General features: G+C 35.6%; 1 non-coding gene across 1 annotated transcript; it reads right to left on the minus strand.

Moving 5' to 3' along the window:
• Window positions 1-104,622: 104,622 nt before the first annotated feature.
• On the minus strand, window positions 104,623-104,754 carry LOC115032470 (small nucleolar RNA SNORA17). The gene has a single exon (XR_003838144.1). It is a non-coding gene; the product is annotated as a small nucleolar RNA SNORA17 (small nucleolar RNA).
• Between the last annotated feature and the right edge of the window lie 39,425 nt (window positions 104,755-144,179).

Genomic DNA, 144,179 nt, shown 5'->3' on the forward strand with positions numbered 1-144,179 from the left:
AAAGTCCCATTAAAATACTAAGCTAAATAGCTAAAACATAAACTAACAGGACCGGTGGTGCGATGTATGAAGGCCCTGTGCTTCCTGCTTCAATATCTATGAGCTCATACATGCCTTAGAGTTGAAAGGGTTTTTCTCCTGGTCTCTTCTATATCCTCTGGCTCTCATAATCTTTCTGTATCCTGTTTTGCAAGTTTCCCTCAGTTCTGAAGGGAGGGATTTGGTAGAGACCTCCAAACTAGACAGGTGTGCATGCATGCATACACACACACACACACACACACACATACTCTCTCTGCACACTTTCTGGTTGTGTATCTCTGCATCTGTGCCCATCTGCCCGCAGAGGAAGTCTCTCTGATGATGACTAAATAAGGCACTGATCGATGAGTATAACAGAATATAATTAAAAATCATTATAGAGTCTCTGTGCATGTGTGTGTGTGTGTGTTGGGTGGTGCATGTGTGCGTGTGCATGTGTGTGTGTGTGCATGTGTGTCGTTTTGACCTATCATGTTTAGTTTTACCCTAAGTCTTTGTGGTATCTACTTTCTAGTTCTTGTTTAAACAACTAGTGTAGAGTGTGAGATCCTTCTGGCACAGCAGGTCTTAAGTCAAAAATGTCCTCTGCAGGCTACTTACAGAAACATGGGCCCCAACCTGGGCAGAACCTTTGACCTACAAACTATTCTCTGTTTTATGTAGAAAATAATTTACAGAACAGCTCTGAATTTTCTACTTACTCAGTTTTTGAAGCTGTTAATACACTTATAATAACTGAAAATTTGCAATCATTTTGAAGACAATTCGAGGAACTTGTGGTTTCCTAAGAAAAGTGTACCATTGTGAAAATTGTAGGTTATATTTGAAATCTAGAAAGAGATGAACATGGAACATTTTCTTACTGGTTCAAGAAAGCAGCCATTTAGCTTCATAATAACTTTTCTCTTATGCAGCAAGTCTTTCAAGTATAGAGGGTGTTGCTTGGAATAACTTAAAAACATTATAAGTAACATGTGTTAAAATATTAAAGACCTTTTTGTTGAAGTAATTATAATCTTTATAATTTTCTGGTAATAAAGTTAGCATAGCCATTGTAGAACAAAATGCAAAGAATGTATAAAAGCCAGTACCTTTCATTGCTGTGTCTCCTCCCAATGTCCTTGTCGAGTATAAAAAAAAAATAATTTAACATAACATTAGGTTTTATGGTGTTATAAAAATTATATGAGAGGCTTGTTCCAGTTTTGTAAAAATTAGCTCATGTTGTGAATTTCTACAAGGGGCACTGATTATGTTCACCTTAGACTCAAAAGACAAAACGCAGGTCCCTTTAACCTACCTGCTAAATTCAGCATTTAAACCTGGCTGGATTTCTAATTAGAAAAATAAATAAAACATGAAACATAAATAAGAAGGGTTAATGAAAACCACATACTGTGACTAATCTAAAAGTCTATTTTAGAAATAAGATTCCCAGGTTAACCACCAAAATAAGAGGACAAAAGTGAATATAACTATACTTTGAGAATGAATAAAATATTTCCATGTAAGTCACAAACTAAATCATGCCACAAAATTATATAATGTTATACATTATGCTCCACTTCATGTAAAGCATCATTTTACAATATTGAATAAAAATAGAACAAATCTTTCCTGGTTTTCCCCATTAGCTCTAATAATAATTTTGAGTATATACTTGTGCACCATACATTTCTTTCTTATAAGTAAAATATGAAACAAAATTTTCTGCTAGTTATATTACTCTCATTGTTGTGACCAAATGACCTAAACATAGTAAAAGCAATATGCAGCAAACCAGTAGCCAATATCAAATTAAATGGAGAGAAACTTGAAGCAATTCCACTAAAATCAAGGACCAAAAAAGCTGCCCACTCTCTTCCTACCTATTCAATATAGTACTTGACCTCCTAGCAGAGCAATTAGACAACAAAAGGAGGTCAAAGGGATACAAATTAAAAGGAAGAAGTCAAAATATCACTATTTGCAGATGTTATGGCATAATACTTAAGTGACCCTAAGAATTCCACCAGAGAACTCCTAAACCTGATAAACAACTTCAGGAAAGTGGCTGTGGTTATATATCCCTTTTCATTTCAGATTTTGTTATCTTGGTTTCTGTCTCTGTGCCCTCTGGTTGGTCTGGATAGGGTTAATCTACCTTGTTGATGTTCTCAAAGAACCAACTCCTGGTTTTGTTAATTCTTTGTATAGTTCTTTTTGTTTCTACCTGCCTGATTTCAGCCCTGATTTTGATTATTTCTGGCTATCTAGTCCTCTTGGGTGGATTTGCTTCTTTTGTTCTACAAATTTCAGGTGTGTTGTCAAGCTGCTAGTGTATGCTCTAACCAGGTTCTGTATGGAGGCACTCAGAGCTATGACTTTTCCTCTTGACACAGTTTTCATTGTGTCCCATAAGTTTTTGAATACTATGCCTTCATTTTCATTAAATTCTTAAAAGTATTTAATTTCTTTATTTATTTCTTCCTTGACCAAGTAACCATTGAGTAGACCATTATTCAACTTCCATGTTTATGTTGCCTTTCTATTGTTTTTCTTGTTATTGAAGAACAGCCTTTGTCTGTGGTGATCTTCTGAGGGGATCATCATTTCTGACCTCAAGTTCTATTACAGAGAAATAATGGTAAAAACTGTAAGGTATTGGTACAGAGAAAGGCAGGTAGATCAAAGGAATAGAATTGAAGACACAGAAATGAACCCACACACCTATGGTCTCCTGATCTTTGACAACGAAGCTAAAAGAACCCAGTGGGGAAAAAAAGACAGCATTTTCAACAAATGGTGCTAGATTGACTTGCAGTTAGCATGTAGAAGAAGTCAAATTGATCCATTCTTAGCTCCTTGTATAATTCTCAAGTCCAAGTGTTCAAGGACCTCCACATAAAAACAAATGCACTGAAACTAATGGAAGAGAAACTGTGGAAGATCCTCAAACAGATGAGCACAGAGTAAAAATTTCTGACCAAAATACCGATGGCTTATACTCTAAGATCAACAATAGACAAATGGGACCTAATAAAATTACAAAGATTCTGTAAAGCAACGGACATGGTCAGTAGGACAAAATGGAAAACAACAGATTGAGAAAAGATCTTTACCAATCCTAAATCTGAGACAGGGCTATTATCCAATACATACAAAGAACTCATGAAGTTAGACTCCAGAAAAGCAAATAACCCTATTAAAAAATGAGGTACAGAGCTAAACAAATAATTCTTTTTTTTTTTAAACTTTTATTTATTTATTTATTTTTTTAATATTTTTATTACATATTTTCCTCAATTACGTTTCCAATGCTATCCCAAAAGTCCCCCATAGCGCCCCCCACTTCCCTACCCACCCATTCCCATTCTTTTGGCCCTGGCTTTCCCCTATATTGGGGCATATAAAGTTTGCGAGTCCAATGGGCCTCTCTTTCCATTGATGGCTGACTAGGCCATCTTTCGATACATATGCAGCTAGAGACAAGAGCTCCGGGGTACTGGTTAGTTCATCATGTTGTTCCAACTATAGGGTTGCAGATCCCTTTAGCTCCTTGGGTACTTTCTCTAGCTTCTCCATTGGGAGCCCTGTGATACATCCAATAGCTGACTGTGAACATCCACTCCTGTGTTTGCTAGGCCCCAGCATCGTCTCACAAGAGACAGTTATATTTGGGTCCTTTCAGCAAAATCTTGCTAGTGTATGCAATGGTGTCAGCGTTTAGAAGTTGATTATGGGATGGATCCCTGGATACGGCAGTCTCTAAATGGTCCATCCTTTCATCACTGCTACGAACTTTGTCTCTGTAACTCCTTCCCTGGGTGTTTTGTTCCCAATTCTAAGAAGGTGCACAGTGTCCACACTTTGGTCTTCATTTTTCTTGAGTTTCATGCGTTTAGCAAATTGTATCTTAAATCTTTAGGATACCCAAGATTTAAGATACAATGAGCTAAACAAATAATTCTTAACTGAGGAATATCAAAAGACCTAGAAAACCTAAAGAAATGTTCAACATCTTAAGTCATCAGGGAAATGAAAATCAAGACAACCCTGCTATTCCACCTCACACCAGTCAGAATAGCTAAGATCAAAGACTGTGGTGACAGTAAATTCTGGTCAGGATGTAGAGAAAGAGAACACTCCTCCATTGCTGATAAAATAATTTTTGGAAAACAGTCTGGCAGTTCCTCAGAAAAATTGACACAGTACTACATACCTGAGGACCCAGCTATATCATTCTTGGCATATACCCAAAATATTCTCCAATATTAACAAGGAAACATGCTTCACTATGTCCATAGCTGCCTTATTTATAATAGTATGAAGTTGTAAAGAACCCAGATGTCCTTCAACAGAGGAATGGATACAGAAAATGTGGTATTGTTATATAATGGAGTACCACTAAGCTATTAAAATAATTAATTTATGAAATTCCCAGGCAAATGGATGGAAGTAGAAAATATCATCCTGAGTGAAGTAACACATTCACAAAAGAACACATATGGTAATAACTCACTAATAAGTGAGTGTTAGCCCAAGAGCTAGGAATAATCAAGGTACAATTCCTAGACCACATGAATCTCAAGAAAAAGGAAGACTAAAGTCTGGGTGCTTTGGTCCTTCTTAGAATGGCGAACAAAATACTCAGGGAGAAAATATGGAGATAAAGTGTGGAACAGAGACTGAAGGAAAGTCTGTCCAAAGACTGTCCCATCAGGGGACCCATTGCATATAATGGCACCTAGCACAGACACTCCTGTGGATGTCAAGGAATGCAAGCTGGCAGGAGCCTGATATAGCTGTCTCCTGAGGAGCTCTTCCAGATCCAGACAAATACAGAGGAGGATTCTGGAAACCAAACATTGGATTGAACATGAAGTCCCCAATGGTGGATTTAGAGCAAGGACTGTAGGAGCTGAAGGGTTTGCAACCACATAGGAAGCACAGTATCAGCCAAACAGTTCCCCTAGAGCTCTCAGGGACTAAATCACCAAAGAAAAAGTACAAGTGGAGAGATACATGACTCCACCCCCATATGTAGCAGAGGGTGGCCTTGTTGGGCATCAATGGGGGAAAAGGTCCTTTTTTCCTGTGCAGGCTTGATACCCCCGTGTAGGAGAGTTCCAGGGCAGGGAGGTGGGAGTGGGTGGATGGGTCAATACCCCCATAGAAATAGGGGGATGGAACAGGGAGTTTCCAGAGGTCGGGGAGGTAAACCAGGAAAGGGGATAACACTTGAAATGTAAAGAAAGAAAGTATCTTAAAAAGAAAAAAGAAAAAAACCCAACTTAATGAAAAATAGTTTATTTTGCATTAGTGTTCAGGAAGATATTATAGTCATGTAGATAAAGAAATTGGGATGAGAATTATGGGCAGATGGTCACACTATGTATACACCCAGGAAACATGTAAACTCTTAACAATGGGGACAGGGGATATCTCTGACTCTGTTGCCTGTCTTTGCGACTCTCTCCTAAGTGGGCTGCTGAGTCTATCCTCAATAGGAGAAGATAAACCCAGTCTAACTGCAACTTGATAAGACATTGCTGGAGATACACATGAAAGGGTTTCTCTTTTTTGAAGAGAAATAAAGAAGCAGTGAATTTTGGGAAAGGGGGAAGGGGAGAGTGAAAATTGTGAGAAGAGAGAAAGGGGAAATATGGTCAGGGTGGAGATATAATGTAAAAATATTAATTAAAGAAAACAAAGTAGTTTTCAGATATGTGATTAATTAAGATAATCATAGTAATATTTTTACAAAGCTATACATTGTTTCTGGGATATACTTTTGAAATCATTTTCAACAAATGAAAGTCTGGTGTTTTATGAAATTAATTTGTGTATGTATGTGTGTGTTGTAAACTTCTACAGTTATAAGTTTCCACAAAATTTTATTGAAAGTTCATTAGTGATAGTTTCTTGTATACTTTGCCCTCATAACCATAGCATCTATGAATTAACAAATTGTCTTTCTAGTCATTGACATATTTTTAAACCTTTTCTTAAGGACTTATCATTACACCCATAGATTGATGTAACCTTTCCCCAGGAAATACCTTTGCATATCAAAGGGTGATTATATAGAAACTTGTGATGAGTGGCCAAGGTTCAAAGAATTATAGACTACAATATTTTAGTCTATGTTGTATATTTATATCATACCATTTTCCCAAAGCTCAGGGTGTATTTCAAAAAAGGAATATTTTAATATATTTTTAAATATTTTATTAGGTATTTTCTTCATTTACATTTCCAAAGCTATCCCAAAAGTTCCCCATACCCACCCCCCCTCCCCTACCCACCCACTCCTCCTTTTTGGCCCTGGCGTTCCCCTGTACTAGGGCATATAAAGTTTGCAAGTCCAATGGGCCTCTCTTTCCAGTGATGGCCGACTAGGACATCTTTTGATACATATGCAGCTAGAGACAAGAGCTCCAGGGTACTGGTTAGTTCATATTGTTGTTCCACCTATAGGGTTGCAGTTCCCTTTAGCTCCTTGGGTACTTTCTCTAGCTCCTCCATTGGGGGCCCTGTGATCCATCCAATAGCTGACGGTGAGCATCCACTTCTGTGTTTGTTAGGCCCCGGCATAGTCTCACTAGAGACAGCTATATCTGGGTCCTTTCAGCAAAATCTTTCTAGTGTATGCAATAGTGTCAGCATTTGGAAGCTGATTATGGGATGGATCCCTGGATATGGCAATCACTAGATGGTCCATCCTCCAAATTTTGTTTCTGTAACTCCTTCCATGGGTGTTTTGTTCCCATTTCTAAGAAGGGGCAAAGTGTCCACACTTTGGTCTTCTTTTTTCTTGATTTTCATGCATTTAGCAAATTGTATCTTATATCTTGGGTATCCTAAGTTTCTGGGCTAATATCCACTTATCAGTGAGTAAATACATACATGCAATGGGCATAGGTCATGGAAGCCTAAAAGGTAAGAATATTTTCCAAACAAATGACTGTTTTACATATCAGTGTACAGTAGTGTAGATCATTTACAAGACCCATGCAATCACAAACCATTAATAAAAATAATAACATGGAGAGGGAAGGCACACACAAAGTTTCACCTCAAATCCAGGTGTACTGATTAGTGGTTGGTGTTCAAAAAGGAGATAAGTTTCTTTAACAGTGTGGCACCTGGTATATTGACTATGCTCCAGTGGTAAGCCACAGACTTATGACTATATGGGAAACACAGTTTGAAGTTTATGGTAACATAAAGAAAAGACAGAGAACATAAAGTTAGGTATGTAGAGAAGAGGAGAAAGATCTAGGTATATTGGACTGAGGCAAGTTATGATCAAGGTACATACAATATTTAAAATATTATAGATTGTTTTCTATTTCTATGACAAGTCTATATGAAAATCAGAGATTAGCCATGATTATATATATATATGTGTGTGTGTGTGTGTGTGTGTGTGTGTGTGGTGTCTATTAATTTTATGTTCAAATTAAACAAATACACATCAATCTATCACTTTGAATCATATATACATTTTAATTATTCACATGAACATTATTGATTAAGATTTTTAATGTAAACATGATGTTTTAATTCCCTTAGTCTCTGCATTGCTTTAGAGATGAACTCACAACCTACTTATATTAAACATTTAGCAGTTAGACTTAATTCAAATAGATTATAATTAGTAAATTTTGAATGACCTTACATAGGTATACTGTTTTAACATACTACTGTTATCAAAATTTAAGCCATTTTTTTCAGTTATATTCCTGTATGATACTATATTATAGACATGACATGTTTGTGGTTTTTATTTCTTTACAATGTAATATCTATGAATCTAGAACACTTCAGGCAATTTCGTGAGTATTTAATTTTCAATATTATAAAATTGTGCATCCACAGTTATAAATCTACATATGCATTAAAAAAGAAAGTATGATGAACATACTTGCTGTTAGATGTATAATATTATTGCTTGCAATTGGTAATATTCTATTATCCACTGAAATATCAAGCTTATAAAAATTTAGATCTCATGATTTATTAGCTTAAGATTAGTTATCAAGTTTTAAAATCATCATATACCTAAATATTTAACATTGTCTAATTGTATATTGTTCAATTATATTTTTGACTTATTAAAATTCCTATTCATTATATAAAGTTGAAATTAAAGAGTATTTAGTCCAACTGAAACCTGAGTATGAGAATTTTTCACTATAATATAGTTCATTTCATGACCTGTTTATTATGCTTGTGTTATTATGTTACTTATATAGACTGTAAAAATGGTCATTAAATTGACTTGTCACAAATCCAAACTATTCCTGGATAAATTTGTTTGTAGAAAATGTAATCTAATATTGCATGTAAATGAACAAAACTTGTGTTCTATATTGTACCTTTAAAATGGACAGTTCTGCTTTTCTGTGATTTATGGACTCTTTTGGGTTTAGAATGAAATCTCATCTCCCTCTCTTATCAAGAATATCATGGGAAAGAATGGGAAAACTACTAAAATAACATGGCTTTAATAACATAGCTGTAAATCTTCAATTCTATTATTATAAAAATGTTCCTTTCTCAAGATTCGTTTACCTTCTTGTGTTTGTAACTTGGTAAGTATAGACTAAATGAATAAATGTAAATATATAAATGTTTTAATAAACTCTAGCTTGGAACTATGATTAAGGAGTAGAGATGGTGATATCACTCCTGACTACACAAAACAAGTGATACTGTTTTTCTAGATCTTAGGTATTTTACTTTCCTGTGGCTTCTGTTATAAATGTCTACATATGTAGTTATTATAACAGAGATTTATCATTTTATACTTCTGCATGTTAGAATTATACCACAAGTAACACTACCCAAATCTAGGTCTCCATGAAACATCTATCTTTAAGACACTTTTATGGCACAATCTTTTATTGTTACTTCTACAGGATCTAAAGGTTTCCATGCCTGTTGGTTCATTATCCTCCATTCATACCTTCCTATTACCATTGGTTTCTAACTCTCTTTGTTCTTAAAATCAATTGTGATACAATTGGCTCAATGGCTAGTCTAAGAAGGTACTTTCATCTGAGTGATATCTCTGAGACACACTGCCAAGATTCTATATAGCACTTTAAGGAACATAAAGAAAATAGGAACTAACACACAAGAATATATCACTTCATTATTACTTCTACTGTTTTCTTTTAAAATAGAAACCTGAGGAGAGATGAAGCAATCAAACTGATCTACATATCAGCAGATGTAAGGAAACAATACTATACTGTTTAAACTTTTGTCATGATAACTTTCATTGAAAATGTTCAATCTAGACATTCCATAGCAGAGATTACTTAGAGTGTTGAGAAAAGATGAAAGTATTAATATTTAAACAAATCTTAAAAGAAATGATGAAAACTCAGTAAAGTAGGAGTTATAGCAGTGGTGGGAAATGTAAAAAGGTGTTGGAGGGCTGCCAGCTTCTTATTGTACTCGCACATGGAACAAGAATGAAGTAGTTTTATGTCTTTTATAAAGACACTGATGTCATTCATTGACTTTTGAATTTGGGCTGGTATATAGTTGTTCTTTCCCTTTCACCAAGCTACTCAATACAAATCAGAATTGACCACTTATAGACTCTGAAATATTTCCTTCAGCAATACAGTTATCTTAATTTCATTAATAAACTAGAATTGAGAAGTAAATTCAACTTGGAGACAGTTTGTCTATGTTATAACCGTACATAAAATTTCTGAGAAACAAATGTTACTTCCAACAGGAATGTTAGTATAGTATGTAGAAATTCATTATATTGTGTGGAATGCATATAGAATATCAATTACTCCACATTACCCAAGCTGAAGACTGAGACTGTGTTACCTAAACAACCTTCGTTTTTCACTGTAAGATGAGCAGGCATTATTAATGCCAATTGGTAGAAGAAATGATCACTAAATTTTTCTCCCTGAATAATACTAGTGTGACTTCTTTATCAGCTCTGTTTGTTAGGCACATTTTCTTGATTGTTGAAGTTAAAGGTAAATGTCTTGACTCTATGATTCCACACATACAATTTACCAAATCTGCAGATCTTGAAAAAATCACTTACTATCTCTAAGCTTTTTGATTCTTTTATTAAGCATAAGTAATAATCCAGATGCTAAATGATTATGACAAAGATTAAAACAATGCATATAAAGACTATTTATCATACTTCTGACCACATGATAATGCAGTTATTAAATGCTGCTCTTATATCTCTTGTTCATTATTTGATGCTCCCAGCAGCATGTTGTTCTTATTTTTTCTAAAGACAAATCTGGATGTAATGACATAGCTTTTGAAATAAAAATTACCATGTTTTTCTCTTTTGGGGGGAAGATTTGACTAATATCTAAAGACCACTTCATACACACACACACACACACACACACACACACACACACACACACAGAGTTACTCCAGGAAATCCGGAACACTATAAAAATACTAAACCTAATAATTAATGATAGGCATAGAGGAAGGAGAACAACCCAACCCAAAGTCTGAGAAGATGCTTTCAACAGAATTATAGAAGAAAATTTTCCTAACCTTAAGAAGGAGAGGTATGACGATTAAAAGAAAATGGAGAAAACAATATAGATTGGACTAGAAAAGAAAGTCATCTCACCATGTAATACTAAAAGCACTAAATATGAAGAAGAAAGAAAAAATACTAAAGCTGGAGGGGAAAAATACCAAGTAACCCAGAAAAGCAGATGTATTAGAAGTACACCTTATTTCTCAATAGAAACTCTAGACGTGAGAATGGACTAGACAGATGTGCTACAGAATCTAAGGAACCACAGAAGCCACCCAAATCTATTCCCAGGAAAACATTTAATCTTCATAGACAGAGAAAAGAAAATATACCATTATAAAGTTAAAAATCTAAAAAAAAAAAAAATCTTTCTACAAACCCAGCTCTACAAAATGTGCTGGGGTAAAACTTCAACCTAAGAAGATTATTTATACCCATGAAAACATAGGAAATAAATAATCTCATAGCAACAAAATCAAAAGAATTGATGCTCATAAACATACATGAAAAGACTGCTACCAAAAACACCAATACCAGAACCACCACCACCACCAGCAACAACAAAAATAATAAGAATCAATAATTTTTGGATGTTGGTATACCTCAATATCAATGATATCAATTCTTCAATAAAAAGACACAGACCAGGAGAGTAGATATGAACAAAAAGATGCACATTTCTGCTGCATTCCAAAAAAATACACTCCAACATCAAGTGAAATGAAATGAAAAAAGCAGCAAAATGACATATCAGTTCAAAACATCTATGCCCCAAAACAGGAGAGCACACAAGTATGGAAAGGAAATGCTACTACAGTTTAAATCACATATGCCTATCACACACTGATAGTTGAAGCTTTTAAACCCCATTTGCAAAAACGTGCAGAAACAAACTGAGACAAAAACTAAACAAGCAAACTGGAGGTAACAGACATAGCCAAAATGGACCTAATATTTATTTAAAGATCATTTCACCCAAACACAAAATAATATACCTTCTACCCTTTACATCATGGAACTTTCTCCAAAATTGACCACATACTCAGACAGAAAGCACATATCAACAGATACAAGAAAATTGAAACAATTTCCTGGAGCATATCAAACCACTACAGATCAACAGTGGATATCAACAGAAACAGAGACAAATTACAAACTCTCAAAATTGTTCCACAAAATAGAAACAGAAAGAATAACGACACATCAATTCATTTAAGAAGGTACAGTTACTCCAATACCCAGAGAATATAAAAAGTTGATAAAGAAAACAATATACCAATTTCTATCATGGCCAGAGGTGCAAAAACAATAAAATGCTTAAAAACAGAGCTGAAGAACACATCTAAAAGGTTATCTACCATGATCATTGCAGAGATTCAGGGACAACTCAATATATGAAACTTTGTCCATGTATCCCACCATATAGAAAATCTGAAAAAACAAATCCATGAACATCTCTTAAAGTAGAGAAATACCCTTTGACAAATTCTATCACCACTTTAATGAAAAGATTGGGGGATATAAGTGTCATACCTAAACATAATAAAGGCCACTTACAACAAGTCTGTATCCAACGTAAGAGTAAACGAAGAGAAACCCAAAGCAATCACAATAAAATCAAGAACAGTAAAGGTTGTGCATTCTCTTCACATTCTATTAAAGAGTTTGAAGTTTTGGCTAAAGTAATCAAATAACTGATGAAAATATAGGGATACAAACTGAAAAGGAAAAAGTACAAGTATTATTATTTGCATATGATAGGATGTGGGACGCCTGACTCGCCAGCAAGTAAGACACCAGAATAGGATCCTTCTGTACACATTTATTGTACTGAGCATTGACTGTGTAGGCGAAAGACTCCGAGCCCTGGGCCTCTCACTCTTATATACTATCAGTTCTCATCCATGCACAGCAGGCCACATCACCTCACCAGGCACGCAGCTTCAGCTAATCAGGGCAGCAGGGGCATATCTCCACCAAAATAGCTTCGCCAGTAACCTGGTACACCTGCGCAGCTCTCACAATGTTTGTGGTTTATATGAGGAAGTCAGGTGCAAGTCCTTGGCGCCTTTTTGGGACTGCTGCCACATCTGCTCCCCACATCAGGATAATATGTAAGTGACTATAAAATTTCTACCAGTGAACTCCTACAGCTGGTAGCACCTTCAGCAAAGTGGCTGCATATACCAACTCCCCCATCCAAAAACAAAACAAAACAAAACAAAAAAAGCCAAAAAGAAAACAAACAAACAAACAATAGCAAAAGCAACAACAAAAGAGCCATTGTATGCACAAATTGCACATCCCTGGACTGACAGAGAAATCAGGGAAAGACAATAGCCTCAAATAATGTAAAATATTTAGGAGAAACTCTAACCTAGTAGGTAAAAGACTTGTATGATGAATCCCTTAAGATTTTAATGACAGAAAGAATGAGATGCAGATATTTGCACCTAACCAGTAGGAAAAAGCTGCTGACCCCTTTGTTTGAATTAGGGAAATGCTGAAAGAAGCTGAGGAGGAGGGTGAACCTGTAGGAGGACCAGCAGTCTCAATTAATCTGGACCCCTGAGACCTCTCAAAAACTGGATCACCAACCAGGCAGCATACACCAGCTGGTATGAGACCCCACATATACAGCAGAGGATTGCCAAGTCTGTGTTCAGAGATGATGCTTGTATCCCTCAAGAGACTAGAGGCCCCAGGGAGTTTAGTGGTCAGGTGGGGTAGGTGTTGCGAGGTGGGGACATCTTCGTGGAGACAAGTATGGGAAGTAGGTATGGGATGTAGAACAGACAGAGGGTGGACAGGGGAGAATAAGAATAAAATCTGGAGTGAAATAAATATAAATAAATAGAGAGAGAGAGAGAGAGAGAATAACATCTGAAAGTTTGAAGTAAAATGGATAGAACTGGAACATATCATCTTTATTGAAGTCACCCAGATACAGAAAGACAAATAAGGTATGTATTCACTTATAAGGGAATTTAGCCAAACTATCATGTGTAAACCTACAGAGGTTAGGTAAAGATACCAAGCAGGCATCTCGATGGAATGGTGAAATACAATAGATTTGATTAGTATAATACAGGCCAGGGATCAAAGCCAGGTAATTAGGTAGGACCAAAGATAGGATGGAGGGAGAGAGTAGGGGAAGAGACAGTTGAAATTAGGGAAGATTTGGGGGTAGTATTGAAACTTTCTTGAGCCTACCAATGTGATTTTAATGAAGACTCGTAGTAATAGGTTGAATGGAGTCTCAACTGGCTGTATCTTGTATATTTACAACCACAGAACCTTTGATTTAGAATCTGTTCTCTTATAAAAATATGATAGTTAAATGGTGGTCCAGAACTCGATTCATAGGAGTATCTATCCAATGTCTGATTTGACATAAGGTCCATGCCACAAGAAAAAAACTTATACCCAAAACTACTTGAGATAACCAAGAACAAGTAATTAGATAGCAAAGAAATCAGGGGTAAAACCAATACAACTTAGTAAAAAAAAATCAATAAATGACACTAAGTGCATTCTATCTTACTCATATCAGTGTTGTGTCCAGTCACCATCGGACAGGCTCCATTTGGTAGCTGATGGTAACAGATAGAGAGACCCACAGTCAGATGTTATATGGAGAGAATGTCTAAACTGGAGGTTTCCATCATATCCGTTCCCAAGAGCTCCAGGAATCCCATGGAAGAGGAGACAGAAACATTGTAAAGCGAGAGGATATAGAAGACACCAAGAGAACAAGGACCCTTGAATCAACTAAGCAAGATGCATATGAGCTTACAGAGACTAAAGCGGCAAGCACAGGTTCTGCATGGTTCTGTTCCAGGTCCCCTAAATATAAACATAAATACATATACATACACATACGTGTACACATACATGTTCATACATATACATATATACATACACATACATATACATATATGTTTCTAATATTTTATGGTACTTCTGACTGTGGGAGTGAGTGTGTGAGAATGATCCATAGGGGAGAGCATGTAAGGAAGAATTAGGAATAGTAGAGAGAGGAAAATAATCAGGATATATGGTATAAGAAAATAATCTACTTTTAATAAAAGACATAAGATCATGTTAATGTGTGTATCACCTTACCATCAATTGGATTATACACTGATTTCTATTGCTGCTTGAAAAGCTCCTATGCAAGGAGATAACTATGTAATTTTTAATATGGAAATTTTGATAAATTTATTTTGAGTTCACAGTTATTTATTCCTTTGTTGTTAAACATAGAAATGATTTTGAGCTTGTAAGCATTGTTAATTAAATTGAATTAGCAATGAAAAAAATCATGCTCAATGTGCAGTAAGATAACAATGTATGCTAACTAACGATTCTAGATACAAACTCCTATGTACAGAATTGGAAAATTACAAATTATTTCGAAGTGGAAATAGTTTGCATATAAAATAAGAAAAAGATAATGATAGTAGCATTAACAATGTGGACATTTCCCCTGTGACTTCAGTAAGTTTTCTGCAACATAGTTTAAATTGTGTGCTGAGATGGTACTTGCTGTTGTGTTTGGACACGTAAGTTTTACTGCTTTTATTACTAAATGTTTCCTATATATCAAAAGAAATATTTTGATGCATAACACAAATTTTTTAGATAACTTTTTCTGTAATTTTTAATAATGTTGGGAAGTTTTGTTCCATGTATTTTATTTAAATATCTTCTAAAACTCCACTTGAAGAAATCTATCTTTTGTCATTATGAAGATTTCTGTATAAGGCACGGTTTTATAATTAATAGTCTTGAATAATTCATAGGATTTTATCAAAACTTAAAATAAGGCAAATAAAGCATATGAGGTGGATTTGATTTTGAGGATCAACACCAGGGACTGATTCCCTTTGATTAGTCCTGAAGAACATCATCTGGTGCATAAACCTGCATCTCTAAATGCACTAAATTAAGCAGAAATACACCTCTCATACATTACAAAAGGACAATCCATTTGTCCAACAACAATAAATCTCTCTCCCACTTTGCCTCTTATTTTATGGAGTTCTTCTTAGCTCTGAAAGGTGTAGGGAAAAAAAACTGTGAAATAATAGTTTGTGTAATGTACTTTAAAATCAAAGGATCAGGTAAGTATTTGTGTATTTCACAATTCTTGCTATTAGAAAACAAAAAGAAAGAAAGAAAGATGTTCAAGCTGAGGGTCAGTACATGCTTTCCCTTGTGATGAACAGCTGCCTTCTCTTCCTTAGATACAGATAACAATCTTTGTCTACATCTTATAGTCTGTGAACTTTAGCAGGAAGGGCTGTGCTTTACTGCTTGAATCTGTTGGAAGCAATGCCCCATGACATCCCTTCATGTTTTGTGACAGTCTCCCCCTCCCCCACTCATCACTTGATATATTGTTTTTGAAAATATCTACAGAGCAATGATCCTTGGGGGAAAAATATGTATGTACTGTCCACCTCTTGAGCAGAATATATTTAGTACCCATGACTAGGCTCTAAAGATAGTTCTATTCTGTAGGATTTGTTTTACAGCATGCTCTTTGTAAAGAAAAATATTATAAGACAAACCTAGCATTCATCACATGCATCATAGATGTAGTTTTTTGATGAAATTTCTTGAACACTTAATATCATGTCACAGATGATTTTGTGCTGTTAAGGAAAAGCACATTGTCGAGAAACAATTTAATATTTAACTGCATATTAGCAGTATATTATCACTGATGATATTACAGTATATTTGGCTAAGACAGATGTAGGGTAAAAAGTTGGAGGGGGTTACAAATTCAAATTTGAACAGACAACATTCAAATGTAGGACGAGATCTGTAGTGAATGTTTTAGGAGTTTAAAGTTACATGCTCCACTGAGCAGTCACATAATATGACCCATGGCCAATGCTCCTGAATGATTACAAAGAGAACTTCCCTGCATACCAGGTATGTATGCTTGTACATAAGAAAGGAAGAACGTCACTAAAACAAGAGGACTGAACCATCCTTTTACTCAGAATTCCTTGGCAAAACATCAGCGTTTAGAATCCCTTGGAAATAGAAATATAAAGGCATATATTAATCAAGCTGTCTACTTACCGTGTTTATCATCTGGTTTAGAACCAGTTTGGATTGGGAGTATTGTAATCTGTAGGAGTTGTTCTCATACTGTATTATAGTACCTGTTATTCCTGTCCTTTTATAGCTTTATGAATTTATAACTAGGAAGTAGACTTTACAATTCGAATTTCTTATATGTCTAAACTGTAAAATAATCACTGCAATCAAGGTAATTGACAATTTGTCACCTCACATCATTATCATTCCTCTTTATTGCTCTTTTTATGGTGCTGTGTATGTACCTTCCAATATCAAATGTAATATAGTATTGTTAAGTACAGTCATATTGCTATACACTGAAGTTCTGATTTTATTTGTCTTTAATAGTGAAGGCCAGGTATCACTTAACCAAAATTTCTAGTTTCTGTTGCTACTAGTTATACTACTGTTCACTTCTGAGACTGGCTGCTATGCAGTCCACATAAAAGACAGGCCAATCAGAATTTGTTGAGTGTTATTTAACTCATTCACCATCATATTCTCCATGTGCTCCTTGTTGTGCCACCCCAGAGAGTTTCCTCCTTTTATGAGCCTGAGTGGGATTCTGTTATCTGACCTACCACCTATGCTATCTACAATTCAGTGATATTTAGACACATTCTACTGTAAATAATGCTGTACTGAACTGGAAAGACAGACATCTTTCTGAGATGCTGACTTCATTTTCTTTAGATTATATCCAGAAGTGCAAGTGAAGGATGTCATGAGACTTTAATCACAACTGGGGGAACACAGTCCATATTGCCTTCTATATTGCCTACATCAATTGATTTTCTCACTTGGAGTATGGAGGTTTCTTTTTCAATTTCATCCTCAAGAAAACATAAAACCCTTTGTCATTTTTATTTATGTGATTTTAAAGGTACAAGTCTATATTCTATTAAGGTTTTAATTTGCATTTTTTGAAAATTAATGTTTAGTTGTTGTATCAAAATGTGTGTTGAGTATATTTCTTTGAGCTTTCTTTTTCCATCTTAAATTGTGGTTTATCAACTCCAGAGTGTGTGAACTCTTCATATACCTTCCTATCATTAAACTTTATCACATATAGCTTGCAGAGGTACTCTCTGAAACCCTGCTACTTAGTCGGCCATTTGATTCCTTTGTTGGTTATGTGTTTTGCAGAAGAAGCTGAGGATTTAAAGAGATACAATGTATTCATTTTATCCTTAGCTACCTTTGGTTTTAAAGTCATCCAAAATATTTTCCACAGATTTTTGCCAAATGCTCAGTCATCACATTTTCTTTGGTTATATAGTTTAACACTGTAAGTCATAGATTCAAGTAGTTAACATGTGTTTAATTTATTCTTTACTCATTTTAAAATAAATTTCAAAGGCTAATGCTCCATGGAAATATTCAATTTATCCAATTTCTTTCATCAAAAACATTACATTCCCCACATATTTTCTCCTGACTACACTGAAACTGCCCAAACCATCAGATGCATAGGCTTTGCTTTCAACTTTCTATTCTATTCATTAGGTTTACATTTCTGATTTTTTCCCATTCCATAATGTTTTGATCATAGTAAGTGTGTAGCATATATATATATATATATATATATATATATATATATATATATGCTACGTGTGTGTGTATGCCTATATATGTATATGTATATATACATATATGCATATGCATATATACATATGTATATACACATATATGCATATATATACATATAAATAATGTTGCTTATTATAAATAAATTATATTTTAAAATAAGATCCCTTCAAATTTTTAGATTATTTTGGATAGTCTTCATGATTAATTATTGTACTTATTCCAAAATACATTATTATGGCATTATTTGCATCTTTCTCTGTGCTGTTACTTTCAGTAATATACATGATTCAATGAAGTAGTCATTTGCTGTTAGGTAATTGTTGTACCTTCAGATTTCATCATTGTGGCTACTATGACTTGGAATTGTCTTTTTAAAATTGTTTTACAGGCTCTTTACTGTCTACAGTAAAAAGACAATCAATTAATAAGGTTTGTAACCTTAAACTTGGCTCATTTCTTTTAATAGCTCCAAGACTACAGTTTGCCTTGTTCATTTTATGATGTGTAACAGATTACAGGAAAACATATATAGGTATATGATAAGTATACAGATATAATTATACAGATATAAGTATAAGATATAAGCATGGTTCTTATTTTCAGTTTTTAGATTGTTCTGGCTATACTTTCAGAAATACAGTCAAAAATTAATGTAAAAAAATTGACACCCATGTTTGTTTTGTGAAGAACATTTAATATTAGGGCAATAGGTTTGTACACATGTGTTTATGACTATATATATATAATATATATATATTATATATTATATATAATATACTGATTCATTGTGAATATTTTCACTCAAAACTCAATGATTGAAAAAACAACTGAATATTTTCTGTTATCATTAAGTTACATATTTTTTTTCAATTTAGTTGGAAAGAATGAATCAAAACTTTAACCTAACTTTTGCATTCAAATCCCATGAATGGAACTATTTTCAAGTTTTTTCAATAATTTACATGATTTATATATTAAAATTTATTGGTTTCTAATATCTGTATTATTTACATAACATAGTATGTTCAAGATAGTATAGACAGTTCAGAGATTCAAAGCACTTGCTTTTAGTATAGAGGACTTGGGTATGGATTCCAATATGTACAGAGTAGCTCAAAACAACTTAGATCTATTTTCAAGAGATATAGTACCTTCTTCTGACCTACCAAACATGCATTTGGTGGACATAACATAGATAAAACACAAGAATTTAAAATGATGTGTTAACTCATATTTTAATGCAAATGACTAAACTTCTTTGGTCATATACATTCCTTCATTACTTATTTTTATTGTATATCCATTTTTCCATCCTTGTACTGTGTCCTTCCTTTTCTAATATATCCCTGTGTCTTTTCATATTTTTAAACTATAAGTCACACAAAAATAAAATTTAATATTATTTATATATATGCCTTATTTTCTTTAATTTAAATTTCAAATCTATCCATTTTGCTACATAACACATACTTATTTTTAAGGTTATAATCTATACTCATAGATATAGCACAGATGCTACATATTCTTTTGCAATTCATCTATTGATGACATACTTGCTAGACCCCATAACTTGGATTTTATGACATGATCATTTGAGTGTACCTAGAATTTTAATTTGACAACTCGTATCTTTGACAGTACAGTCAGGAGTAAATGAGCAGGATCATGAAACAATCATACCTTTATTTTTTGTATGAATGTCTTTCCAGATTTTAGTGATAACTGGACTTAGGTTTTGCCTCACCAGGCAACTGAAGTTCCTTTTCTATTACACTCTGGCCAGCATTACCTGCTGTTTGTTTTCATAATGGTAGTGTTCTGACTTCTGTGGACTATAATAAGAACATAGATTTTTAAATTGCTAGTTCAGTAAAAGTATTTAGTAATGTTTTTCATGTATATGCTGGCAATTTATGCATCTTCCCTTGAAAACTTATTTTTGTTGATCTCTGTTTGACTAGTTCAATTGGCAATTTGCCATTTGAGTTTTGGGGGTTTTATGTGTGCTGCATATTAATCATTGATAGAAAAGTAACTGGCAGTGTGTCTAGGGTTTTTTGTGTATATGTTACATTTTATCATGAGGTGGGTGGGAGATTTTAATCTTACATTATCTTATTTATCAACTACTCATTTTACATCCTGAACACATGGATATCCATGTTCAGAAGTTTGTCATCAGGGATAGTAACTGAAATAATTTTATTTTTCTCATTCCCTTTAAAGTTTCAAACAATAAATTAAAATACACGGTGCATTTTGTATTCAATTTTTATGTAAGAGTCTAAAATCAGTCTTATCATTTTGTGTGTATTCTTCTATTGCATATTACATCTCAACCTCATATTCCTCTTCCTCTTCTTCTAGGATGCCCACAATCTAATAGGAAAAAGGGGGTCTTCAAAACAGTAAAAGAGTCAAATACATCCCCTGTTGCCCCCTTTGGTGTGATTATAGTTTCTTTCCCTTCACCAGTTGTTGTTGGAAATGTCTTTTCTATTTCATTAACAGACCACATGCTCAGGAAGAAGGAAGACCAAAGTGTGGGTCCTTCGGTCCTTCTTAGAAGGGGTAACAGAAATACTCACTGGAGCAAATACGCAGACAAAGGGTGGAACAAAGACTGAAGGAAAGGCCATCCAGAGACTGCCCCACCTGGAGATCCATTCTATATAGAGTCATCAAAGCAGACACTATTGTGAATGCCAAGAAGTGGTTTCTGACAGGAGCCTGATATAGTTGTCTCCGGAGAGACTCTGCCAGAGACTGCCCCACCTGGAGATCCATTCTATATAGAGTCATCAAAGCAGACACTATTGTGAATGCCAAGAAGTGCTTTCTGACAGAGCCTGATATAGTTGTCTCCTGAGAGACTCTGCCAGTGCCTGACATATACAGAGGTGGATGCTCACAGCCAACCATTGAACTGATCATGGGGTCCCAAATGGAGGAGTTAAGAGAGAAGACTAATGGAGCTGGAGGAGTTTGCAACCCCATAGGAAGAACAACAATATCAACCACCCAGAACTCCCAGGGTCTAAACCACCAACCAAGGAGTACAGATGGAGGGACCCATGGCCCCAGTTGTATATGTAGCAGAGGCCTTGTGGGGCATCAATGGGAGAAGAAGTCCTTGGTCCCATGAAGGCTGCATGCCCCAGTGTAGGGGAATGTGAGGGCAGAGAGACAGAAGGAAGTGGGTGTGTAGGTGGGTGAGGGTACACCCTCATAGAAGCATGAGGAGGGGGAATGGCATATGGCTACTGGGGTCAAATCTGGAATGGGGTAACATTTGAGATGTAAATAAATAAATATGCAGTAAAAAAGAAAAAAAAAGAAAACTATGTTAACATATGTGTCAGAAATCAAAGAGTATATTTTGTACATTTATTTCTTGTTCTTTTAATCTTATTTTACTGGTTCCTGCTCATGCTTCTTTTTCTTGTGATCATGGATTTTTTCATACTTTTGCCACTCCAAAATCAAACATTGTGATACAGTCAATGTTATTCTTTTTCTTGGGCTCTCTTTCACTGTTCAAGATTTTACTGTTTCCGTATGTCTTCTAACATTTCTTTTTATTTTTCTGCAAAGAATGATATTGGCAAAATATTGAATCTCTTTCAGTAGTATGAAACTTATTCTATATGAGAAATTTGGTTATGGCCAGCAACTGAAGTCTTCAATAGTCTATTATCTTTCTCTCTCTTTTTCAATGTCTTGTGAGTTTTGTCAGAGTTCTCTTACATTTTGGTTAGGCTTTTTTTTTTTTTTTAGGTATTTTATAAGGCATTGCTAATTTAATTTATGCATTTCTGTATCGAATTCTGCATTATTGTATGGAAAAATGACTATTTTGGATAGAATTTTTTTCTCTACTGAGCTTAACACATGCATATTGAATTTTGTAAAAAGGTTTTCTGCCTTATTAGGATGATCATGTAATGGTTATCTTTATGCCCATGTATAAGATTTATAAAACTTGTTAGCTTGCATCTGCTGGACCATCCGTGCATCTGAAAGGTAACTTGGCCTTGGCAGATGTTTTTATATGCCTATATTGGTTACCTAAGCATTTTATTCCAAATTATTAATCATATGTTCTTCAGGGGTATTGTATCCTAGATATATTTTTTCTTCTGTTTTTACTGATTCTACTCTAAGATTAATACTGGCTTCATGGCAGCTTGGAAGTGATTCTCCAGTTTCTTTGAATGCTTTAAGAATGATGCACTATAGATCTTCTTTGAAGTCTGGTAGAATTATGCTGTGAATCCATCTGGTTCTGTTCTCTTTATTTAGAAAGATTTTTGTTACTGTTTCAATCCCCTCATGTATCATGAGTCTGTTTAGATTGATGATCTTTTCTTATTTTAGCTCTGTTGGTTTGTATGAATCTAGAAATTGAACCATTACTTTTAGATTTTCAGCATAATAGAGTAGAGGTTTTTAAAGTATTTCCTTATGCTTTTCTTACTCTCTTTGGTATGTCTGCTACAATGTTTCCCTATTCATTTTTTATTTTGTTAAATTGAATCACTTCTTTCTTTCTTGTGGTTAGTTAAGCCAAGAGTCTGTCAATCTTATTTATCTTCTCAAAGAAAGCTCATTTGATTCTGTGTATTGTTTTTATTTCATTAACTTCATCTCTGATTTTAATAATTGAAGAATTAGAGTCCGTGATGCTGAGATAATCGAAGACCACTTCAAAACTTTATAAAATGCATGGAATTATTTAAGAGGGATCAAAACATAATTAATTTTGAAATATATTGCTTGAAATACATTCTAGAAAGAACCTCTCATGTACTGTGTCAAAGCATCACCTGCTGATAAAAAATCTGATCGCAAATAAGCAGAGGCAGGATTAGTAGGTGGGTCATCCCACAGAGAGAAAAGGGAATTTGGGGAAAGAGTGAAATGTGGGAAGATTTCACTCTGAACTTTGAGGAGACTGATGTATGAAAATGAGGAAATGTATCAAAGGTATGTGGTACACATTGAATAGAATAAATGAGTAATGTAAGTTAGGAGATAGTCGGAGAACAAGCTTAAGCTTATACATAAATATTCTCTGAGTTATTATTCAGGAATAGGGACACAAGAAAAAGTCTGCAACTACAATAGATTAATAAACTAAGTCATTAAAATTTTAGGTGGGTAAAATGGCTTTAATGTATAACAATATAACTTTAAAAATAAGAGAAATGTGTTGATTATTATAAAATTAAACCTATAAATATTTCCCAAATAAGTGCTTAGAAATATTTCCTAAAATATACATATATAATATGTACATATATATATACATATATAAGATAAATATACATATAGTAAATTTTAAAGTGACATACAATTTCTATTGATGAGAAAAATCATAACTTATCTATTGATAATAATTCAATGTGTAATGTTTCATATTAAATTAATAAGAAACTCTAAAATTGGGCTGGTGAGATGGCTCAGTGGGTAAGAGCACCCGACTGCTCTTCCAAAGGTCCAGAGATCAAATCCCAGCAACCACATGGTGGCTCACAACCATCCGTAACGAGATCTGACTCCCTCTTCTGGTGTGTCTGAAGACAGCTACAGTGTACTTACATATAATCAATAAATAAATCTTTAAAAAAAAAAAAACTCTAAAATTATTTTTATGTCTTAGTGCAGACAAAACATATTTTATTTGGGATCAATAAATCCAATGCAGTTATAAATGAACAAGAAGAAAAATAGATGATGAATGAGGAATGTAGACCACATTTACAGAGGATGAAAGAATTCCAACACTTTTAAATCATGTTTAATATTAATTAAATTATACCAATATTGAATTAACCCATATAGAAAGTTTTGTCAAAACGGTTTGTAAAAGCGTATCAGTTGTTTGTTAAGGAAAAAGCAGAAAAGGATATCTCTTTTCACTGAACTGTATGACTGAATAGTAAATAAGAAATTAGTATCTTTATTTTTCATCACTGAAGGGCTGAGGCTCAGAGCTCTGGGATGATGATTTGACTTTGTGAAGATAATAGGATAAGGGACTTTATGAAAAGCCATCACTATTATTTAGATCTGTTATTCTCATTTCTATAGACAAAAGCTATACATTTAAGTATTATATCTGTATTTTTGTAAAAAAAAATGTGTGCATAAATAAGCAAGCTACTAACACTTAAGAAATAAAAGTATACTGTAATACGTCTGTTTAAGATCATCCCCAAAGCTTCCTATTGTGATTTTTGCTTGATTCCTGTAGACCATGGCCATGGTACATCTCATCATCTGTAGAGAGAGAAAAGTGAAAGTTTTTTTTTTTTTAAGTTATAGTGGCATCAAAAGAAAAATTGTTACAAAAAATATTTCAGGCAATTTATTTTCTATGTATTCATTACAGAAAACATTAACATTTACCAGAAAACCAAAGTTAGAAGGCATTCTTGTAAGTAAGCTGTGGTAATAAAAACAGGGGAACAAGAAAGTAAACTTATCACCTCATTTCAACAAAATTTTGAATAAATAAATTGAAAATGTCTAAGGAGCTCACAGACTTATGCTTGTTTGAGACATTTTAGTATGAAAATTTTTGAATTGATCTATTAGAAAGAACAAGAAAAAATAATTATTTGTGAAAAATAATTTTATTGTAATAATATTTGCAAATTTACCCTAAATAAATCACTTCACATTTCTCAGTGGTAATTGCTTAATACAAAAATAAAACTTGGAAGGGAATGATTTGCCACAAATGTAAACTTAAGGAAAGCAGGACTTTCATTTAAAACTGCTGTCTAAAGTAGCAGTTTAATTTCTTACATTGATATATTGGTTATGTTCAATACACATTTTAGAATCACTATATAGTTGTGCCCTGTGGTAGCTAGATTAATCGTAATATGTGAATTATTCAAAAAATAAAAATAATGCCTTTATAATCAGAAAGCATTATATGGTAAAATTTGAGTATATTAAAAAGTAGTTAGTGCATATGCACATTGAATTCTTATTCAAACAAAAAAATACCTCAAGTTGAATTCATTTCTCAAGGACTTTTAAGCATTATGAAATAATAAATGTTACATAGTAACTGAAAGTGGAGTGCAGTGTGTAACAAGTGTGAGAAAAACATCCTGCAGTTATTTAGGAAAGACTAGGAATAAAGGATGGCATTTGCATTAAAAAATAAACACCAGCAAACATTTTATACAAAGAATTCATAGAAAAGCTAAACTCTTACAGAAAAATTACTGTGCATTATAAACCACAAATCAGTATGTACTTACTTTGTACATAAAGAAATAGACACACATTGGATTCTGTTCAGTCAGCTAGTTTAGAGTTTACAGCAAACAAACACAAATGTGATCAAAGTGACTTTGGTCTACAAAACACTTGCCTGGCAAGAAGGAATACCTAACTTCATTAGCAGAGTACCTATAGGAAAGACTGGATATGTAGTCGTAGTCCCAAAGTTGGTTAAAGAAATAGATAGGCACTTAGAGTTCATTGACTGGTTAATTTTGTCTAAGGGGCATGCATCAATCAGGTGAGAATTCTTGGTTGTATGGAGAGGTTTAGTTGTGGAAGTAGAAAGAACAATAGAGAAGAAGAGGGAGGGACGAGGTATAAGTAACACTAAGGAAGAAGGAAATAGCCATAGATAATTGTATTGTTATTAAATTATATTTATGTATAATTACATAATGTATTTATATTAAAGTTATGCCAGCCAAGTGTGGCGGTGCACACCTTTAATCTCAGTACTATGGAGGCAGAGGCAGGTGGATCTCAATGAGCTCAACTCTAGCCTCATCTACAAAGCAAGTTCAAGACAGGTATGTGTATTTCTCAGATCAACCTTGCAGTGGAATTAAAAAAAAACTAATAATAAAATAAAGTACAATTAAGTTATACTATTTTTAGTAATAATGATGCTTGAACCCATATACTCTCTAACAAAATCGCATAATCCCAGCACCAGGGTTGAAATCTCCTTTCAAGTAGTTGATTAGGGGAACAATACCAGCTCCCCAACAATATTAGACTAATGCCATTGCCTTTGTTTGCCTCCCAGATCTTCACCTTAAGTTCCTATTATATTACTTATGACACCACACACTTCAAATACTCTTCTTTGAGGCACTGAAGTGAATATGACTGCTGACCTTTACCCTGATGACTAGAGTTTGAGTACTGGAAGGTGCTAGCAAGTTGCCAATGGAGAAAAGCAATTAATAACACTTTCCAGCTGTGATACCTACAAACCACTACAATGGCCAGCATAGCACTGAAGGTTGAGTAGTGGCAATTATGTTTCATATCTTGTTGGCAAACCAACAGCTGTCTTATAGGACACAAGGCTTGGTCAAATGAGAAAAATCAAGTATTGCAAACCTAGCCGTTTAATTTTGGCTAGTGAGGTAATGGAATTTAGAGAAGATCCTACCACTGCCACTTTCTGAAACCAGTGTAATTCCTGACCACATTGCAAATATTGTTCTTACATACACAGATAAATGTAGCTTTTAATCCCCCCTCACCATCAAAGCAGAAGGATCTGAATACAGAATGTCACATCTGACCTAAATGCAGAGAACAGGTGACAGTGGAAAGTCTAACCCCGAATTTAAAGACTTACAGTGTAGCTCAATGCTACAAAGAGAGGGAACATTGAGAAAAATGGCTGAATGAGTACAAGATTCAAAAAAGTAGAAAGTCTTCTGTGATACAGTATCTTCTAGATATGATATGGAAGCCATACCTGCTAAGTTTCAAAAACACAATTATCCACATAAGACATGAAAATGACAACTTCAGATGACATATCAAGGTCAATGGGAGAAACATAAATCAATAACGTATCCCATACTGATATTACTATGCCAAGGAGCTCCTGCTGCTACTGATTGCTGATTGGTTGATGGTTGGAGCTATCCTGCCAAAAAAGATCAAACTTGCCCCAAGAACTTGACACCTTAATCAGCAGAAAGAAGTCTAATTGCATTGCCCCCTTTATTATCTAGCCTTCTTTTTCTGCTACATAGTGTTGGTAGTTTGGAAGGGATAAGGATGGTAGAAAAATGGAAGCCAAAAAGTAGCCACAAGTCCAAGAACATTTTCTCTCCTTGTCTGTCTGTCTCTGTCTATCTTGTTCTACCTCTGTCTCCCTAATCCCCCTTTGTCTTTAAGGGAATTTTTCTTTCCCTTCCTTTGGTTGGCAGCTTACCTGCTGTGGCATCTCCTTGTTCCTGGCTTAGAGTTTATTTAAAATCAGCAAAATATTTCCCCCTTCTCTTTCTTTAAGTACTAAACAATTTAAATCAAAGTATTTTTTTAGATGGATGGTTGGAGTCATCCCTCAACCTGGGACTGTGCCTATCCTCTGGATATGGTCTCTACAGGTTCTATCTCCTCTTTGTTGGGAATTTTGGCTGATATCATCCTTGTTGGGTCCTAGGAAACTCTTGGATCCCTGGCATCTGAGACTTTCTACTAGCTACCCCCAGTTCCCCATCCTCCATTGCTACTAATCCACAATTTCTCCTTTCAAAAGGAAATGCTAGGGAAATGAATGGAGCAGATATTGAAGGAAAGGCCATTCAGAGACTGTCCCAACTATGAATCTATCCGATTTGCAGACATCAAACCCAGACACTATTGCTGTGTCCAAGACGTGCTTGCTGACAGAAGCCTTGTATAGCTGTCCCCCGAGAGGTTCTGCCAAAGCCTGACCAATACAGATGTGGATGGAAAGCAGCCAACCATCGGACGGAGTACAGGCATTCCAAAGGAGGAGTTAGGGGAAGGACTGACGTAGCTCAAGGAGATTGCAGCCCTATAGGAATAACAACAATATCAATCAACCAAACACCAAAAAGCTCCCAAGGACTAAACCATCAACCAAGAGTACACATGGAGAGACTCATGGCTCCAGTTGCACATGTAGCAAAGGATTGCTTTGTCTGACATCAATGGAAGAGGAGGACTTTAGTCCTGAGGAGGATCAATTCCCCAGCATAGGAAGATGCTAGAGTGGAGAGGCAAGAGTGGGGAGGCAAGAGTAGGTGAGTGGGTAAAAGAGCATGCTCATAGAGGCAAGGGGATGGAAGAGAGGGTAATGAGATAGGAGGTTTGTTGAGGGGAAACTTGGAAGGGGGATAACAGTGGAAATGTAAATAAATAAAATAACCCAGAGAAAAGAAAAAAAAAAGAAAAAGAAAAACTCTCAGAGAAACCCAGAAGCATTTGGTACATGAGATAGAAACAAAATTTTCAAAGTTGAAAGACCTATATGTGGAAATCTTGAAGCACATATAAAAAGGGCATGGGTGCTTTGGAAAGAATTAAAAACATACAAACTAAAGAATGAATATAACCAGATGTTTCTGGAAGAGATGTAAAGAGGACTAGAAAGAGAAGCAGCAGGTGGACTATTGAATTGTAGCTAATTGGTCCGATGTTTGATGCTTTTACTTCTCTGTGATAGATGTTCAAAGACACATTATCTTAAGAAGAATCAATGAAAACCAGCATGTGTTTATTCACAAAAGGTTAACACACATACTCATCTCCTTACTGTGTTATGGCAGTGTCAGCAGGTCTTTTATACAGACAAATATGATTTTTTCTTTATATTTTATGCTCTATTAAATACAATCAGTATTAGAATGTGATGTCAGAAAAATCTTTCTCAGTCTTATGATAAATATGTAAAAGTTAAGGCCATCAAGCTTCTGGTAGGAAACTGAATGCTGCATTCTTATGCAAATACAAGAAATAATAAGCTACCAAACACAGACTTACATCCTAAGAATGTGGGAGACAAATGAACAGAATGAGGCGCAACCTAGGGATGTGCTTTTAGGAGATAAGACAGAGTAAACATCCTTTGATAGAAATAAAATATGTTAGAAATAATGTGAAAAATGAAAGAATGTCATATAAATTGTAACAAATTCTATCGAGGAAATGAGGCAAATTACCTTATGCTTTTTCTCATTCCTTTATGATACTTTCCATTCCTCAAAATTTAGTCTCAGAACATATTTCACATTTATTTCTGGCCCAAGTTCTGGAAAAACCTCTTGCTTGGGTGGAGTTACTCTTTTCAAACACACACACACACACACACACACGCACACACACACACACACACACACATACACACACACACAAAATCATAATTGAAATAAAATGAGACAGCGATGTATCAACACTGAGGTCAGAATATGCATTGGGATTCAAAATAGGTATTGACTTAAAGAAAATAAGGCTGGAGAGTACAGAGGGCCATGTGGGAGGGACAAATGCTTTTAGAGCTCAAGGAATGCAGCCCAAAAGGTTAGCCCAAACAAAGTGGGCACTTTGTTTGAGGTAAGATCCTGAGAACTACATGTCATGAGGAATTCATGCTGTTATGGAGTTGTGCTCTGCTTGCAGCCCTCAGTTCCCTCTTAATCCAAGAATTAACACTCTAAGGGGGCTTCCAGCCCCTCACTGGGCAATATCTCTGGCCCTCATGATAGTAGTGCTTGATCTCTTTCATGCACTGCCGCTGGAGCAGATTAATGATTCAGTCACCACCCTAGTAAAAACTTTAAAGAAGTAGATTATCAGCTATGACCATCACCCTTAGAAGGCATTTAGAAAAAATTTAATTGTCAGTGAGACTAGCTTAAGATGTTTTTGCTATTGGTGCTGATATAGAAAATCTTAGGGAACAATTTGAAGTGCCAACCCCAGTGAATTAAGCTTTGTTCCCTCAGAGAAAAGTCTGCTGAGTAATTTCTCTAGTAGCTCGCGCCCCCCGCCCCCCACACACACCAATAGTTGCTCTCAGCACTGACCCCCCCACTGACTGGCCACCTTGGTTTACCCACTCCCCTTGATATCAACCTGGGCACTGGCAGGAGGGATTGCTCAACAGTTAACAGCAGCAACTCCTCTTTCTGACCAAAACTCAGTTCATGGCAGCCACCTTGACTGGAAACTGCAGATCCAGAAAATCCTAGAACCTCTTCTTACTACTCATCTGAGGTCATGAACACAGTTCATATATGAACAAGTGAATGAATGAATGAATAGACTTAGATTTTGTTCCTTCTTCATTGCAGCAGTTTCAGTTCAGTTCGTCTGTTATAAAATAGTGCCTGGTGCTCTATTACCTGTCCCTTCATCATGGATTGTCCTTTAGTAATTGTAATAATGCTCTATTCATCTCATCTGCATATACAGAACAGAAATGTGCAAACTTTAATGTGATGAATACAAAAAGTGATGGAGATTACTTCTATGTAAAATACACTTTGGGGTAGCCATAGTACAGCTGTTCTAAACCCTGTGTTGGTGTACATAGACTCCACTCAGGCCACAAGCTTTTATGAAATAAACATGCTGCTATTGTCCAGTGCTCTCTGGTAAAACCAGGCTCCTGATAATTCTGAGTACTCTGCCCTTTGACTTATTTAACTCCCAATTCTCACATCTTCCTCTCTAGGGTGAGTCTGAGGGTCTGTTTGGTCCTTGTGCCCTGCATCCTCTTCTCTTCCTTTTTTAGTGCTCTTTATCCAATAGCATTCCTTCAACTCTACCTAGAGTCTTCACTCTTGTTAAATTTTAAATGAAAACCTGTCATCTCAAATACTTGCATGTACTGTTTTACTTTTACTTTGATCAATACAAAACTCATCCTTACGATTTTTCCAGTGTGAGAATTTTACTTCTAATTATTCTCGATGTTAGATGCAGAGCAATGTTACTGATCCTCCATATTTGGATAGTCACTCTTTCCTTAGCATTCAAATCATATGGACTGACTGATAAATTTGAACTTTATTTGTATATATGTATCTATTTTCAGAATATACAATGTAGATAATCAATAAGGGGGCTAATTCTTGTGAAATACTGATTTCCCCCTCTTGAAGCAGTCTTTATTTTCCTGTTGTTATTCATCTATGGTTTGGGTTCAGTCAGATTTCTCCTATAGGCATCTTGGTGTGTTTATTGTTCCAGTCTTGTTCGGGCATATATATTGCTAAGGTTGCATGAATGCAGCTTCTGTGACACATTCAGATAACACCATTTCACAAAAGATTCTCTAGTCCTCTGACTTTTTTAAATCTTTTCTCTCCTTTTATGACAATCTTTCTGCACCTGCTTGAGTGATGTTCTCTGAGCTTCAGATATAGATATATGTAGATGTTTCAGCTGGGGATAGGGGCCCCCCTTTCTGCAGCTCTTGTTTATTTTATTCTAAAAAAAACAATAAATCTGTGTGTGGGGGCATGATGTTTGTTAATCCAGCAATGGAGAAAATGAGGTGTATGAGTGAAAACCAGTCTGGGATAAATTATAAGATTCTTTCCAGTCACCACTGTTACTCTACTCCTACTATTACTGCTACTACTATTACTACTACTACTATTACTATTATTACTAGTAGTACCACTACTACTATTACTGCTAAAAATAATGAATATAGAAAAGAAGATATAACATAAACCATAAAACTGAAAAAATATATAAGCAAAAATAAAGCAGTACTTCATATACATGAGCTTACCACTATTTGAAGAATAATTCCACTGAAAGAGACTATCCCAAACATACACCACCCTAGTGATAATGTTATTTAAATATAGTCACTAATTTAAAATTGATATATTTGAAAAAATTATAAGTAAAATAAATAGATGATAGAAGCACCAATGCCACAATATTTGCGAATGAGTACATGTATAAAGTGTCTGAAATGTTAAATTTATCATGCTCAGTCTTCTGTGTTGTCCATGACCTCAGAATGATTTCTTTCCTTTTTTTCTCTGAATCCTTGCCATTTGCATCTAATTTGTGCGGTGCCACAAAATTCATCTAACAATAATTTTGATTAGTGTTTAAAGGGTAGCATCGGTTACCTATCGGCTTTGATTGCCAATAGTAATCACATAATACAGAAAAGCAAATACCATAGAACCAAGACCCGGGTTCATATTTTTCTTTGAGAAAAGTCTGAATTAAAGTGAATAACTGATTTTCTTCTGTGATTTCACCACTATTAAAGATCTTTTTAGTCACACACAAAAGCCAAGTGTAATGGGGACAAAAACTACATTGCTGTGTTTAGAAAACTCATGACATGTTTCTTTTATTGAGGTCACAGTAAAAAGTAGTTGTAACTGTCATCCAGGGTCATGTGGGTGCTTATATTCAGTTTTATTTAGGTCTTCATGACCTAGTCTCCACAGCAACATAAGTGACAAGCAGACATCTCATTGTAGTGATGAATACTGCCATCACAAATATGTAGAGTGTGACACATTACTAATTAAGTATAGTTTTGTTGAATGGATATTAGACCATCAGTATTTATAATTGTACTAATGGCATTTCTATTTGTTGGAGGCTATATTTTTCTTAAATAAAAGCCATAGAGAAGTGTCTCAAAAGTTTAAACTACTGAGCCTATTCTGGTTCAATGGTGTGGCTAGTAAGTTAGACATATTTTAAGTGGTTCAGGCAAATTGCTTTTATTTCTATAAATGAAGAGATATGCCACACTTCTAACCTACACTGGTAGTGGGGAAATGCAGCATGTAATAACAGTACTACAGCCTTTGGGTAATACAATTGCTCAGGAGAATTTTCCTCCATCTCAGTAAGCAGCTATCCGATTGGATTACTGTATGTCATATTAAAATTTAAGAGCATTTAATGCCTCAAAACAGAATTATTTGTCATTTAAACTGATAATAAATAAATCACAGTCCATTGAATTATGCCTAATAAAAGCAATATTGCACATAAATAGAAGTCTCTGTTCTACACATTTGCATCTCTTCACAGTCTGAGATATCACTGACATAAAATAAATCTCCATCAATTGAATTATTTGTGATAAAAGCAACATTGCATAAACATCAGTCTCTCTATAAGATCTCTTTATGCAAACCTGAATTTGGAAATTAGTTCAACATGAAAAAAAATCAAAAATATATAAAGGCAGCATGTCTTATACATTTACAAACAAGTAAATCAGGCATTACTAGATAAAGAAAGTCTTTGGACAGCTTGAAAAAGTTCTTGAAAGAACAAGATGAAGCAAAGAGCTAAATAACAAATTAGAAATAAGATGAAAGTTGTGATCTTTATTTTTGTCTTTGTTACAGGTATTTCTTCTAATGTATACTTACACACACACACACACACACACACACACACACACACACACACACACAAGATATCACTTCTCTTTCAAGTGCACACACATAAAAGATATGGTTAGTGAAGATAGGAACACTAAAGTCTCAAACTTAACTTTTTATTTTTGAAAAATTGAAAGTATAAATTGTTTTCTTTGGATACAATTGGAAACAAATAGAATTAACTTGTTACATTTTTATTTTTAACAAGATATATGTAGTTTTAATGTACATTTAGTATTTCAAGGATGGTTGGCTGCTCCATACTAAATGTACATTAAAACTACATTCATGCTTGGACTGCTACAGTCTATGTTTATGGATAACAGCCTTTATGAAGAGAGCACTGGTGTATGTTTTGAAAGCTTGACAAATAACTCATCAGAGACCTGGCTTCTCAGTGACAAGAGTAAGAAACAAAAATGGCAATCTTGTTCTTGGCAAGAGTTGTGAAAAAATTAGGAAATAATTTATTGGATTCTTACACTATCTGGCACATGCAGCATAATAAAAATGTATGAGAATTTCTACTTTTTATTCAAAATATATGTGGAAAGTGATTTTTAGAATACAGTTAAAGATTAAGCACAAGTTTTAAATATACTTTAAAATATAGTAGACAGGTTTGGTCATCAGGAATTTCTAGGTTTCTAAACTCTGCCCCATCATGTATATGCCATATCACATGGGAATAAATTGATTCATTCATAATGTTTAGAAAGAATTTTCTGGTGCAAAATGTACAATTCAATAAAAGGAGCATAATGTTATTTCCCATCTTTGAAATATACTTTTCTTACTGTTAATTTTTTATTATTACCTTTAAATCTCCTTTACAGTCCAGTCATCATCCCCTATCCTGTTCTGCCCTCTGACAGTTCATTCCATTCCACCCACACACCCCACCGTGTCTCCTAGAGGATGTCCCCACCCACCACATACATACCCACTCTCCTCCAGGCCTCCCACTCCCTGGGGCCTCAATTCTCTCAAAAGTTAGTTGCATCTTCTTTCAATGAGGCCAGACCAGGCAGTCCTCTGCTATACATGTGTAGGGAGCAGAGGACCAGCTAGGGTATGCAGCCTGGTTGGTGGATCAGTGTCTGAAAGATCTCAAGGGTCCAGGTTAGTTGAGACTGCTGGTTTTCCTATTGGGTCACCCTCCTCCTCAACTTCTTCCAGCCTTTTCCTAATTAGATCACAGGGGTCTCCAACTTAAGTCCATTGGTTAGGTATAAGTATCTGAATCTGTCTCAGTCAGCTGCTTGTTGGGCCTCTTGGAAGACAGCCATGCTAAGCTCTTGTCTGCAAACACAACATAGCATCAGAAAAAGTATTAAGCCTTAGAGCCTCCTCTTGAGATGGGTCCCAATTTGGGCTGATCACTGAACCTCCTTTCCCTTAGTCTCTTCTCCATTTTTGTACCTGCAGTTCTTGTAGACAGGAACAATACTGGGTCAGAGATTTTGACTGTGGAATGGCAACCCTATCCCTCCACTTGATGACTTGTCTTTCTACTTGAGGTGGATTCTACAATTTCTCATTTCCCACTATAGGGCATTTCATCTAAGGTCCCTCCCTCTGAGTCCTGATATTCTCTCGCCTCCCAGGTCTCTGGTACATTCTAGAGGGTCCGCCATAATTCTTCTGACTCTGAGGATTTCAATCCTGTTCCCCCTCCCCGTAATAGCTGATCATGTTTTTAATAGAGTAAAGTGAATATTTGAATAGCTGAATATTTTTAAAAGCATGGTATGATAATATAAAATGAGTTTATTATTTAGTTGTTAAGTACAGGTAAATTTTAGCAATTATTGTCACAGGAAACAGTCTCACTGATGAAATATTTTATAACAAAATAGTTCTATATACATCATAATTTAAAACATATTTTAATATTGTATCTGAAGTTTAAAATTTCAGTATAATATATAGTTATCCAAATTACAAACTTTATAATATTTCATCTTTTTGAAGTTATTTTATATTTAAGTGTGCGTGTGTGTGTGTATGTGTGTGTGTGTGTGTGTGTATGCCTATACCCATGTTGGGTATTGGTGCATGTTTGTGCCTGTGACCACAGAGATCAGAATAGGTCAAGGAATATGTAAGACTAAGTGCTTGTGAACTGCCTTATTTGTGTGTGAGGAACCAAATCAGAGTTCTATCAAAGAGAAGTAGTTTTGGGTAATAGCTGGGACATCCCTTCAGGATGATTTCAAAGTCTTTCCAGAAACTTCCCTTATATTATTTTTGCATCATTTATTGAAACTAACATATTTCTATTTTTTCTTTATGTTGTTTATGTAACAAAATATATTGCTGTACTAATTAGTTTTCAATGATTTACTGCCTCACAGACAATATTCAATGCTAACTTTATCAGTATTTATTAACAGTTAACTGTGAAAGGTAAATAATTCTGCAGTGGCATGTACAGAAATTTCAGGTTCAGAATGCCAGTTGTCTTTTGGGTTCTCTGTGAGAGTTGTTTGTTGAAAATGAGTGAATAGCTAATGAACTTTTTTTAGTCTTAGCAACTTGAAAAGTAATTCTGATGAACAAGCAACATTTGAATGAATTGATATCTAGATGAAATAGAGTTGCCTGTAGCAAATGTATCAATACAATCACTTCCTTTAGAATTAACTGCACTCATTCTAAAAGCCCTCCATAAATACTTGGAGACTAAGCTTTATTTTCTATCAGCACCAATCAACTGATTCTAAGTATCAGATCTCTAATCACCAGAGACCCTTCTGTAACATCATTTTAGAAATGTTTTCCAAGAGTGAGATTGCAGACCGATCCTGTTAATCAGTGGAAGAACAGGAAGAGCAGGTGATAGCAACAACCACTGTGCAGAGTGGAGACTCCCACAAGTAAATGGCTGTAAGTAAGGATAAAGAAAACACAACCCGAGGCAATGCTGGCAGACAAAAATGATTCTCAGCATAGGACATTGGCTCCAATGTTTGGGTCAATGCCAAGTAACTTGGAAACAATGTTCAGAAAAAAAAAAAAAAAAACCACTTAATCAATGTACAGCAGAGCTGGTAGATGAAGAACTGCCAGAAATGGGAAATTGGACTGGGAACTGTGCACACCACCCTTCCCTTCTGTTGCAGCTTGAAAATAGAATCTGGAAACTGTGCCAGGTAACTGGAAGTAGAATTCAAGGTCAGGTCCCTCATGCTTCCTATTAAGACATGAACTGTAGATCCTTCTATGTTGAGGAAGAATGTAGGAAAAATCAGTAACTGTTTTCTCTAAGAAAAAAGAACTGAAGAAAGCCGGGCAACTTAGAGTTGGCATACATAGTTTGTTGCCAGTTCTACTTAAAATAACTAGGAATAGACTGGAGAACATTATAAGAAGGCCTGTTCATGTATTATTCTTTCTAGGTAAGGATTCAAAAGAAAAAAAAAAAAAAACCAAGACACAAACATTAAACTACATAATGAATCCAACAGGAAAATATTAACAAATCAAATTTAACAAATCAAATCTAATATCACTAATAGTCAAATGAATTGTATTATTAAAAGAATGCCTTCCTGAAGATTTTTAAATCTACCATGCAACTTGCTACTATGTTTGACAAAAAGTTTAAAGTATTATAATTGAAATATTCTTGAGACATCCCAAGAGCTAAATCTATTTTAAAATACTCAAACTCAAAATTCAAATGAAATTTGAGGAGATGAAAGAACTTGATATTCATCTGTCTATAACAAAGGTAGGCCCAAAGAAAACTTCAATTTTAAAAGGCAAGAGCGTAAAACCATAAAATTATTAGCTAGGTTATTGTTTATAGATGTTCATATAATACATAAACACCTCTACATATACATGTGTGCATAACCCATGAAAAATTCATGCAAGAACCATCATTTTTAATTTCTGAAAATACACATTAAGATAATACTGTTAGAGTTATATTTCAGATCATCCTTTTTACATTACATTGTTTAATTTCATTTTTTCAATGCCTTTACATTTTCCTAGAGCCTTGCACATGCTAAACTTTTTTGATTAATAAGGATTTACAATGAGCTTTAAGGAAGTCTGCAATACGTAAATATATAGTTTTATAGAAGACTTAAAATATTCAATAGTCTTGGACTTATATAGTTAACAGTTTAAAATTGTATTAACAAGATAATACAAGATACATGTATAAAATGTAAGAAATTCCATTGGGCTTCTATAAATAGAAGTTGAGAGAAGAGGAAAACAGTGAACTGTCATAATAAAAGGCAAAAGTGGTTTTAAACCCCAACTAAAATAGGCAACATCAAGCAAATAAATGCTAGAGTTGAATTGAAGCTGAATAAAATTAAATATGAAAAAACATTAATGATCCTTCAAAATGTATTGGTAAATGCCTTAGCTACTGTTCTATTGTTGTGAATAGGCAATTCTAACAAAGGAAAGCATTTGATTGCATGATTACTTACCAATTAAGATGTTTGATCCATTGTTATCAAGATAGGAAGCATGGTGACAGGCTGGCATAAGACTAACATCTTAACCCTGAGCCACAGGCCATGCACACATGCACACACACACACACACACACACACACACACACAGTGAGAGAGACAGGAATAGAGACAGAGAGACAGAGATCGGGGAAGAAGAAGGAGGAAGAGGAGGAAGGGATGGAGGAAGGGAAAGCACAAAGAGAGACCTTAAACCAGGTCTTACCTCCTAATCCTTTCTAAACAATTCCAGTTCCAGTTATTAAGGAACAAACCTTTGAGCCAGCTGTGGGTCACTCTCATTCAAACCACATCATTCCACTACCTGACCCTATAAGCCTGTAGCCATAAAAAAATACAAAATGCTCTCTGTCCAATTACATAAGTCCCCATAGTCTTTCATCTTTCACAGTCTCAAGGCAGTTTAAAAATCCAAAGTCTCTTCTGAGAGTCAGGGCAATCTCATAACTACAACAAAAAGATAGGACTTCCCACGTATAATATCAAATATCCATTATATACATTACCATTCTCAAGTTGAAAGGAAAAGGGTATCATGAGGAAATACTGAGCCAAAACAAGAACAAAACCGAAGAGGGAAAACTCTAAAATCTGCTGCCTTCATGTGTAGATTTAAAACTCCCACCTACCTCTTCAGGGCCAAGCCCATCTGCTTCAAGTAATGCTCTAAAATTGTAAACAAAGATCCACTTAAATGTCTTATTTTATTGTTTTGGATTGTTTGGTTTTTGGTAAGATTTGCCTTGGTCATAGTATCCTTTCACAAGAGTAGAACAGTTAACTACAACAAAAATTGGCACTAGAGAATGGCATACTTCTGTGACAGGAATGACCATGGTGATCTTGGATTAAGCCAGTAATATATTGATATATGGAAAAGTGGGAAAAAAAACTAAACTAGAACAATGTTCAAGTGTTGTCTTTCACTTTATTTAGTGCATTTTCTTTATTTGTAGCTGATTCCACTAGTGAGAAATAAGCTGTTAAATTAAAAATTACTGTTGACTATTTTCAATGAATAGAACCGTATAAAATTAAAGAATGTAGCACTTGGACCAAAATCTATAGATCTGTGAAAACCAAAGCTTTTTCAAAGCTAGTAAAAAAAGAGGCAGTTAATTACAATTGCCAGACAAATGATTGCCTTTTAGAGTTAAGGAGGAGTGGTGGAAACTATTAGATACATGGTGTTAATATTCTGGTTCCAATGGAATATAGTGCAGTTAATTTAATATTAGAAATGTTTTTAAACTCCCAGTCTGAAATACAAGTATAGACTTTGAGATGACTCCTTCACCTATGTTATTTATAAGTAATAAATTATTTTCAAAGACCAGTTCTTGATTTAAAAGTCACTCACCGGGCCCAGAAAATCTGCTCTGACCCAAAAATACTTTGCATTCTGACAAAATGTTTAGCATGATCTATATTAGATTTTAATCTTTGAAATCAAGCTATAATGTCATGATTTCTCATTTCCTGTGTTCCTTCCAACTTCTACCATGCATGCCTACCCTTACTGTAGCTTAAACTCAGGTTCTCTATCCCATGTTATACAAATTCTGTGTTTAAAACAGTACTCTTTCTTGTTCAGTTTAGAAAGCTCAACAATGTATAAATAAAGCCTTCTAACGACTACAAGTGACATGTTCTCACAATTGACAGGTGATAAAACATAGGTATTGCTATGCTTAGATTATACCTTGTAAGATCTCCACTCACCGAACTCAAGAAGAAAATCAGAGTGTCAGAAGTGACAGCAGGAAAAGGCAAATCAGGTTGCCAGGCCACTGGGAGTGACATTTGTCATGTCCCAGTGGGTGCCAGCTGGTTTAGCAGTCAGTGGCTGCCAGGCCACATAAGGATCATCGCCTTGTGAATGCCAGCAGATGAAGCTCCCAGGTCATTAGGAAGGAATAGTGTTACTCATGGCAAAGGCCAGAAAGGACCTTAAAGCAGGGAAACCTTCTTTTTAAGAGGTATAAGCTTAATTTTTATTATCATCTACATTATGTTCCTAAAAGTATTAACATATTAGAAATATAATCATGTATTGCAACAACAGAGTTTGTATAATTATGTCAAAATATGCTATGGAATTGAATGAGGTCCTGAAAAATAAAACAGTAAAATCAGTTTAATATATGCGAAAGGTAGAAGACGTCGGTGAAATTTAATTAGCAACACTTTATGCCTTTCAGAGCTAAAATATCATCTAAAGTTTCAAAGATCAACTAATATGCTCCCCGCTAAACTGAAATCAAAGAAAGTACACATGAAAATAATCCTCACAAGGGGCAATATAAACTCTGATGAATAACAATAAAATATTTTTAGAATTAGAGAATTTAGCATGACAAAATAAGATGGGCAAATGGTAAGATCTGTATCAAATGCATTCCGTACATACGAATGCATTTTTTTTCTAAAAGTTAATCCAATTATTCAGTAAAACCTTTTAAAATTCCAGAGGATATTCAATTTTAAAAAAGTTGTCCCAAGAGCCTGATATAACTGTCTTCTGAGAAGCTCTGCCTGATCCTGACCATACTGATGCAAATGCAAGCAGCCAAACATTGGACTAAACACAGAAACGCCAAAGCAAGAGCTAGTGGGAGAAATGACAGAGCTGAAGGGGTTTGTAATCACATAGGAAGAACAACAATATCAACCAACTAGATACCCCAGAGCTCCCTGGGACTAAACCACCCACCAGAGAATGCAAATAGAGAGACCCATGGCTCTAGCTGCATATGCAGCAGAAGACTGCCATATCTGGCATCAATGGGAGGGGAAGCCCTTGGTTATGTGAAGGCTTAATGCCTCAGAGCAGGGAAATGCTAAGGTGGGGAGATGGAAGTGAGGTGGTGGGAAGGGTAGCACCCTTATAGAAGCAAGGGGAGAGGGAATCAGATAGGGGCGTTGTGGAGGGGAAACCGAGAAAGGGGATAACATTTGAAATGTAAATAAATAAAATAACCAAATTAAAAAAAGATAAAATTACATGTTGAAGAAGAATCTTCTGGGTATATGCCCAGGGGTGGTATTGCTGGATCCTCCAGGAGTACTATGTCCAGTTTTCTGATGAACCGCCAAATTGAATTCCAGAGTGGTTGTACCACCTTGCAATCCCACCAGCAATAGAAGAGTGTTCCTCATTCCTCCACATCCTCACCAGCATCTGCTATCACCTGAGTTTTTGATCTTAGCCATTCTGACTAGTGTGAGGTAGAATCTCAGGGTTATTTTGATTTGGATTTCCCTGATGATTAGGGATGTTGAGCATTTTTTTAGGTGCTTCTCAACCATTCAGTATTCCTTAGTTGATAATTCTTTGTTTAACTCTTCCCCACTTTTTAACGGGGTTATTTGTTTCCATGGAGTCCACCTTCTTGAGTTCTTTATATATATTGGATATTAGTCCCCTATCTGATTTTGAATAGGTAAAGATCCTTACCCAATGTGTTGGTGGCCTTTTTGTCTTATTGACAGTGACAGAAGTTTGTAATTTTATGAGTTCCCACTTATTAATTCTTGATCTTACAGTACAAGCCATTGGTGTTCTATTCAAGGATCTGTCCCCTCTGCCCATTTCTTAGAGGCTTTTCCCAACTTTCTCCTCTATAAGCTTCACTGTCTCTGGTTCTATGTGGAGTTCCTTGATCCACTTAGATTTGACCTTAGTACAAGGAGATAGGAATGGATCAATTCGCATTCTTCTACATGATAACCGCCAGTTGTGCCAGCACCATTTGTTGAAAATGCTATCTTTTTTCCACTGGATCGTTTTAGCTCCCTTGTCAAAGATCAAGTGACCATAGGTGTGTGGGTTAATTTCTGGGTATCCAGTTCTATTCCACTGGTCTACTTGTCTGTCACATAACCAGTACCATGCAATTTTTATTAGTATTGCTCTGTAGTACAGCTTTTGGTCAGGCATGGTGATTCCACCAGAGTTTTTTTTATCCTTGAGGAGAGTTTTCACTCTCCTTGGTTTTTTGTTATTCCAGATGAATTTGCAGATTGCCCTTTTTCTAATTCGTTGAAGAATTGAGTTGGAATTTTGATGGGGATGAATTGAATCTGAGGATTGCTTTTGGCAAGATAGCCATTTTTACAGTGTTGATCCTGCCAATCCATGAGCATGGGATATCTTTCAATCTTCTGAGATCTTCTTTAATTTCTTTCTTCAGAGACTTGAAGTTCTTATCATACAGATCTTTCACTTCCTTAGTTAGAGTCACGCCAAGATTTTTTATATTATTTGTGACTATTAAGAAGGTTATTGTTTCCCTAATTTCTCTCTCAGCCTGTTTCTCCTTTGTGTACAGGCCATTGACTTGTTTGAGTTAATTTTAAATCCAGCTACTTCACTGAAGCTGTTTATCAGGTTTAGGAGTTCTCTGGTGGAATTTTTAGGGTCATTTATATATACTATCATATCATCTGCAAAAAGTGGTATTTTGAATTCTTCCTTTCCAATTTGTATCCCCTTGATCTCCTTTTGTTGTGAAATTGCTCTGGCCAAGACTTGAAGTACTATGTTGAATAGGTATGGAGAAAATGGGCAGCCTTGTCTAGCCCCTGATTTTAGTGGGATTGCTTCCAGCTTCTCGCCCTTTACTTTCATATTGGCTACTGGTTTGCTGTAGATTGCTTTTATCATGTTTAGGTATGGGCCTCAAATTACTGATCTTTCCAAGACTTTTATCATGGATGGGTATTGGATTTTGTCAAATGCTTTCTCCGCATCTAAGGAGATGATCATGCGGTTTTTGTCTTTGAGTTTGTTTATATAATGGATTATGTTGATCGATTTCCGTATATTAAACCATCCCTGAATCCCTAGAATGAAACCTACTTGGTCAGGATGGATGATTGTTTTGATGTGTTCTTGGATTCAGTTAGTGAGAATTTTATTGAGTATTTTTGCATCGATATTCATAAGGGAAATTGGTCCGAATTTATCTATCTTTGTTGGGTCTTTCTGTGGTTTAGGTATCAGAGTAATTGTGGCTTCATAGAATGAGTTGGGTAGAGTACATTCTACTTCTATTTTGTGGAATAGTTTATGTAGAACTGGAATTAGATCTTCTTTGAAGGTCTGATAGAACTCTGCACTAAACCCATCTGGCTTTTTTTTTTGGTTGGGAGACTATTAATGACTGCTTCTATTTCCTTAGGGGATATAGGACTGTTTAGATCATTAACCTGATCCTGATTTAACTTTTGGTTAAATTTGGTACCTCATATCTGTCTAGAAATTTCTTCATTTCATCCAGGTTTTCCAGTTTTGTTGAGTATAGCCTTTTGTAGAAGGATCTGATGCTGTTTTGGATTTCTTCGGGATCTGTTGTTATATCTCCCTTTTCATTCCTGATTTTGTTAATTAGGATGCTGTCTCTGTGACCTCTATTGAGTCTGGCTAAGGTTTTGTCTACCTTGTTGATTTTCTCAAAGAACCAGCTCCTCATTTGGTTGATTCTTTGAATAGTTCTTCTTGTTTCCACTTGGTTGATTTCACCCCTGAGTCTGATTATTTTCTGCTGTCTACTCCTCTTGGTTGAATTTGCTTCCTTTTGTTCTAGAAGTGTTAGGTGTGTGTCAAGCTGCTAGTGTGTGCTCTCTCTAGTTTCTTTTTGGAGGCACTCAGAGCTATGAGTTTTCCTCTTAGAAATTCTTTCATTGTGTCCCATAAGTTTGAGTATGTTGTGGCTTCATTTTCATTAAACTCTAAAAAGTTTTTAATTTCTTTCTTTATTCCTTCCGTGACCAAGGTATCATTGAGAAGAATGTTGTTCAGTTTCCACGTGAATGATGGCTTTCTATTATTTATGTTGTTATTGAAGATCAGCCTTAGTCCATGATGATCTGATAGGATGCATGGGACAATTTCAATATTTTTGTATCTGTTGAGGCCTGTTTTGTGACCAATTATATGGTCAGTTTTGGAGAAGGTACCATGAGGTGCTGAGAAGAAGGTATATCCTTTTGTTTTAGGATAAAATGTTCTGTAGATATCTGTTAGTTAGATCCATTTGTTTCATAACTTCTCTTAGTTTCACTGTGTTCCTGTTTAGTTTCTGTTTCCATGATCTGTCTATTGATGAAAGTGGTGTGTTGAAGTCTCCCACTATATTGTATGAGGTGCAATGTGTGCTTTGAGCTTTACTAAAGTTTCTTTAATAAATGTGGCTGCTCTTGTATTTGGAGCATAGATATTCAGTATTGAGAGTTCCTCTTGGAAGATTTTATCTTTGATGAGTATGAAGTGCCCCTTCTTGTCATTTTTGATAACTTAGGGTTGGAAGTTGATTTTATTCTATATTAGAATGGCTACTCCAGCTTGTTTCTTCAGACCATTTGCTTGGAAAATTGGTTTCCACCTTTTCACTCTGAGGTAGTGTCTGTCTATTTCCCTGAGATGGGTTTCCTGTAAGCAGCAAAATGTTGGGTCCTGTTTGTGTAGCCAGTCTGTTACTCTATGTCTTTTTATTGGGGAATTGAGTCCATTGATATTAAGAGATATTAAGGAAAAGTAATTGTTGCTTCCTATTATTTTTGTTTTTAGAGTTGGCATTCTGTTCTTGTGGCTGTCTTCTTTTAGGTTTGTTGAAGGATTACTTTCTTGCTTTTCCTAGGACGTGGTTTACATCCTTGTATTGTTTTTTTTTTTTCTGTTATTATCCTTTGAAGGGCTGGATTCATGGAAAGATAATGTGTGAATTTGGCTTTGTTGTCAAATACTTTGGTTTCTCCATTTATGATAATTGAAAGTTTGGCTGGGTACAATAGCCTGGGCTGGCATTTGTGTTCTCTTAATGTCTGTATAACATATGTCCAGGATCTTCTGGCTTTCATAGTCTCTAGTGTAATTCTGATAGGCCTGCCTTTATATGTTACTTAACCTTTTTCCCTTACTGCTTTTAATATTCTATCTTTATTTAGTGGATTTGTCGTTCTAATTATTATGTGTTGGGAGGAATTTCTTTTCTGGTCCAGTCTTTTTAGAGTTCTGTAGGCTTCTTTTATGTTCATTGTCATCTCTTTCTTTAGGTTTGGGAAGTTTTCTTCTATAATTTTGGTGAAATATTTGCTGGCACTTTAAGTTGAAAAATCTTCATTCTCCTCTACTCCTATTATCCTTAGGTTTGTTCTTCTCATTGTGTCCTGGATTTCCTGGATGTTTTGAGTTATGATCTTTTTGCATTTTGCATTTTCTTTGACTGTTGTACTGATGTTCTCTATGGAATCTTCTGCACCTGAGATTCTCTCTTCCATCTCTTGTATTCTGTTGCTGATGCTCACATCTATGTTTCCAGATTTATTTCCTAGAATTTCTATCTCCATTGTTGCCTCACTTTGACTTTTCTTTATTGTGTTTACTTCCCTTTATAGGTATAGTATGGTTTTGTTCATTTCCATCACCTGTTTGGATGTGTTTTCCTGTTTTTCTTGAAGGACTTTTAACTCTTTAGCAGTGTTCTCCTGTATTTCGTTAAGTTAGTTATTAAAGTCCTTCTTGCTGTCCTCTCCCATCATCATAAAATATGCTTTTAAATCCGGGTCTAGCTTTTCGGGTGTGTTGGGGTTCCCAGGTCTGGCTGAGGTGGGAGTGCTGGGTTCTGATGATGGTGAGTGGTCTTGGTTTCTGTTAGTAAGATTCTTACTTTTGCCATATGCCCTCTGGTAATCTCTGGAGTTAGTTGTTATAGTTGTCTCTGGTTAGAGCTTGTTCCTCTCATGATTCTGTTTGCCTCTATCAGCAGACATGGAAGACTAGCTCTCTTCTCAGTTTCAGTGATTAGAGCACTCTCTGCAGGCAAGCTCTCCTCTTGCAGGGAAGGTGGACAGATATCTGGTGTTCAGACCTGCCTCCTGGCAGAAGATGAAGGCCTGAAGCAGGGCTTGTCCCAGAATCTGTGTAGCTTCTATAGTACACACTCTCACCTGAGCAGAGTAGTCTCGGCAGGATCTGGGAACCAAGATGTATCCCCCAGATGCTGTGGCAAAGCTCTCCCAGTCTGGCCAAACACCTCTCCTCTGGCAGAGAAGGTGCGCTGATGTCCTGAGCCTGCAATGTGGTCTGCCCCAGAAGCTCTGTGGCTTCTGCCTGTCCCAGAAGCTGTTAGCCTCTGCAGACCACTCTCTCACCTGAGAAGACTAGTCTAGGTGGAATCCCGGAACAAAGATAGCTCCCCCAGATGCTGTGGCAAAGCTCTCCTGGGCAGGGCGGACACCTCTCCTCTGGCAGGGAATGTGCCTGGGTGTCTGGAGACCAAAACATGGTCTGCCCCAGAACCTGAGTTTTCAAAATGTTTTTTAGTATGACCTTTAAGATAGTCCTCCATTGCTAATTTGCATTTGCTTCCTTGTCCCTATTTTCTCCAAGAAAAAGTACCTTTACTGCTCATGTGCACTTTGTTGTCCTTGACACATTCCTCTAAGTGCACAGACTTTTAAAATCATGTCTCTAGGTGTATTTGTTTTTAATACCACAATTGTATGCTTTAATATAGACCTTATACTTGGTGCTATTTTTAAATGCTCTGAAAATGAGCTCTGTTCTTCTATCATCAGCCTCTCAACTAGGGAGTATTCTACACAGGTTTCAGCAATATTTATCTTATGTTACTGTTCTAACCCACAGGTTGTCTTACCTCTAAAACTTAGGAAGTTTTAGGAATTAATCATTAAGTTATGGGATTCTGACTGGGATAGCAATAAGATAAATGATCAAATCAGATGACAAGCATGTAAAAGGAGTGGCTCTGAATGGGAAAGTTTCAATTTTCAAAATATGACTAATGAGAGTATCATAAAACAATGTTTATTTTTCCATCTTAATTTTCTTCATTTCTAGCTCTAAGGACAATTTACCAACTAATCATTTACACATTTTCCTATTGAATTTTTAGCTTTTCTTTCACAAGATGATTTTGTTAATTATAAAATGTGTAAATTTTGAAACGGATTAATTGCAGTACTCTAACACTAAAACCATATGTACTTTGATATTTAAAGATATTGTTCAATATCAGCACAAGCTTGTCATTGATCCATTTTAACATTAACCTTTTGTATATAGAAAAATCAATATTAGCCTAATAAAAAATCTTCTTTTGCATCTGGTTTTGACTTTTTTTAAGTAGTATAATGAAATTGACTAAACCATGAGCTACAGAAATATTTTTGTCTTCATTTGTAATTCTTTAACTATTATGCCCTGTTTTTTGTATTCATATGGTCATTTACATTTTTAACCAGTATTTCAAGCTATTTTTAATTTTAATAAATGTCATTATGCATGTCTCATCTCGTGTAGAGATGTAGAGTGTAGAGATGATGTTTCTAAGGGACATATTATTTAAACCATTGGTGCAACACCATGTGGGATCGCATGATTGAATGTGGGGATAGTAAACATTTTGCAAGAAAAAATGCAGTTTCCAACAGTCAACTGTGAATTCAAAATCAAATATGTAACACATATGAGATGTTTCTGGCAGAGCTGGGAGGCATTGCATTATGGGACTGGATTGCAGCTTCAGTTCTAGGCACACAGCAAGGACATTGTGAATAGCATACAGTGCCAACTATGGCTATCAAAGCCCCACAACTGAGATTGAGATTGTTGTATCCTAAGACATACAGTCTTTTGATGTACATACAAAGTTTACTGTGTTAAAGAAAAGAATGCTATAGTTCAAATAGAATCGTTTAGGAAACATATATAAAGAAAGGAAGAGAAACAGAAAGGGAAGATGAGATTATAACAAGGTGTATAAAAGCATATCTGTTGGGCGAGAGCAGTGAACCATGTACTGTTGTGCTAGGAATGGTTCATGAACCCCCAAAAGACCGCCAAGGACACAATTCTGATGCAGTCACAGTAGGGTCTCTTTATTCAAACTTGAGCTAGGGCCACACAACCATCTCTGATGTTTGAGAATGGGAGGGGGCCCTGATCCCAGTTTCATGAAAGTGTTTACAGAGGCAAGAAGAGGGTATTTAGCCTGGCACACATCTATTTGGAAAGCCATTTGGGCTTTTAATAGAACTAGCAGCTACTGGGAGAGAAACCATAAACTTAACTTCTGTTTTCCTCCTGATCTATGGCTTTTAGGAAGTGAAGTATCCTATTAAGGACAGGCTTGCAACCTGGAGATGTAGATTTGTGGGGGACTAACCTGGAAACTGATGCTAGACACAAGTCTTGTTGGGAGGTGACCTGGAAACTGGTGCTAGGTGCCAGTTTGTTAGTTAACTCTAGTTCAACCTTAGGTCAGGTTCCCTAAGTTGGAGTCTGAACCAAAAGTTCTAGTTTCAAACTACCACAAATCTTTTTTTTTTTGGTTTTTCGAGACAGGGTTTCTCTGTGTAGCCCTGGCTGTCCTGGCACTCACTTTGTAGACCAGGCTGGCCTCGAACTCAGAAATCCACCTGCCTCTGCCTCCCGAGTGCTGGGATTAAAGGCGTGCGCCACCACGCCCGGCTAACTACCACAAATCTTTGTCTTTTAAGATTTGACAAAGTGTGTGTTAAGTGCTCTACTTGGATGATGTGATCTTTTGGCCTGAAACCTATAGTAGGACATAGCAAATGTACAGGAAATAATAATTATTGACATCTTGTTACTGTTGATAAATTCAGTGGCAAGTAAAAGTCATTCTCTAAGCCTCAGACAGTAGCATATGTGCAACAGCTAGGTAGCAATGTCAAAGCACATTTATTTGGTCTTAGTTTTCCCCTTATCTCAGACCCACTAATTAGCTCACCCATCTGCTCACTTCACCATTAACCTTATACTACCTTTCCAAAAACTTTCCTGGTTCATTTCTTGTGTTTGTTTGTTTGTTTTAATATTTTTATTAGGTATTTTCCTCATTTACATTTCCAATGCTATCCCAAAAGTCCCCCATACCCTCCCCCCCAACACTCTCCTACCCACCCACTCCCACTTTTTGGCCCTGGCGTTCCCCTGTACTGGGGCATATAAAGTTTGCATGACCAATGGGCCTCTCTTTCCACTGATGGCCAACTAGGCCATCTTTTGATACATATACAGCTAGAGACAAGAGCTCCAGGGTACTGGTTAGTTCATATTGTTGTTCCACCTATAGGGTTGCAGACCCCTTTAGCTCCTTGGGTACTTTCTCTAGCAAGCAATGGAAAGCAAGACAAAGATTGTTTCTTGAATGTTTTGTGTTTGAAGACTTTTATCAGGCTCTTCAAGAATCTATCACATCTTCTAAATCTCTGAGTTCTTGTTTACTTTATCATTTCAAACAGTCCTTGACAAGGATAATCCTTTTTTGATCTCTAGAAGTATATATGGCCTGACATGTCCTTTGCATTGAATCAAAAGCAAACAACATGTGATATTGTCAAAGTTTACAAGTTAAAACTTCAATCTCATTTAGTGGTTGGCTAATGACAAAACATAAGCATATGCAAATTCTCTCACTGTATCAGGAAACACAGATTATTTTAACTTTAAGGACCAAAGAGTAATGATACTATTTGCTGTGGCTTATAGTTTTAGGTTTTTTTGTTTGTTTGTTTGTTTGTTTTGTATACTTAGCCTGAAAAGTGCACCATCATATTTTGGGTGCTTAACTCTTCAGAATGCTAATTATAACTGAGTTAGGTTCAGGAATTAATCTATTCTTTTAAATTTAAATTATTTACTATTTTTACTTTACTTTTTCACTCCAAAGAAAACACACATAAAAGAAACCAAAGCAGAAAGAGATCTATTGCCTGGCTCTGGTTTTCTTTACTAGCTCAGTTTGTTTCTGGTAGATCATCTTTATTAAGCTTTGATCATACCCCTTTTTGAATGGAGCATGTAGAGTTTGTTTGTCATTTATCTTTTCCCTTCATGTGTCAGAAACATGTTATACAGAGTGGCATTGTGAGAGATGGTGGCCTGGTTATGAGCCTAGAGAGAAAGACTGCGTCTTTGGGAGATATGCCCTCAGAATGGATAAGCACATTTCTCCTAGTATGGTCAGGTGGTTCACATAAGAGTGACTTATTACAAATAGAGCAGGTCTCATTCTTCAACACACTCCAGGTTTCTATCTTAGTGAGGTCCTTTTGAAGGCACAAATGAGCATCTCATCCCGTAGAACTTTCTTTTAAGCATTGGTTAGCTTATTTTTCTGTCAACTGCAATCCATCAATTCAGTTAGTATACAGCTGCAATGGTCAACATTTCTGTGTTTGGCTCCATTGATAAGACTATTTACATTCAGGAAGCGCCAAGTCTTTTAAAATTAAGGCTGCTTTCCAAATAAAGTCATCTGGGAAAAGAACAAGCAATAAAATAATGAAAATCCTTGATGACTGTGACTGTGAAGGACCTCTTCCTCCAGTATGCACACCTCTCTCTCTCCTCACAGAAACAAGGATTTTTGCCAAGAATTAAAATGTCTTGTTTACAAGGAAATCAGTTTAAAAGAGAGGCTTGGAAATTACAAACTTAAGCCTTATGAAATCCACCAGCAATTGTAGCATTCAGGTTTGTTTGTTTTTTCTTGAAGAAATATGTTTAGGATTGCTGACAACCATTCATAGTTAAGAATCCTAAAAACTCATATTTGATTTTTGTTTCTTTGGTTGGAGTTTTATTGTTGTATCATTTGTGAAGGAGGGGATCCTCAGAGCTGCTATCCTAACCTGCTGGTTGTCTTAGGCCAGGTTCTTTGGAAGTGTCATTCTGCTTACTTGGTTCTCTATGCAGCTGTGCTTGGAATGATCATTTTAATACACATCATATTGCTAATATAGACTCTGCCCATATATTTATTTTATATGTAAGATTATATATTTCATTTCCTTATTTATAATGTACTCAACATTTATCACACGTTTTCCTTTAAAATTTTGTATTATATTGCTTTTATTCTTAGGAAACAGAAGTTATTTAATTTACAACACAGACGATATTTTCCTTTATATTCCTGAATTAAGTTCCACAGTGTCAAGATGCATAGTATTTTACTGCAATTGCCATTGATTGCAAAATTAGAATTATGTTTCATTTTGGTGAGGATTACTTGAAGGTATTTTGAGTAACTTTATCAAAGAGAAGGATGTATTAGATAATGCAGAAGAACTTGTATACTTGGTTGAAAGTGCAAAATTCTAGTTCTGAAACTAAGTGGAAGTCAATGTAGAGAAACTACAGAGACTCTCATGAGAACCAGGTCCCCTGCTCAGCTTCAGAGAATGGGCTTTTCTCTTCTCTCTCTGACACATTGCCTATTGTTATTTCCTTGCTTCTGGTTTCCCATTGTATTTGACAAGTTTTTCATTATGATATGAATGTTGTCTAAGTACACTAACTACTCTAAAGAAATACCTATGTTTGTTTCTTTCAAATGCTGTATATCATTAATATATTTTTACTACTTATTTAATTTGTATAAATAGTCCATTTCTTCTTTTTCTTTCCTGGTTCCTTTTAAAAACCATGAAAAATGTAATATGAATCAACGTCAGTATCTCAGCCTCTGTAGGCACAAAGCAACAAAGACAAGGCACCAGAATAACCGGTTATCAAATAAATAGTTCCTCTTTTCTCTGCTATGGTTAAGTCCCTCAAGAAGTCTACTACTAGCTTTTGCATGTCATTTTAAGGATCCAGTGTTTCTGATCTCATTCAGGCTCTCTCTCCTCAATCTGTTTTTACCTGAAGAACTGTTTTTCTATTTGTTTGACTTAAGATTGTTCTTCCTGTTTTAACATGGATTGCAGTCATGGATTTGCTGTACATATTTCAAAATGACAACTGTGAAGGACAATGAGCAAGAGTTTGGTTTTTGGGTTTTCTCAAGACAGGGTTTCTCTGTGTAGCCCTGGCTGTCTTGGAACTCACTTTGTAGACCAGGCTGGCCTTGAACTCATAAATCTGCCTGCCTCTGCCTCCCGAGTGCTGGGATTAAAGGCACGCGCCACCACAGCCAGCTAAAAGTTTGGTTCTTAACACCCAGATCAAGATGCTCCACAATGACCTATAATCACAGCTTCAAATGACCTGATGCACAGTTCTGGCCTCCAAAGAAAAGCGTTTGGTGTAAAAATTTATACTTTCTCCCTCTTCAATTAAAAATATGTCTATTTTGTTTAAAGATTGCATCTATTTTTGAAAATACAGATTTTTGATGCCCTATGTTGGTCCAATGTTCTTCAAATTTCATCACACTTTTGACTCAATGACCTACATCTGTAAAACAGTAACAAAATTTAAACAAAAACAAAACAAAGCAAAAATATCTAAAAGTGTCTAGAGCAACCACTTCACTGTGAACTTCAAAGAATCTGAGAACTCAACCAACATTCACTTTTTCTTCACTTACAAGAAAAATTAAGTTATACCAAGTCAGGTCTTCCTGTGAATCAGGATGCTTTAAGTTAAAATAATAACAGCAATTCTTTTCTCCACTTTTGTATTTCCTTCCCAACTTTAATTCTAATTCATTTATTTTTTAAACTATGACAAAATTATTTAACTCATCTGGTTGATCAGTAGATTTAAATAGTTAATCATAGAGTCATAGGAAATCTAAAAGTATTGATAAATATTTTATGCAAAGATAAAAATTCAAGAAATTTAAAAACAGTAACATTAATTACTGTGCCACAAAATTTGGACTCAATTGATGCCATTGCATAAAGAAAAGGTCTAAATTTTTCAAATATTAGAATTCATCAAACTCAAGTTTTATATATGTGAACGATATAACATGGTTTAAGGCAAACTTTTAAAAGAGTGTTATTGTTCTTAAGTATTTACTCAAGCATTATATCATTTATTATAAATATTATTTTCTTATATGTCTACCATACTGGAACTGACTCTGACCTTTCAGAAAAAGGTCATAGAATATTATAAAGCAAACAGCTTAAATAGGCTACCATCATTACTTAAATTCACTCAATTTAAACATATTAGTTATCCTATATTGAAAATTAATCCTCTAAATTCTTCACATTTAGTCCAAATCACAATTTATAAATTCTTCTTCTTCTCTTTCTAGAGAGAATTTAGGACTCTCTGACTCTTCTTTAATGTAAAGAGGAAGCTTGATTATTAGCATGTTATTGTTACTTGTTGGTTTTTACTGAGCAAAATTTAAACCAAAAGGCTACAAAGAAACTGTGCTTTTGTAGCAAGTAATTGCTTCTGCTGACAGGCAGTCAGCCCACAGCTACTACTAAGTAGACATCACTAGGCTGCCTCTTGAGGAACATCTTCTCTTTTGTATGGAACAAAGCTATTTCAGTGACATTCATTGCAATCTCAGATTCAATGTCAAGTTTCAATTAAATACCTTGCCTCCGGGACTGTCATATGACTCAATTCTACCACGGGTAATTTTAAAGATGTTACATGTGGGAATGGGAAAGAAAACTTTTCACATTCCTCACATTTAAGTCACATTTTTTTCTCTTCCCTCTGGGCTGTATAGTTTTAGATAATAACAGCTCTAGCTTCCAATTAGTTTCTATGAAGGAACTGTGGGTTTGGGCAATGGGGAGGAAAATAAATATGAACCTATTGTTTATGTAACATTGCTAGAAGGATTAATATTTGAAATACTTAACTTCTATTTTATTGTTTGTTGAAAATAAGTGAATTGTCAAGGCAATTCATTTATATTTCTCTGAGATTTATAATTAGATATAGTTCTCTATTAAATAACAGATAAATGCTATTGATTTAATAGTTACAAAATCAATGATGTAAGAATGTTACATATATAAATGTTTTTACACTGGTAGTGTGTTTCTGTAACCATAAAGATTTTTATTATCCATCACTTCCTAGATTGACATACTTTAGCTTACTTTTAAATTACAAGTATTAATGAGAAGTAGCAAAGTACATTGAATTTTTATTGAATTTTATTAGTGCTCAAATATATATTTAAAGAAATTTGGTGATGAGCAAGAAGGAAAGCTCTGATGTGCCACTGGTTTGGGTGTGAAGATGAAGCGACATAGGCCAAAACCATGTAGACAATGAAGATTCTGAAATAGTTCATGTGAATGGATAAATTGTAACAAAACCTCACACTTTGTACAGTCAGTATATACAAAGAAAAAAAAATAGAGAATGGATAAAACTTCACTATGTCAATTAGTTTGACATGCTAAGGACAAAGATATAGAGAATGTTTAGAGGAATTGGGTTTTATTTTTTTCTTTTTATGTTTGGAAGATTTTGACTCATAGTTTGAGTATACAGGCTACAGTGGCAATTAATGACATAAAGATAAGAGTGAGAGGAGCATTATCACATTGAATTGACAAAACACAGGAAGTTAATGTTAGAGGGAATTACATCCTTTTTTGTATCATTAATAGCAAAATAGTTTAATAACAGTTGAATGATACATAGAATCATATATAGTTGTCTTCCTTATATTAAATTATATAGTATAAAAGTCATAAATTTACTTTATATTTTCACTGAATTGATTAAATATGTATTCTGATATGTATTAATTATTTAGTTAAGTCAAATAAGTGTACACATCTTAAGTTTTGTTTTTTGTAGGCAATACACCCATAATAAATTTAATGCATTTAATCCATAATAAAATAATTTAATCTACAAAAACTCTTTTCCTGTATACTAGTGTTGATGTTACCTTCCCATGACCACAGTAGTGATATTTATGTGAGACAAATTGAGAATTTTCAAATTAGATATTTCACCAGATTAATCTCCGTAGCATCACTGACAAACTGGATGTCTCATTAAAACTGTGAAAACAAAACGTTACTCATGAAAGAAGACTCAGGGCACACACTGACGTCTAGCTGAGCATATTTGCCTAGCTGAGCCTATTTGCTGTGTGCCCTGCTTGACAATGGTCAGTAGAACGTTACATAGTTATTCAGGGTATTTTTAAACTCAGTTGTGTCCCTTACTGCCACACTGAGTGCACATTTCCATTAAGCTGTTCTCAGTCACTCACGAAATGTTCCAGAGACTAGATGTTAATTATCTATTGCTACAGTTTGGCTCATAGCAACTTTTGACAAGAAGGAGAATACCATCCAAGTATGAGAAGCTAATTATCACAGTAAATATCCTGTGGGTAAATCAGATGAAAATGAGTGTCTGTGTTGCCACAGTAAAGTTGCAACCTCTTTCATTACAATAAGCTGGTCGGGTAGTACAGATATTTATTAATTAAAGATATCTCTATAAAAATCTTCTGCAAAGCTTAAAAGGAAAGAAACATAATTTCCCTTTAAGTCACTCACCAGAATATAAATGGAACATGATTCTAAAAAAAATGACTTGTCTTCCCAAAGTAAAATTATATCTAAACACATTGAAATATTTGCTTTGTCTTTTTCATATATTTTGGCGAAGATATATAAAAATTAAACAGTTTTCATAATAATTATGTCAACATATTTAAAGCTATACCTAAGCACTGATAAAGTGTCTATTTTTGTAATGTCTGGGGTTATGTCATGTTGTTTTACCTGTTCTAACATATAGGTAAAAAAAATATTTTGTTATCTTTTAGTTCCTAATGACTTTCACAAAATTTTGGACTTTTTTTATCAGATAGTTACATTGTGGAACAGTCATAATTAAATACATAAAAATGTGTATGAAACTCTGGTTCCTGATACTACACACGTATACTCACACATACATATGTACATATATACACACATACAACACTTACCTAAAAATGATAATACTATCATTTTATTCAAAATCACTAAAACAGACATTTTTTCATTGAAAATTACATAAGGCAGAAAAAACAACCAACAATATATTTGATGAGGATTGGTGGAATAAATGAATTCAAAAATAAAAGATATTATTTCATAGGAGAGTATCTTGAAAATAAAACCATTTCAATTTAGAATTAATAGAAGTGATAATATAGTGAAAAATAAAAGTCACATAAGGGAGTGAATTTTTATAATCACACAGAGAAAAAAACCATTAAGAGTTCAAAATATATGTAGATGACCTCATAGCATTCTATATGCTTTGTACTCTAAATATCCATAGAAAAACCAAGAATAATAGTAAGTAATATAATAAACACAGGTGCCTTATAAGGCATAACCCGATGTCTTGCTCCTACTACTCATTAGGAAAATACAAAATTATCAAAGGAGAATGGTTACTTTCACTCAACATTGCAAGTCAAGTTTGGAATCACAATGCTTCTCAAAATATTTCCTAATTTTCAATTATTATCGTAGGCTTTGCTGGGATATAAATTCTTCATCAAGAATTTAAAATTAGGATTTAGGTTCTTTTCTTATTATTTTTTTTTGTTTGTTTGTTTTCATTTCTGTTGCTGTGATAAAGCACTGGTACCAAAAGCAACTTAGGTGTTTAGCTTACAATTCCAGGTCATGATTATCACTGACAGAAGTAAAGACAGACATCCAATGCAGGAACTTGAAGGCAGATCGGCTGGCTATTCCACTCATCATGAGCTCTGAGTAAGAACTCATGTCCCAGGTAAGGATATGAAACAGGACTCAAGGAAGATGCTATTTGGGGCTGGCTCAGGAAGGCTTAGACTTAGCTAGTTTTCTTTTAGAACATAAAACCATTCTGGAAGGAAATGGTGTTGCCTATAAAAGGCTGGTCCCTGTGTTTGGGAATTCCAGGCATGCGCACAGATGAATCTGATCAAGCCAGTTTCTCAATGAAGGGCCTCTTCTCAAATAGTTTTTTAGCTGTGTTGACAGCTAACGGTAACCACATTAGTGTGTTTTAAATTGTTACTGTCTTACTTGTCCATGGGTCAGGATCTGTACGCAATTTCTACTTCCTCTTTGTATTTAGTAAGATTCTTACATATTTGTAAGAAACAAATATGGATGCTGGAGGAGACCATTCCATTGGCTCTTGTGACCTCAGTTTGAATGACACACCTTCTTTGAATATCTGATAATTTGCAACTATTGTATTTATTAATAATTACAGTTTTAAAAGCAAATATAGTTAACAAACTAACTCTCAACTATAAATACAAATACAACCTTGGAACCAGACACTCAAATTCACAATATTTAAATTGTAAATACCTTTGTAGTTTTGATTATGGCACACAGGAGAAAGACGTCAGTAGATAACTATGAGTTCCAGGCCAGGAAGAGCTACACAGTGAGACATCCTCAAAAATAAATAAAAAAAAATATATAAATTACAAAATGAAGTTTATACTTCTCAAAATTAAAAAAAAAGTATTCTCATTTCAGAAGAGAACTATTTAATATTCTTTTAAGTAACTGCCTGTGTAAAATGAATTTTAAAACTATGTTGAGATCATAGGTAATAGTTTTCATAGGGTAACCTATTGATATCTTTAATTCAATATATAAATATATTTATTCAATATATTGATATCTTTAATTTTTATATATACATAAATATATTTAATATATTGATATTAAAGATATCAATAGGTTATATATATATTCATCTGATTAGTCTTAGTTTTAGTTGGATACAATATTCTTTATTTCAGAAATCTTTAATATATTTTGGAGTATAGATAAATTTATGCTACTGGTATGCATACACACACTTCTAATGGTCCAAATATGTATGCATGTATTTATGCAAAGGACAGAGAACACTTGAGGATCATTATCAGGAATGCTTCCCACTTTCTTTTTTTTTTTTTAATTAGGTATTTTCTTCATTTACATATCCAATGCTATCCAAAAAGTCCCCCATACTCTTCCCACACCACTCCCCTACCCACCCATTCCCATTTCTTGGCCCTGGTTTCCCCTGGTACTGAGGCATATAAAGTTTGCAAGACCAAGGGGCCTCTCTTTCCACTGATGGCCGACTAGGCCATCTTCTGCTACATATGCAGCTAAAGACATGAGGTCCGGAGAGTACTGGTTAGTTCATATTGTTGTTCCACCTATAGGGTTGCAGACCCCTTTAGCTCCATTGATACTTTCTCTAGCTCCTCCATTGGGGGCCCTGTGATCCATCCAATAGCTGACTGTGAGCATCCACTTCTGTGTTTGCTAGGCCCCAGCATAGCCTCACAAGAGAAAGCTATGTTAGGGTCCGTTCAATAAAATCTTGCTGGTATATGCAATGGTGTCAGCGTTTGGAGGCTGATTGTGGGATGTATCCACGGATATGGCAGTCTCTAGATGGTCCATCCTTTCGTTTCGGCTCCAAACTTTGTCTCTGTAACTCTTTCCATGGGTGTTTTGTTCCCAGTTCTAAGAAGGGGCAAAGTGTCCACACTTTGGTTTTCTTTCTTCTTGAGTTTCATGTGTTTTGCAAATTGTATCTTGTATCTTGGGTATTCTGAGTTTCTGGGCTAATATCCAATTATCAGTTAGTACATATTGTGGGAGTTCTTTTGTGATTGTGTTACCTCACTCAGGATGATGCCCTCCAGGTCCATCCATTTGCCTAGGAATTTCATAAATTCATTCTTTTTAATAGCTGAGTAGTACTCCATTGTGTAAATGTACCACATTTTCTGTATCCATTCCTCTGTTGAGGGGCATCTGGGTTCTTTCCAGCTTCTGGCTATTATAAACAAGGCTGCTATGAACACAGTGGAGCATCTGTCCTTTTTACTGGTTGGAACATCTTCTGGATATATGCCCAGGAGAGGTATTGCAGGATCCTCCAGTAGTACTATGTCCAAATTTCTGAGGAACCGCCAGACTGTTTTCCAGAATGGTTGTACAAGCTTGCAATTCCACCATCAATGGAGGAGTGTTCCTCTTTCTCCACATCCTCGCCAGCATCTGCTATCACCTGAATTTTTGATCTTAGCCATTCTGTCTGGTATGAGGTGGAATCTCAGGGTTGTTTTGATTTGCATTTCCCTGATGATTAAGGATGCTGAACATTTTTTTCAGGTGCTTCTCAGCCATTCGGTATTCATCAGGTGAGAATTCTTTGTTTAACTCTGAGACCCATTTTTAATGGGGTTATTTGATTTTCTGGAGTCTACCTTCTTGAGTTCTCTCTCTCTCTCTCTCTCTATATATATATATATATATATATATATATATATATATATATATATATATATATATATATATTGAATATATCTGATTTTGGGTAGGTAAAGATATTTTTTCAATCTGTTGGTGGCCTTTTTGTCTTAATGACTGTGTTTTTTGCTTTACAGAAGCTTTGCAATTTTATGAGGTCCCAATTGTCGATTCTTGATCTTACAGCACAAGTCATTGCTCTTCTATTCAGGAATTTTTCCCCTGTGCCCTTATCTTTGAGGCTTTTCCCTACTTTCTCCTCTATAAGTTTCACTGTCTCTGGTTTTATGTGGAGTTCCTTGAGACTGCCCATACCTAAACATGATAAAAGCAATCTACAGCACACCAGTAGCCAACATCAAATAAATGGTGAGAAGCTGGAAGTAATATCACTAAAATCAGGGACTAGACGAGGCTGCCCACTTTCTCTCTACCTATTCAACATAGCACTTGAAGTCCTAGCCAGAGCAATTCAACAACAAGAGGAGTTCAAGGGGTACAAATTGGAAAGGATAGCATAAACTCTTTTCAATGATAAAAGAACACTGGTGGAATCACCATACCTGACCTAAAGCTGTACTAGAGAGCAATTGTGACAAAAACTGCAAGGTACTGGTATAGCAACAGACAAGTACACCAATGGAGTTGAATTGAAAACCCAGAAATGAACCCACACACCTATGGTCACTTGATCTTTGACAAGGGAGCTAAAACCATCCAGTGGAAAAAAGACAGCATTTTCAACAAATGGTGCTGGCACAACTGGTGCTTATCATGTAGTAGAATGTGAATTGATCCATTCCTACCTCCTTGTACTATGGTCAAATCTAAGTGGATCAAGGAACCCCACTTTCTTTTAAATAGCAGCTCCCATTGCCTTGGAGATCACCAGCTGGGTGGGACTGGATATGTAGCAAGCTCCAATGATTTTCTTGTCTTTGTTTTATCAGCGCTTAAAATGGGTGTTCTTAGGATTGAATTTAAGAACTTTTGTTTGTAAGTTCCCTGCATTTTCCTGGATTCATTCTCCCAAATGTGTAATTATGATAATAATTTACTATAATGTTCAAACATTATTTATTGTTTTTATAATTTATGTTTTTGTGGTTACAAATTACAATAGTCTGTCCATTACTAATACTAACCAATTTATAAGAAGTTATCATTTTATACAATGTAAACATAATGTTCATTTTTGTTTCATTAAGATATGATTTGTTTTTCTGTGAGAAAAGACTGTTTAGGTTGAATGTTTTAACAGATAAGAACTGAAATTGAGTATATATATATATATATATATATATATATATATATATATACATACACATTAAGGTGGACATAGTTTTAATGGTTACTATTATAAAACTATTTGTATTTCCGTTCAAATTCCACACAAAATTTCTAACTCCTGTAGAACATGTTCTATAAGCTCCAGATTACTACTCCAAATCATCTTATGAGATATGTTCACAGGGTTGTTTTATATAACAACCCTAGTTTTTCAGTTTACCTAAGTGTTTAAAAATGCAGTTGAAATTAAGAAGTAAATTATGTATGAATTACTACAAATAACACTGATAATTTATTAATTTTTATTAAACTTATTTCACTCTATTTTTATTAAACTTGAAAGCTGTGACCTATCTATAAATTCCACTTCCATTAAGTTAATTAAAGCATGGAGATAGCAAAGGTGAAGATGGCATGCATGTAAATTGCTTATTGTAAGTTTAAATTAATGGGTAATGTTAGAAGTGCCCAATCGTTAAAAATTAATGCAGATCTGTCCTTTGCCAATAAATAGGTAAGTCATAATTATCAGGTTTATACAATGTCAGTCATTTAAAATTAAATGATAATTTTAATACAGTATATTTTTTGGACTTACATAATGAGTTAGTTTTACAAATGACTATATAGTTACAGGTTTTACAGTTTGCCTCCAATAACTATGAATTCCTCATTCACTCATTTAGCCAATAAAAAGTGGTTAAAGAAAATTTTAAGATGTTTTATTATTGTGGCTATGTGCAATCCTAGCTTTATTGGACATGGGCATGTACACATTTTCATAATTTTCTAAACAACGGAATGTAATAAATATTTACATAGCATTTATGTGTTATTAAGGAATAATGGAAACATGAATGTCAGAATCATAGGTTGTATAGTATACAGTATAAGCTATTTTATGCAGAAGCGAAAGCATTCCTGGATTGGAGTGTCTCCAAGGGTCTTAGACATTATTTCTTTATGGAAATAAGAGGGATATACTTGTTTTGTTAAACAGTGTTTTCATTATATTAATGTAAATAACTATTTTGATGTTTTACAATATCATATTGTTGGATAAAATAAATTGAGCTAGCTAAAAAGTAAACTAAAATCTGATATCTAATTAAAAATTACAATCTTTTAAAAATATACAGGCACCAAATTGAAGAGAGCAGAACAAATCAGTTTTAGAGCTATAATCTATTCAGATTTTGCCTTCAATATTTAAATTTCCAGGTACTTCCATCTACATAAATTGAACACATTTTCATAGCCTGTATTTTTTTATTTCAGTGTTAATTTCTAATATCAACAAACATTACCTAGGATGTTGACATTAGAACACAAATTTATATTATCAAAGATGTTTTCTTTTTCAAATTTAATCTGTATTTTTATTCCTATTATCATTTTCATGATTACCATGGAGATAGTCCCGAGGATATGTCATCCTTTTGTCATGCCCCTTCTGGATAAAAAGTTACTTTCAATTGATTTCTGCATAATAAACAATTGTGAGACCTCTACTTCAAAGCAATCAACGGAGGTATATTTCAATGTTGTGATTTACACTGGTCAAACCATCCAAAACTGATCACACATGTGAACAAAGTAAAGCATTACTCCTTATTTGTTTCAGTAGTATATGATCAGACCCAGTCTAAAAAAATAATAAAGCAGCATTTCCAGAAATATTTTACTTATATTTTGTAAACATGTATCCTTCTTACACAGCCTAATGAAACTACATGTCATGCCATTTCTTCCTGTTGGAAGCAAGTCAGTACTTCTCAGCATACCCATGTGGTGACTGTATGCTCTGCCTGACACAGTCAGTTGGTAGTCCTTCAGTCAAGGCTGATTTTACTTAAGAGTTGTGCCAAAGCACTATCATATAAATATGATAGAGATTTAAAACAGAGAATCACACAAGATTCTTTTGATTAAATGTAAAAATTATCTAAAGAAAAGGGGACAAAAGCAGTTTGCTTGTATTTAAAGTATCATTAAGTAATTGTACAGAATCAAAATTCATATGAATGTAAACACAGTGTAATATAATAATAATATTACAGTTTGTCTATTTTGTTATTCTCTATCATGTACCTTCTATAATGTATAAGTAAAGCTTTATAATAGGATATATACAAGATAAGTATAGCAAAACCATTATCAGTTTTGGGTATACACTGAATAGTGGGAATCGTTGAAATGTAATCTCTCAGGAGGGATAGGTTACTTACTCTTTAGATTAGTATGCCCACATTTTATTGTATGGAAAATTGAAATGATATATTTACATGCAAATATTTACTTGTTCATAATTTATTTTCACTTCTGTCAGCTAATTTTGAGTACTTGTGATTACTTGAAACTGTACAATGTTTCAATTAAAATGACTGAATTATTATATGTATGTGCTATGGATGAATTATTAAACATAGATATAGATAGATATAGACATAGACATAGTTATGTGTGTGTAAATACATGTATATATATATGCATATATATTATTACTAATAATGAAAAAGAGGCTGACAACTTGAGTGTGGGTAGCATGGAAAGGATTCAAGAAAAGGTATCTAAGAGTTTGGACAGAGAAAAAAGAAAGGGAAGTTATATAACTCTACTTCAATCAAAAGCATTGTAAAAAATAAGTCAAGTCTTTATAGTAAAGATGTAAGGACATTTTTCCCTAATTTGTAAAAGAAGATATATGTACATTTGTATTGATATATGATTAATAAAATATCATAAATAAAGTATCTTTCTCCTTGAGAAGCTACTTCAACATAGATGCTATTTTAATAGTTTCAAGGTCTATATCTATCTATACCACATTCATTTCTATCTTTATTACTGTATTTTCATGGAATGATATTCAGTTTTAATGTTAGGGGAAACTCAAACTTCTCTGAAGTAATTTTTTCCTAATTGTAACTAAAATATGATGGCAAAAGTAGCCAATTATAGATGAAAAAAATATAATTATCTTGGATACAAACCTTTAAAAAGTTTAACAGTTAAACTTTTGTCCATTCCTTTTACTCATTCTGTTGTTTTCTGGACTGGATGTGGACTTCATAGGCACAGATGCTCAGTTAACTCTCTTTCATGGCAAAACACATATTTCGTACATGTCAATAATAATAATAATAATGTGGTGGTTTTAAATAGCTATAGTCCCCTTAGACTCATTTGTTTAAAAGATTGGCATATATGGAGGATTGCCACTAGGATTTGAGGTCTTTTTGGAGTAGGTGTGGCCTTGTTGGAGGAAGTCTGTCACTGTGGAGGGCTTGAGGTTTCATATGCTCAAACTATGCTCAACGTGGTAATCGTGTCTCTTCACAGCAATAACAAGATAAACCAAGGTAAACATTATCTATTGTTTTCCTATGAAATTTAATTAAGGTATGCTCAATTATTGGTTATTGATTGTACAGTCTATTTTTACTATAAACTTTTTATTGAATGGTGCAAATTATATATTAATCTACATCTCTAATCATCAAAATGGAAGATATACTGAAATTGAAATTTTGTTTATTTCTTTGTGTGTGTATGTGTGATTGTGTGTGTGTGGGGGGGATGGTGTATGGGTATGTGGGTGTGTACGATGTATATTTACCAGTGTGTCCAGGTACATATACCCATGCCTATATGGGCCAGTAAAGGATGCCAGGCACCCTTCTCAATTTTTTGGTCCTTAATTCCTTTAAGATAGATTATTTTTCACTGAACCTGGAGCTAGGTTGGTCAAATAGAAGCCCCAGCAATCTCTCTAGATCCATGTCTCATCTATATGGGGTTACAAATACAAACTTCAAACACACTTGCCTTTATTACTGTTTCTAGGGTTTGAACTAAGTTCTCCTGCTTCTGCATCAAGTGTCCTTAACTGCTGAGTCAGCACTCTTTTCCCCTGGTTTTCTCCCAGAAGTTTATAAAAAGTCGAAGCCTATATATAAGTAGCAAAAGGTATGCACGAAATACATCACGATCAATATTTAACCATAAATGTTAAAAGAGAAAGGTTGTTTGTCAGGTGAGGTTTCATATACTTTGCTAGATGATTAAAATTTCATTTGGTGAGTTTTAAAAACACCTGGGAAAAACATCTAAAAATAGAAATGAGTCAAACTTCACACTTTCTATATCAATTTGGAAAAATGTATTGGAATGAAATGTGGAAACGAAGCAGAAGTCTTACATTTTTGCTTGCTATGCAGAAGATAAGCAAAAATATAAAGGACAGAACCTCAGATATGCAATGCATTTCTAATTAAATGCAGGCTTGCATGGTTGAAAATGAGCAGACATGTCCCACTGTCCCTTTAAGCTTGCCCTTACAACTAATACAAGTTCAGACATTTTATAATATAGAAAAATAACAATTCTATCCACCCTTTTCCATCTCAAATTCCATCACATTAATTACTCACCTAAAATATTTTAAATTTTATCCACTGGACCAAAAGATAACAGACTTTTACAACTGAATACTCACTTTACACAAACAGGCCTTTTGTCCTTAAGATGTATTTTTCAGACATTTGTCTGCTAGCTACACATGGTAGTGGTTACATAACTAACCAACCCTACTTTGTCCAAATATTTTACTGTGCCTTTATTCCATGTTTTAGTTATGTGATTTGTGCTTTTCAGAAAATTGCACTCTATTTCTCCTCACATGATCTTTACAAAGATATAAATGGTTATTATCCTATGGGAATTATTAAAATTAATGTGTCAACAGCAGGTTTTATGTGAATAAGTCATATTTGCCCGTTTAAGCAGCATTGCTGTTTCCTTTTTTGGTGTTGTTTTGTTTTGTTTTTTTCTCACCATTCTTTTGCATAGGCTGGATTAAAGAAAATTAAAAAGCTTCATCTAAAATGGTTAAGGCACCAAGTATTCTAACTAATAAATAAAAACAAGAGAGGTACACTATGTTTTTCTTATCATTGCTGTATCTATAGCACATTTTGCATGAATTAAATGAAACTATTTGATGATATCAATTAAATACTATGGAAAGATAGAACACAGAGAAAGTTGAGAGATGGAGAACTTAGGTTAAAACTAGTGGAGGTTAATTTATAAAATACATATAAGCAAGTAATATAATTTTGACAATTAATATTTGTCCATAAACTATATACCAGATTAAATTATTGATTCTTATTCAGTAGTTCTAATATAACTTGGAATTCTCAAGGGATTTCTTCTGAGTTAAGAAATGCATAGCTAGCCAATAACATGTTATTTTTAATATTTATAAATGAACATACAAGTAATTGGCTAAGCCAGAAAGAAAGGTGAGCTATTGACACTTCTGTTGCCCAAGAGTTCTGCACAAATGAGGCAGCATAAACTCTCCATAATTGCAGGAGCATCAGCAGGCAGATCGCTTGCTCAAGGGATTGCTATAAAGAGTTTGATGTCTCAGCTTTTCTCTCCTCTGTGGAGAGACCTATACTTGAATTAAAGCTGGCTAAACAGATAAAGGTTGAACTTTTCAACTGCAAGGTAGGTATAGGAATTGCTCCTTTTTCTACTGAGACAAGCAGTAAAATTTTACTACATACCACCAATTGAGTTTTTCAGCACTAAATACCAGGAAGACCATTGTGCAACTGTCTGTGACATAAATGAGAATGAGAGAGATAAATAGTGATCTAAAATGGCTAACAAGAAAAATCTCCTATCAAGTGGTAAAGCACTTGTTTTGCTTTGGTGAGGTTTCTGTCCTTTTGATATTTCCACTTACCTGTGTCCGAAGTACCCTAAGTTAAAGAAACAGAATAAAAGGCTTGAGTGGCAATTACAGAGGTAAAACTTCGAGTAAACATGGCTAGGCCAGATGTATGGAATCATTATATTTATCTCAGTAATAGAATTTTATGGAAAACAGTAAAACTGTATAAAAGAACGCTGATAGGTCACTTCAAGTTAACATCTAATCACATGTGTGTTAAATTGAGATTATACCAGGGAAGGAAAGTATGCAGAAGTAGTTTTGTTGTTAGCTTTATATTTTTTCTTCATGAAGTTAATGGTGCTGATAAATGGAATTGTAGCACTGACACTAAGTGACAGGCTGCTTCTTTTAAATCTGCTGTTTCATTCTTGTTACTTCAACCTTGAATCTCTAATGTGCACAGCTATTCTGTTTAATAGTTGTCTTTGGTGATTTTATGTTATTCCAAAAGAATAATAGAAGAAATGCCACTTCTGCTTGAACAAAGAAAACTAAAAGACATTAGAAAAATTGCAGGAAAATATATACTTATTTTTTTTTACAAACTTTATCACAAAAAGTCTAAGATGATCCATTTCTTTAATAATCAGAGCCAGAAAGAACAGCGTTGTTGATTTAAAAAAGGGGGGGGGGTTGTTTGTTATTACAAACTGTGTTAGAATATAAAACTACTACTGTCTTACTGTTGACTCATACTCCTTTGTTTCCAGGGGGGAGCTCCTGGTGTAAGTATATATCTCCAGAAAACACAGTAGAAATTTTCTATGTATTTTCCAATTCAAATGTAACAATGGCTATAAAATACATGTCTCAATTTTGTCTTTCATACATTTAAAATAAAACATTAGCAACACAACTTGATCAAGTCTGCACGTGATATTTTATGATTATTTTTCTTTAATCTGTTTTTATAGTCTAGTCATTATCCACCTCCAAGTCTGTCCTCTGACTGTTCCTCTTCCTATATATCCTCCCCCATCTCCAAGAGGATGTCCCCACCCGGTCACCCCACCCCACTAGACCTCCCAAGCCCCTGGGGCCGCAAGGGTTAGGTTCTTATTCGCTCACTGAGGCCAGACCAGGCCGTCCTCTGCTGTATTTGTCTGTTAAAGTTTTGTGAAAGGATAACAGTAAAGATTTAATTTTCTCTTATCAAAGATTCTATTGGGTGCTAATACATATATGGAATTAAGCAGATAATGTTTTAAAAGTATAATCTTGATCCAATTTTTATCTCCATAATGTTTAATTTAGAAAACTACACTAAACTTTATTAACTGAAGACTTTAATTCCAGCTTTTAATTAAAACATTTATCAACTAAATTTGTTGTTAGGTAGTTTTACACAAATAGGACAAACATACTGACCACACCCACCTCTACAATCTTAACACATTGTCTATCTCTCTCATCTACAAACTATGCTCATGCATTCATGTTTATTTGTTTGGTTTTATGAGCAACTGAAAAAAAAAAGAGATTAACTGAATTGTCTATGTGAATATTAGCATTTGTCCTAGCGAGCTCAACAGTAGAACACAAATAAATACATATGTATCCCCTCTCCTGGGACCTATGTATAACCAATATTCCAAAAGATAAAGGCATAGTCAGTTCCTCTTCACTGTTTGACCTAATAGTATGGGGTTGTTTTGGGTGGGCCCAAAGCATGTAACCACAGTTGTTATAAGCTGATAGATGCAATGATTGTGTGGAATCTCTAGACAGGTATTTCATCCTACATTATGCTATCTTCTTGCTCTTATCTAATTCCTATCCACCTTATCTCTAATGTTCTGTGAGATTTTTAGGCATGAAATAAAAACATTTTAGGGCTGACCCTACAACCTTTGCTTATTTATGAACCTTGGGCAGTTGAGAATCTCTGCATTCATTATTGTCCATTGAAAGAGAAGATTTCTTAGTTTAACATTGGGAGCTGCTTTTATGAATATGAGTATTTAGAATGTAATTTGTCACTATGTCATATTAGTTAAAAAACATTAGTAACGTGTTCCCTGCCTGGGTCTAATAAGCTCCTTAGAACAGGCTTGTTATCTGAGGTTATAGAGTTATCCCCTAGCTGAACAAACTCTATTTTTTTTCTCTCTCTCAGTAATTCAACAAACACACTGTAGGGGAACAAATGGACAAAATTTCTCCCTCATTTTGAGCCTTCTTTGTTTTTATTCTATAACAAAGGGTGTGCTGTCTTTTGCACTATGATTGTTTTCTCTACTTCTGATGGGCAGCCTTGTGCTTTAATATCTGTGCCAGGTTTAGTTTTGTTTTAAGGCAAAGTAATCAAGATGATAGAGTTTGTTGAATTTCATATTAATATTTAAAGAATGATATTGATGTCATTTAGGAGTGCAGGAGTGAGTGCATTTTATGTGCTGATTCAAGAACTAAAAGACAGGAAAATGCATTACCAGAAAGCTTATGGAGTCATAACAAAAACAACATAAAATGCTGGGGGACCTTGGGGTCCTTAGTCTTGTTATTAAGGAAAGCTAAGAATGCTCCGCAAGTGGAAGTATGAGAATGATTTCGTAGAGTTTGAAAGGAAAATATCAGTACACAGAGCTGTGAGTTTTACAGCTACCCTGTGAAGGACAGGGAAGAACCTATGCTGGCAGAGAGATCAGTGACATGCAGGGAACAAGGCCTTAGTAAGGGAACAAGGTGACCCAGAGGATTAGTTAGGGAGTTTAAAATATAAGAGTATTCCCAGCACCTGAAATAAAAATGCATTTAAAAAAATACTTTTACACTCTGGGTTCCTGACTGAATGGTGGGCCAATATTGTTAAATGTCACCAGAGAACTGACTAGGCACTATGTGGCATAGAACCTGAGAAGGAGAGGCTATTCTCTTTGGGGCAACTCAATATGCAAGTGGTGCTTATTTATCCTGGCACCTGAGATGCCCCATTGGATTAAACTTTAAAGAGGGGGTGGGGCATGCTTCCATCCCCAGGTAGATTTTCAATTATGCACAAGATCTCTCTCTCTCTCTCTCTCTCTCTCTCTCTCTCTGTCTCTCTCTCTCTCTCTCTCCCTCTCTCTCTCTCTCTCTCTTTCTTTCTTTCTTTCTTTCTTTCTTTCTTTCTCTCTCTTTCCTTCTTTCCTTCCTCCCTTCTTTCTTTTGTTCCTTCCTGCCTCGCTTCTTTCTTTCTTCTGTTTGTTCGTTCCTCCTTTCTTTAATTCCTTCCTTCCTTCCTTCCTTCCTTCCTTCCTTCCTTCCTTCCTTCCTTCCTTCTTTCTCTCTTTCATTTTTTTCTAATTATGGATTTATTTCAAATGCAGATCATGAATTAAAATGTCTACAGACTATAAGACCTTTGTACTTTGAAGAACAGTATCATGTTACCCTCATTTTACACTTGATCTCAGCCAAGAATCTGGGAAGTGATTATACCACTCATATTTTTAATAAAACACCTAAAAGTTTTCCTTTTCTTTTCCTTTCTTTTCTTTTCTTTTTATTCTTTCTTTTCTTTCTTTTTTTTTTTTAACTAGTTACTTTGAGAGACTACAAAGGATACAATTTCCAGGGTCATCAACACTGTGATATTTGCATACAATATTATCACACTTAGAAAAGTCCCTGTAAGATTTGTCAATACATTTTTTTCACCTCTCTGCTTTCTTTCCTAATTTATTTTATTCTATTGGTTATTTTATTTATTTACATTTCAAATGTTACCCCTTCATTTCCAGTTAAATCATCTATCTCCTCTAATGCCCTGCTGCTTCTATGAGGGTTTTCCCCAACTCATCCATTCACTCCTGCCCAGCACCTTAATATTCCCCTACTCAAGCCTTCACAAGAAAAAAGCAGCTCCAAACTTTGTCTCTGTAACTCCTTCCATGGGTGATTGTTCCAAATCCTAAGAAGGGGCAAAGTGTCCACACTTTGGTCTTTGTTGTTCTTCAGTTTCATGTGTTTTGCAAATTGTATCTTATATCTCAGGTATACTAAGTTTCTGGGATAATATTCACTTATCAGTGAGTACATATCATTTGAGTTCTTTTGTGATTGTGCTACCTCACTCAGGATGATGCCCTCCAGGTCCAACCATTTGCCTAGGAATTTCATAAATTCATTCTTTTTAATAGCTGAGTAGTACTTCATTGTGTAAATGTACCACATTTTTATATCCATTCCTCTGTTGAGGGGCATCTGGGTTCTTTCCAGCTTCTGGCTATTATAAATAAGGCTGCTATGAACATACTGGAGCATGTATCCTTCTTACCAGTTGGAACATCTTCTGGATATATGCCTAGAAGAGGTATTGCAGGATCCTCCGGTAGTACAATGTCCAATTTTCTGAGGAACCTCCAGACTGATTTCCAGAGTGGTTGTGCAAGCTTGCAATCCCACCAACAATGGAGGAGTGTTCTTCTTTCTCCACATCCTCGCCAGCATCTGCTGTCACCTGAATTTTTGATCTTAGCCATTCTGACTGGTGTGAGGTGGAATCTCAGGGTTGTTTTGATTTGCATTTCTCTGATGATTAAGGATGTTGAACATTTTTTCAGGTATTTCTCAGCCATTCAGTATTACTCAGGTGAGAATTATTTGTTTAGCTCTGAGCCCCATTTTTAATGGGGTTATTTGATTTTCTGGAGCCCACCTTCTTGAGTTCTTTATATATATTGGATATTAGTCCCCTATCTGATTTAGGATAGGCAAAGATCCTTTCCCAATCTGTTGGTGGCCTTTTTGTCTTACCGACGGTGTCTTTTGCCTTGTAGAAGCTTTGCAGTTTCATGAGGTCCCATTTGTCAATTCTCGATCTTACAGCACAAGCTATTGCTGTTCTATTCAGGAATTTTTCCCCTGTGCCCATATCTTTGAGGCTTTCCTCACTTTCTCTTCTGTAAGTTTCAGTGTCTCTGGCTTTATGTGGAGTTCCTTGTTCCACTTAGATTTGACCTTAGTACAAGGAGATAGGAATGGATCAATTCCCATTCTTCTACATGATAACCACCAGTTGTGCCAGCACCATTTGTTGAAAATGCTGTCTTTCTTCCACTGGAGGGTTTTAGCTCCCTTGTCGAAGATCAAGTGATCGTAGGTGTGTGGGTTCATTTCTGGGTCTCCAAATCTATTCCATTGGTCTACTTGTCTGTCACTATACCAGTACCATGCAGTTTTTATCACAGTTGCTCTGTAGTAAAGCTTTAGGTCAGGCATGGTGATTCCACCCTTCTCAATAGTCACAAATAATATATCTTGGTGTGACTCTAACTAAGGAAGTGAAAGATTTGTATGATAAGAGCTTCAAGTCTCTGACGAAAGAAATTAAAGAAGATCTCAGAAGATGGAAAGATCTCCCATGCTCATGGATTGGCAGGATCAACATTGTAAAAATGGCTATCTTACCAAAAGCAATCTACAGATTCAATGCAATCCCCATCAAAATCCCAACTCACTTCTTCAACGAATTAGAAAGAGCAATCTGCAAATTCATCTGGAATAACAAAAAACGTAGGATAGCAAAAACTCTTCTCACGGATAAAAGAAACTCTTGTGGACTCACCATGCCTGACCTAAAGCCATGAAACTCTTAAGAATAAATAATTATTTAAAAGTTCAGAATAAATAATATAGTCCACAATAAATGAAATAATTTCATAATTTGAAAAGTCTTGTTAACCGAAAGGACATACTGGAGATGCAATTTTAGGAAAGACTGACTCAAAGAATTGTGATAGTGTATAACTTTAACCCCAGTACTTGTGAAGCAATCCATGCAGACCTCTGTGAATTTGAGGCCAGCTGATCTATAAAGGCAGTTCCAGGGTAGACAGTGCTGCATAGTGAGAACCTGTTTCAAAAAAGGAATGAAGGAAGGATAGAGGAAGGAAAGAATGGAAAAGGAAAGGAAAAAAAAGAGAAGAGAAATAAACGAACAGGCTGCTTTATATATTCAATGCAGCTTATTGCCAAGACAACCCTGAGTTTGACATCAATTCTCCCTCAACTGTGTGTTTATATAACATTCTGTGTCTTTCATAACTTTTAGTAAGAAGCAGCTAAGCCCAAGAAAATGAGTCACTAGAAATAAAAAAATCTTTTGTTATACAACTGCCATTCAGTTCTTTCAACTCTCTTGTGAGTTACGCAAATCAATTTTGTCAGCGTCTCAAATGCTTGCTTTCAATAAAATTTAGGGATGCCAACTAATCATTCAATCAATCAATATACCACCAGGTTGAAAACAAGTGTTTTACATTTAGAAAGCTTAAGTTCTTAAACATAAGATAATGACTGAATATGTAAAAGAAAAAAGGAACTCGGGGATATGAACTCAGGAATGTCCCCAGTAAAATTAGCTTTCAAGACATGTATTGACCATACCCAGACATTTTTAATCCTTATCCAAACAAAGGGGGATTGAAAGCATTCATCTAAGTCTTATAGCTGCTAGTAAGTAGGATACATTGTCATAAACATTTTATAACACTGCATTAAATAAACAATAGCTACTGTTGGCAAAGTTAATCAATAAGTAAATGTGTAAGTCGAATTGACTAACGACATAATTGCCTGTTTTCAAAGGACATTTTAAATTATTTGTAATTCATGGTGATACAATTAGCTAACAAAAACAGATGACTTAACAAGTTTGCTCTATTGATCAACTATGAGGAAACAGACACACTGAAGTGGGTTGTATTGTTCCCCTCTGTTTTTAACAGCCCCCTTCTGTGTTGCTACACAGTTACCATATTATAAACATCAAGATGCTATTTGTTCTTTTGTTCACATAGTCATCTGTTAATTTAGACTCAACATGAGTCTTTATAGATTGTCTTAGTGAGAGTTTGTATTGCCATGATGAGATACAATGGCCACAGCAACTCTTAAAAATGGAAGCATTTAATTGAGACTACCTTATAGTTCAGAGGATTTGTCCAACGTCATCATGGTGGGAAGTATAATTTCATGTAGGTTGACATGGTCGTGGAGAAGTAGCTAATAATTAATAATTCTACATCTGGATTTCCAGGCAGCATCTAGAGAAACCTAATGGTTCTGGTTAGGCATTTGAAGCTGAAAAGCTTATTCCCAGTTAAATACCTCCTCCATCAAGGTCATACTTACTCCGACAAGTCTGTGCCTCCTAATGTCACTCCTTGAGCATTCAAATATCTGAGTGTCTGAGGTCCATTCTTATTCAAATTACCACATTGAATGACTATAATTTTAACCCTGTATTTCTATTCTATATTTCTCTATAAGAGAAAATTCCAGTGAATTGTTATATAACTACCGGTTCCTGTTTTCTGTTACAATTCATTAGTGGGAGCTAAAGTTAGCTGGGCTTATGCTAGATGTTTCTGGTTCATGATGATGGACAGGCAGAGCTGAAATCTCTGGGTTATTAAGAAAACTGCTGAAACATGCTACATAGTATCATCTCAAATTTTGGTAGGTGAACTCATATAGAAATGAGTATCTTCCAGGTATAAATGTTAGAAAAATCATGTGTTAGTCCATTAAGAAAAAAAGAGGCCATGAATTTGAAATAGAACAAGGAAGAGAACATATGTTAGGATGAAGCTTTATTTAGCTGTTAATCTCAATAACAAAATCCTGTAAACTATAGAAAAAGTAGATCATAAACAGAGACATGGAAGGAAAACAATAGCTTCAACAATTCCTACCACCTGTTTGTTCACTATACTTTAGTTCTGCGTCCCTCTTCATGCTCTTCCAGATATGCTGATGGGCTTCATGGGTTTAAATTTAAAAACCTAGGGAAACCAGCAGTTCACATTACCTCATTTTTTTTGGCAGACAATTGAAATGGTCATAGTGTTATCTCTTCCATATTTTATTAAGTGAAATAAATTTTAAGCCAAACTACGATTAAGTGGCAGGAAATTGGAAGGTAATATGGAGACCATGTCACGAGGAGATTCTTGGGCTTTAACAGGGCCATAAAAGACACCAAAGTTTAAACTAATGCAAAACAAAAAAATAAGTAAACAGCTAAGAATTATGAATACAAAATGTCTTGCAGAAGTTCAAGATTTTGCCAAACTTTTCACAAAACAGTCAAGCTTTGTAATGATCAATATGGATCATATTTCTTGCATATTATTTCTGTATTATTAATATCTATATTGTTAACAATTGTATTTGATACACATACAAAGAATAACCTTTCATGTGATGATTTTACAAATATCCAAGAAAATAGTGAGGAACAGGAACTAGAAGCAAGATTCAGTAAAAGTATGGAGAATTGGGTTACTGGCCTCTGTGGTCACTTTTATGTATATGTATATATACACATAGAGATGAATGTTATACACATAAATGAAAATAATAAAAATAGAATTTTAAAATAAGTAAATATTAAAATTATATTTTTATTGGACAAATCCCTTTACACTGGTCACATACATTCCCTTTAAAAATAACAAACATTGTATTCTCTTATGGGATCATTCTCTCTTAATTTATGTGGTGTTATATGTGTTTATGTGTTTTATCTTCTATTGAATCTTTCATTAATATTAGCTTATATCATGCCTTGATATAAGTTCAAATTTCCTGTACATCTTTATTTACAATTGTTTTGTAAGGTGTTCTGTTGCTGATGTCAGAGTGCTAGGATTAAAATGATATGGTACATTTTCATGTGTCCTGGTTTATTACTTTTTAATTGGACAAAAAAGCTAAACATATGTGTGATGGTTTGTATATCCTTGGACCAGGTAGTGGCACCATCTGAAGGTGTGGCCTTGTTGGAATAGGTGTGACCTGGTTGGAATGGGTGTGTCACTGTGGGGTGGGTATAAGATCCTCACCCTAGTTGGCTGGAAGTCAGTCTTCCACTAGCAGCCTTTGGATGAAGACATAGAACTCTCAGCATCTCCTTAGCCATGCCTGTCTGGATTCTGCCATGCTCCCACCTTGATGATAATGGACTGAACCTCTGAACCTGTAAGCCAGCCCCAATTAAATGTTTTTTTTTATAAGACTTGCCTTGGTCATGGTGTCTGTTCACAGCAGTAAAACCCTAACTAAGACAATATGTAAGGAAGATGTCCAATAAAATGTCTTCATCATTGCCTTAAGACAAGTCTGTAAGACATTTGGTTGATTACTGATTGATGTGGTAGCACTTAGCCCACTGTGGACACTTAGGCAGGTAATCCTGTAGTTTATAAAAAAGCAAAGTGAACAGTCCATGGGAAATGGGTACTTAATAGCCTCAGGTCCTGCCTAGAGTTTCTGCCTTAAATTCTGTCAGTTATGGACTTTGGTCCAAAGTAATAAAATTAATTAAATTAAATTAAATTAAATTAAATCTTTCCCATTCAAGTGACTTTTCTTTATTTCTGTGTTTATTAAGTTACTTATTACTTTACACCCAGATTTTAGCTTCCCCTCCTTCTCTCTTCCTCTCCCTCCACTCCCTCCACATTCCTTTCTCCTCAGAAAAGGGGAGGCCTCCCATGGATATCAACCAGCCTATCTAATATATTTGCAATTCTCAATGAGATTTAAACTTCCCCTCCTTGGATCTTCCTTGTTACTTAGCTTCTTTGTGCCTGTAGCTTGTAGTATGGTTACCCTGTACTTATTAATATCCACTTAAAACTGAGTACATACCATGCGTGCCTTTCTGGATCAGAGTTAACTCAGGATAACTTTTTCTAGGACTATCCACTTGCCTGCAATTTCCATAATGTTAATGTTTTTAAAGGCTAATACTTTATTTGCTGAGGGAAATATGAAGAATAGCAAGTTCACGTGCAACCAGTGGGCCACATGGCTACAGCCAAGTGTTTTCATCTTAGCTGGCTCTCTGTTCCATTGCTCCAGAGACATTTCCACTCAATTCACTAAGTTCCCTTGGTGGTTTGGTGCCACACCAGCCCTGTGCATAGACCAAGCACATCGCAGTTATCTGTCACAATTCCCAGTAACTTGGTAAAATCAAAACTCCAGAAGCTTATAATTAATCAGTCAGATTTATTTATCAATAAATTTTCAATACACAAGACGCCCACACAATAAATTCAGGGTCAACTGATACCGGTAGTAGCTGCCCACCTAGATTAGACAAGTTATCCCAATTATTCTATCCCTATATGATATTAAACCTACCTGTGACTATTAAAAACCACGTGGAATCTGAATCATCCTATTCGTCCTCCAACTTGCTTCCTTTTCCCTCCGTGTCTCCTCCATTTCTATCTCTGCCTCTGCAACTCTTCTTCTGCCTCCCTTTTCCCTGTCCAATCACAGGCTGCTTGTTGTATTAATATTTTAAAGTGATTATACATGGAAAACTTTACTACATTTATTTGTAAATTTAACAAACTTTTATTATCCAATTTTCAGTAATTAACATCTAGGCTGTTTCTACTTTCTGACATTACAAATAAAGCTGCTATGAACATGGTTGAACAACTGCCTTTGTGGTATAGTGGAGCATCCTGTGGGTACATGCCCATGAGTGGTATAGCTGGGTCTTGAGGTAGAACTATTCCCATTTTTCTGAGAAACTCCCGAATTGATTTTCAAAGACGTACATGTTTGTACTCCCACCCACATTGGAGGAGTGTTCCTCTCACTCCACATCCTCACCAGTATGAGCTGTTTTGGATGTTAGACATTGTGATTGGTATAAGATGGAATCTCATTGTTGCTATGATTTGCATTTCCATGAAAGTTCTTGAACCTTTCTTTAAGTGCTTCTCAAATCTTTAGAAATCTCTCAGTTGAGAATTTTCTGTTTAAATCTGTATCCCATTTTTTTTAATTGGGTCATTCTGTTTGTTGATATCTAGTTTCTTGAGTTCTTATATATTTTGGGTATGAGCCCGATCTCAGATGTGGAGATGGTGACAACCTTTCACACTATGTAGGCTGTTGTTTTGTCCTATTGATGGTATCCTTTGCCTTACAAAAGTGTTTCAGTTTCATAGGGTCCCCTTTAATTTAATGAGCATATGACCTTTCCATTATATTGCTGTCTCATAAGCTTGTATAATGTGTATCAGTAGTATTAGATGTAAGGCATATGTTTTTCATATTTGAAAGTTTAACCTCACTGATTATGATATTGATATTAGTGTTTTACTACAAATTAACATATTGTAGAAGTGATATGTATTAAACTGATTTCACAGTATTTTCATATCTGTTATTTGCTGAATGCAAACAGGAAGTACACTTAAGTAACAACTATTAATAGAAATAACCAAGTGGAAGAAGGAATTGAAGCCATTCATTCTAAAGCAACTAAATTGCCATATCTGTTCTTCATATTCTTAATGTTTTGGGTGTGTGTTTTCCATGTTACTCTTTCTCAGAAGACTGGATTTACTTGGTGCCACTCTTTTTCCCTGGTTGTCATTTTAGGCCTACTTGGTGAACACAGAGGTCCCCAGACTTACTTATGTTCAAATCTATTTAACAATCTTTTCCCCCAGCAAATCATTTAAATTGATATCATTTGGCTAACACTGGACAGTGACTTAAGTTGTATCTCAGAAAAATTGCACCATTTGGATTATAAGTTCCCTTAGGTTCATACAGCTATAACAAAAAATCTAATATAGTTGCCCTACAAGGGGAAAGGAAAATTTGATACACAGCTTTGGTGTTTCATTTCATGTGTGGTGGATTTTCTTTTTTTTTTTTTTTCTTGTTTTTTCTTTTTTTGTCACAGGTCTGTGCATCATGTCAGCAGCATGTAGCATAGTAAAGTTACTTAACCTTCAAAAGGAAAGAAAATGAGAAAGATGGACTGAATTCCCACAATGCCTTTAAAACGCCTTTCAAAATCCATATTATAATGTGTTTGCCCTGAACTATACTACAGAGATCAACACTAAAAAAACAACAAGGAAGGATAGTCACAATAAGATCGTTTACGGTATCAATTTATAGATGTCTGAAAGATCAATGAACCTAACAAAACTAATCTTCCCGCCTTATAAGAATCTTATAAGAATGCTTATAAGAATAAGTATGTATTTTCTCCAGCTGTGGCCTTATGTTTGAGCCTTCAGTTATGGTATGTGTGTTGGGGTGCAGCTCTGGTTCTACTCCTCTACTTCCTACAGATAAAGATACACACTTGGATATATATATTATCTTTATCATTATATATTATATATATTATATATCTTTCTCATTATATATATTATATATATATATAACCTGGAAATATATAAAAAGTAATTACAGGGGCTGAAGGGATGGCTTAGTGTTTAAGAGCACTGACGGATCTTCCAAAGGTCCTGAGTTCAAATCCCAGCAACCACATGGTGCCCCACAACTGTATGTAACAATATCTGACACCCTCTTCTGGAGTGTCTGAAGACAGCTACAGTGTACTTACATATAATAAATAAATAAATCTTGTTTTAAAAGGGAAATTACATGGTGAAATTAAAAGGAGTTTGGATAATAAATTATAGGGGTTTGGGGAAAATATGCTTTAAAAAATCTATTGAATAAACCAAATTGAGAATCAGCTATTGCAACACCAACATGAATGTGGTGATCAGAACAGCATCAATACTGTCTACAAAAGTACATATCTGGTGCACATGGCAGCTGTTTACCATAAACATCGTGAATTTTACCATGTGCACAAAGGTGAACCACAGAGGATGTTCAACCTTTGTGGTTTGCTAATCAGGTTTTTAGTTTATTAAAAAATTTATAATTCTGAACAACAGAGACTTTCATAATGTTTGACAAAGCAGGTAACATTATTTATTCTGAGTAATGCACCTGTGAAATAATCTCTTAAGGAAAGTTATGTCAGTTATTGGCATTTTCAAACTAAAAGCATAGAGTTGTGAATTCCTTATAAGTGTTCATCATTTTATGGTTAGACCATCTTCTTTGTATATGTCAAAGCTAGGTTTCTTAATGCATGTGTGTAATGTTAATGTCTTTAGAAGTGAGAGACATACTTATATATATATATATATATATATATATATATATATATGGAGAGGTCACCAGGTGTGGTGGCGCACACCTTTAATCCCAGCACTTGGGAGGCAGAGGCAGGCAAATTTCTTATCTCATATTTCATTAATAGTCCAGGTAAAGAAAAACAATTCTTCTCAGAGAATATAAGAAAAAAAATCAAATAATGAAGCATCATATCTGTTCTCTCTAAAACTTGGCTATAAAATTTAGAGCCCAAGACTTGAGTAGTCTCATGTGTATGCCTTTCTGCCTAAAGCTTGTATGGACACCCTCAACAGATAGCTATGCTGTCTGCGGACCTCTTATTCTGAAAGCCATTCATGTGAGTACTGGGGGGTTCTTCTACTGCACTGGCTTACTCCCATAACTCCACACACCTTCTCTCAAGGTTGCTTATGAGATTCTATTGCTGCCAAACATTTTCTAACTGCCAAAAGTTTCCACTGGAGTCCCAGAGTGGTAATCAATTACCACACAGCTTTTGCATTTGTATTTTCTACCAATTCAGTATGACAAAACATACCAAGTTCTACTTCCAGAGTGAGATGTTACATCAGGTACAGCTCCACCCTTAATTTCAAAGTATTCTATAAGTGGTAATGTCTGAAAAGGGACTAAGTCACATATGGATATCTCATAATAAGATAACTTTGGAACAGTTTTTAACTTTCAATGTACTTTGGTGATCTATTAATACCTAAAGTATTCTCAAGTCATCTATTGTGGTACAAATTAATTGGGTACTTTTTATTGGTGCTAATCTCCACAGAAATCATTTTCCTTGTATTCAATATTAACCATTCTCATCCTCTGATAAATGTCAAGTTAGTTTTTCTTTTCATAAGACCTTAGGATATTCAATAAAATCCATACCATTATTTCAATGCTGACTTGCCTTGAAATTTTCTGAGCTCAATTAATAAATATGTCACAGTTAAATTCAACCTCCTACTGAGAGGTCCTAACTCACTCCATTTTAGAACAGGAAGCCATGTTAGGCCTTAAACTTCAATTTCTCAGATGGATAGCCTAGACTTCTTAGAAAACAAAACAAAAACAAAAACAAAAAAAGCAAAGCAAAACAAAACAAAACACCAAAAAAATGAGCAGCCAATCAGCAGTTGGCAAGACATTTGGCTAGGGGCTTACAGCACATATTCTGACTTTAATTACAGGAACTCTCAGGAAGGAAGGATAGAACTTGCTCCTATGGGTTGTACTCTGCCTTCCACAAGTACCATTGTATGTGCATGTTCATAAACATGCACACACACACACACACACACACACACACACAAACACTAAGTAAATAAATGTATACAAGTAAATAATTAAGTGACAAAGGGGCTTTCTTTGTTTTCTCTAGGTTGTCTTTCTTCTTAACTGATAACTCATGAACCTGTCATTTGCTGTTCACAATTTAAACAGAATTTTCATCTTTTAACTTAACACAAGAGTTATCCATTAATCTTTAATCGAGATATTATATAATTAACCTTACCTATTACTTCAAACTTTTCTACTTGCTAAAATGAATTTCAAAGAGATTAAAACAACTTGTTTTCTTTGCTAGTGAATTTATAATGGCTGTTTCAACATAAAAACACATAATGAATTGGGGGGCATTGCTAGAAATGTGCCTTTTAGCTATTAATTGCATGTGTTTCAGCCATGTCTAGCTGAATCTTTTATGTATGTGGTACATGCTGCTGTTAATCTCGAACAACACAACACAGTGGAGAGAATAGGATTTCAGAAAAGCTCACTTTTACAAAGGAAAGAATGAGAGTGAGAGCAAGAGCAAGAACAAGAGTATAAGCAAGAAGGGGAGGAGAGAGAGAGAGAGAAAGAGAGAGAGAGAGAGAGAGAGAGAGAGAGAGAGAATGAAAAAGGAAGAGAACTTGATGGTGAGGAGAAATGTACCCATTTCTTGAGTGTTCAACCAGTTCCCTGTTGGATAACATTCCATTATCATATGAACTTCGGAGTTAAACTAAACATAAAAAACAAAGCAAAACAAACAAAAATCCAATATCTTGTAATTATGTATTTGATACATAGAGATATCTGATATAGATATATTTTGATACATATAGATATAGTTGATATACATATATCTGAAGATATCAATCATTTTCAAAGGTTCTTACAAGTTTTCCAAAAAGGACTGTTTTTCTCTAGCTCTTGAACATCAGAAGTCAAAAAATCAAATAAGAAACCACCCTATAACGCAGGTTATAACTCAACTTGAGGCTACAGCTTGACCGCAACACTTATTTTCAAAAACTTGAGGTTAATTTTAGCTAATTTAATGCTGCTGGTGCCATATTCTCTTTCTGCTATTGGATGAATCCTGAATAAATGCTCTACCTGTTTCCTTTTTCTGCTGCAACTTTTGCTGTGTCATTACTTCATCGAATTATGCTTCACAAACTACCCCTTTTGGTTTTATATTTTACAAGAGCTTTAAAATAGAAAATATAGAAAATATCAATCAGAGAAAAATGGTGTTAGAATAGTGACTTCTTGTTTTCATTAATATGTCCTGAACTGAGTATGCATACTCAGTTCTGCTCCAGATCTTATTATAATGGCTTTAATATTTTAGAATAATAGGAAATGTGTACTTCACTATTAATGACCTGCAGTGACTTTGTTCATTTTATATTTCTGTTTTAATCATGATTGTTAGAATTTGCCATGAATATAAAGCAAATACCTTGAAATGAAGATCAATAACAGCAGGATTGAAAATCATATTCTATTGATATGATTCTGCTTTCAGAAGCAGACTTAGCCCACAATTTGAAACTCTTAGGTAGAACGAAAACAGTTCACAATTACTGTAATTTAGAATTTAACTCACATTCAATTTTAGAATGGGTAGAAAAATAGATGCCTGCGTGAAATTGTCCTCACTGTATGTGTTTGGAAGTGTCTTTTAAAATGTAAAATCAACATTGCTATTCTAGTCACAGCAAAGCATTTTCCAAAATATCATATTAAGACTCATTACCTGCAGAATGACAAGGCTCTCAAATGTGATTGTTTTTTTCCTCATAATAAAGGCAAAAATTGCCAGTGCTTGTGAGCTTAAAATAAGATGTGATTGGAGTTAGATGAATTAGTTCTGATGAATATGTATTTCAAATAGTTATACTTAATATATATATATATATATACACATATATATATCAAGGATGCTTTATCTCTATTTTAACCAATATTTAGTAGAATATATTTTAATTTTGAATAACTTTACATTAACTATATTTATATATGAATACTGCTACTAAATTACAATTTAAGAAAAGTGTTAACACAATTTAATAAATATAAAAAAATTCTCCCTTCTAGTACTATCTATTCGCTTTAGTTATTTTGTCAAAGTTTTATACCAATTTTGTGTTATTTTTTATCAGGCCTCTAGTAAACCTCCCATATCTGGTCTGTATTTCCCTGAGTTATAATTCAGTACGTTGTCATGTCTTGGCATCTATTTTCTTCACTAAATGGATAGTTAATAGAAAGGAAAATTGTTGAATACGGGAAATGCATTCTTTTTTCCATTTTATTAATTTTATTTATTGGATATTTTATTTACATCAAATGCCCCCCACCCGGAACTCCCCTATCCCATTCCCTCTCCATCTCCTTCTATGAGGGTGTTCTCCCACCCATTTACTCCTGGCACCCTGTCCTCAAATTCCCCTACACTGGGACATCAAGCCTTCACAGGACCAAGGGCCTCTCCTCTCATTGATGCCTAACAAGGCCATCCTTTGCTACCTATGTGACTGGAGCCATGGGTTCCTCCATGTCTATTCCTTGGTTGGTGGTTTAGTCCCTGAGAGATCCGGTTGGGGGGAGGGGCTGGTTGTTTGAGATTATTGCTCTTCCTATGGAGTTGCAAACCCCTTCAGCTACTTCAGTCCTTTTTCTAACTCCTCCATTGGGGAGCCAATTGGGGATCCTGTGCTCAGTCTAATGTTTGGCTGCAAGCATCCACCTCTGTATTTGTCAGGCTCTGGGCGAGCCTCTCAGGAGACAGTTATATCAGGCTCTTGTCACTCAGCATGCACTTCTTGCCAACCACAGTAGTGTCTGCCTTTAGTGACTGTATGTGGGATGGCACTCAGTGATAAGTGGTATTAGCCTAAGATACAATTCACAGACCACATGAACTTCAAGAAGAAGGAAGAACAAAATGTTTGTGTTTCAGTCCTTCTTAGAAAAGGGAACAAGATTCTCACAGGAGCAAACAAGGAGACAAAGTATAGAGCAGAGACTGAAGGAAAGGCCACCCGGAAATGAACTTTAAAAGGTTTAAAATGAAGTTTTACATTGTGAAAAAATTATAATGTTCTGTTTGCAGTATACATTCACCACCATCTGTAGGTTGTAAAAGCTATTACTGTCTTTGGGTTGTGATAATAAGCTTTTCATAGCAGATGATACTACTGCTACACAGCAAGTTATAGGAAACATTTTGAAATGAGCTGAATATTTAAAGAAAATAGAAATACTTTAGTTGAGGTGATTATGCTTTTAAAGTAATGAATTTTTACAAGGTTTGATTTATCTTCAGCACCTGAATGAATAATTGCACATTTTTCTTTACCTCCAATCTGTTTTGTAATTATTCCATATTTTGCCTTTTTTCCCACTGTAAGATTTTAAATGGACTTGATCACCTGTTTCTTCAGATTGCTATTTTATATTCTTCATTTTATTTTCCTTCTTTACCTGTTTACAAAATATTTGCCTAATGTCTGATTCTTTTAAGGATGTCAAGTAATCTTGGTTTCTGTTGCTAAGCATCTTGTTTGCCTTTTCCCATCTGGTAATCTCTAGTGTTAGATGTTCTTGCTCTGGCTGGCTGGAGCTTGTTACTCCTGTGAGTCTGGAAGACTATTGTATAAGCACTCCTGGGAGACTTGCTCTCTCTTGGCATGTCCTGTGCACAGAAGGCTGCAGAACATCCCCACCTCCTGGCTGCAGAGGTAGACCCCTAGGACCCTGTTTCAACTGCTCTTTGGCTTCTGTAGCCTCTGTACTCCTGAGTGGACCCGCCTCAGAGAGTCATTGGAGAGAAAAAAAATTCCAATGTCTGGATCTTCAACTATACGTTTTTATCAATGTCTCACAAAATATATTCTGATCATGTTTTCCCTTTCTCCAACTCATCCAAGATCTTTCCCTTTTCCCTGCTTACTCAAACCCTTCTTTTTTTTTACTTTCTTTAGAAAACAAACAGTAAAACCAACAAAAACAAAGAAAAAAGAAAACTGAATAACAAAGAAATATCATGAAACACATATGGAAACACACACACATACACACGCACACACGCACACATGCACACACACTCCAAAATATCCATAACAGAAACCACAACAGCAAAATCAAAAGATCAGTGTCAACAAAAATTGCCCAGACAAAAGCCATGTGTGGGAAAATATTTATAAAAATAATCATTGAACTGAAGTCAGGGACCCCTATTCTGTACCCCTGGGAGCTCCCAAAGACTGACTCACCACGAGGCAGCATACCCAAGCTGATCAGAGGCCCCTAGCACATATATAGCAGAAGACTGCCTGGTATAGCTTCAGTTAGAGAAGATGAGTGCAATCCTCAGAGACTTGAGGCCCCAGAGAGTGGGGATGCCTGGTCAGGTGGTGCGGTAGGGATATCCTCTTGGAGACAGGGAGGAGGAGGAATGAATCAGCAATTTTGATTGTGTGACATTGTGAAATCCAATTGGAACTGTATCATTGAATTTGCTCCCTGCTTATCAGTTTTCATAGTGCAGGAAGTGATATGCAGGCTTTTGAGAGAAAGAGGTAATCATGATTTTACCCAACTATGAACCATATGAACTGTGATATCAACTGGTCAGGCAACATAAATATAATCTGTTATTATTGGCAAAATTTCTTAGACAGTAGCGTTACTCTTGAGGGATAACCAAACTTTTACTTCACTGAGGCCAACTCCACAAAAGTAGTCCCCATACTGTAAAACTACATAATAGTGGGCATTACAATTCATTATGGGGCTTCTTGCCCTCTAAGTGTTTTTTTTTTTTTCTAATATAAAGAAGGTCTTAATTCTGTAGTTTAGCTACATAACATGGAACTGAATTCTGAATATAAATATGTTTATGCTTTTAGACCATTTCTACTCCCAGCTTTATCAGAGAAGCCTCTCTTTGCAAACAAACAAGAAATAAAACTGAAAAGACACAAAGAAAAGGAATAAGAAACAGATACAGACAGAGATGCCCTTTCATTCCCACACTCAGGAGTCACATAAAAATGTAAAAACTAGAAACCAAAATATCTATGTGAAGAAACTTGAGAGAGGGAGAGAGAGAGAGAGAGAGAGAGAGAGAGAGAGAGAGAGAGAGAGAGAGAGAGAGAGAGAGAGAGAGGGATAAAAATGAAAAAATGATAAAATTTTAAAAAGAAAGCAAAAGTCCCCACATGATATCATGAAAAAACCTCGAAAGATGTTATCAAGTTTGTTTTCTGTTGACCATCTACTATTGGACATGACCCTTACACTTAAGACTAGTTTGTTTCCCCAGGTGAGACTCTCTTAAAGAAAACTAAGTTTACCATTGCAAGCAGTTATCAATAGGAGATAATGATGGGTTATGGATGAGAACATACATTGATTTCTTTCAGCTCCAGGGTCCCATTTTGTTCCTCTTTTTGTTATCCTACAGGTTTTTTCCAGACCCTGTGCTTGATTGCTCAGTCTCTGCGAATTCATATATGAGTAGACCTGCAGGGTTTAGAAGATTTTCCTTCTGGTTGTCCTCTAATTTCCTCTAACTCCTGACATTCCTTCTGCCTACTTCCACAGGTTCTAGATCCCTGACATTCGGGATTTATTTAAGAAATCTCATTTAGCATTGTGTTCAAAGATCTCTCACTCTTGAGTTTTTTTTTCCTACTGTGGGCCTCATTATTGTTCCCTTCTGTAGGAGGAAGCTTGTCTGATGATAACTGAGCATAACACTGATCTATGAGAATAGCAGAATGTCATCAGGTGTCATTTTATTGCAACTTTGCTTTAGTAGAACAGTTCTTTTAGATTTTGGCCTTGGTGATCTCATCTCAGGTTTCTGGTTACCCATGCAGCATCAAACAAAGATTCTATCCCATTGAGTAGACTTTAACTCAGATATTGGTTCAATACTCACACAAGCTTTTTTGCCACCATTGCACTAGCACATATTACAGGCAGAACACTATTTTATATCTAAGGATTTGTAGTTATGTTTTTTTTTTCTACATATGTTATTTGGTACTGTGAAGATAGCAGGGATATTTTCTTTTTCTTTTTTTTTTTTCAAGCTGAAAGTACTTTATGTTGTATTAGATATTTTCTTCATTTACATTTCTTTTGGGGGGTATATATTTCATCTACATTTCCAATGCTATCCCATAAGTCCCCCATACCCTCCCCCCTACTCCCCTACTCTTGCATTCCCACTTCTTGGCCCTGGCATTCCCCTGTACTGAGGCATATAAAGTTTGCATGACCAATGGGCCTCTCTTTCCACTGATGGCCCACTAGACAATCTTCTGATTCATATGTAGCTAGAGACACGAGCTCCGGGGGGGGGGGGGGGGGCTGGTTAGTTCATACTGTAGGATTGCAGATCCCTTTAGCTCTGTGGGTACTTTCTCTAGATCCTCCATTGGGGGCCCTGTGATCCATCCAAAAGCTGAGATTCTCTTAGTGGCTGCTTTGCTTGAATAAGGGTGCCCTTTGCTGTACAGAAGCTTTTCAGTTTTATGAGAACTCCTTTATTGTTGATATTAATATAGTATCTGGATTAATAATGTTTATGTTTACTGGAAAACCTGGATGAAATGGAGAAATTTCTAGATAGATACCAGGTACCAAAGTTAAATCAGAACCAGGTTAATGATCTAAACAGTCCTATATCCCCTAAAGAAATAGAAGCAGTCATTAATAGTCTCCCAACCAAAAAAGCCTAGGAGCAGATTGGTTTAGTGCAGAGTTCTATCAAACCTGCAAAGTAGATCTGATTCCAGTTCTTCACAAACTATTCCACAAAATAGAAGCAGAAGGTACCCTAACCAATTCATTCTATGTAGCCACAATTATTCTGATACCTAAACCACAAAGAGACCCAACAAAGATAGAGAGAATTTCAGAACAATATCCCTTATGAATATTGATGCAAAAATACTCAATAAAATTCTTGCTAACCGAATCCAAGAACACATCTAAACAATCATCCATCCTGACCAAGTAGGTTTCATTCCAGGGATGCAGGGATGGTTTAATATATGGAAATCCATCAACATAATCCATTATATAAACAAACTCAAAGACAAAAACCACATGATCATCTCCTTAGATGCAGAGAAAGCATTTGACAAAATCCAACACCCATTCATGATAAAAGTCTTGGAAAGATCAGGAATTCAAGGCCCATACCTAAACATGATAGAAGCAATCTACAGAAAACCAGTAGCCAACATCAAAGTAAATGGTGAGAAGCTGGAAGCAATCACACTAAAATCAGGAACTAGACAAGGCTGTCCACTTTCTCTCTACCTATTCAACATTGTACTTGAAGTCCTAGACAGAGCAATTTGACAACAAAAGGAGATCAAGGGGATACAAAATGGAAAGGAAGAAGTCAAATTATCACTTTTTGCAGATGATATGATAGTATATATAAATGACCCTAAAAATTCCACCAGAGAACTCCTAACCTGATAAACAGCTTCAGAGAAGCTGGATATAAAATTAACTCAAACAAATCAATGGCCTTTCTCTACACAAAGGATAAACAGTCTGAGAAAGTAATTAGGGAAACAACACCCTTCTCAATAGTCACAATAATATAAAATACCTTGGCGTGACTCTAACTAAGGAAGTGAAAGATCTGTATGATAAAAACTTCAGTCTCTGAAGAAAGAAATTAAAGATCTCAGAAGATGGAAAGATGCAAAAAGCAATATTTTGACTTCTTCCTTTCCAATTTGTGCCCCCTTGATCTCCTTTTGTTGTCGAATTGCTCTGGCTAGGACTGCAAGTACTATGTTGAATAGGTAGGGAGAAAGTGTGCAGCCTTGTCTAGTGCCTGATTTTAGTGGGATTGCTTCCAGCTTCTCACCATTTACTTTGATGTTGGCTATTGGTATAGATTGTTTTTATCATGATTAGGTATGGACAGCCTCAAGGAACTCCACATAAAACCAGAGACAGTGAAACTTATAGAGGAAAAAGTGGGGGAAAGCCTCAAAGATATGGGCACAGGGAAAATAAAATCCTGAATAGAACAGCAATGGCTTGTGCTGTAAGATCGAGAATCGAAAAATGGGACCTCATAAAATTATAAAGCTTTTGTAAGGCAAAAGACACTGTCAATAAGACAAAAAGGCCATCAACAGATTGGGAAAGGATCTTTACCAATCCTAAATCAGATAGGGGAATAATATCCAATATATATAAAGAACTCAAGAAGGTAAACTCCAGAAAAATAAATAACCACATTAAAAAATGGGGCTCAGAGCTAAACCAAGAATTCTTACCTGAGGAATACCGAATGGCTGAGAAGCACCCGAAAAATTGTTCAGCATCCTTAATCATCAGGGAAATGCAAATCAAAACAACCCTGATATTCCACCTCACACCAATCAGAATGGCTCAGATCAAAAAATCAGGTGATAGCAGATGCTGGCAAGGATGTGGAGAAAGAGGAACACTCCTCCATTGTTGGTGGAATTTCCAGCTTATACAACCACTCTTTAAATCAGTCTGGCAGTTCCTCAGAAAATTGGACATAGTACTACCCGAAGATCCCCCAATATCTTTCCTGGGCATATATCCAGAAGATGTTCAAACTGGTAAGAAGGACACATCCTCAATTATGCTCACAGCAGTCTTATTTGTTCCAGCCAGAAGCTGGAAAGAACCCAGATGCCCCTCAACAGAGGAATGGATACAAAAAATGTGGTACATTTACACAATGGAGTACTACTCAGCTATTAAAAAGAATGAATTTATGAAATTCCTAGGCAAATGGGTGGACCTGGAGGGCATCATCCTGAGTGAGGCAACCCAATCACAAAATAACTCAAATGATATGTACTCACTGATAAGTGGATATTAGCCCAGAAACTTAGAATACCCATGACACAAGATACAATTTGCAAAACACATGAAACTCAAGAACAACGAAGATGAAAGTGTGGACACTTCGCTCCTTCTTAGAATTGAGAACAAAACACCTATGGAAGGAGTTACAGAGACAAGGATTGTAGATGAGATAAAAGGATGGACCATCTAGAGACAGTCATACCTAGGGATCCATCCCATAATTAGCCCCCAAACGCTGAAACCATTGCACACACTAGCAAAATTTTGCTGAAAGGACCCTGATATTGCTATCTCTTGCTAGAGACAGGGGGCCTAGCAATCACAGAAGTGGATGCTCACAGTCAGCTATTGGATGTATCTCAGGGCCCCCAATGGAGGAGCTAGAGAAAGTACCCAAGGAGCAAAAGGGGTCTGCAACCCTATAGGTGGAACAACAATATGAACTAACCTGTATCCCCCGGACCTCCTGTCTCTAGCTGCATATGTATCAGAAGATGACTAGTCGGCCATTAGTGGAAAGATAGGCCCATTGGTTTTGCAAACCTTATATGCCTCAGTACAAGGGAACGCCAGGGCCAAGAAGTGGGAGTAGGGGGGGAGAGGAGTGGGAGGGAGGGTTTGGGGGACTTTTGGGGTAGCATTGGAAATGTAAATGAAGAAAACACCTAATTAAATAATAATAATACAATAATAATGTTTAAGTTTTTTACTTTTCCCTGTGTCAATTCAAAGTTATTCCAGATATGCCCTTCTATAATGATTAGTGTATCTGGATTCATATTGAGGTCTTTGATCCATTGGGAGTTGAGTCTTTTACAAGTTCACAAATATATGGATCTATTTGAATTCTTCTATATGTAGCCATTCAGGTTACCAGCACCATTTGGTTTTGGATTTTTTTTTCTTTTTTTTTTTGCCTCTTATTTATATATTTATTTATTAATATTTTTTATTATGTATTTTCCTCAATTACATTTCCAATGCTATCCCAAAAGTCCCCCATATCCTCCCCCCCACACACTCCCCTATCCACCCATTCACACTTTTGGGCCCTGGCATTACCCTGTACTGGGGCATATAAACTTTGCATGTCCAATGGGCCTCTCTTTCCAGTGATGGCCTACTAGGCCATCTTTTGATACATATGCAGCTAGAGTCAAGAGCTCCGGGGTATTGGTTAGTTCATAATGTTGTTGCACCTACCGGGTTGCAGATCTCTTTAGCTCCTTGGATACTATCTCTAGCTCCTCCATTGGGGGCCCTGTGATCCATCCAATAGCTGACTGTGAGCATCCACTTATGTGTTTGTTAGGCCCCGGCCTAGTCTCACAAGAGACAGCTATATCAGGGTCCTTTCAGCAAACGTTTGCTAGTGTATGCAATGGTGTCATCGTTTGGAGGCTAATTATGGGACTATGGCAGTCTCTAGATGGTCCATCCTTTTGTCTCAGCTCCAAACTTTGTCTCTGTAACTCCTTCTATGGGTGATTGTTTCCGATTCTAAGAAGGGGCAAAGTGTCCACACTTTGGTCTTTGTTCTTCAGTTTCATGTGTTTTACAAATTGTCTCTTATATCTCGGGTATACTAAGCTTCTGGGCTAATATCCACTTATTAGTGAGTACATATCATTTGAGTTATTTTGTGATTGGGTTATCTCACTCAGGATGATGCCCTCCAGGTTCAACCAAAATTTGCCTAGGAATTTCATAAATTCATTCTTTTTAATAGCTGAGTAGTACTCCATTGTGTAAATGTACCACATGTTTTGTATCCATTCCTCTGTTGAGGGGCATCTGGGTTCTTTCCAGCTTCTGGCTATTATAAATAAGGCTGCTATGAACATAGTGGAGCATGTGTCCTTCTTATCGGTTGGGACATCTTCTGGATATATGCCCAGGAGAGGTATTGCAGGATCCTCTGGTAGTATTATATACAATTTTCTGAGGATCGCCAAACTGACTTCCAGAGTGGTTGTACAAGCTTGCAAACCCACCAACAATGGAGGAGTTTTCCTCTTTCTCCACATCCTCGCCAGCATCTGCTGTCACCTGAATTTTTGATCTTAGCCATTCTGACTGGTGTGAGGTGGAATCTCAGGGTTGTTTTGATTTGCATTTTCCTGATGATTAAGGATGTTGAACATTTTTTCAGGTGCTTCTCTGCCATTTGGTATTCCTCAGGTGAGAATTCTTTGTTCAGTTCTGAGCCCCATTTTTTAATGGGGTTATTTGACTTTCTGGAGTCCACCTTCTTGAGTTCTCTATATATATTGGATATTAGTCCCCTATCTGATTTAGGATAGGTAAAGATACTTTCCCAATCTGTTGGTGGCCTTTTTGTCTTATTAACGGTGTCTTTTGCCTTGCAGAAGCTTTGCAGTTTCATGAGGTCCCATTTGTCAATTCTCGATCTTACAGCACAAGCCATTGCTGTTCTATTCAGGAACTTTTCCACTGTGCCCATATCTTCAAGGCTTTCCCCCACTTTCTCCTCCTAGTGACTATTTATGTCTTCTTTATTTAAGATCATGGGTCAGTAAGCATAAGAATTTGTTTGTTTCTTCATTTGATACTATTTTTAGCATGTCTTTTTTGTGTGCGTGCCAATACCGTGTACTTTTTATTACTATAATTCTAAAGTACAATTTGAAGTCAGGGATGGTGATACATTTAGTGGGTCTTTTATCATTCAGAATTGTTTTAGTTATCTTGGCTTTTTTTTTCTCTATATGAAGCCAACATTTATCCTTCCAAAGTCTGGAGAGAATAGTATGGAAATTTAATGAGGATTGAATGGAATCTGTAGATTTCTTTTGGTAGGATGGCATTTATTTTCCATTAATCCTACCAATTAATGAGCATGGGAGATCTTTCCATGTTCTTCAATTTCTTTTCTTAATGTCTTAAAGATTTTAGCACACAAGTATTTTACCTGCATGGTTAGAATAGCACAAATATTTTGTCATTTTATCTTACTATTAAAGAACTTGTTTCTGTGATTTATTTCTCAGTGATTGTTTTTTACATATAGGAAAGCTACTAATTTATTTTTTTGAGTTAACTTTGTATCCAGCTACTTTGTTGAAAGTGTTTGTTAGCTATATATGTTTCCTGGTGGAATTTTTAGGGTCACTGACATATACCACCATATCATTTATAAATAGAAATACTTTGACTTCACTCCATCTAGTTTGTATAACCTTAATCTCTTTCAGTTATGTTTTAAAACTTAATGTTGATTTCTTTTGAATTATGAACCCCAGTCTCAATCATCTTCTTATCCTTTCATATCTGCCCTCTGCTTCCCAAAGAAAACATAAATAAATAAATAAATAAATAAATAAATAAATAAATAAATAAATAAACAAACTAATATATAAATATATAAAATTCAAAACCTATCTCACCATGGAAGTTATGTTGTTTCAAGGTATACCACAGAATATTTCCTTTTGCTCAAACAGATTTATATGAAAATGTTTATTGCAAAGAGTAATTGTTCTGGTTTGGGGCCTCCTACTTCTGCTACACAACCAGTATTGAATCCTCACTGGGATTCCTCTTGGATATCCTGTTGTAGTTCTTTGTCATGGAGATACTGAGCATGTAGATCTGCAGGACTAGGCCCTTCATGGGCTCCAGGAGTTCATAGATGGGTTACAAGTTGTTGTAGGCCATTTCTGAGCCCTGGATCTGAGTCTGGGTGAACGTTGAGTTGGTCAGCCCAATACCTCAATTGTATTCTATAATTTTGTTAAAAATAATTTCTGTGCATTTGATCTAAGTTTATTCTTTCTCTATTCCTGCTATTTGTGGTTTTGTACTTTTCTTTTTTATTATATATTTTCTTCATTTACATTTCAAATGTTATCCTGAAAGTTCCCTATACCATGCCCCTGCCCTGCTCCCCAACCTACCCACTCCTGCTTCCTGGCCCTGGCATTTCCCTGTACTGGGGCATATAATCTTCATAAGACCAAAAGCCTCTCCTCCCATTGATGGTCTACTAGGCCAAACTCTGCTACATATTAAACTAGAAACAGAAGCTCTGGGGTGTAATGGTTAGTTCATATTGTTGTTCCTCCTATAGGGTTGCAGACCAGTTTAGCTCCTTGCTTACTTACTCTAGCTCTTTCATTTGGGGGTCCTGTGTTCCATCCAATAAATGACTGTGAGCATCCACTTCTGTATTTGCCAGGCACTGGCATAGCCTCACAAGAGACTCCCATGTTTCCTGAATCTTTTTATAGGCCAAGGATTCCATTTATTCTATTATGTCTTCAATGCCTGAGATTCTTTCTTCCATGTCTTGAATTCTTGTCTAACTCTTGGTGCATCTTGCCTTTGAAGTGCTTGTTTGAGTTCCTGATTTTTTTTTAATTTTTAGAACAACTTCAGTTTGTCTTTTCCTTATTGATTCTATTTTCCCTTTTAGGTCCTGAACTGTTTTGATTATTTTCTTCTACTCTCTTTTGTATTTTTATGTATATCTTTAATGGGCATCATTTATTTCCTGTATAACTATCACTACCGTATTGATAAAGGCCACATTGATTCCTTTGTCTTATGCATCATCAGTGTTTTATTTCTCAGGACCTAACTCAGTAGGATTCTTAGACTGTAGAAGAAGACATGCTGTCATGGCTGTTGCTAATTGTATTTTTCCTCTGGATTTGGACAATTGTTTCTAGACACTTATTTCTAGAGTGTAGACTCTGGATTTGGATGATTATTTCTATTATTTTATCTTGATGGATGAGTGGTTTGTTCCTTTGGCTTCCTAATGAGGCTGTGATGGCTTGTTGCTACCTCATTAAGAATTCTTCTTAGATCCTGCCAGTTGAGGTCTCTGGGTGTTCTTAGAAAAATTTCTAGGTATTGGGAGATGACATTTAGGAATGTGACTTGCTTAGAATGGCCCAGGGGCTCAGGATTGCTTAGTGGAGAAGGGGATATATTTACTAGATATTTCTCATCATTTTAGGAATAATGATGAATTTCTTAGAAGAATAAAATAAACAATTTGTGTATTGTTGTTTCAACTAACATTCTCTGAGCTCAGTATCAAACATACCCTACTATAAGCTGCCTCTGTTGTACAAGTCCCATGAGTTTTGCATTATGCTATGGTTGGTATGGAACCCACAAGCCTATGGGTGCTGGGGAGTGGAATGTGGTGGTTTGAATATGACTCAGGGAAAAGCACTTTTAGGAGGGGTAGACTTGTTGGAGGAAGGGTGTTACTTTTGGGATGGGCTTTGAGGCATCTTCGAAGTACTTAATCATTTTTCTCAAAATTAAGAGAAGTATCAAGTAAATTTACAGTTGTATTTATTGTTCTCTTTCCTCACGTACAACTCCTTTCCCAAATTGAAAGTCATTCAAAATCATAAATAATTTTAAATCTGTTATGTTTTGTGGAAGTTATCTTTCTACTTGTAGATTTCAGTGGGTCATTCCAAATAAACAAATTTTTGTTAATGTTACAAATTTTAATCAATCACAAGGCTATTCTCTCCTTTATCCTCTATAATAATATAATTTATAAATTTTATATAGAGATATAAATGATCTACATTATAAATTATCTACTTAGCATTATTATACTTGAGAAAAACTCTCATAATGTCAACCTGTTTAGGTAGCAGTGCATTCACCTCTTTGACATAGCTGTGCAATGTCATTTAAAAGTGTGCACTATGAATCATTTATAATCACATGCATGTATTTTAGACAGCACTTGCTTAGGTATGTTAAATGTTGAATGAATAGATAAAGGGAGGTTAAAATAAAAAGTCATTCCAATTAAATTCTGTAGCACCTTCAAAAGAAGAGTTGAAAACTTTTATATTCAAAACTGTGGTATTTGCATATTTAAACAGGGTATTTAAAAATGAATATTAGCTGCTTTTCTCTAAGAATTTGCTTCCCCATGTGGAACAAAGAGACTAGAAATAATTGAGTATCTTACTATATTCAAACCTCCCATCCAAGAACTCAAGCAGGCTTTCTTGAGATTTTTGGCAGAGAATGCATGATAAACTATGATATATGTCAATAGGCATGATATTAAGATGGTAACCTAAGTACAAAGCATATTTAATGAGAGACTATGTAAGTCTTTATGATAAAATAAAATTTTAATGTATTAATATCCTTTGAAAGGGTTGCTATCATTTTGATTTTTCTAAAAGATATATGTGTATATTTTAACATAATTATCTATGTTTTTAAAACAATTAAAAATATCATACACTATAAATCAATTATAAATATATATGATCCTACGTTTGCAAAAGTTAGATAATAATATTTTATATTCACTTTATAGATAAAGAAATTAAGGAATTAATTTATTCCTTAAGAAATATCATGAAGTTAGTAATAAATTCCAGATCTAAAAATTGGGCAAGGAGGTATTTGAACCACTTTTTTTTGTGATAAGTATAGCTACCATCCTCATCTAATAAGTTTCTTTTTGCAATAAAATGAAGATCATCACAGAACAGAACTGGACAAAGTACAGAGACCAACAGCTCTTGGGGACCCTTGCTCCAGTGGTTATACCAACAAGACATTTCGCATTTATGGCTGTAGGAAAATTAGAGAAAATGGAGTAGAAAACCTGTGAGAGCTAGAATATCAGGGAGTCTTTTGTGAAATGGTCTTTCCTATATAGTAGGACTGGAACAATAGCAAGATCAATAAACATGTAAATGTAGAAGGGAATTTTTTTCATGGAATCTTACTCCTATGCAAAGAGCTATAAGCACCTATTGACTATAGAGAGGACAATTAGTCTCTCCCTGGGATAATCTCCCTTAATTGTTGTCTAATTCAGAGACCTTGATGTTGAAACAATACACACAAACAAAAGGAGAGTTAGCATGTTTATCTATGTGTACATGTCTATACATTATTACTTATATGTGTAATAAATATAATCAAAGAGAAAGAGGCTTTCCATGTGAGAGTAAAACATGGGAGGGTTTGAGTGCAGTTGATGTGAGGGGAGGAAGGGAGAAAGGGATGGGAGACATGAATAAAAGGAACCATTGAGCCAGGAAATATGAACAAGGTTAACTTCATATTTTGTAGATTTTAAGAAATTTTGCAAATAAATGCAAAATAAAAATTGAAAATGAGTGGGAAATAGTATTAAATTAAAATATAATGACAATTGAAAATTTCATACAATATCCACAAAGTTTTTCTTTACTCTATTTTTATATTCACTGAAATCATAAAACAAAATAGAGAATTATTATTTTCAAACAATGTTTCATTATTGAATATATCAAATAATATACAGTTCTCTATAAGTAAGCAAATATATAAATGAAATTCTAATGTTTATTACAAAAATGCTTGTGTAAGATCAAGAGATGAAGTGAGGAGTGAAATATGTTGAAGTAAATTGATTTTCTCATTGTTCATCCAAAGTCAACTTTATACATGTTACAATCTTGTTATGTTCATTTTCTACCCTACATACTCTGTATTTTCTACACTACATACCCTTTATATCTGCATCACACTCCTGCTGGCCTCCTTTTTTTCAGACAAATATTACTCTGCCTTTAATTGCTTTCTTCTCTCTCTGTCTCTCTCTGCCTCTGTCTCTGTCTCTGTCTCTGTCTGTCTCTCTCTCTCTCTCTGTCTCCCTCTCTATTTGTGGGTGTGTGTGTGTGTGTGTGTGTGTACAGTTATGTCTTGTGTAGGAAGTAGCTACTTACTCATGTTCATGATTGCTGTGATTATATCTTATCCAAAGGACAACACTTCACAGAAACCCTATCAATCCTCTGATTTACAAATTATATTTGTACCCACAGACTAGTGTTGCTCTCAGCCTTGGTCAGAGAATATTTTCCCCCTGTGGGCAATGATTAATGCCACGATTTAGAACTGTTCAAAGTTCTAAGAGTAAGGCACTTATGCATTTGAGCTCCAAATGTACATCTAAATATTACCTATTCCAAGACTCAGGGAATAAAGTAGAAGAAGAATGGAAAGACTAAAAGGAAAGTCCATTCTATGAAAAAGTGACATTTGATGTTGGAAAACAAATAGAACGGTAAAAATCTGAAGAAGCAAAGTTGTAAGTCTTGAAGAAGAGCTGTTCAGATACAGGAACCAGCAATTTGAACAAAAGGTAGATATATTGAAGTACAATTGAAACAAAAATAAAAGCACAAAGTTGGAGCCAATTGGATAAATTGTTACAAACTCTCTAAGTACAGACAGTTAGATGAAAAGAAGGGTATGTGGAAAACTGAAGAAGTCTTCTAAGGATATCAGACAACTTTTTAATGAACAAATGTAGCATGAAGATTATGGAAGGCATTGAATCAGGAATAACTTAATGTTATATTTTGTAATAATTATGTTGTGTATGGTATCAATTTCCAAGTATGAGAAAAGCTTGAGAAGTTGAAAAAATGTTTCCAACCTTTGATGTAGTCCAGTAAAGAAGTAGGCTTCTGCTGATAATAATCATATCCTGCACAAAGTTTGACCTACCTGTGAGAATGTTCATTTTGAGTTAGACAGGTAGTAGAACAAAATATATATGACTGAAATTTGAAGAGTAGAATAATTAATTTGAATGCTAATTTTTAAAATCTACAATATATAATTAATTATCTATATTATATAGATATATATATGTATATATGTATATATATATTATATAATTAATTTTATTAGTATTTTCTCCTAAATTTTCCTGGGAATCAAATAACATATTGAACAAATTAAAAAGGATGAATAATTCTTCTTTTATTTTCCATCAACAATAAGTAAAACATAGAATGTGTTTAATTTTTACGATGAAAGGAGATATCTGGAAGAGGCTTGAATGAGCAAAATTTCCATATTTGAGGCAGATTTGAGACACAATTTTCTGTAGAGTAAGACATGAAAATATTTAAATTTGAATAGACTTCCTATCACCTCACAGTTTAGAACTGTTAAATATGATTTTCTTAAATACATTTGTATGTGCAGCTAGCAGTAAAAAGTATCCATAAAGACATTAATGAAATCCCAAACCCAAGAGTCTAGGTATAACTATTTTAGGTTCCTTTGTGTCATGACTTTTATCAGTAGTTTTATTGATATGTTTATTTTTTGTATAAGACCTGTCCATTAGTGAGAGTAGGGTATTATCTCTCCCATTAATAATGTGTGAGGTTCAATGAGTTATTCAAGCTTGAGTACAGTTTCTTTTAGAAATGTGTGTGCTCTTCGGTTTGCGTAATAGATGTTCATAATTAAGATGTAGTCTTGGTTTATTTCTTTAATGGATATAAGTACCATTTTCCATATCTTTTGACTAATTTTGGTTGAATATCTACCAAGAAGGTAGATATCTTCTTAGGTGTATAAATAGCTACAACAACTTACTTCTTTCATTCATTTAACCCAAGAGACTCATTTGAGAAAAATCAACAAGACAGAAAATCCAAACAAACTATAAGTTACAGAAAAAAATACACAAATGAGCAAAGTCAAAAATGAAAAAGAGACAGACACAAAGGAAATCTAAAGAATCATTAGGTTATAGTTTTAAAAAATAATCTGTATTTCACAATATCAGAAATCTAATTGAAATGAACAATTTTCTCAATAGATACCACTTAACAAAGTTAAATCAAGATCAAAAATATAATTAAACCTATAAATCCTAAGGAAATAGAAGCAGTTTCTTCAGGATGTTTAATCCCACTGTAAATCCCAAGATCAAGACTATATACTGGAAAACTTGTCTCTAGTTGTGCTGTGGCTCAGCTCTACCACACATATATAATCCAAGAGTGTTGCAGGATTTTGGATTCTACTGTCAGATTGTGTACTCTTTCTATATACAAATGAAAAATTAACTGACAATTTTTTTCACAATTGCCATAAATAATATAAAATATCTTGGTGTAACTCTGACCCAGTAAGTTAACAACTTATAGTATTAAAATTCTAAGTCTTTGGAGAAAGAAATCGAAGAATATATCAAAAGATGGAAATACCTCCTATGCTCATGGAAGGGTAAGTTTAGCATATTTTTAAAAGCTAGCTAATAAAAAGATCTACAAATTACTATAATGCAAGTCCCAGCAAAATTCCCACCCAACACTTTATGGACATTGAAAGAAAAATAATCAATTGTATATGGAAAAGCAAAACAAAACAATAACAGCTAAAACAATCTTGTACAATAAAAGAATTTCCAGAAATATCACTTCCCACATTTAAAGCACTACACAGCTTTATTAGGAAAAACTGCATAATATTGTTATGAGAACAAAAGGTTGATTAATTGTATCAAATCAAGAATCAGACATCCACTCATCTATGGACACCTGATTGTTGATAAAGAAGCCAGAAATATACACAAAAAAGAGGAGAAAAAGCATTTTCAACAAATGATACTGGTCTAACAGGATGTAGGCATGTAGCAGTATTCACATAGGTCCATATCTATTATTATGATTAAAACTCAGTCCCAGTAAACCCATGAACTCAACATAGAAGCTGAAACACTGAAACTGATAGAAGAGAAAGTGGTGAATAGACCTGAACATAGAAACTGACTTACTCAACAGAACACCAATGACTAGCACTGAAATAAAAATTAATGAATGGGACCTCTTCAAAGTGATAAGTTTCTATAAGGCATAGGACAGCATCAATAGAACAAAGAGTCAGCCTATAGAATGGGAAATATTTTTATCAACTCCACGTGTGACAGAGAGCTAATATTCAAATTATATAAAGAATTCAATGTACTCATTATCAGGAACTAAAATCTCATAAATTTGCAGGCCAATGAATGAAACTAGAAATCATGGGGTGATGGTGCTGTTTATATACTTGTTATTTTGTTGTTTTGCTCCTACTTCCTTAATGCTGTACAAAGTAGTAACTTTCCTCCAATGCATACAAAAAATGAAATAAGAATATAAAGTGTTTATGTTTAGTAACATTACATAATTGATTATTAATAGAGCCCATTAAACTACTATAAGAATTCTGAAATAGTTCTCAAATTCTACACTAAGTAAATAACAGAACAGTATATTGGTTATCTCTGGTAACAGAACTCTTCTCTCTTAAGTAAAATTAAACTGATAATCATATTTCTCAACATAGCCAGAAAATACTACTTAAAATATGTGATTAAGTAACTGGTAATATTTGCAATGCTGTAGATACTTTATCCTTTGAAATTATCAGACTTTGAAAGACAGTTCTTATGAGGCTAATAGCATGAATACAGTGATCAATATTCCGAAGGGTCAATGTACCAAAGACAAGTATCTGGAATCAAAAATAAGAAGAAAAGGATATTGCTGTTCCATTTCAATTTCTGGTGCTAGACTTAAGACAAAAAGAAAAGAACAGATCACAAAGGCACTCTGTATGCCTTCAATAAAACATTTCTCAAGAGAGATGTTGCCAATTAGATTCAATGCTGAAAGAAATAGAGAAGGAAAAGTTAGGTTAATGATATAATGTAATTTCATTTTATCTATGGTTGGTATATGAAAATTGAAAAGCAAATGCATGTGATTAGATAAGAATATATGCAGAGCCATTTGGAAATGATTTTGCAGACTACGTGAGTATGAAGATTTCTAGTAATGATAGAACGGTTATTGGAGTGGTAATCCACACTCTCTGGATAGTTTCCTAATCCAATTGAAATGCTTATAGTCAGAAGTATATGCCTATAGGTCAATAGAAAGATGTGAATAGTTCTCTACTTCTCACTACTTGCTTGGTTCAGGGAAGGCACTACAGTGAGAGATGAATAGTTTAAAACACTAATCTCTATACTTCTTGGTGATGGCTTACAGAAAACTGTTTCTAGAATTGTCCTTCATCCTGAGAGAGACTTTTGTACCACCGTATGCTCTGAATAGAATGAGATCACTTTTGACTAGGAGATAATAAGTATAGCATTTATTATACGTGTGTATCTCTTTTGATAATAACGTCCTAGTTTTGCTCTATTTATTTTTCTATTTGAGATATGGGCCACTGGTTAATAATGCTGCCCTGGACTTGACCTGTAAGCCAGGATTTTATTATTGTTTTAAAGGCGATTAAGCTTAGTATCTGAGAATACAAGTTTGAGCCAACATACATAGCTTTAAGTCTAATAGAGGGAAATTGCAGCACCAATCTCCAATAGAAATGGCATTAAGAGAGGGATAGTATTGCCGTCCCACATTCAAGAACTCTGTTCTTTTGTATCCAAACGCTGACACCATTGCATTCACTAGCAAGATTTTGCTGAAAGGACCCAGATATAGCTGTCTCTTGTGAGACTATGCCGGGGCCTGGCAAACACAGAAGTGGATGCTCACAGTCAGCTAGTGAATGGATCAAAGGGCCCCCAATGGAGGAGCTGGAGAAAGTACCCAAGGAGCTGAAGGGATCTGCAACCCTATAGGTGGAACAACATTATGAACTAACCAGTACCCCGGAGTGCTTGACTCTAGCTGCATATGTATCAAAAGATGACCTAGTTGGCCATCACTGGAAAGAGAGGCCCATTGGACATGCAAACTTTATATGCCCCAGTACAGGGAACGCCAGGGCCAAAAAAAAATGGGAATGGGTGGGTAGGGAAGTGGGGGGGGGGAGGGTATGGAGGGCTTTTGGGATAGCATTGGAAATGTAATTGAGGAAAGATGTAATAAAAAAATATATATATATATATAGAACTCTGACCCATAATTATTCTTCTCTGAAAGAACTGCAGGTACAAAAATGGAGAAGAACCTGAGGAAAAGGAGATCCTGTGAAGGGCCCAAAGTGGAATCCAGATCAAGGGGAGGTCCCAAGGCCTGACACTTCAACTGAGGCTAAGGAGTGCTCACAAAATGGGGCCTATCATACCTGCCTTTTGAAAAACCCAACAAGCAGCTAAAAGAGTCAGATGCATATATTTACCTTCAATAAGTGGAAAGAAGCTGCTGACCATGGTGGTTGATTTAGGGAAAAGCTGGAAGAAGTTGAGTAGGAGGGCAACCCTGTAGGAGGACCAGCAGTCTCAATTCATCTGGACCCCTGAGATCTCTCAGACACTGAACCTCCAAACAGGTAGTATGCACCAGCTGATATGAGGCCCCAAACACATATAGCAGAGGACTTCCTGGTTTGGTGTTCAGTCAAGAAGATTATACCTAACCCTCAAGAGAATGGAAGCTCCAGAGAGTAGGGAAGTCTGGAGGGATGGAGGCTTTGAGGTGGGAGCATCTTTGTGGAGACAGGGGATGGGGAGGAGGTATGGGATGTAGAATAGTCAGAGGCTAGACCAGGTGGGGTCTAAAATCTGAAATGTAAAAAAAAATTAAATTTAATTTAAAAAAGCAAATGATTATATGATTAATGCCTATACTTGTTAACAGAGATAATTTTATTTACAAAGAAAATCATATTTATTATATATGTATTCTCACATTTCTCAAGTTACAATAAGGCTCACTATTTGCCCTGAATTTTTATTTCATATTTGTCTTTTTATAACTTAAATTTTATTGTTCCTTTTGAAATATGCATCATTCACCCAATCTGACTCTTCTCCAACTCCCTTCATACCCACCCTCCACCCTTTCAAACCTCCTTCTGAACAACAACAACAAAACATCTTGATGCTGTAGTGTGTTAGAGTATGTTCCAGAGTGTTTCCTTTTGTGCACACTTCTTTGTTTGCAAATGTTTATTGCAATGACTAATTGGTCTAGGAAGAGGCCTCTCTATCAGCAAGTAACATCATTGGGACTCCCTCTGATATCCTGTTGTTTCCAATGACATGGAGATCCTGTAGTTATGGGTCTGTAGAATAGGCTGCTTCAAGTACTCTAACAAGCTTAGCAATGGAGTAGATGTCAAGGTGGTTGAATTCACATCATGAGATCTGGACTGATCCAGAGGTATCTGAGCTGATCAGCCCACTGGTTCTTTCGCTCCCACACCCTGAGAGCTGGTGGAATCACCACCACTCCCTGCCACCAGGGTCAGTTCTACCCTGATGCAAGTCCCACTCTCTGAGTGTTGTAGCCAGTGAGGGTCATGACAAATTCTCTTCTCATGACCCTGGGGCCAGTTCTCTTGCCTGTCATAGATGGCAAGGGACTAGGGAGGGGAGGAGTGCATCTCTTCCCTCATCTAAAACACTGCCCAGCTGAAAAGACTCCCACATTCATGCCCATAGGGCCAGCTCATCCACTCTTCCATCATCAAGGTCAGCTCTACTGTGATACCCAATAAGGGGCAGGGCCTACTCTACTGAGTGCTACATCAGGTGAGAGGAAGAGCCAGGTCTTCTGCTTTCTGTTGGAAATGGATAAGGGGTGTCAGTCATCTCTCCCTTGGACATGTCACCAAGTGGCAGACAAGTTGAAGGATCAGCTCTTCCATATCTATGCCCTGTGGACCTGCTCCTCTATAGATTATGTCACCAGAGTAGGCTCTACTGTGCTAACCAGGAGAGACTCAGAGCCCACTTTCCTAAGTGCTACAGCTGATGGAAGGCAGGATCTGCACTCCTGCTCTCTTTTCCCTAGCGCCAGGTCTACCACCTGCTGCAGGTGGTAAGTGGTGAGGGAAGACAAGGGTATCTCTCCGTTATCCAAGAGATGAGTAGTAGGGCCCAGTCTCCCAAGTTCTTATCCTCGGGCACTGACTTTTCCACAGGTCTAGCAATGGGGAGTTCTGGAGCCAGCTAAGGGCATGGTCACCACTCTTGCTCTCAGGCTCCCAGGATATTTTTTCCCATGATACACAGCTGAGGAGTGGGGCCAGTTCGTCACGGCCTTCACACCTCAACATATCTCTGGTTGGCAACCCAAACCAGGATGTCCCCCTGACCTTTGGTGGTAATGGGTCTCTGCTGCTTCAAGGACACAGACCCAGATGCCATAATGGTAGCATTGGGCAGAACCTCACCATTATCTTAGGTGACATTGCTGGCTACTCACATCAGGCTGTTCTTCACTAATTTTGAGACCCTACTTCTGTCTTTCTTCCTTGTACCCACATCCTTCTGTTTCTCATTCTCTTTCTGTCCACCACTTACTTGTTCCTCTTATCGGCACCCAAGGTCTCTGAGTTTCCAGGGTCATTTTTGGAGTAGTCTCAAGAGTGCAATTCCTACTTATGAATTATGGTACCTGGCAGGGGTCATCTCAGGTATGATCTACTCCCTCAGGCCTTTGCATTGCCCAGCACAACTGGAAGTTATCTCAGGCTAGAATCTCACTTAGCCCACCCCAGTAACTTCCTGTTCTTACAAGGAACTCCTGGTCCCAGGCGTGGTTCTCCTAGTCTCTGGGCTGTTCTTGTCTCTGGGAGCCATAACAGACTTTGCAACAACAGACAGGTGATAATCTCAGGCTTGTTTTTTCAGGGAATGTTAGGCTACTAATCATTTAGATGTTTATAGGACAGAACACTGAGGTTAGACATAACATCCCTCCTCTCTGCCACCTACTAATGCACATGTGACAAAATAGCCACACTTGCAATGCCTCTATGGACAAGTTCATGGTTTTTTAATTATTATTTACTTCTTTATTCTTCTCCTCCTAAATCCTCTGGTGTTTCTTTTTCTTTTTGATTTCAAATCAGCGTTTGTTAGATAATTAAATAATTTCACACCTCAAAATTACTCAATAATAATAGTAATAATAATAATAGCTATGATAAAAAGTAAGCCTAAGTTACATATAAGAAACTAAGAAATATTTTGTACATGAAGAAAGACAGCAATAGAAGCTGAGACTTGATCATCAACTTCATATATTATCATTTAGCTATCTGCTATCTTTTAAAAACTAACTAGTATCTTACTTTTAGAAAAAAGAGAAAAAGAAAAGTAAACAGGAAAGAAAGAAATGAAAAAAGAATAAAACACATTGTTCTGAATCCTAATAAGTTTGAGAGTTCAAGATGAGTCACTAATAACGTTTTTATATATAAAATATTCTGCATAATAAAATTTAAATAAATTATATCTTACCAGTTAATTAGTGTTCTCCAATGTTCTAATGTGGAGAGATATAAAATAGTAACAAGAGAAAGTTTTTAGACATAATTATTGTCCCTTCCTACTGTGAAAAGCAATTCTCATTTTCTTTTCTGTAAATATGTGGAAGGGGAAATAGGTTGCAGCTCCACTAAAAGTAAATGTTCATTAGTGGGTGGAAAAAATATAAAGTGAATATTTTACTTTAACCTAAGTGACAGTGGCTTATACAGCTAATGATTTACAGAAGCATTCTGGGAAATTGTAGCTGCTTGCTCCTAATACCCTAAAAAGTTAATGTTAGCAGATAGAGTAGATTTTTTTATTGCATTGCAATTCAAATCCCCTTGTCTTCTCCCTGCATGATGCTGCCTGTGGCAGGTGTTATCCCACAATTAGTTCAACTAATAATGACCATTAAGTAAGACTTTGGTAGGTGCAGGCACTTTACATGTATAATCTAATTTAATTTAATCACCACATCAAGCTACTTTTATTAGAACTGCATACATAATAAAGAGAAGAACTGTGGCTGAATAGCAGGGACTTGGCCCCCACAAGCTGTTTGGCATCACACTCTCCAGTTTGGGGATCATTAGGGTCAGAAAAAGGTCAGTGAATGTTTTAGACTTGATAGAGTTTATCCTCTTGTGCTTCCTGTCTTCTTGTTTCATAGCATCGTGACATTTTATAAAATCTACTTTACCATTGAACTTTATAGCACATTTAGTTATACTAATATTCCATGATGAATAAAATAAATTAGATGTGCATATGTCCAATATTTTTCACAGATTTGTGATTCATTAGTTGGGTAGGTGAAAGATATATGCACATAAATGTATGTAACACCGATTGAAGACCTCAAGGCTAAAACATTGAAAGAGAGCAAGGGGAAGGGGTATATGGCGGGGTTTGAAAGTTAAGAAAGGAGATAATGATGTAGTTATATATCTCAAAAAAACATATTTTAGCTGGGCATGGTGGCGCACGCCTTTAATCCCAGCACTTGGGAGGCAGAGGCAGGCGGATTTCTGAGTTCGAGGACAGCCTGGTCTACAAAGTGAGTTCCAGGACAGCCAGGGCTACACAGAGAAACCCTGTCTTGAAAAACCAAAAAAACAAAAACAAAAACAAAAACATATTTTAATACAGCTGGCTGAGTAAGAAAATGACAATAATAACCCCAGTTGTTGGAAAGTGGAGACAGATCGGGAGTTCAAGCCTAGACTCCAATATAAAGAATCCTAAAGCCAAACTGGTATATCTGAGAAATTTCCTGAAAACAGAACAAAACACATGAAAACGTGGTTAAACACATAAAGAAAACTTAACAATATTTAAATTATTATTCTTAATTTTTATATAATCATATATTAAAAAGGCCAAGCACAATGTTCACAATATATAAGTCCTAAAGTTTCATTTGTTAATTATATTTTATTTGTTCCAGTTGGCAACAGTCAAATTTTACCTGTTGGGTAATCTCACAGACCTTTAATTAAAAAATACGTATACTAACACACTCTTATCTGAGGTAAATTCACTAAAATTCTCTTTAATAATATGCTTGGAATTCCAAAAATAAAACAAATTATATGTTTCTAAAAAATTATTGGATCACTGTCCCGAGCTACGGTTCTCCCTGGCAAGAACACACTGGGACAACTGGAATCTTCTGCAGCAAAAGCTTTATTGCTTCTTTAGGAGGGAAGACCCTGAACCCAGAAAATGGGGTCACTTATATAGCCCTCAGCCATGGTGTTTCAGCACCTGATGTGGCGTGTCAGCTCCTGATTCGTTGCTTGCCCATCACCCCACTACAAGGCACACCGGAGGCCAGCGCCATCTTATAATGGCGATTGCTCGCGGCTCGCGATTGCTCGCGGCATGGCTCTCCACAGATCACTGAAGTTATTGTCAGATTTGCAGGGTCAACACAAATATAGTCATCCTCCAGGACAAGCAAGTAGATAAAGATTGAGCTGAAGTACTGGGCTGCATGTCGTATAGATCATCATCGACAATTTAAATGCTTTTAAGAAGTAGCTTCCTCTAATTAACTAAAGATATTGATACATATACATATATATTCATACACACACACACACACACATATGTAGTTTTTAAGGTCAAAGAAGGAAAAATACATACTTAATTTTAAGGGAGATATTTTATATAACTACTTAAGTGATGAAGTTTAAGGATAAGTAAACAGCAAAGCAAACACTATAATCAAGAGGGAGTGACTCAAAGACTGAGCTGTTGGTAAAATTATCACTAGTTTCAAAACCTTATATATATATATATATATATATATATATATATATATATATATATATATATTAATATTATCAATTGTTTTCCCTTGTTAGAATAATACATTTATCTTTAATTAATTATACTTATTTAGGCAATTAGCATTTTATTGGAATGAAATATGTTCAAATTATTTTCTGTAAAAGTAACTTTTATTTGCCTGAATTGTTGTTTCAGAAGATTACTGTCTCCATCTGCTATCATAAACCTAATCCTGCAAGCTTCTAGTTGTAGTTAATCTTATCTAGGCCTAGAATAATTTCAGCCTCTGAGACTACAGTTTAGTGTTAAGGTTACACTTTCTATTTCCTTTTTGAACTCTGGGTATTTGGTTCAATTCAACTGTTTTTGCTCAAACTCTTCTCCAAGTTGATTCAATTTGGTTCTTCTCAGCTTCTTACTCAATTCTTAGGATTGGCCTCAAACTAAATCTAGCAATTCTCTAGCTTCAGCTGGCTCTGCTGACCTGCACTGAATTGTGTGAACTCTGTACTGCACTCACTGCACTGACACCCAACTGACTGCCCCGATTTCACTTCACAGACCTCAGCTGATTGAACAGAACTTCCTGACTCTCCCTGCACTGCTCTTAAATAGTTCTCCTTTCCTGTGCCCTTTGTGAGAGCTGAGCATAGACTACCTCAGACTCATTTTCTCAAATCTTTCTCTGATTCATCACTTTTCCAGACCCTCAAGGAGACCTCATTTTCAAACAAGGTTTCTTCTTTCTACAAACTAACCTTACCTACATTGTTTGGGATTAAGGGTGTGTACTAAGGGCTTGTCTGTAATCCAGGCAGAACAGCCATGTTGCTGGATTAAAATTCCTCTAAAATTTATATCTCCCATATTGAAGTATAGAATTCAGTATTATTTACAATCACTAGGGATGGGATATAATATCATAAATCTTTTTAAAATATAGTTTAATTTACTGCCTATTACAAAACATTCCCATATTCTACCTTCTTTCAACAATCTCTTGTAAATCTGATGATTCTACTCTCAATTTCTGTGAGACTGAATTTTTTTTTTTTTTACATTGTGAAGAGAGGATAAGAATGTCATCATGTGGAATTTTTCTTCCAGTGTCTTTCAGTTGCTGGAAACTTGCTTTAATGCTTCATGTTTTATAAATAGTGCTGAAATGAACATAAGAGTATAGACATCTATTTTATGAACTTACCTGTATTCCTTTGGATATAAGTCCATGACTGAGATTGGTAGATTTATAATTTAGTAGTCTCATGCTTAGTTTTCTATAGAGCCTCTCTATAGTTTTCAGTAATAGCATTATTATTTACATTCTCACCTACACTATATTAACTTTTTACATGATTTCAATTTATGTTTATTTTAATACTCATGCAATCTTGAATAGAATACTATCTTACTGAAATTCTGATTTCTAACCCCTTGATTATTAGTAAAATTCACACACACATGCTGCATGATTGCTAATTTTATTTTATTTTATTTTTTTGATAAATGTTGGTTTAGCTGTATTCTGCATGTTTAGTTGCATTATGTTCCATTTTACAGTGAATTGTTTCGTTTCTCAGTTATTCTGAACATTTAACACTTGCTACAGATATATTCAGGCATGGTGTTTTTCATTGTCTTTCATTGTGTATCTACTGTAGATCAAACCAAACTGTAAATTGAGTTCTAACACTGAAGTTAAAGTAAATGAGGTAAAAAACTTCCCACAAATATCGTGAATTCATGAATATTAACAGTGACTGGAAGAGCAATGAGGTGTTAGCAGAAAGTAATGAAGAGAGAGTAAATAGTATATAATATAGATATGTATTAAATTATCTCTCTATTTGTATATGTTTGTGTATTTGTGCACATAAGTTCATGTGAAGACCTTGTGACTGCATAAATACACTAAACAAGATTATAAATAGGTGAATATATATATATATATATGTATATATATATTCACCACCAATCTATGAGCATGAGAGGTCTTTACAACTTCTAGTGCCTTATTTAACCTCTTTCTCCAGATATTCAAATTTTTCATTTTAGAGATCTACTACAGCATCAGTTAAATTTAACCCTAGTTTGTTTGTTTGTTTGTTTTAAATTTACTGTGAAAAAAATATTTTTCACAATCTATTCAACAGCTTGCTTGCTTCTAAATGATTATTGATTTTTGGTTAGTTGTTTTATATCCTAACACTTTGCTGGTAGTATTGATTATTTCTATAAAATTTCTAGTGGATTTTTTTAAAATATCTATTAAATACTATTTTGATGGTTTGTATCTCTTAGACCCAGGGAGTGGCAGTATTATAGGATGTGGCTGCCATGCCTGCCTGGACACTGCCATGCTCTTGCCTTGATGATAATGGACTGAACCTGTGACCTGTAAGACAGCCCCATTTAAATGTCCTTTATAAGACTTACATTAGTCGTGGTGTCTTTCACAGAAGTAAAACCCAATGTCAAACATATCATATCATATCATCTCCAAATAGTGATATTTGACTTATTTTCTTACCAAATTAATTTCCTTCTATTTGAAATTGTTCTGTATAGGGCTTCATTGACTATGTCACATAAGATTGGGGATACTGGCAGCTCTTTATCACTCTTGTTCCTGTGGCTGCCTTCCAGAAATTGAAGGTAAAACTATATGAGTGAAGAAACCAAACACGCCATATAAAGTAATTGGCTATTTTAGGCACTGATTTTGGATTATGATGGTGTTGCATTTGTTTCCCATTCTATACTTATGTACTAAATAAGATGCTATTGAGAAGTGGAACAACATTGTAACACTAAAAGTAGGTACACTGACTAGATCAGGTTCTTTGGGACAAAGGTCAGACTTAAAGTTTTTACCCCATGTCACAATTGTAAGTCTATGATTTGTTAAAACTAGCATTAAAAGAACATCTATTTTGGAAATAAATTTCCTTTGCCAAGACTGAAATTTATTTTTCTTGTGTATAAATTTGATGTTTTGTGTGATGGTTTGTATATCCTTGGATCAGGGAGTGGCACCATCTGAAGGTGTGGCCTTGTTGGAATAGGTGTGACCTGGTTGGAATGGGTGTGTCACTGTGGGTGTGGGTATAAGATCCTCACCCTAGTTGTCTGGAAGTCAGTCTTCCACTAGTAGCCTTTGGATGAAGACAGAACTCTCAGCTCCTCCTGTGCCATGCCTGCCTGGATACTGCCATGCTCCCACCTTGATGCCTTGATGATAATGGACTGAACCTCTGAACCTGTAAGCCAGCCCCAATTAAATGTTGTTTTTATAAGACTTGCCTTGGTCATGGTGTCTGTTCACAGCAGTAAAACCCTAACTAGGACAAGTTGGTACCAGAAGTGGGGTATTGCTGTGATAGGCCTGACCATGCTTTTATTTGAAAGAATGTGGATTTTGGGACTTTGGATTTGGAAAGCAGTGGAATGCTTTAAATGGGGCTTAATGGGTCATCCTAGTAGGAATATGGAAGACTTTGTTGCTGGGATTGATTTGAACTGTGTTGACCTGGCCCAAGAGATTTCAAAGGAGAAGAATTTCAGAATGTGGCATAAAGACTGGTTTTGTGGTATTTTGTTGAAGAATGTGGCTACTTTTTGCCCTTGTCTGAAAAGTTTGCCTGAGGCTAAGGTAAAGAGACTTGGATTAATTGCATTGACAAAAGAAGTTTCAAAAAAGCCCGGCAGAGACTTTGTTCTCTGGTTAAGTCTTATGAAGAAAAGTTTGAACAAGCATAGCAAGCTTAGAAAGGAAAAATATAAAATATACGGTTTGAGTATTAAAGGAGTACCAGGAAGTGAAATAGAGCAAAATCTTGTGTTCTAGGAGATAAAGATTAAGGGAGTGGGACCTTGGGGCAAGATCCTACCCAGCTAAATTAGATCCAGGCATGGTGGTTCACACCTTTAATCCCATGAGACAAGCATGCTGATCTCTACATTCAAGGTCAATCTACAGAGCAAGAACCAGGATAGCCAAGCTTAGGCAGTGAAGGATTTAGAAAACATAAAGCTAGTGATAATGTAATAATACAAGGGGATCATGTTCTAGTTCCTGTAAGCAGCAGAACTCGGCAGCTTCAGCCATGTGCCTCTGGCTCTAGAGTTAAGAATGGAAGGATCTACTGGGAAAATTGATGTTGGTTAGCTGGAGCTAAGGAATTAGCGGTGATTAAGAAGAGACCAGCATCGTTGAGGTGAAATCTTCTGGAAATTGTTTTCTGGGATCACAAAGAAGCTGTGTTCCAGAGATACCCAAGGTTGTACCTCATGCTGCGGCTGGACTTGGTAATGTGTAAGAGTCACTCAGGTGGTACTGCTTGTGAAGGAATGCAGGGATCATGGAGAGAAGCTGAGGCTTAGCACTTTGAGAGGCAAGGGAAGCCCATTGGAGAAGGTGAAGCCTCAGCTGTAGTTGATGGCTCAGGATTGAAGGGGTCATGCAAAGGATTTGAGGCTTGGCACCCTGAAGAGAGCCTATGAGAGGCTATTGGTGAAGCCTAGTTGGAGTGGAACACCCCAGTGTATTGAAGATGTCAGTACCATGGGATGATCACCAAGAACAGCAGCCGTAATAGAGTGGATCAACCTGAGCATAGAGTGCTACAGAGGACACAGATGGAGAAGTGATGCCAGCCCTTAGGCATCAAGTGGAATCCCCGACACTGAAAGAAGAAGATGTAACATTGAAATTGCCTTGGAGACTCAAAGATGTTAAAAATGCCAGAGCCATGGGATACATGCTGAGGAAAGCTGCTAACAGGGAGTGGAACCAGCCCAGGAGGAAGCAGTTTGTTGCAGTCAAAAAAGATGAAAAAGGAGTGGAGATCTGAAGACCACTTTGACATCAGCCATGGAGATGCAGAGTTTGGAGTTTGCCCAGCTGGTTTCCTGCCTTGCTTTGGGGATTACACTTAATTAAGTTGAATCAGAAGAGACCTTGAACTTTGGACTTTTAACATTGTTGCAACTGCTATAGACTATGAGGACTTTGAAAGTTGCACTAAATGCATTTTTCATTATGCTATGTTTTAGTATGGCCCCCATAGACTCATGTTTTTGAACAAGTCTATGGGGACCAGGGAGTGGAATGTGATGGTTTGTATATCCTTGGATCAGGGAGTGGCACCATCTGAAGGTGTGGCCTTGTTGGAATAGGTGTGACCTGGTTGGAATGGGTGTGTCACTGTGGGTGTGGGTATAAGATCCTCACCCTAGTTGTCTGGAAGTCAGTCTTCCACTAGTAGCCTTTGGATGAAGACAGAACTCTCAGCTCCTCCTGTGCCATGCCTGCCTGGATACTGCCATGCTCCCACCTTGATGCCTTGATGATAATGGACTGAACCTCTGAACCTGTAAGCCAGCCCCAATTAAATGTTGTTTTTATAAGACTTGCCTTGGTCATGGTGTCTGTTCACAGCAGTAAAACCCTAACTAGGACATTTTGATACTGTTTCTCTGATGAGTTTTCTGATCATGTAGTAAAGCATTTGGAGTACTCTCATGCCTTAGATGTGTCAGTGATTAAACCATTCACCATACCAACATAAGTACTGGAGTTTGGATCCATATATATATATATGCCAGATAGATGTAGCAGACCACATGTTAGTCCAATAAAGGTAGGCTGTGACAAAAAGGGAATTTCTAGAGTTAGTCAGCCATTGACACTAGCAAGGTCAATGAGTTTGGTTTGATTTACAGAACTTTTTAAAAATGAAAAGTTGTTTCAGTGAAATGGGGAGAGCAACTGAGAATGGTTCCCAATATCTTCTGCTGTATTTGTCATGAACAAATTTTTTAATTTAATATGAAGAAAAACCACATAGCAAATCTCCAGTATATATCCCTGCTCCTCAAAATAACAGAGATCCACCTGATGAGAAAGTCAAGCCTTGGACCATAATTATATCAAGAACTATCCCTTATTATTTAATAAACCTCATTTAAAGCATAATGCTTATATATGAGAAGTACACCATGATTTTTAAATTCTTCATGACCGCAGAATATACATGATCATGGGTCAAGAAATATTCTAAGTACTGGCTACGCTATTGCCCAAAATACAGTACTACTGGATGTAACATAATTTTGCTTCCTGTAGTTACTAATATAAATCACACTATGGATCATCATATAGGTATTTCCTGTGGAGCTTCACAAAATAAAAAGACAAATATCTCATATACTATACTATTCCTTAGGAGGCAAATTGCTGGGCAAAGCATTGTGTTACCTGAAATTGTGATTTTAGTGTTATTTTTCTTAAAATTTGAAGTAGTTTAGGTTCTTGACAAGCCCAGCATATTAGTGACTTTACTCAATGCTGTGATCCAATACCTGTCATGAAGGAACTTAAAGGAGAAAAGTTTTCCTGTTGTCTTTCACACTTAGGCTAAATAGTCTATTATGGCATGAAATGCTAACCACAAGTGGGAATTAGTTGGTGATGTAGTTTGTGAAACTAGTAAGTAGAGAGATATTTCTGATAGCGCTCAGCAAAGTTTTAGTTTTCTATTCTGTCCAGAAATCCAATCACATGTTTGTGCTACAAACTTTCATCATGACTGTTCTCATTATATTTCCCTCAATCCAGATTCTCTCCCAAATATGCTAAAAGAGTTGTTTCTGTTTAGGAATTTTCCCCTGTGCCCATATCTTGAGGCTCTTCCCCCACTTTCTCCTCTATAGTCTCAGTGCCTCTGGTTTTATGTGGAGGTCCTGGATCCACTTATTCTTGAGCTATGTACAAGGAGACAAGAATGTACCAATTTGTATTCTTCTACATGATAACCACCAGTTCAGCCAGGACCATTTGATGAAAACACTGTCTTTTTTCCACTTGATGTTTTTAGGTCCTTTGTCAAATATCAAGTTACTATAGGTGTGTGGTTTCATAGCTGGGTCTTCAATTCTATTCTATTGATCTACCTGTCTGTCGCTGTACCAGTACCATTCATTTTTTATCACAATTGCTCTGTAGTACAGCTTGAGGTCAGGGATGATGATTCCACCTGAGGTTCTTTTATTCTTGAGATTAGTTTTTGCTTTCCTAGGAATTTCTTTACTCCAGATTAATTTGCAAATTGCCCTTTCTAACTCTGTGAAGAATTGAGATGGAATTTTTATGGGGATTGCATTGAATCTGTAGATTGCTTTCAGAAAGATAGTCATTTTTACTATATTAATCCTGACAATCCATGATCACAGAAGATCTTTCTGAACAGAACACCAATGGCTTGTACTGTAAGATCAAGAATCGACAAATAGGACCTCATAAAATTGCCAAGGTTCTGTAAGGCAAAGGACACTGTCAATAAGACAAGACAGCAACCAACAGATTGGGAAAAGATCTTTACCAAACCTAAATCCAATAGGGCCCTAATATCCAATATATACAAAGAACTCAAGTACTTAGACTCCAGAAAAACAAATAACCTTATTAAAAAATGGGATACAGAGCTAAACAAATAATTCTCAATTGAGCAATACCAAATAGCTGAGGAGCACCTGTAAAAATGTGCAACATCTTTAGTCATCACAAAATGCAAATCAAAACAACCCTGAAATTCCACCTCATTCCAGTCAGAACGGCTAAGATCAAGAACTCAGGTGAAAGCAGATTTTGGTGAGGATATAGAGAAAAAGGAACCCTCCTCCATTACTGGTGGGATGGCAAGCTGGTACAACCACTCTGGAAATCAGTTTGGGGGTTCTTCAGAAAATTAGACATAGTACTACCAGAAGATTCTACAATACCACTTCTGGACATATACCCAGATGTTCCAACTTGTAATAAGGACACATGCTCCTCTATGTTCATAGCAGCCTTATTTATAATAGCCAGAAGCTGGAAAGAATGCCAAAGTCCCTCAACAGAGGAATGAATACAGACTATGTGGTACATTTATCCAGTGGAGTACTATGTAGCTATTAAAAACAATTAATTTATGAAATACTTAGACAAATGGATGGATCAGGAGGACATCATCCTAAGTGAGGTAACCCAATCACAAAAGAGCACACTTGATATGCATTCACTGATAAGTGGATATTAGCCCAGAAAACCAAGATAAAATTTGCAAAACACATGAAACTCATGAAGAAGAAAGACCAAGTGTGGATATTTTGATCCTTCTTAGAAGATGGAACAAAATACCCATGGAAAGAGTTACAGAGACAAAGTCAGAGCTGAGACTGAAGGAATGTTCATCCAAAACTGACCCACCTGGGAATCCATCTCATAAATAACCCCTAAACCCAGACACTATTGCAGATGCCATCAAGAGCTTGCTGACAGAAGCCTGATATAGCTGTCTCCTGAGAGGCTCTGCCAATGCCTGGCAAGAGCACATAGGAGGAACAACAATATGAACAAACCAGTACCCCCACCCCCAGAGCTCCCTGGGACTAAACCACCAATCAAAGAAAACACATGGTTGAACTCGTGGCTCTAGCTGCATATGTAGCAGAGGATCGCCTAGTCTGTCATCAATGGGAGTAGAGGCCCTTGGTCCTGTGAAGGGTCTATGCCCCAGTATATGGGAGTGCCAGGGCCAGAAAGCAGGAGTAGTTGGGTTGGTGAGTAGGGGGAAGGTGTAAGGGGATAGGGAATTTTCATAGGGGAAACTAGGAAAGGAGATAACACTTGTAATGTAAATAAAGAAAATATCTAATATAAAAAGTTTTTTTTCATATATGTATTTAAGTCCTATCAATTGAGCAATGCCATTTTATTATAACTATACTCCTCTTCTACCTAACATCCAACATACTGCTTTTAAGCCAAATTATTTACCTCTTTTCCAAATAAGATTATAGACCAGTCATATCAAAAATACACTTCTCCCAACTTAAAAATCCTCACAAGCTGTGATAGCCTGAATGTGCTTAGCTCAGGGAATGGCACTATTAGTAGGTATGACCTTGTTGGAGTAGATATGACTATGTTGGCAGAAGTTTGTCATCGTTGGCTTTAAAACCCTTGTTCTAGGTTTGTAAAAGTCAGTCTTCTCAGAACAGTCTTCAGATAAAGATGTAGAACACTCAGGCCCTCCTACACCATGTTGGCTGGATGCTGTCATGCTTCCCAGTTGATAATGGACTGTGCCCTGAATCAGTAAGCCAGCCCCAATTAACTGTTGTCCTTATAAGAGTTTCCCATGGTCATGGTGTCTGTCACAGCAGTAAAATCCTGAGACACATTCTTCAACATTTTTACCACTATTTAAACTTCAAAGGACAGAATCTATTCTGAGTACAGGAAAGCAATTAATCTGAAATTCCTATATCATGGGAAACAAGTAGCATATTTTCTACATACACCAGCAGAAAGTACATTGAAAAGCTGAAGGATGAGCTTAGCAAGGTAAATTGATGACAAAGCAACACAAACTTTAACAGAATGATCATCAAAGCTTATAGTTCCATGTCAGTCATCTGCAGCTCATGATGAAGTCATCTGGATTCAAAAAGTTTGGACCTTTACCCATCTAGCTTTGTCACCTTCAGCAATCATGGTTTCTCTGCTGGACCAGCTCCAAGTGAAGAATAGAGATGATTGAGTAAAATTTTATGGCTTCTTTTTAAAGTTGGAAAATTTTAGACTTGTATCAATTTCTGTTATTTGGGAGCCATACAAACCCATCCACAAAACCTTTTGACCCACAATCTTTTTGCCCATTAAAAAGTACAACGGCTAGTGCAATGGTGTTTTAAAGCTTTTTGGAGTGGGCAACCAATGACTAGTCCAGCTTGAGGTATGTTTTGTGAGAGGGAGCCCATGCAAAACACTGCAAGGATAGCCAGAAACCAGCAGCGGTAAGGCCAATAGACCTATGGTGGAACCAAACACAATTGGCAAAACAAAGCAGACAACCAACCAACCAAACATACAAAAAGGAGTCAATTAAATGATCCCTAATGTCATTCTGCTATACTCATAGATCAGCACATAGCCCAATGATTATCAATGAGTTTTTCCCTGGTATCTAATGAAATCAGATGCAGAGACCAACACTAGATATCAACAGCCAAACACTAGACAAAGCCAGAGAAATTCCTTGAGAGAGGAGGAGAAACAATTGTAGGATCCAAAAGTGTAGAGGATACCAGGAAAACATGACTGACAGAATCAAATAAGCAGGGCTCATAGGGGCTCACAGAGTATGAAGTCACAAGCACAAACCCTGTGTGAGTCTGATCTAAATCCTCTATATGTACTTTATGTTTGTATAACTTGTTCTTGAGGTACTCCTAACACTGAGAGTCAGGGGAAGGTCTCTGAATTATTTAATAATATAAAACTTATGATCTTTGCACTGCTAGAAACAAGGTGTCTTAGTTAAGATTTTACTGCTGGAACGGATACCATGACCAATGTAAGCCTTATAAAGGAAAACATATAATTGGACTTGCTTACAAGTGCAGAGGTTCATTCCATTATCATGAAGGTGGGAGCAGGGTAGCATTGAGGTAGGCATAATACAGGCAGAGCTGAAAGTTTTATATCTTCATCTTAGGGGTACTAGCAAAATACTGACTTCCAGGCAGATAGGATGAGGGTCTTAAGCCCTCACCCACAGTGACATGCCTACTCTAAAAGGGCCACACTTCCTAATAGTGCTACTCCCTTGGCCAAACATATATAGACCATCATACAAGGATAACAAAAACAAACAAACAAAAAAAAATAGCTTTTTTTTTTTTTTTTTTTTTTTTGGTTTTTCGAGACAGGGTTTCTCTGTATAGCCCTGGCTGTCCTGGAACTCACTTTGTAGACCAGGCTGGCCTCGAACTCAGAAATCCGCCTGCCTCTAAAAAATAGCTTTTTAACAACATGCTGTTTTTGTCCTCTAAGGTGCAAATTTAGATTATAATTTGATATTCTTTAAAGGTGGATATTAAAATGATAATATTCCCCCTAATTACTGTTTTAGTTGATTACCTTTAGATTAAGAATGTTTTGTTATGCCTCTGTCCCACATTTTTTATTAAATATTTTCTTTATTCACATTTCAAATGTTATACCCTTTCCTGGTTTCCCCTCTGAAATCCCCATCCCCTCAACCCTCCTCCTGCTCACCAACCTACCAACTCCTGTTTCTCTGCCCTGGCATTCCCCTACACTGGGGCATAGAGACTTCACAGGACCAAGGATCTCTCCTCCCATTGATGACCGACAAGGCCATCCTCTGCTACATATGCAGCTAGAGCCATGAGTCCCACCATGTGTACTCTGGTTGGTGGTTAAGCTCCTGGGTGCTCGGGGGGTGGGGATGGGGTACTGGTTAGTTCACATTGTTGTTCCTTCTATGGGACTGCAAACCTCTTCAGATCCTTGGGTCCTTTCTCTATCTCCTCCATTGTGGACTAGGCGCTTAGTGCAATGATTGACTGCAAGCATCAACCTCTGTATTTGCCAGGCACGGATAGAGCCTCTCAGGAAACAGCTATAGTCAGTAAGCACTTGTTGGCATCCACAATAGTGTCTGGGTCTGGTGACTATATATAGGATGAATCCCTAGGTAGGCAGTCTCTGGATGGTCATACCCTCAGTCTCTGCTCCACACTTTGTCTCTGTAACTCCTTTCCTGGGTAATTTGTTCCCCCTTTTAAGAAGGATCAAAGTATTCACTTTGGTCTTCATTTTTCTTGGGTTTCATGTTGTTTGTGAATTGTATCTTGGGTATTCTGAGTTTCTGGGCTAATATCCACTTATCAGTGAGTGAATACCATGTGCTTTCTTTTTTGATTGTATTACCTCTATCAATTTTGAGGGAGAAGAAATCAATCAGAGATGGCAGACAGAGGGACCTGCATGGGAGAGGATACTATGGGAGGGGAAAAGGAGAATGTGATCAAGTATTGACAGGGTTTGGGGGTAGCCCTGAGGGCCAGCAGAAAGAATAGAATAGGAATCAGGGAGTAGGAGGTAAGGTACCCTCTAAAATGTACCAGAGACCTGGAAGCTAAGAGACTCCTGGGACTCAAAGGAATGGACCTACAAAGGGGAGAGGGAATTTGTAGCATCCACCTCCAGCAGAAAGATAGGACATCAAGTGGAGGGATGGGGTTGCTATCCCACAGATAAAAGCTCTGACTCAGAATAGTTCCTGACTGAAAGAACTGCAGGGACAAAATGAGAAGAGCCTGAAGGACAGGAAGTCCAGTGACAGCCCCAAATTGGGATCCAGCTTAAGTGGAGACTCCAAACCTGACACTTTTACTGATGATATGGTGTGTTTGCAAACAGGAGCCTAACTTGGATGCCTTCTGAGAGTCTCAACAAGCAGCTGAAAGTCAGATGCAGATACATCCACCCAACCAATTAACAGAAGCTGAGTACTCTTGTGATTGAATTAGGGAAAAGGTGGAAGAACCTGAGGAGGAGGGTTACTCCATACTAAGACCAGAAGTCTCAACTAACCTTGACTTTCAAGATCTCTCAGAAATGGAGACACCAACCAGGTAGTATACACTATCTGATATGAGGGCCCAGACACATATACATCAGAGGACTCTCTGTTCTGGCTTCAGTGAGAGAAGATGCGCCTAACCTTTGAGAGACTTGAAATCTTAGGGAGTAGGGAGGCCTAGTGGGGTAGGGGTGAGGACATTTCCTTGGAGATGGGGGAAGGTATGTGATGGGAAACAGTCAGAGGGCAGACCAGTAGGAGGATAATAACTGGACTGTAAAACAAGATTAAATAATAATAATAAAAATAATCTCAACTATTAGCTGTAAATAAAATTGTAATGCATTCAAGAAACCAGTTCTCACCTGTTTTAATTACTATAAAACAGGTGAAAGAATGCTAACTACATCATTTGTTTTAATAACCAAAATTTCCCCATTACATAAGCTGTAATTCATATTTAATAATATTTAGAGTTATACATTAAAACATTCTAATGTTACTCTTTACCAACCAGATACATTTTGTTCTAAAGAAATAAAAAATTATATATACAACATTGTAATATAAGCAAGTGAGGAGGTAAGAAACTTGAAACCAATTATAGAACTAGTAATTTCAGAAATATTGGGATTTTGAACTGTCTAGTGTCAGAATATGAACTAGTAATTACATGTAGGTAATTTTGAAAAGCTTTGGAACTCAGTCAATTTTAGAGTAGTGATATTTTATAATAATTTTATGCCAGTATTCAGAAAATATTTCTTAAAATTTTCTTAATATTTCTGACAAGCAAATTTACTGTCTGCTCTTTTTTTTTTTTTTACATTCTAGGTTACTTATTTTTACATGTATATCTATGGGTATATACTTTATTTTTGTTTGTTTTCTATATAAATATTTTTATATAACATATATACACTTTTAAACTGACAAAAATGCTTTGGACTATTATTTATTGAAATACAGTAATATTTGTCTATGATAATATGATATAGTTTATTATCTCTTTAGTATGTTACAATACAAAAATAAGTTACTGGTAACTATTGGCAAACACATGAATAAATGAGTGATTATGCTCAATGAAGATCATGCTCATTACACAATTTTTTTCAAAATTTATTGTATTAATATGAATTTCATCTTAGTGGAAACTTGATAACATTAAAGGCTCATTAAAGTTTAGTCAAAGGTTTGTTTGCCTCAATGATATTAATTTTAATTAAGTGTACAATGAATCTTAGATACAATTCTAGGTTAAATATAACTTATTTGACTATTAATATAAAAAATTTATAAAATAACTGAATATATAATTATTTGGTCTTGAAAGTTTTACATACAGATATTAAAGGATGATTTGACATAAATGTCATTAAATAAGTAAATGTGACCTAGAAAATATTAAGTTTCATTTTAACAGGTTTGTACCATGTTTATAAAAAACAAAAAAGACATTAATGAAACACATTTCAAAAGTAATATATTTATGCATATATAAGACCAACAATTAATGAAATAATGTGTGTTGATCAAATATCCAAGTATACTTTTACTATATAACAGAAATGTCTCCAAGGGGAGAGAAGAAGTATAAGTAAAGCATCATGAAATTCTGATATTTGTTGAAAAAACACATCATGTTAACCATACATACTTGTGATTTTAGTATTGTTGAGAATATATGTCTTCTAGAGAGTGTCAGTCTACACCTACTATCATGACTAGAATGTGAAGCATGGATGACATAGATTCCTCTGTAGTTACAAGGAGTAATTTATAAATACTCATTTGTTCTTTCCCCAGTGGTTAGCCCTAAACACATACACATAGTAAGCAATACCGATGAACTAATCATAATGAATTTATACACACACACACATACATATACATATACATTCTCATACACGTGTAAGAAAAAGTTCATATAAGAAAAAGTTATATATTTGAGGTATGTGGGGCTCAATAATATACCTGGAGCAAAAAGAAAAGGTGTCAAAATTATGTAAATGTAAAATTAGTAATAAATAAATGTGGGACACTGTAACTTACTAGGAAATGAGATAAGGTAGAGTTGGTCTGAGTCCATAGCATACTGGCACCCACCTGAGACCATAGGTGGCTCCCTACTTCCTGCCATATTCCTGCCCTGGAACACATGCCACACTCCCCAGATCAATCTTGTAGACAAGAGCAGAGTTCTCCATGCTAAGGAGGTATCTAGAAGCACTGAGAGTTTAGCACGTAAGCCCCATTTCCCAGATATTCCTCCTTGAAAAAGATATTTAATGTCTGATCCAACGTGAGAAGTTGATAACCATCCATTTCCCAAGATGAACAGTCCATAAATGGTATGGATAAACATGTACTATCTCTTCCATAGAATCGTTTGGAGGGAGCATGGAGAAATGCCTTCACCTACATAAACACAGAGTAAGTCTCCTGTTGCAGCCCTCTCTGTACTTCCAAGGAACCTCTAAATCAGAGTTCCCCATTTTCCTAGCCCCAGGTTTGTAGTTGTCCTTAACCCGTGGGCCCCAACAGTACCGACCTTGTCACTGGCCCATGGACCCCCAATCCTTTATACCTGACTCTTCTTTATGATACCCCAACAGCAACCAGGTGGCTGAGAGTCAGGGAACCCCAACTTTGACTTCCAACATCTTCGACTGTGTCTTTCCATCCCCTGAGTGGTTTCTCAGTGATTCCCTAAACCACAACACCCAACAAGCACTTCCCACTTTTTGCCTCCCCAGCTGCCATGTTCAGCACCTTATTAGCAGGGTAAAATGCAGTCCCCCAAAATGAATGAAAATCAATTAACGCTATGGAAAATATTACTTCAAAATAATTTACTGTGACTAAATCACAACTAAGCTTCACTGTTACAATGCTAAATATTCTGACTATGATGAGTCTAATAGAACTCTTAGGTTATAAAGGTTACCAAGGACTTTCAACTAAGATACTAGTGTTGAAGAATTTGCTCATCATTGATTAAATACAGTAGTTGAGGCCTTTAAGTAGTTAGAGTTTGAATAAAGCTTCACAACCAATATGTTTAAGCATGTCATGATTCTCTACCGTATTTTTACAAATTTTATTCATCACTTTAAAGATACTTACTACCATATTCTTAAGTTGTTATGAGCTCTATGTGGAAATTCGATGAATTACCAAAGATTCTGATTATGTTTAATGAATAGTTGTTATAAAATATAGTTCAGCTAACATATGAACAAATGTATAGTTCAGTAGGATGTAAGGTTGAATAATATGCATTTTAATTTTAAATAGAAATAATTTTTATTTTATGATGGCAAAATAAATAACTTAAATTGATGCTGTATATCATGAAACTATGAGTTACATATATAATGTGGAATGGTAAAACACAGCTAATTTATAAATACATTACCATGCTTAGTTCTTTTGTAGTGCAAACACATAATACCCAATTAATTAGTAATGTCCAAGAACACATTTTATTGACATTAATTGTCATTATTATGCTGCCAATAAATTTCTTAAATGTATTTACTTTGCATGCTCTTCCATCAACATTGTTGTTTCAATATGGAAGTCAGCTCAGACATCAGAGCTTAAATTGACCACACCTGTTCTTCTGTTCTCCCCTTGAATTGATGACAGGTAGAGGGAATGACAACAAGCACTGCAATTGCATTGCTATTCCAGGGAGTCAAATGGGCAGGAGTGCAGAGGGAGCTCAAAAAACACAGAGATCTAACAACTCACAAACAATGACATTCCTCAATTCCACAAATATTTTTAAATAACTTATTCATTGTTTTAAAAAATCATAATTTAAATTTAACAATTTTACTTCCTTTTCTTCCTCTAATTAATCCCATATACTTCTTGCTCTCTTTCAAATGTATGTCTGTTTTGGTCATTAATTTTTGTAACACATACATGTATGTACATACATATGTGTAACAACATATATATGTGTGTATGTATATATGTGTGTATTTGTGTGTTTGTGTGTGTGCACATGCATGAACACACATATGTGTATACATTCCTAAATACATAAATACGCCTTACTTGGTTTGTTTAAAGTTACTTGTATGTATATTTTTATAGCTGATCATCTTGTATTGCATAGCTAATTGGTGTGTTCCTTCTCCACTGTTTCTTTTTCTCTTAAGCTTCCTTGGTCATCTTCAGTTGGTTTGTGTAGCCTTGCCACTTTGTGGGCATTCACCAGATACTCATATTACCATAACCATTTTATACCTTATGATGTTTGTATAACTGTTGTTTACATGAACCCTTAACAAAAGATAGGTGATGTTGTGATTATTATTCCAGGTTTTTTATAGGATTTTTATTTTATTTATTAGGTATTTTCTTCATTTACTTTTTCAATGCTATCCCAAAAGTCCCTCATACCCTCTCCCCCACTCCCCTACCCACCCACTCCCACTTCTTGGCCCTGGTATTCCCCTGTACTGAGGCATATAAAGTTTGCAAGACCAATGGGCCTCTCTTTCCAAAGATGGACAAATAGGCCATCTTCTGCTACATATGCAGCTAGAGAAACAAGCTCCGTGTGTGTGTGTGTGTGTGTGTGTGTGTGTGTGTGTGTGTTTGTGTGTGTGTGTTTGTGTGTGTTATTCGTTAGTTCATATTGTTGTTGCACCTTATAGGGTTGCAGATCCCTTTAGCTCCTTGGGTACTTTCTCTAGCTCCTCCATTGGGGGCCCTGTGATCCATCCAATAGCTGACTGTGAGCATCCACTTCTGTGTTTGCTAGGCCCCAGCATAGCCTCACAAGAGACAGCTATATCTGGGTCCTTTCAGCAAAATCTTGCTAGTGTGTGCAATGGTGTCAGCGTTTGGAGGCTGATTATGGGATGGATCCCTGGGTATGGCAGTCTCTAGATGGTCCATTCTTTTGTCTCAGCTCCAAACTTTGTCTCTGTAACTCCTTCCATGGGTGTTTTATTCCCAATTATAAGAAGGGGCAAAGTGTCCACACTTTGGTCTTTGTTTTTCTTGAGTTTCATTTGTTTTGCAAAATGTATCTTATATCTTGGGTATTCTAAGTTTCTGGGCTAATATCCATTTATCAGTGAGTATATATTATGTGAGTTCTTTTGTGATTGGGTTATCTCACTCAGGATGATGCCCTCCAGGTCCATCAATTTGCCTAGAAATTTCATATATTCATTCTTTTTAATAGCTAAATAGTACTCCATTGTGTAAATGTACCACATTTTCTGTATCCTTTCCTCTGTTGAGGGACATCTGGGTTCTTTCCAGCTTCTGGCTATTATAAATAAGTCTGCTATGAACATAGTGGAGCATGCATCCTTCTTATCAGTTGGAATATCTTCTGGATATATTCCAGTTTTAATAATAAAAGTTTAGAGTTTCCAAAAAGCTGTGTTTTACCTAAAGTTTTGAAATGAATAGATTGAAAAATGTGAATGTATATCTCTTACTCTAACAAAAGCCCACTCTACTCTTTCTTGCACCTCACTTCTCAGCCATAGGAACACATGTAAAAGTTCTGAACTTGATAAAGCCCCCAGTGCAAATAAATTACCCCATCCTTCCACATAGCCCTATGAAATTGACCCATCAAGAGATTGGGGTGAGAATTTCAAAGATTCATTGATTATATATAATACATGGTATTCGCTTATAAAAAGGATACATGTCACTATAAAAAAGTTAGAATTCCTGGTGGTACAGAATTTTAGATTTAACAAAAAAGAAAAAAAAAAAAACCTACTGAGAATTATACTTCCAAATCCTTATGACCGATAGAACAGAACCAAATCCAGCAAGCAATCTTTTAAGTATCACTGCGATCATTTCTGCACTTCAGAACTGTGTTAATGTAAGAGAATTACCAGAAATAGGCATCCAAGGTTTAAAGTATCTTATGTTCTTCAGAAAATAGAGGGAAACAAACAACTCAGACTGAGGAGTAGAAACTCATATGAAAAAAAATAGATCCTTGACAGATTCAAAGGGAACAAATAAAGAAATGGTATCTCTACATAGAGTTTGTTTTATTGACACATCACCATTTTTAAATCTAAGAACTAGTTTTGTCATTTCTTAGTATTCTGAGAATATTATGAAAATTATGTGAAAGACTAATAATATTTTCTCTGGTTCTAGGATTTGGAGACAGATCATTAGTGCTCTTTCTGAGGATGTAAGGAAGCTTGTAATTGCTTGTAGGCATTTTAATTTATTCTTTTAATCTTCAAGTGTCCCTAAAAAAAAATCAGAGTCAGTAGAGTTTTATCTACTTACTCCAAGGATGTGTTTGGCTGATATCCAAGAAGAAATGCCAACATGATGGTATCAATTCAATACTTATAAACTGCTACTGTCTTATAGAACACTGCATTCTTTTATGGATATGTTTTGAATTTTTAATGAGCATCTAAAAATATATGTTTATTTTTGTTATTTCATTGATTATATATAATACATGGTATTCGCTTATAAAAAGGATACATGTCACTATAAAAAAGTTAGAATTCCTGGTGGTACAGAATTTTAGATTTAACAAAAGAGAAAAAAAACCTACTGAGAATTATACTTCCAAATAATCTAATTAATAAAAGCAGATGAATGTTTTTTAAGTATCATTAAATACTTAAAATACCTATATATTTTTAATGAGTGAATATAGATATACAGAAGTAGACAGAAACTAGTATGGTTAATAGATATTTGTCTCTGTGGGAGAATGCTTTGTTGTTTGTTATATGGTCAAGTGAAGGTTATCAATATTATAGTTTCAAATGAAAGTACAAAGTCATTTAATACTTCCCAATGTCATCCAGGCCTTCCACCTCACTTAATTTCTCATGATTCTCTTGACTTTTTCTTTAGTTTTAGATTTCACACTAGAAAAAAAATATTATGCTTGTTTTCTTGAGCCTGCCTCATATTAACATATTTATAGTTTGTGCTGTTTATAACAAGCAAGACAATATTAGTCTTCTTAATAATATTGTAGGTTGCCAGACAGTGGTGGTGCATGCCTTTAATCCCAGCATTTGGGAGGCAGAGGCAGGCAGATTTCTGAGTTCAAGGCCAGCCTGGTCTACAGAGTGAGTTCCAGGACAGCCAGGAGTGCACAGAGAAACCCTGTCTTGAAAAACCAATAATAATAATAATAATAATAATAATTGATGATGATGGTGATTTTAGGCAAGTACCATGTTTGTGTGTTTGTTATTTTTTAAATATGAGTCAATAATAGAACACTTGGATCCTATCTAGTATAGTTGTAGCTTGACATTTTATCTCCAGAATAGAGTGAAAATTTAAAAGATTCATGGGAAAGAAAGGGTTACGTTGTGTTGGTAATCAGAGATCAGGGTAAAAGAAGAAATATAGCAAAGGATTATCTGAAAAATCTTTGAAAATGCTATATGGAAACATACCTTCAAATGTCGAAGCTACCAATGACTTTCTTTGCAGAACTGAAAAGCATGATCATATAATTTATATGGAAGGACAGAAGGATCACAAATTAGCCAGTAATCTCAAACAGTAACAACAAGTAAAAGAGCAAACATGCAAACAACAACAACAATAACAACACAAAAACCGCCTGTACAAGGGATAACTACATGGAAGAGCCTGCTGTCTGGGAAGGGCTGGCCAATTCCACTGTTACCTGGCTTTTGAGTGAGCCAACCTAACATCCATACCATATAAAAGCTGCTTGAAATTGAAGAGGAGAATCATATCTGGGAGAATGTCATTGCCACCAAAGTTTAAAACCTGAAGCATGACTGAAAACAAGGAAGTCTCAGGTTTGGTCTGGTATTTATGGTGCTGCAGAGAGCAGAGGCTTTGAGCGAGGTCAATGACTCTTGGCAATGAGTATTTGCTTTGTGGGAAAAAACAAAACAAAAACAACAACAACAACAACAAAAATACCACCACCACCAAAAACATATCAAGTAATGCACTGCCATTTTCAATGCAACTGTGATAGAGGGGTAGGAAGGACAAATGATGAATAGGTACTTATCCTATGATGTCAGAGTAGGCCTCATTGATGGTTAAGGCCTGAGCTGCTGGTTGAGGCCATGTTGATATCTGCCTGGGTATACTTTATGCCAGAAGCCATGTGGATATCTGTGTCTTATGCTGCTGCTGAAGACAATGTCTGGATCCATGGTTCTGACTGGGGAACACATAAGGCCCATGTTACCACAGAGGACTTGCAGATATATGTGGTCTGTTCCATCAAATGAGGACATGTTGATGCCCAAGGACTATCATGCCATCTAGGTACATCAAGATGTGAATAGTTGGCACTGCAACCTGAGGATCTATTGATGGCCATGTTCCATGCTGCCACTAGAGGCCATTTCATGGCCAATAGTTATAGCTTACCCAGGGTCTGTGATGATGCTGGTGGCCTATGTTACCACTGAAGGCCTTGTAGACGTTTGTGATCAGTACTGTTGCCTGAATCCATGCTCATGTCTATAGACTTGGCTAATAAAAGATACAATATTGATGTCTATGGCTCACACAACCAATGGGAACCATGCTGCGGTCTGTGGCCCATGCACAGACAGGAGACCAGGTGGTTATGTGTTTTCTGTACTCAACAAATACCATGTGGAAGTCTATGATCCATGCTTGTGATGACTGTAAAGGACAAGGAAATATTTTTGTAATGTTATTGATGACTAGAGACCCAAGGTTGAGAGATACATTGAAGGATTGTGTGGCTGGTAGGATCACACACTACTGTGTATGGTTTGTCATCTAGAATGGTGATGCTGAGCAATGCAACGAATATAGTTAAGTAAGTCTGTGGGAAGTGGATGAAATCTTTAATGATTAGGAGATTGACGACATGGACATAGTCTTGACAATGACCATACTGACAACAACCTCAAATTCTTGGATACATGGAAATAGCAAAGCCTTTCTTTAGCACAAGTTCACATGTTTATGAATGATTGACATTTTATGTAGAAACTATAAGCCAGAATTTGCCCCTTCTAGGTAATTACAGATTAATACTGCTCCCCAAAGCAAACCTCATATCTTGACTAGTTAACTCCTACTCTTTATGTCATACATTAAATATGTATGTATTTATGTGTATGTTTCTCCTTTCTCCAGTGTCTATGTCTTAGGTATGGTTTCCATTGCTGTGAATAGAAAGCATGGCAAAGGCAACTCATAAAAGACAACATTCAATTGGGGCTGGCTTACAGGTTCATAGGTTCAGTTTATTGCCATCAAGTTTGGATACAGGGCAATATCCAGGCAGCCATGACACTAGAGGAGCTGAGAGATCTACATACCATTTCAAACTCAAACAGAAGACTAATTTCCAGAAAACTAAGAGGAAGCTATCAAAGTCCCACTCCACAGTGACACACTTCTTCCAGTAAGACCACACTCACTTCTACATGGCCACATTTTCTAATAATGCTACTCCCTGGCCAAGAATATTCAAACTACCACAATCTATCATTCCTTCATTCTTATATCACCCCATTCATGTTACCTAGAGTCGTACTGTGTAGAATATGCCATAAGCCATGAAAAGCAAGCTAGGATGAAGTATTTCTTGATGGCTTCTGTTTCAATTTCTGCTTTCAGGTCCCTGCCTTTAGTTTCTACCCTGACTTCAATCAGTGACTGAGTATGACCTAGTTGTTTCTCATATGAGCTAACCCTTTCTCAATAGGTTGGTATTTTTCAGGGTTTTTATCATAGCAATAGAAATCTTACCAAGAATATGGCTATCTTAAAAAAAGAAAATATTTAAATATTTAATTTCATTATTTATATTTTTTCCTATGTCTAAAAATACTATTTTTCTTAGAGAAAACTATATGCAGTGCTGAGAAGAACTATAACTTTTAACTTGGATATTCTGTAGATGTTTGGTAAGTCCATTTGATCTATATTACATTGAACTCTCAAATACGTTTGTTGTAAGTAGAAGAGAGAATAAGAAACAATAGAAGTTATAGAGATCATAAGTGTATAAATAAAATATGAAAGACATAAATTAGGAAAAAAATCCAACAACATCAAATCTGAGTCTTTGTTCAATGCACACACACACACACACACACACACACACACACACACACATTTTTCTTTGTATCTTGGTGTCCTCCTGGCTACTACGGGGCATACTTTATGGACCAAGTTCTCTGTGGCTATTACTAGCCATTCTACTTGCTTGTCAAGATGAGTTGGGTAGTCTGAAAATATGATGTTTTGCCCTAGTCTTTGACACTTTCAAATGTTTGATGTATGGAAACAGACAGTTGTGGCCTGTAGCAACTTGTGCTACAACAAGAAGCAAAAATAATACAAATCATGGGTGGCTTCATTAAAAAAAAAATCCTGCTGAAATTCAACATATATCTCAGAACTCAAACCCATATTTATTGATTCAAGGCACCAATCAAGACATTTCTTCTATTTCTTGCTGTAGCCCTTACACAATTACCTCCTGGTGTCTATACATCTCTCACTATTTTTTGGTTTTTTGCTTGCTTGCTTGATTTCTGTAGTTATGCAAAATCTAGAATAGTAGTCATAGGTAAATATACTCTGAATATTTATAAGGTAGGCTAACAAGATCTCTTCTTCTAAATATGCTGACTCTGGAGCTACTCAGTATGGATTTGCCAGAAGCTTATAGACTAAATGTTGAAAAGAGGTAAATTCTAAATGCAAATATTCATTACATTCTTTAGACCAATGCATGGCTGGATTCCAATTTTGGTTGGTACTGAGACCAGTACTAATTGTATTTTCTGGTTCTCTTGTCCTTTTTGATCTCAGCTTTGGCATTCTGTAGTATCATTTCAGTAAGTTCCAAAAGTATAAGTTACTCCCATTCCATTTGACTCTTTAAATTACCATTGAAAATCATCTTCTCCACTTACATTTTTTTCATTATCTACTTTTATGAATTGGAAAGAAGTAATCATTAAATACAATTAAATAAAATTTTAATCCTCAAAAAAATTTTAAACTGAGGCCTACTCGTATTTTAATTTTCTGTAATTTGCAAAAAAAAAAAATTCCTCTGAGCCAACTGAAGTTCAAATTCCTCAATAAACTCTAATTAAATTGTGTCTCTTTGAATGTATCTTGACATATGTAAATAATGCCTTCAAATTTGATGCAATTACCACACAAACATTCTCAGGGATTCTGTAAGTACGATTAGGAAATATAAATTAATATTTAGTTTTCTGAAAGATAGAAAAGACTACAAAAGCTGATCAGGCATAAGTATTTTTCTAGGACACATGACCTTGAATGTTTGGATGGTTAACAAAATATCACCCTTGTAGGAAAAATCTCCCAGGGTCTAACCTCTAGAAAATGAACTATAGGCAAGTAGATACTGCTGGGAGAAAGAAATAAGTTTTTTCTGGGGTTGGCTCTATTATTAGTTGTCATATGCAGAATAAACATTCTTAAAATTATATATATTCCTGAAAAATATATTGTGTCAGCTGGTACTATTTATATATTGTGCCCACAAGCTCATTGATCGTGTATTAAATCACTTTAATGAAAGTGTTTAATAGAGGTAGGAATTGTCCTATGAAATTTTTAGGGTTATATATGTATACTCTCTTGTCATCTGCAAATAATGATACTCTGACATTTTTCCCAGCTTGTATCCCTTTCATCTCCCTCAGTTGTGTTTTATTGTTCTCACTAAAACCTCGAGTACTATGTTGAACCCTGCACATGAGGCTGGCCTCAAACTCAGAAATCCACCTGCCTCTGCCTCCCAAGTGCTGGGATTAAAGGCGTGCACCACTATTGTTAGGCTTATTTCCTGTATTTTTATAGGCATCTTCTTCTTTAGGTTAGGAAATTTTCTACTATGATTTTGTTAAAAATATTTTTTGGGATGTTATGCTGACTCTCTTATTCTTCTTCCTCTATTCCTATTAATCTTAGTTTTGTCCCTTTCACAATGTCCCCAAATTCCTACATTTTTTTTGGTCATAATTATTTTAGAGTTAACATTTTATTTAATTAATGCACCCATTTCTTTTGTAGTATTTTCAATGCTTAAAATTTCCTCCTCCATCTCTTATATTCTCCTGATGAAGCTTATCTTTGCACTTCCTTCTAACATTCCTAAATTTTTCGTTTCCATCATAACCTTAGTTTATGCTTTGTTTGTTGTTTCCATTTCCACTTTCAAGTCTTGAACAGTTTTATTCATTTTCTTCAAATGTTTATATTTGTCTTGGCTTTCTAGAAATGTAACTGATTCACTTCATGTAGTCGTCATCCCAAAGGCTTATTGCTGAATAAACTCACCCTTTCTAGGTCTTTTGAATTCTGGCTGGCTGGTTCATCTCAGCTGTTTCAGCCCAAGATGACTGATTCAAACTGGTTTCTCTCAGCTTTTGGCTAAATTGCTCTTCCTGGGCTCAAAAGAACTCTAGATATCTGTTTTAATCATCTGGCTCCTTTTCATTCTCGACTTTGTTCTGTCTTCACCTGCAACCTGTCTGTGTAAAACTTTCCCAGTAAAACTGCCTCCTCTCTCTCCTTGTCTCTGTGCCTCTGTGTCTTTGACTCTCTGTCTCTTTCTCTTTAGCTTTGTCTGTCTCTGTCTCTAACTCTGTCTCTGTCTCTGTCTCTCTCTCTCTCTCTCTCTCTCTGAACTGCTCTATTAAGTCATTGTTTCCACCTGATTGGCTAGAAATCAGATGTCTCCTGGCCTCTGCTTCTGGGATTAAAAGTATAAGGTCTTTGAATATGACCCCATGCCAGACCAGCTACGTTGCTGTGGATTAAATAAAATTCCTCTGCAATTTTCTTTAAGAAATTTATTCACTTTTTTTCCAATCATTTGTCTGTTTTTCTAACTTTCTTTGTATAATTTGTTCATTTCCACTTTAAGGACCTCTATTATCTTCATGTAATTAATTTTAAAGTGTTTTTTTCTTGTTCTTATGGTATGTTGTAGTATTCAAGGACTTCTGTGGTAAGATAACTGAGCTCTAATGGAGATGCATAGCTGTGGCTGTGTTCTTATGCTAACATGTAGGTATCTAGTTTTAGGATGATTATTTGTGTAGGTGCTATTTTTGTGTTTGTCTTTGCATTTGTTGTGTGGTTATTCTATTCCTTGGCTTCTGATTCCTCTCTGGATTGTCAGTTAAGTTTAGTTGAGTTCAGATCAGTACAGCTCAGTGCAATTCAGTTTAAAGCAGTTGAGTTCTGTTCAATTCTCTAGTTTGTGTCATCAGTGCAATTCAGTTTCTGTAAAACAGAGGCAGTTTATCAAGTAGAGCAATTCAGTGGGAAGTTGAGGGAAGCTAGTTTGAATCAGTCAAGTTGGAGAAAAGTTTTGAGCCAAACAGTGGATTTGAACCAGCCAGCCAGGACTCAGAAAGAAGTTGAAAGAATGAAGCTATTCAGCAATAACTCTCAGAGATGGTGATTGCATCTGGTGAATACAAGTTACTTTTACAATGGATAAAAGTTAAAATTAACTTTGCCCATAACACTGAAGTTACTACTTTTAATGATTAATCATATATGTTAACTTAGGTAGGCAATAAATCCTTATCTTAATATTTACATCAATCTAGAGGCCCCAGGGGAAGCAGTTTTACTAGAAAAGAAAGACTTAAATCTACAGAAACCAGGGAAAGGTATTGCCTTCCCTATTCTATCCTAATCCAAGGATCTTACAAGGTTCTCAGAAAAAGAAATTGACTAATAAGGAGGGAATATCTCCTTAAGGTAATTTCCGGTCAGAGCTGATCAGATCTTACTTGGTCCTCCAGACTACTAGCATAACTTTGAGGTTCATATTTGCCAACCTTCACATCATCTGCAACAAAAATTCTTGCCTTAAGCACACACATATCTTAATTACTGTTCTGAGGTAGTCCATGAGCTATAAATTAATTTCAGTTTTTGTTATGTTTTTTCTTGTGATGGTTATTATTTTTTCTTTGTTTTTATAGGAAACTTCACAAAGTTTTCTTGATATGCAACAATAATTTTTAAATATGTATGATGGAGTTAGGCCAAAGGCAGTGTTAGGATACAAAACACTACCAAGATATTGTTTTAAAATATTCAGTCCATACCAGGACCACCACCAGCAGTTAGACAGGTTCCAGTAGAGGATATAAAGGCCAGGCAGAGGGGAGTATTGGATGAATGAGTCAAATGCTGTGGCTGGGAGAATATTGCATCTTTAACTAACTAGCTACCAGGATGTTTCTTTATTTGTACAGACTCCACAAAAGAGATTATGGTTTTAAAAAAAATAAAGATCATAAAAGTTTTCTCTGAACAAATGTTAAAAGTACAGAGAGAATAGGTATTATCGATGTCAAATCAAATTAGATTATGTAAGCATTTATGAGATATGAAGTTCTATTTTTCAGGAAAGTGAATCATTAAGCAGATAAAAATGTATCATCAAACTATATGAGTTTTCATCCCTTGAAGAATGCACAACTTGTGAATTAGCCTAGCTTAAGAGCTTAAAAGCTCTCTTAGGCTACAAGCTGGCCTGCTCTAGTCATTTGTTTTTCTCTTTGAGTTTAGTTAAAATACTTCACTGTAATTTAATGTGATCTAGTCTCCATATGATTGACAAATTCTTAAATTTTAGATTTGTTTTATATCATCTATGTACATTTTCAAAGGTTGGTTTTTTTTTTAGATTTATGTAGTTTTATTTATTGAAATCAGAAATCAGAGTTTCTATGTATGTAAAATAACAATAATACATTATTATGCAAAGTAACTGATACAATATCTCCATATCATTTTCTTTCAATACTGAATTCCCTTATAACTAACTTGAGTATCATGTCAGATGTCAAAACTCAGAAAGGTCTTTCTAAGACTATCCTGTACAAAATAGAATATTCTAGAAAGAGATAAAAGCCAATTTCAGTAACTGATAACATTTTTTTTATTACGTCAAAGGTTGTTTTAATCAAACTAAATTTATTAAAACATTTTTAGTTTTTAGGGTCAATGACCTGTAGACGTCATATAAGAGAAAGCCTGTAATCTAATCTGCTGCCAAATCTATTGTTTCTGAATTTGCTTAGGTGCAGATATGCCCAGAGAACTCTAGGGCTGTCCAAATTTTTGTGCTTTTCATAATCACCATGGAAAGGTAGATTCTCAAGTAGTCCCAGGTATGATTATATTTTGGGATCAGAAATAATTTTCTGGGGAAAAGACACATATGAATCATATGGTAAAAGTTCCCAGAATCCCAAGATACAATTTGCAAAACACATGAAACTCAAGAAGAAGGAAGACCAAAGTGTGTATACTTCGTTCCTCCTTAGAATGGGGAAGAAAATATCCATGGAGCTAGTTACAGAGACAAAGTTTGGAGCTGAGAAGGAAGGAAGGACCATCCAGAGACTGCCCCACCTGGGGATCCATCCCATAAACAACCACCAAGCCCAGTAACTAGGCAGATGCCAACAAGAGCCTGCTGACAGGAACCTGATATAGCTGTCTCCTGAGAGGCTCTGCAGTGCCCAGCAAATACAGAAGTGTGTGCTCACAGTCATCCATTGGATGGAGCACAAGGTCCCCAATGAAGGACCCAGAGAAATACCCAGGGAGCTGTTGGGGACTGAAGCCCCATAGGAGGAACATCAATATGAACTAACCAATACCCCTAGAGATCCTTGGAAATATACCACCAATCAAAGAAAACACATAGTAGCACTTGTGGCTCTAGCTATATATGTAACAGAGGATGACCTAGTAAGTCATCAATGGGAGGAGAAGCCCTTGGTCTTCTGAAGGTTGTATGACCCAGTATAGGGGAATGCCAGGACCAGGAATGGGTGTGGGTGGTTGGTGAGGGATAGGGGATTTTCAAAAGAAAAACTAAAAACTAGGAAAGGGGATAACATTTGAAATGTAAATAAAGAAAATATCTTAAAAAAAAAGTCTCCCACAAATGCAACATGTAGAGATCAGAAGCCCAAAGTGAAAGACATCAGGATGATGGAAACAGCATTCCTGTGCTGTGTCAAACAGCTCTGCTGGCTTTCTGGCTGTCTCTGCTTTTCACTAGTCATGGCTGTGCCAAATCCACTCCTGCTAAGTTTTGAAACAAAAGAAGACATGAAAAATGAAAGAATAAAGGAGACTTCCAGAAGTGAGAAAAAACAAGCAAATAGACTTCTCTGAATGTCTGTATACCTTTACTTTAGCCAATAAGATTCACATTAGATTTTTCTTTCTCTTCTCCTTTCTCTTCTCTTCTCTTCTCTTCTCTTCTCTTCTCTTCTCTTCTCTTCTCTTCTCTTCTCTTCTCTTCTCTTCTCTTCTCTTCTCCCCTCCCCTCCCCTCCCCTCCCTCCCCTCCCCTCCCCTCCCCTCCCCTCCCCTCTTTCCTTTCCTTTCCTTTCCTTTCCTTTCCTTTCCTTTCCTTTCCTTTCCTTTCCTTTCCTTTCCTTTCCTTTCCTTTCCTTTCCTTTCCTTTCCTTTCCTTTCCTTTCCTTTCCTTTCTTTTTTTAATTTTTTTATTATAATTTATTTTTATTAGGTATTTTCCTCATTTACATTTTCAATGCTATCCCAAAAGTCCCCCATACCCACCCTCCCAATCCCCTACCCACCCACTCCCCCTTTTTGGCCCTGGGGTTCCCCTCTCCTGGGGCATCTAAAGTTTGCAAGTCCAATGGGCCTCTCTTTGCAGTGATGGCCGACTAGGCCATCTTTTGATACATATGCAGCTAGAGACAAGAGCTCCAGGGTACTGGTTTCTCTGTATAGCCTTGGCTGTCCTGGATCTCACTTTGTAGACCAGGCTGGCCTCGAACTCCTCCTCTTGAAATCCTCTTGCCTTTGCCTCCCGAGTGCGAGTGCTGGGATTAAAGGTGTGTGCCACCACACCCGGCTTCACATTAGATTTCTAATATATAGAACTGGAAAATGGCTAATTTTAAGCAGTAGAAACTACTAAAGATTTGACAATCCACAGAAGAAATGACATATAAAAAAACCCACTGTCTTGCTTTCTTAAATGCAGGTTTAAAACTATATCAAAAATGGCTTTTTTGATGAAGTACTGGTAAAAATTCTGAAACCAAAAGTGCTTTTTAATTAGCATTTAAATGTTATCACTTAATTTATCACTGAAAAATATATCAGCATCTGATTTCAATTAAAAGAAAAACGAGACTGTGTGATATGACATTTTCAGAATATAATGTGACTGAAATAAAACCAAACATGGCAAATGGTTATGTTATAAAATAGGTTTATATCTGATTCCCCCAGATTTCAATAGTTTCCCTTAGAGAAGTAAAAAAATATTACCATTAATTTAGTTATAATCAACTTTAAACAACCTTAAATATTAAAAACATGGAATTTAAAGATAGGATTGTTAAGTTTAATTTTAAGTTACTGTATGCAGAAGAGTTTGTACAATAATTATTCAGGGAAAAATGATAATAAAATATGTTTTGAGTGTCCTATTCATTTCCTGTTTGAATCTATATATTAAGAGAGAAGTTATTATTTTAATTATTTTGTAAGAAATATGATTTTCTCAAATATTGCACTATCATAGATAGTATATATTAAAGGTGACTTGTCCCCCTATACATAAGTCATATTGAATTGCTGATATGACATATTTAAACTATTGTTCGGCAATTCTAAGACCATAAGTCAGGGACCATTGGCAGGGTGCAAAGACTATAATGAAGCTTTTATTTCCTTAAAGTGTGTGAAGACAATATCCTTGGTATATTAATTATAATGATACCTTGATTTTGTGGGCCTCTGATCCTTTAAGTATTCTATAAGTATAATAAAATAAGATTAATAATTACCAAAACTATAATATCTTCATTAAGTTTTGAACTTATTTAATGTAGGACAGGCTCTACAGAAGTCCTGTAACTTTTAAATATATTTTACACACTACTCAAAATAACTTGAGAAGTTACATTATGTTCAAGCCCAGTGAAAACGACAGTAAAATCCTCTTAAACAGGAATAAGGAAAAACAATGCAATTCTGGGGATATACAATGTCTATATAATGATTTTACTGTACATTCACTGGTATATGGAAGAATTAAGAGCTTTATCATTTTCTAATAAGACAATACAGTAGAACTTGGCATGCAGCTCTTGGTTCTTTCCTCACGATCAAATCAGCACTACAATTATTGTCATTTTAAAGACATATTGATCCTCAGTGACTTCCCAAACTCACACCACAGTATAAATGGTGCAGTTAAGATCTCAATTCTGCTTTGTCCATTATGAGATTCTGGGCTCTCTTGTCATATATTTCACTTCAAAGAAATTAAACCTGTGACAATTGTGGGAAAATTTATTCCAAGAAGAGAATAGACCTTGTGAAAAGTTTCAACTCTAAAAGAAAATATAAAATATTTTACCATTCGTAATTAGTGAATAAATCAGAGAAATCGAAAGAGATGAAGCTGGAGAAATAACTAGGTTTCGGCTAATGAACTGGTTTAATGAGTCTGGTCTATATCCAAGAAATTTAAAGGGAGACATAAAGAGACAGATTTATTTTGAGAGTTCACCTTATCTCAATGCAGAAAATATTAGAGCAAGAAGGACCTGAAGACAGAGGAGCCACTGAAAACATATCACAATGATAAGTACCAACTGAGAGATGTATGTATCCGACTATGTGACAGTCACACGGACCTGAGATATGTGAATTAAATTATATACATTAAAAACAGAAAGTAAGGAATATATTTCTTTGGATGGCAAGATAATAAGTACTTGAGAAGTTAAGATCAGTGAACTGAAATAGTAAGATTTGATGGAAACCCAGTACAAAAGGTTTCAGAGGAATTTTGAAAAATCCAGAAGAACTGTAGGCTGTGAATATAATTTTTTTTCACCTTCAGGAAAAGGTTAGAGACACCAACTCAGAAACACACAGGCTAAAAAGAGTGCATGGAAATACAAAATAATGATTCATGGACACATGAAGAGTAAAGAGGATAAAGTTCTTGTACATGTAGAGAAGACTATAAAGGAAAATTAAATGATTCACAGTGATTCAAGTGATATTATTTGGTCAATTGAAGAACATTGTGTTCAAAAAATTAATTCAGAAATAGAAATATGAGTTAAATAGTCTCACACATATGAGAAATATAGAAGACTATAATCATAGAATTCAAAAGTCAAATTGTTGTAAGCAGAAGGAAGAGAAAGTGTAGGCAGAAGAAGAAAAGACAGGAACTATCGACAGATACAAGCATGGTCAAATTATAAGAAGTGCTGGTGCATGTTGTACCATAGAAAAGACATGTGCAGTGTATATTTAAAAAGCTGGAAATTTTAGAAAGTTCCCATAGAAGGGCACATTGGAAAGAAAGATATGTTTGTCCTCTTACAAGTGCTGTGTGCTATGCAATATCACAATGAATCTAATAAATCTAGACAATGTTGTTTCACATACTGCTTAAAAGAATTTAATTTGAAGCAAAGAAAAAATGCTTTGGTGAATAAGATTAATGATTTTGAGACAAGGTAACACTTCAGGTAAAAGCATCCATGTTTCACAATCCTGACAGTTTTATCCCTGGAATCAAAAGTGTGAAAACATACCTGACTCTTCCTGAAAGGCTTCTTGTGACTGAATATGCAAGCCGAATCATAAGTGTGCACACTCTTACAGGCATGCATCATACAACCCCCTTCACATATATAATAGTATATATTTCAAAGTTAAAAGTAACAACTTTCAAAAATGGTATATATATATTTTTCTGAAGACTAACTTCATTATTTAAACCATAAAGTAACCCACTGCCATGCCTAGATTTATCATAATATTTTTAGAAAGTAGCATTTGACTTTAATAATTTGAAGTGGCCAATGATATGTACCTGTAGTAGAACATTACCAAGTGTGAGTAGAGAGGCTCAAACATGTAAGAGATCATAATTTGTTTTTAGTAGGTGAATTTGCTATTCTTACATATTTCTAGTAGTTCTCTAATAGGATACTAATTTCATTTGTAGTTTTTTATTTTTATAAAATATGAAAATGATAAATCAACACAATGATCCTTTTAAATGAATATGTCCATGGATAATCATACGGAAACAATTTAGGAAATTAATCTCAAGAACCAATATATAATACAAACTTCATATCAAGTATGTTAAACTATTTTTTTCAGAAATGCTGAGAAACATTTAATCAACTTTATTTTCTATATATAGTTCTAGGGTTTAATAATTCCCCAGTCCTATTTCTTACTGAGATGCTTCCCCCCCCCCCCGTGAGAACATATTTCTAGCTGCTGATCCTTTCTCAATTGTCAAAATGACATCTAGAAAAGCAAGTTAAGCACTGCTAACAGTAGCTTCCAGAATTAGCTGAGTCCTTGTAGGAAAACGTCAAGATGGAGTATAGGCTAGGTTTCAACGGATGCACTAGATAGATGTGCGGTACTGATGTAAATTTAAAATTTTATGAGGCTATATTTTTTTACTTTATTACCACAACACTTCAGGTGAAGCACATGAAAAGTAGAGGTTTAGTTATAAAAATTTTAATACATTTTCTAGTTGAGGCTTGCAGAAATATTGCAATTGCATCTAAATTTTGTTTAGTAACTGGAATTCACTGAAAAAAATCATGAAATTATACTGACATTGACAGGTCAAATTTATAAATATATTATAAGAAAATAGTCATATTAACTATAAAAGTTTTTTCCAAGAATATTCTTTGGACAGCAGTATTCTATTTCTTCATTGTTTCCAAGGACAGCACACTCCGATGCAGTACAATCACCATCAGTAGATGCTACTGAATAGCAGCAAAGCCAGTGAGTCCCACAGAAATCCTGATAGGAAAGAATCCTTTCTTGAATATTAGACTTTACTCAAAAATTTTAAATTATAACATATTTGACCACACATTTGACCTTTAGTTACAAATAGGAAAGTGAACAAATATGAATCACAGTAAATATCATATATCTACATCCGGTTTGCTCTATTTAGATAACAGAATGTAAAATTAGTATGTTAAAACTAGCAATGAATTGTCATAGAATATCATTTTTTCTTAGGATGGAAGGACTGCTAAGAAATTATTATACTACTACCTTTTCAAAATATCTGAAAATGTTTTGCCTTATAGAGAAAAATACAGTTTCTAACTTTTATGTATTAGATAGTTCAGTGTATGGATTTTAAAATTTTGCTGTTCATTTATCTGAAAGTCTGCTGGTTGAATTGTGATTTCAGTATGAGCTAACCATCTAACAAGTATTCTTTATGTTATTAATGTGATATCACAAAAGTATGAAAAGTATCAGTATGAATTTCACCACATTTAAATATACATCATGAGCATGGGAGACCTTTCCATCTTCTGCAACTGTCGCTTTCTTTCTTCCAAGACTTGAGTTCTTATCATACAAATCTTTCACTTGTTTAGTTACAGTAGTTAGAATGTATTTTATATTATTTGTGACTATTGCAAAGTGTGTTGTTTCCCTAATTTTTTTCCTAATTTCTTTATCAACCCATTTATCTTTTGAGTAGAGGAAGGTCACTGATTTCTTTAAGTTAAATTTATATCCAGACAATTTCTTGAAGATGTTTATCAGGTTTAGGGAGTCTCTGGTGGAATTTTTTGGGTCACTTAATTATAATATCATATCATGTGCAAATAGTGATATTTTGACTTCTTCCTTTACAATTTGTATCCCTTTGGCCTCCTTTTGTTGTCTAATTTGTCTGGCTAGGACTTTGAGTACTATATTGAATAGGTAGAGAAAGTGTTGTCAGCCTTGTCTAGCCCCTGATTTTAGTGGGATTGTTTCAAGTTTTTTACCCACTTATTTTGAGGTTGGTTACTGGTTTTCTGTATATTTCTTTTACTATGTTTAGGTGTGGGCCTTAAGATATCCCACGCTCATGGATTGGCAGGATTAATATAGTAAAAATGGCCATCATGCTGAAAGCATTCTCCAGATTCAATGCAATCCCCATTAAAATTCCAGCTCAATTCTTCACAGAGTTAGAGCAATTTGCAAATTCACTGGGAATAACAAAAAACCTAGGATAGCAAAAACTATTCTCAACAATAAAAGAACTTCTGGCAGAATCACCATCCCTGACTTCAATCTGTACTACAGAGCAACTGTGATAAAGACTGCATGCTACTGGTACTGTGACAGGCAGGAAGATCAAAGAATAGAATTGAAGACCCAGAAATGAATACACACACCTATGGTCACTTGATTTTTGACAAAGGAGATAAAACCATCCAGTGGAAAAAGACAGCATTTTCAACAAATGGTGCTGGTTCAGCTGGCTGTTATCATGTAGAAGGATGCAAATCAATCCATTCTATTTTTCTTAATTATGTACTTTCTTCATTCACATATCCAGTGCTATCCCAAAAGTCCCCCACACCCTGCCCTCCACTACCTGGCCCACCCACTCCCACTTCACAGCCCTGGAGTTCCCTGCACTGAGGCATTATAAAGTCTGCACGACCAATGGGCCTCTCTTTCCACTGATGGCTGACCAGACCATCTTCTGATACATATGCAGCTAGAGACAAGAACTCCTGGGGGCACTGGTTAGTTCATATTGTTGTTCCACCCATAGGGTTGCAGATCCCCTCAGCTCCTTGGGTACTCTCTCTAGGTCCTCCATTGGGGACCCTGTGATCCATCCAATAGCTGACTGTGAGCATCCACTTCTGTGTTTGCCAGGCCCCAGCATAGTATCACAAGAGACAGCCATATCTGGGTCCTTTCAGCAAAATCCCGCTAGTGTATGCAATGGGGTCAGCATTTGGAGGCTGATTATGGGATGGATCCCCAGATATGGCAGTCTCAAGACGGTCCACCCCTTCATCTCTGCTCCAAACTTCATCTCTGCAACTCCCTCCATGGGCATTCTGCTCCCAATTCTAAGAAGGAGCAAAGTGTCCACACCCTGGTCTTCGTTCCTCTTGAGTCTCATGTGCTTCGCAAATTGTATCCTATATCTTGGGTATTCTAAGTTTCTGAGCTAATATATACTTATCAGTGAGTACATATCATGTGAGTGAGTTCTTTTGTGATTGGGTTACCTCACTCAGGATGATGACCTACAGGTCAGTCCATTTGCCTAGGAATTTCATAAATTCATTCTTTTTAATAGCTGAGTAGTACTCCATTGTGTAAATGTACCACATAGCTGAGAAGCACCTGAAAAAATGTTCAGCATCCTTAATCATCAGGAAAATGCAAATAAAAACAACACTGAGATTCCACCTTACATCAGTCAGAATGGCTAAGATCAAAAATTCAGGTGACAGCAGATGCTGTCAAGGATGTGGAGAAAGAGGAACACTCCTCCATTGTTCATGGGATTGCAAGCTTGTACAAACACTCTGGAAATCAGTCTGGTGGTTCCTCAGAAAAATGGGCATAGTACTACCGGAGGATCCCGTAATACTTCTCTTGGGCATATATCCAGAAGATGTTCCAACTGGTAAAAAGGACACATGCTCCACTATGTTCATAGCAGCCTTATTATAATAGCCAAAAGCTAAAAAGAACACATATGCCCCTCAACAGAGGAATGGATACCAATCAATCCATTCTTATCTCCTTGTACAAAGTTCAAGTCCAAGTGGATCAAAGACTTTTACATAAAATCAGATACAATGAAAGTAACAGAAAAGAAAATAGGAAAAATCCTCAAGAACATGGGAATAGGGGAAATTTTCCTGAACAGAACACCAATGGCATGTGCTCAAAGATCAAGAATCAAGAAATGGGACCTCATAAATTTGCAAAGCTTCTGTAAAGCAAAGGACACTGTAAATAGAACAAAATGTCAACTGACAGATTGGGAAAAGATTATTACCAATCAGACATCCAATAGAGTGCTAATATCCAATATATATAAAGAATTCAAGAAGTTAGACTGCAGAGAACCAAATAGTCTTATTAAAAAATGGGCACAGAACTAAACAAAGAATTCTCAATTGAGGAATACTAAATGGTTGAGAAGCACATAAAGAAATGTTTCAAAATTCTTGGTCATCAGTGTAATGCAAATCAAAAGAACCCTGAGATTCCACCTCACACAAGCTTGAATGGCTAAGATAAAAAACTCAGGTGACAGAA

This window comes from Mus caroli, unplaced genomic scaffold (genome assembly GCF_978045245.1).
Source record: "Mus caroli unplaced genomic scaffold, Mus_caroli_1 scaffold_1, whole genome shotgun sequence".
NCBI lineage: Eukaryota > Metazoa > Chordata > Mammalia > Rodentia > Muridae > Mus > Mus caroli.